Below are 144,179 nucleotides of genomic sequence, written 5' to 3' on the forward strand. Positions count from 1 at the left end.
AAGGCATGACATGACAGATAAATCTGCAAACTCAGAGGAAACACTGAATTCATAATTCATAACTTGGTATCTAGGGATTAAATCTCTAGGTTCCCAATGATATGACTATGAATGTAAGGTTTTACTGTATAGCTTCTCAACGCAAGAGGTTTGAGAGCTATTGACAAACACTTTCATACCAATTGACATTTTGAAGGCAATACCATGCTCTATGCTGAAGGAAATATGAAAAGCTTTTAATCTCTTTTTAATACTTACAATTTTTATTTGCCTTTTGAAACAGAAACAAACATTCAGGCATTTACAGCACAGTGTGAGTAATTTCAATTGGCTGCCATTCTCTGTGCAAATTTTGCTGACCATAGACAAATTTCAGCTGTTGTTCTGACACGCATGACACATGCTTGCAATGTCTAGTCTCACTTACATCAATTGTTTGACTGTTGTAATTCATATTGTTATTTACAATACCAAGTCAAATTTAATTACTTTCTGAATTCATTGGGCTGGTTTTACATTTCACCATTGGTAAGCAAGCTTTCAACAAATCTCCAGACAACTTTCAGAGAGACATGTACAATGATCTTATAAATTTCATAGAAAAAGGCAGAACTTGCTTGTCATGGTAAGTTTCTTGTTGCAGAAACCGGAAACAAGTTAGAAAACCATGGCAATGACAAGGAAAACCCCATACCAACTACCCCCGGTACATCACCTATAGTGGTGTTACACACACAAGCAAATATGACAATGCTGTCTTGTTGTAATTAAAACCTTCATTGTGCGTATCTGACAGCAAAAATACTGATAAATTACACTTAAATGACATGTCTAGACAGGTGATGAAAGTAAATCTTTTTTGTCTCTGTCTTATTACAAGGAGAAAAGTACTACAAAGAATTGTAATTTGAGTCAATAGAAAAACTAAAATGTGGTTTGCTTAGTTCAGTTGTAAAGTATCCAAGCTTAAATATCAACGTCATTCCTTTGATGCTCAGTCCCTCCACACACCGGTTGGGAAATGCCTGGGTCCCTATTGTTAATGCGCCTAATGGTTTGATAAGATGTCTGTGTTTGTAATTGTAGGGCTTCATTTCGGTTTGAATACAATCCACCCCTCAAAACAAAAATAAACACCACATTTCATGTGATACCTGTCGTAAAAGTTTATTATCAGGCACAATTTAGACTTGGATCACGCATAGAACAGATTCCATATTTCTTAAAACAAGAAGAATGACAATTAATGGCGATCAAGCACAAAAAATGTATTTTCAAAGGGTATAAAATGGTTGATGCAGGCTTCACATATTAGAGTAAATATCAGTGGTTCTGGGTAACAAATGTTGGAAAGAAAAACAACGAAAATGGGTATGAAACACGGATGCCAACCATAATGGGCATACAATTCCTAATCCGGTACTTCAACTGTTAAAATAATAGACGTTTCCCAACCTGTGTGTGGAGGGACTGTGTTTGATGAAAGTCAAAGTTTCACTCTCAGGAGACTCACGATTAAAAGTTCTAAGAAATTTAATTCATCTGAACCTGCCTCACCAAACCAAAAATAAATATCTTTTAAAATGTTTGTGAAACATTTACATTGCAAATGATACAATCAGGCAGGAGTTCATCACTAAAATAGCTAACATAAAAAACATTCTTTTCAACAGATTACTCTTGGATCTCAACATCTACTGTGCACTGGTAAATTGATAAAACTTCTGTTGACATCTTATAGAAGTCAACTTAAGAATAAATTGCAGTCTACATTGGAACCTTTCTGTGACACTGGACATCTTTCTTAAGTTCATCTACTCAGTCTTAGATCCTTACACTGAGAGTTTGTCAAACCACTGTGAAATGATACATTCCCTTCACAAGGAGGTCACTGATTCTTTTGCCATAAAAACTGTAAAAATTTCTGATGCAATAACAAAATCAATTTTTAGACCATCATCCTTTCCGCTGTTTTAGGTATTCTCTTTTTAAAAACAACAATTTTTGATACAACTGACAGGTTTCATTGTGAGGCATACAGTGGAAAGTTGATGGACTTCAATATGGACATAGCATAATGGCTGCAGCTGTATGGTAGAGGTACCACTCATAAATGACATGCATACTTTCAAGATCACAGTGTCTCAGCTTTCCAAGACAGATTTTCTAGCATCTAAAAGTTGCGCAAGCACTGGTAATATATATCCCCTCAATATATAAAGATCAATCACTGACTGTGTATGCAGAAAGAGTCATTATTTTTGTGACAATATACTTGAAAGTGCTGTGTAATAAAGATTGATTCATTGAATAACATTTGAGGGCCATTTAACCAAAATGACAAACTTTATTGAGGTGCAGGATATTGCTCATCAAGGAAGAAATCGGGGAAGGGGGTTACAAGCATTGTGACCTATGATATACTGTGATGTAATTGATCTCTTGAAAATATCATTCAAAATTTGAGTGTTCAGTGTTCAGTAAATAAAAACATACTTTAAGTATAAGTAAAAAAAAACTTTGCATTTGTCTAGCTGATTTTCAACATTTATCTATCATGTATGCATTCTTAAAATAATTCAAGGAGTAGCAGAAGTTATTGTTAAAAATGGGGGAGCGGCTAAGCCTTACATGCTAATTATTTTGAAACCGAATTCATAAATTTTATACGGTAACAATTTTGTAAGGTTAGAGAGAGCACAGCCTGACACAAAACACAAGAAATGTTCAGCACTCTGATAAAAAACCTACAAAGTATAAATTAAAGCACCCTGAGAAACCACAGTACATGTAAAATATAGGGCCAAAGTCCCTGAAGCTACTATAGACATGGATACAAAATTAAGTATTTCCTGACTGTATGAAATTATCTCACTAAGGTCATCCTAGGAACCTGTAAACCAACATTAAAGACGTCTGACCAGTGGTTTTGAAAAAACAAGTCATCGTTGATGACACAGTCCCCACTTGTTAATGGGTACTTTGATTACGTCCTCAGAGAGGATAGAGTCCTCTTCATTAATAGCGCTGATCGTAAATGACGTCACTGTTCTATCTCATTAATATGCATAAGTAAACATTTCTCTGCATTTTCCGCATAAACAACGAAAATAAAACCTGCGAGTGTTAGAATGGATATTTAGCGTCACACTTATTCGTATAAATTGATGACTGAGACTACAAGCTGCAACAGCAGCCGCGCATGCAACAACAAAATTTGTCCGAATTTCAGCATATTTGTCCGAAAGTCGCGCGCGTGCAGCTATATTTAGTAACAAATCCGAAATCGCGATCAACGCTATTAGGTCTGTGATAAAATACTTTGATACAGATGGCACTCAATGGCCAAGAATGAGTTCTATGGTGATGAAAACATAAAACCAAAGTAGGCCACCATCCTAAAGTTCATAAAATGAGTCTACTAGGAATTAATCAACAGGATGTTGCAAAACATTTTTGCATACAATCCTAACACTTAACAGATTATCACTTGTACCATATTTCATAAAGTTTGATGCAGTATTTACAACACTATGAGATCAACATCTGTATCAAGTTTCATCACATTTGACGTTGTATTAATTTGTGGCTATATCACCCTAATTAGGAAAGTTCATTACTTATGCAATTACAAATTAATTAAAATGACACTGATAAATGTCTTTTTCAATGTTAAAACAATGTGAGCTTAACATCTGTACAAAGTTTCATGAATTTGATGCAGTATTTCTTGACATATCAGCCTATTTACCAAACTTCAATAATTGACATGTTACTGCTACATGACGTGAAACAAATTGAGGAGCATATGTATGAAATAGGTCAATGTCCTTGTACCAAGTTTGAATGATACTGGTGGCAATATGTCTGAGTTATGGCTCTGTACATAAGAAAATTGTAACAAATTCACCGCCATGCAGCGATATTTGATCTTACTGTTTAAAAAATCAACAAGTATATGTACGACATAAGTCAATGTACATGTACCAACTTTGAATAAGATCAGTTGAGACTTGCCAGAGTTATGGCTCTCGACATGAAACAACCATAACGAAATTGCTACCATGTGGCCATATTGGACCATCTCGTGAAACCAATCGACATACATATGTATAAATAAGTCAATGTCCTTGTACCAACTTTGAATAAATTTGCTTGATACATGTCTGAGTTATGGTTCCGGACATGAAAAAATCGGAAAAAATGGCCACACGGCGGCCATATTGGATTGTATCACAAAACAAATCAATGTGCATATGTATGACATAGGTCAATGTCCCTGTACTAAGTTTAAATAAAATCGGTGAATAAAATCAGTTGAGACGTGCCCAAGTTTTGGCTAAGGACACGAAAAAATTGTAACCAATATGGCTGCCATGCAGCCATATTGGATCATATCATGAAACAAATTGACGTACATATGTATGACATAAGTCAATGTCCTTGTACCAACTTTGAATAAAATCGGTTGAGATATGCCTGACTTATGGCTCTGTACATGAAAAAATCGTTACAAAATGGCTGCCTGGCGGCCATATTGGATTGTATCACAAAACAAATTGACGTGCATATCTATGACATTGTTCAATGTCCTTGTACCAACTTTGAATAAAATCGGTTGAGATATGCCTGACTTATGGCTCTGTACATGAAAAAATCGTTACAAAATGGCCGCCTGGCGGCCATATTGGATCGTATCACAAAACAAATTGACGTGCATATCTATGACATTGGTCAATGTCCTTGTACCAACTTTGAATAAAATCGGTTGAAATATGTCTGAGTTATGGCTCTGTACATGAAAAAATCGTTAGAAAATGGCCGCCTGGCGGCCATATTGGATTGTATCACAAAACAAATTGACGTACATATCTATGACATTGGTCAATGTCCTTGTACTAACTTTGAATAAAATCAGTTGAAACGTGTCTGAGTTATGGCTCTGTACATGAAAAAATCGTTACAAAATGGCCGCCTGGCGGCCATATTGGATCGTATCACAAAACAAATTGACGTGCATATCTATGACATTGGTCAATGTCCTTGTACCAACTTTGAATAAAATCGGTTGAAACATGTCTGAGTTACGGCTCTGTACATGAAAAAATCGTTAGAAAATGGCCGCCTGGCGGCCATATTGGATCGTATCACAAAACAAATTGACGTGCACATCTATGACATTGGTCAATGTCCTTGTACCAACTTTGAATAAAATCGGTTGAAACGTGTCTGAGTTATGGCTCTGTACATGAAAAAATCGTAATAAAATGGCTGCCTGGCGGCCATATTGGATCGTATCACAAAACAAATTGAGGTGCATCTGTATGACATATGAAGTAATTCTTGTACCAAGTTTGAATGAAATCGCTCCTTGCATCTCTGAGATATCTGCGTGAACGGACGGACGCACGCACGGACGCACACACGCACGGACACGACCAAACCTATAAGTCCCCCCGGACGGTGTCCGTGGGGACTAACAAGCGACCCAACAGTTGACAGAGCTCTGCTGTGTTATGTAGAGAATAACTTTGTGTGACATATGGATTGATGAAGAAGGTGGATATCTTTAATAGTTCATTTCAGGATGGCCTGACCAAAATGGCAAAATTAGCTGCAAAATACAAAATTGAAAATTTCATCACAATTTCAATATATTACATTTAGTCCAGGGTCACTTGTCGTGATTTTGGCTTCCGTTTGCATTTCGTGAAGACTCTTGTCAACATATATCATTTTGTTCCTTAATACCTGGACAGTCCAAAAAACATTGTTGGCATTTTTTCTTTCCACTTTGTCAAGGTCAAATTCAAGGTCATTCGTTACTCGGCAAATTCCATTGATTAAGCATTGTAGTGCATACAAATTGGCTATAATCATTGACCAAACTACTTCATAGTACCTTCAGTGGTGTAAGTGAACTTAACAGCTCATAATAGATTTAAAATACCTTGTTTGAGGCATTATTGTTTCTGTTTTTTACCGTTTTATGTGGATGTATATGCAATTACAAGGATTTGCTTGTGTTGCAGTTGTACATCGTTTCCCATGCACTGTGTTAAATAATGACACGGATCAGTTTCTGACATGCACTGCGCTTGACAACTACATCATAGACTTTATTTTATCAATTTCCGTGCATTTCAGCATAAGCCATCCACAGTATTATCAGCTCTGGTAGGTTGTAAAATCCAGACCTCTGCGCAGAATTTAACTAGTGTAGACTGGATTACTGTGCAGCTAGCAGTGTACTCTTTGCTTGTAGTAAGAGTAAGTCATCCCTTTTCCTCGCATTTCTCTCCAAGTCATGTAAAACGATTTGGATGTTTCCTTAGTAATAATAGCAGGGATTAGAGACTTGTTGCTAAACATAGGCTACATGTAGAAGCCGTTTATCAAAACTAAGCCTCTGCAATGATAAATATAGGCTATTACCTGTATCTTTAAAAAATCAACTCCTGGGACCAGTACACAAAATGTTGTACTAACCAAGACACCCATTGTTAGAACATTGATATAGACTACGGAAAATGATATATTAACAATAGGTTTATCCTTTATTGAGACACAGCTTTAGTCCATAGGTTATTTAGGGTTAAAGACTAGAAAAGAAGTCTAAGGCAGTGTTAGTAGTTTCTCAGAAACCGTTATCCAAAGGATATTTACTCGATATTTTAATGTCACGGAATAGTCAACATTTAGTGGTTGCGTTTCACATATAAATATTTCACATAACTGACATTGCATGCACATAACTTCGTCAAAACTTTCAGTATGGAAAAACATACCATTCCTCCGAAAAAGAGGACGTTCTGAAACAGACTTGAAGTCTTTTTCAGAACGTTCTCTTTATGCCTGATACGTGAGAAGCAAGTGGTGAGCTTGTGTCAAATCCCACTGCATATGACACAGTGCGGAGTTTGTTCACCAGAGAGGTGAATTTGGTGATGGTGTCTTTCCAGAAATAAGTTCAAGACTCAGGGATGATGATTCTTTTTCCCTTCGAGCTTGTGGTGCTAGCTGGCATAGGGAATGCTATGCAAATACTTGCCACAGAGGTCTACTCCAGAGAGCAAAATTGCGCTATGAAAAAGCATTAGAGCACGGTGATAGCTCTGTATTATTAGGTAAAGCAACTTTAAACCTCATCTACCATGGAAAGTGCTGGTTCATCTGAACCTAAAGTTGCTTTCACTAGACAATAAGCTAGTACATACGACAAAAGCATGTGTTTTTTCTGTCAACAATATAGGTTTTCTTTGAGTCCTCTCAATTCAATGCTTGGGAAAACTACAAAGGGCAGTAAACAAAGGAAAATCAGACTTGTTGAAAGTCAGACTCAGTGGTGCAATAGATCCAAAGGATGCTAGAGCCATTGATATTAAATATCACAAAAGATGTTGAGAATTTAAACACAATGCAGACTTACACCCATTGTGTGAGAGTGCATCTGCAAAGGTAAAATAAAAGGTGGTTGTCATGTTAGTTGTAAGATAGGACCTTAAAAGTGTCAATTCAAAAGTTTGAATACAGTATTTTGAATGAGCTGTGAATGTATTCCATACTTTTTATACATAACCAGATCTCCAGAACTGTTATAAGACAAATGTAAAATTTGTGAAATTTTAGTGCATGTTGCTTTCTACTGAATTATCAAAGAGGAAACAGAAAAGTATCAGGAACTTGTCATGCTTTACATATGAACTGTAGATTTCATAATGATTAGTACACTTTGCAAAACTGACTTTCAATTTACAGACATCAAGATATTTCTGACATATATCTCTGATATAATAAAATACTACGCCCTAAGGGCGCGCCGAAAAATATTAAACATCCAGATATCTCTGATATATATATGTAATATATGAAAGTCATGTGGATTAAGGGCGTGCTGAAAAATATGACTGATATTTTTAAAGTAACGCGCCTGAAGGGTACGCTGAAAATCTTTTAACCTAAAGATATCTCTGATATCTCTGGTATATATGTCTGATATATTTAAGTTTCGCGCTTGTGGGGGAGCTCTCTATATGTCTTATTATTACTAAAGTTACGCGCCCGAAGCGCACTCCAAAAATGCAACTCAATGATGAACTTTGTGGTTGGCACGATGCATTTTAGGCAAGTATGAGCCCGTGTCGACCGCCCTATTTGGCATTTCAAAAACACGGTGACCCCTTTATCACTAAGTCAAAAACAGGGTGACCCCCTGAATCCATCGCTCCCCCCCCGAGGCCAAAGAATCTGACCGGTCCCTTAGACATGTGATTTCCTGAAACTGTTGTATAAGTTTTATGAATCTGAAATAGTATACAAGATAATCCATGTGATGTTTAAGATATGGAAAAATTAGAAAGAAATTCATACCGACCTTTAATTGACCTTTGGTAAAGTAGTTCTATATATTCTTAATGCAATAGCCGTTTTTTTTTTCAACAAACCTAAATGTTAATGATTGTAAGGAATAATCCATAACAAAATGTACGTTTCCAAAAATTATTTGTTGCAAACTGGGCATAAAAATCTTTTTATAGCTAAGAATAACTGATTTTTGTTGATTTTAAGAAAAATGACCTTGAAATGACCTTCATAGTTGTCAGAAAAAATGCCAACATGTTTTTTGAAAATCTTGGCCATTAAGTAAATCGATGAGCTAGGTTGGCAAAAATCTTCACTCAAATCACACGGAATGACAATTGACCCCGGACTAATTAAGATAAAGCCCAGGAACCTGTATACCAAATATCAAAGCTATCAGATGAGTAACTTTTGAAAAACAAATATTTCGACCAAAAATAGCAAAATTGACCCAAAAATACAACATAGGGCCCGGGGGCACCGACGTCCTTTGTACCTCCTTACTGTTTATTATTTGCCATAAATGTGAAATTTGGCAAAAAGTCAAATTGTTTGGACATTAATGAAAGTTATTTGAACTGGTTGGTTACTGCTCCAGCATAAGTTCAATTGTGGATTCTAAGTATCAACAACCTTGATATGTGTGAAAGTGAATTAAGAATAAGAGATGGGACTCCATAGGATCAACAATCTTAAAACAGGAAACGGTGAACTTATATGATACAGAAGGGGAGAAAATTTAGCCACAAACTATTGTAATATAATGGACATGGCTAATCTAAACCAAATTACTTAAACTGGATTGTTTGCATTGATTACACATGTATTTATTGTCCATCAAATAGAAAATAAATTTGGGCCATTGACTAAAAAACATTTGCTTGTTACACTCACCACACTTGTACGTAGTATTTGGAGTGTACACCTATCTACAATACAATGATAAAAATTTGGACTCTGTAGGTCAACAGTGCATCTTTAATGTATGAGACTAAATAAGCTTACCCCTCAAGTATGTATAGGCCAAAAACAATATTAATTTTGAATTATGTGGTGCAGGGAAGGACATACAATACGGTGAAAAGCAAACTAAATATAAAATAGCGTCAATGACACTGTAGCTCCCATCCTGGACTATTTAGTGTTTGTTCTGTGGTCAGATATTTGAACATGTGTGAAAGGGATAAAGTGCATGAAGTGGAAATACTTAAATGGAATGTACTGGAGACAGTGAAATATGTTTAATGTAATTATTCAGAATATAAAATGGAAAAAATACAGAATTAGATATATCGAATACTGTGATACAACCATTATCTCAACAAGTCATTTACAATGACATAGTCCCCACTTGTAATAGGAGTATTAGTCTTGATGGGGCAGGAAAATGTGGTCATTAAGAAGTATCACTGGGGTGTATATGTTGAGATCTATGGGCACATAGGTCTATGTTGTTGTTCCCAATTTGAAACACATGAGGCATGTCTAAGTTATGGTTCTAAATCGGGAAAAAAGATCAGACCTCTAGCAGTATTGGCCAGCCAAGAAATACATATGCGCATTATAAATGAGGTACAAGATGTGACATCTTAAGGTCTAATATGCTATCAAAATTGGAGGGTATAGAACTTGTGGTTACTGAAATATGAATATATATGTATAATCAAGGTCAAAGGTCATCGAGGTCACATGACATTTTGAAAAAAAAAATTATATTGCTAATTAATCCCTATATGCCAAAAATCAGACCTCTAGCTCTATTCGCTTGCCCAGAATTAGATGTGTGCATAATTAATGAGGTAAGGCGTGTGTTGTCATAAGGTCTCCCATCCTACTAAATACAAAGGACATAGCACTTGTGGTTACTTATTTATTGACATAAACATATATTTTAGGTAAAAGGTCATCGAGGTCACATGACATTTGGTCAAAAAATTTCTCTCCTATAGTTATCCCTATATACCAAAAATCAGACATCCAGCTCTATTGGCTCGCTCAGAATGAGATATGCGCATAATTATTGAGGTACAGTATGTGGCGTCATAAGGTGTCCAATCATACCAAACATGAAGGGTGTAGCACTTGTGGTTACTAAGTTATGGACAAATATGTATATTCGAGGTCAAAGGTCACCGAGGTCACGTGACATTTTGTCAAAAAAAATTGTTTTGCTAAGTTATCCCTATATACCAAAAATCAGACCTCTAGCTCTATTGGCTCGCTCAAAATTAGATATGTGCATAATTAATGAGGTACAATATGTGGCGTCATAAGGTGTCCCATCATACCATACATGAAGGGTGTAGCACTTGTGGTTACTGAGTTATGGACAAATATGTATATTCGAGGTCAAAGGTCACCAAGGTCACGTGACATTTGTCAAAAAAATTGTTTTGCTAAGTTCTCCTATATACCAAAAATCAGACCTCTAGCTCTATTGGCTCGCTCAAATTAGATATGTGCATAATTAATGAGGTACAATATATGGCGTCATAAGGTGTCCCATCATACCATACATGAAGGCTGTAGCACTTGTGGTTACTGAGTTATGGACAAATATGTATATTTGAGGTCAAAGGTCACCGAGGTCACGTGACATTTTGTCAAAAACATTGTATTGCTATGTTATCCCAAAAATCCGACCTCTAGCTCTATTGGATCGCTCAAAATTAGATATGTGCATAATTAATGAGGTACAATATGTGGCGTCATAAGGTGTCCCATCATACCATACATGAAGGCTGTAGCACTTGTGGTTACTGAGTTATGGACAAATATGTATATTTGAGGTCAAAGGTCACCGAGGTCACATGACATTTGGTCAAAATAATTGTATTGCTAAGTTATCCCTACATACCAAAAATCAGACCTCTAGCTCTATTGGCTCGCTCAAAATTAGATATGCGCATAATTAATGAGGTACAATATGTGGCGTCATAAGGTGTCCCATCATACCATACATGAAGGCTGTAGCACTTGTGGTTACTGATTTATGGACAAATATGTATATTGAGGTCAAAGGTCACTGAGGTCACGTGACATTTGTCAAAAAAATTGTTTTGCTAAGTTATCCCTATATACCAAAATCAGACCTCTAGCTCTATTGGCTCGCTCAAAATTAGATATGTGCATAATTAATGAGGTACAATATGTGGCGTCATAAGCTGTCCCATCATACCATATATGAAGGGTGGTAGCACTTGTGGTTACTGAGTTATGGACAAATATGTATATTTGAGATCAAAGGTCATCAAGGTCACATGACATTTTGTCAAAATATTCGAGATATCTGCGTGAACGGATGGACTCACGGATGGACGAACAGACGGACATGACCCAATCTATAAGCTCACTGGACTTCATCTAGTGGGACTAAAAATTGTGTCACTGCATCCTTTTTGCAATATGAATAAGATGAGAAACTAAATTTTTATTTTTCGTGGCCTTATACATGGCAGTCTATGGAGATCTGCCTTATACATGGGAGTCTATGGACGTGTAAACTAAAAATATGCAAATTTCACCACGATTGCCCAAATTTGGGAAAGGTCACTCCTATGCACTTCCATACCAAGTTTCAAATCAATCGGACTTGTGGTTTCAGAGCAGGAGATTTTTTGACCAAAAATGGGAGAAAATTACAAAAAATTCATGAAAAATAGCAAGTCCAAGATACTGACCCAAGATGTGCACAATCATTTCATGTCAGCCCAAAGTACTTACATGCTAATTTTTCATGTAATCTGCTCAGTGGTTATTGAGTTTTTTCAATTTTGACTGTTTTACATTTTTTCACTTAATTTGCATATTTTTGGCAATGACAACTTCATTTGAACAAAATCTCATCTACAGCCCATCATCCATGTACACACCAAATATCAAGATGAAATGTACAGCGGTTTTGGAGTTTTTGATGTTGACGGACAGACATACAGACATACAGACATACAGACACACAGACATACAGACATACATACATACAGACATTTCCCTAGCCTATAAGAATAGCTTCCATTGCCATATATACATATGGCTATGGGAGCTAAAAACTGAATATACAATTATATGGAAATGTTCTTTCACAGTCATGAGTATCTGGTGTGTGCCGAGAGACAAATATTAAAATTGGACAGTATCATCCTGACCACAGTTTGTCTGACTGGTTGTTTCCTTCTGATTTTCTGACACGGTGATAGGTACAAAATATTATGTTATTCATGATAGTTATAGTATATACAACATAGCTTGCATTTTGTTCAAGTAGAACTGAGTTTTACATGTAAGATAACTTTCTCATAAACTGTAAATTCTGATTTCTGGCAGCTCAAACCGTCGCAATACTACATTTTTTGATATGATATGGAGTGACTTGCACACATATGCAATATGCAGTGACAGTCGATATATTCATAGTAAGAGTCTACTACATTCAAGCATAGTGATGTTGACAACTACATGCATGCCAATGCACGATTTCAAAGTAGCCAGGAGAAAATTCTAATGGTCTTTTAGTGGAAATATAGGTATTAAACGACAGTGAAACAAACAACATTAGTTATCGTGATCTCGGATCATGTATGATCTGATGATCATGCCAAATTACCATGTCGCCTGTCGGATTATGCCGTGATTCTGAAGTGCGCGTAAATCGGTCAACATATAAAAGCACACACTGTCTTTGGCGATCGAAGTCAACAATGATGTCAAAATCAAAGCACAACTGTCGAAATTACCCAAAATAGGCAACAGAAAACTAAAAGTTATCGCTGTGTCGAAAGGACAGTACATCAACATAAAACGACGCTAGTTTGTTATGACATGGAGGTAGAAGGATAGAGCGTTCCCTCGCTCTCACCCAGCTACTACGGTGAGATTGCCGGTGGGATTGCCTCACTAAGGCAATGGATTCACCGGTACTGGGGAGTACCGAGTACGGAGGCCATCATTCTTCAGTCTATCGAAGGAGCGTTTCGTGCCAAAAAATACATGACAGCAACAAAAGTACCATCACTGTGAACTTCATATTTACAAAAGATCATCAAATAAACCCTAAAAACTATAAAACGTCAAAATTCGCACAAGACCGAGGAACAAGATCACGTCGGTGTGATTTTTCAAAGTGCTTGCAAAACAACTCTAACTTGTTATATGCGCATGCGCATATTAAGGGGAGACCCATTTGATTTCGGGGGGGTGCAGGAAGTGGGTATGGGAACTTTTTTTTTGGTCAGAGAGACAGCATTTTTTTATTTCAACTGTCAGACCTGCATCAATTTTTTTTATCAAATGGAGTAGCAGTGCAATTTTTCAAATTTAAGCCAGTGTTTCACATATCACAGGATGGTTTTATATATTCATTTTACATTCCAACAAATGAAAACAAAATGGAAAGTCTAGTATATATACAACTTTAAATTATAGAACACTTTTTTGGCAAATCAACAATGATCAGTACTATACCTGCTTTTCTTTAAAACAGTCAATTCCTTTTAAGTTCTCAGGGGAGATGTTATCTTTTGTGGTCAGAGAAACAAGGCTCACACATTGTATTTCATTATATTTGTTGTTCTTCAATTTTTCATTGTCAACTTGTAATCTTTCTAACATATTCATATTGAGAAAATAATGTATTGGTTTTGACACTAGTTTATTGACTCCTGTCTTGTGTTTTAAATTTTCACAATTTACAGAAGTCAAATAGTCCATATAGATATTGCCTGTACCATTGAGATATTGCAACAGAAATCCTGAAATATGATTTCTGGGTCAGAAAAGGGAAGGAAAACATATAGTGCACTGAGGTGAAAAGTGGTGAATGCTTATATCATAAGTGCTGGAAAAAAAAACACATAAGAATTGCTTGTGGTAAAAACATTTGCGCTGCCTGTGGCAGCATGCTAGCAAACAATACATAAGAATGAAGTTTCCCAAATTTTGCTCTTTTCAACTGCATTGTGACAGTTCCTTTCTTATTTCTGTCTGTTATGAGTATTTTTTTTCTCAAGCCATTACAGGCTCAATTTTTTTCTTTTAGTTCACCTGGTGACATTTTTTTTCCTCAAAATCCTCCATTCCCCCCCCCCAGAAATCAAGTGGTTCTCCCCTAAGTGAGTCCCTGACCTATACGGGCCAGTGGATTACTTCCTCAGTAGAACTGATATGCCTGCCGGTACCGGTGTTTATCGCCTACGGAGGCCATCATTCTTCAGTCGATCAAAGGCGCCTTTCGTACCAAAAAATACACGACAGCCGCAAAAGTGCATCACTGTCAACTTCATAACTATAGAACATATTGAAATACACAGTGAAACGTTCACAACGTAAAAAATGTGCCCAGACCGAGAAACAAGATGGCGTCCGATTCGATCAGACTCAGATTTTGTCCTAAAGTTGTGCGCATGCGCAGACGGTAGCTTTAACGAAAGCGAGTCAAAATCAAGTAAATATAAAATAACATGGGGCCCGGGGGCACCGACGTCCTTTGGATGACAACGTGTAGAAAATAAGTACAAAGGAGTTGTACAGGGCTGGAAATAATGATGGTCTGCCTATGATGGACAGGTGCATTGAGTTTTAGTAGTCAAAGTGGACAGGTGGAATTGTAAGGCCTCAAGAAGCAAGTTTTTGTTCATAGAAAAAATTTTAAGTGAAGCACTTTAAGAAATTTTGATAACCATGCATGATGTGAATATTGATAGATATAAAAGGTGGTAGAAACACTGTAAGAGACACTGGGGTTACATTAGGTTTGTGATGTGGCAAACAAGAGGGAGTATACTGAAATTAGTTTTCCCGTGTGAATATCAATATTAAATTTCAAAGGAAACGCTGATTTGAGAGGAAATGATTTCTTGCTGGAAAATGGAGAAAATTGTCCCAAAAATTCAAATATGAAAATTTTACCAGAATGTGGAGAGATTCAAAATGCTGTTGGTACATGTACGTATCAATACATTGAGAATAATTAAGAGACCAGATATGAACTGAATTGCCTTGTGTGCACATTTTGTAAAGTACTTCTTGGGGTATTGGCTTTTATGACATTACATTGTTTTTATTCCCGAAATTAATCCAATCTATCTAAATTTGACATTATCCCCACTGTATTACGCAATGAAAAAAAAGAAAAGAAACCATTTGAAAAATTATGATCCAACAATATCTGTCGATGCAAGTGCAAATGGCTGAGCAGGCTCTTGACTGGCAGAGGTCGCGTTTGCATATAAATTCTGCATATTCAACATAAAATTGCCATGTAGAACGAGTTGACCTACTTCACAGTATCTCAATGCGCCCAAAAACGATACAATCATCTGTGCCGCGCCGTGTAGCAGCAAAATGAGTTCGTGACCTTTGAAGTACGCGTTTCAAAAAATAAATACCCATGGGAACCTGCTCACCACGCCACGCAACTCATGTACAGCTGACTATGGTGCACTTGTCAGGCGATGGTCGATGATTCTGGTTATTGCCTATATTGTAAAGTTCAATGCCTAATTTACGGAAACACGAACTCTGTCTAGTGTATTCGAAGCTCTGCGTACAGGTTGTGCACACGGCCTCTACCACGTGCTGTCCTGTGGACGTGTGGTACAAGCCGTTGGCCTACCACCGTACCGCCGGGAAACGCAGACCTCCCTTATAAAACTCACATACTTATTTAAGTTATCCATAAGTCTGTAAATAAGTCTGTATATAAGTTGTTTTTGTGGCAGATACCTACTTGTTTCGTTACAGACTTGTTCCTTTTGTCTATGGCCAAAGTTAGGTCTGTACATACTACTAAGTATGTGTATAGGCCGAAAAATGTAAATTAGCTAGGTAGGCATCGGCCATACAGACTTAAAAATTAGCATAACCACTTAACAATACATACTTAAAGCGCGTAAATATAAGCAGGTAAAATTGGTATGTAAAATTTACATATATTAATTAGCATATATAAGCAGGTAAAATTGGTATGTAAATTTACATATATTAGCATATATACATACTTCTTGACAATAAGTATGTATGTTCTTAAAAATTAGCATACATGATGCCTATATATTCAAGTCTCGATGCATGAAAAAATTGCAAAACCAGGAATTGACAACAGTGATGCAGCCACATCCAACATTTTATGTATGATCATAATTATCATGCTTCTAAACTTGATATACCAGGTCAACAACTGAAAAATGGACAGTGATACCCAAGACAGGGGCAGCTTCCAGCAGAGTTCATGGGACAGTACATAGTAGCCTTCCCAATACTTCCATCCATTACAAATTTACTCGGTTCAGAATCATTTTGTAATGAACTGTAGTGGATAGACTTGCCATGTAAGAAACTAAAACTTAGTCTTACCTCAACATAGGGAACAAGACAGCACAAGAAGCAACAAGACAACACAAGAAGCAGTTCTCTGATGTCAAGTTTGCAAGCTCTTTATTTCATAGTGGAAAGGGAGATTCATGTGAAAAACCCAACAGAACACGTCTTAAAGTCTGCATTTGATAGTTCACATTATCAAAAGTTGTTTTTGATGCCATCCTTATACTTTCCGATCTTGTTCTGAAACTTCACGTTGGTCTGTTCAGCTTCTTGGCCTTTGCCCATAGATACACTGAGAATAAAAATGATAAATAACAGACAAGGATGTCATTACATCATGTGGAGAGTGAAATTGCTTGTACTTCGTCGACTATCCTTAATATAAAAATTCATGGAAAGAGCATTCACGTGCTTAAATTAAATTATAATAATCACGTGCTTAATTAAATTATAATAATTGATATAAAATAATTTACCTTCTGATAAAAACACTCATGACATATCTATAAATTATGTTCGTTGTGATTACCAAATCTTTGCTTTTCAGCCTCATTTTCCCCATTGATTAGTGACACGCCATTCCAAACTACAACTACTGACCGGTGGTGATTGGGGTTCAGCACATCTCAAACAGAAGAAATGTAAATCAAAAAGTATCCCTTTATAATATTAAAACCAGGTCAAAGTTTAAATAATAAAAATATATGAGTATCTGTTGTATATCATCAATCCGGTCAAAATTTTGAATCAATGAGTAAAAATAACAGATAATAGCCTGGCTCTATTCGTTACTACAACTCTCCTTGTAATTAACGCACAGAGATAGACAGTGACAGTGTGGAGTAACACTTCACTGTCTATTGAGGTACACCAACCTCCATCATGGTTTAATTTTTGCCAACACCGTCCGTTCGTTTCGTATACTTGAACAGGGTTCGCCAAGAATGACATCAATATAGCGTGACTAAAGAAGTGAAAACTGCGAAAATTACAGAGACAACTCGTGGAAATTACTTACCGAATTTTTAAACAATCTCTTCGGTCTCTCCTGCCTCCATGCTTCGATCGAACCACAGGGGCTCACAAATGGCTATATAAGTCAATATTACAGCGTTTTTCTTTCTTTTTCAATGTTACAAATAAACTAGCTGAGCCTGAAGAGCACAACACTTGTGTAGCTGTCTTTTGTGTAGCTTGTATTGGCATGTATAGTGCGCCCTCAATAGGGAGTGTGATCATATGTAAATGCGACCTTTAGTTCCGTGACCTCTAGCCATGCCTACTTCCTGTCCTCGCTATGCTTACTGTACTTATTTCCCAAGGGGAGCAGCTCTTCGCTCTTCGCCAGCCAAGACCGTCTGCGCCGCTAAGTACCTGGTTACTTAAAATGCATCATAAATATTCATATATTTATGTGGGCGAGTCTGCATTAATGAGCGTCAAAATGCACCAGGGTTACCGGCGACCTCAAGCATGGAGCAACATGATACGGCTCTGGCGACTATTGTTGTTGGCAAAAACTCAGAGCAAAGAAAGTCCGGTAGAGTATTTACGGAAAGAGTATCAAAGGCGATTAGATGGTAAGTGGCATTTGATGCTTGTACCATGCCATGTTCAGCACTGTTTTACCCATTTAAACATGCAGGAAGTGTCACAATTGAGCGACCGAGCCCGGCTAATTATTTCAGTGTAATTCAAACGGGGGTTCCCATTTCATCAAATGAAAACAAAATTCAATTACTCACTGGGGTCATATTTGAATGGGGATGTGGCGGAACCGAGTACCTGCATTAGCAGTGCATGTCTGTTTCACCAGGAGCATCTGATAACAATTAACAACATTATATGTAAAGGTACCACATCCCTAAAATAGATTTTCAATATCCGGTTAACAATAAATATACTTTAGTTACAGAAGAAAAGAGTATTGTAAAAAAGTGTCCAGTGGATAAAATATCTTTGACTTTAGATGTATGTTTTTAAATGACAGCAGAAAGCAGTGTGAATTTATTATTTGTAACAGTATTGAGGACCCAGTGAGAGAAGTGAAAATATTTCCACTTCAATATTTTTTTATTATTGTCCATATAGGATCTATGAAAACTATGAGTGTGGCAGTGAGCAGTCTCCAACAAAAGAGTTGTATAAATGTTATGTACAACACACTGAAGATCCTGAGAATGTGGTACCTAATTTACCTTGGAAGTTTGCTTCGAAGAATTCTCCCTGGAGTTAGAAATGAAGTATGTCAACAAGGTGGCAAACGCATGTATCCTTTTAAGTTTAAAGTGCACTTAGAAAAATTGTGTACATGAAGTAATTTTGCCTGAATTTGTGACAGACACACTGTACTAATCACCAACAGAGTTTCATCCCTGTAACAATGATGGGAGCTATAGTCATATTGGCAATATGGAAGTTCACAGCTAAAATTTGAGCAGCAATTAAAAAAAGAGAGAGACAAATGTACTATTTTTGTTACGTGTACATGTATTAGCAATGTATTACAAATGTACACATGCATGTTGAGGATACCTAGGCTATAGTCAATAAGTTTCAACTTGTATTAAATTTTCTTGTATATATTCTTCATGTATAAATTTTATAAGTGTTCAACCTTGACTTCTGTAACAATTAGACATTTTTACAAGAACATCACCAGGAGGACAGAAAGGAAGAGTGATGACATAACATGGCAGCATTTACTGCAGTTCAAACCAAAACATGGCTGGGCAAACCACTCACAAGGACCAAAGCAGAATTCATTCTCTTAGACAAAGACCAATGCAATGGTCAAAGGGTGATGAGGCAAATCACTGTAGATGAAGACTGGAGTTGGTCATTGAAATTCTCAATCAACAGATTCGTATTGAGAATTTAAAGCTTCCTTTGTCATGGCCAAGCTGTTTGAATGAAATTGAATTCATGTTTTTGGTAATGGCAAATGTGGATCTCTGCTCGGGCTTCAAAACACTTTCAGCAAAAGAAACAAAAAGCACAGCAGGAGATGTCACAGGAAGACCAGAGCAGTGGCTGACAGTCCAAGGCCATGAGATGAAACACCGGTCAGTTGGTTGCAGCATGATCTTATCCATGGGTGTCAACAATAAAATGTGCAAAGAATGTGCAACTCTTAAACACAACTCTGGTAGGTCTCTCAGTAAACCTACTAAAGAGGTGTCACTGAACTCATTAAAACACAAGAGAGAATCATACATGAACAGAGAGGAACTTGCCAAACTTGATCAGGAAAGGAAAAGCAAAACGAATGCAAAACGAAGAGAGGATACTCTTCGTATGAAGCTACAGTCAGAATTTCAGAAGTTTAGTGTAGAGGATGACCAAGACTTTCGCACAATCTTTGATGCCGTCAGTTCTGATATCACAGATAAGTGGAAAGATCAAGAAGACATGATGATTCTATGGGACAGCCAGAGAAAGGCGCTGCAGTCTAAGGGACCTTCAGGCCGTCGTTGGCATCCAAAGTAAGTTATGATTAAAATGAAAGGTTTAAAACGAACGATATTAGATTACATTGTAGGTGAGAAAATAAAACTAATATGTGTAACAGTATCATAGCCTCATGTGCACAATGTTCAAAATGTTTTCAAATAATATGCAGCAAATTGTTACTAATAAGGAAGCGCTGGAATTCACAGGAGTTATATCCCTATTCATCAAAAACTTTTGATGGGGAAAATGGGCGGCCATGATCAGTGAATAGCAGCAAGTCAATTTGGCCTGTGGCTAGCTATTAAGAATGAGTCCATCATCAGATTGTTCCAGTCCTAGTCAAAATAAGCAGTGCAAGTTTTAATGATTTTTCTCCCTCTACATTTTCAGGGTGATACGAGTATGCTTGTCTACGTGGACACGTAGTCCAAAGGCATACGAGACGCTAAGGAAATCAGGCATGCTTATACTTCCATCTGGAAGGCTCTTGAAAATGTATAAGAACAGTGTATCGCAGAAAGCTGGCTTTAATGATGATGTTCTAGAGTGGATGGTGGCAGAAGCCAAGAAGACATTAGGCCCTGAAGGATATGATGGTGGAATCATTTTTGACGAAATGCAAATTCAAGTGAGTGTAAAAAGTAGTCCCCACATCACCCTCACCATAAACTGTAAATGGTATGTGTGTATGTGTCTCTCCCCCTCCCCCAAATTAAGTGATGGAATGTCACATACAGACCATTTACAACAAATTTTACTGATGGAATTCGACCCTTAAGATACAAGTACTGGTATACCAGCACCAGTCACTTCTATTGCCATGTGAAGAAGGTCAATATCAATTCTTCATCTGAAGGGTAAATTATTTGATTTGAGTGAGGATGGGTTTTGGAGGGGTATCCCCTTCCCACTGCGTAACATTGTGTGTTGTGTGGGTCAAAATATTGGCTTCTTCTAAGACAAATGTTAAGTTAAATTTTTTAAAAATTCGAAACTGCCTATTGTAAAAATATTTCCACCCAAAACCGTGTTTGGTGATGTGAAACAAAACTTAGGTATCCCTACAGTCTACAATAGATATCTTTCTGTTTGTTTGCTCAGGAAGATTTGCAGCTCCAGCATGAAGGTGATGAAACCAAACTTATTGGCCTTGTTGATCTTGGTGATGAGAGTGATCATATGAAAACAGTTATAGCAGGTACAGTACACTATTACCTTGTTCTTATAAGTATATTACCAAGTAAACTCCAGTACAGTAATAGAAAAGTGCATATTTTCCAGAGATGTTCAATCCAAGTCTCTTTTAACATGGTAAATTATACCAAGGGACTTTGACAGACAGACAGACAGAGTGATTGGTTTTGATAGGTTTCACTGTCAGGAGTATTGCAGGAGACTGTGAAATATTGTTTTTCATCCTCTAACTTATAACTCATTCTGTTTCTCTTAGGAATTGACAAAGCCCAAATTGCAAGCCATGTGCTGCAAATGGTGTTTCTCGTAATTCAGGATTTCGATTTCCATTTGCACATTTCCCAACTCATGAGGTGGATGCACCATCACTCTACATTGTATTCTGGCAAGCTGTCAAGTGGCTCAAAAGAGGTGGTTTCCATGCTTTATATGCTTGCTGTGATGGTGGACAAGCTAACAGAAGCTTCATCCGCATGCACTTCAAAGAGAAAGATCCCATCAAAGAACAATTCACAACAAGAAATCTAGTTACCAGAGAACCATTTGTTTTCTTTATGGATCCCTGGGTAAGTTCCTTTGGTGGAATATTAATTCTAATCAGTGTTGATTTATGAATTTATAAGAATGCACTTGCAAGTGCTAGAGATTCTGTGTTTAATGTATTTATCATTATTTTAAGTGGTCACATGATGTCGTTTGTTTAACCCTTTCACCCCCAGTTTCCTGTATACAGGTCCAACTTTACCACAGAAAACGATGGATTTGGGAAAAACCATAGCGGTGAAAGGGTTAACATGTCAATTTCCTTTCTTATCCTCTTTTATCTTCACAACTTTTTGAAAATTTACTATCCCATTATATCCTTGATGGCTAATTTTTGTGATCATATTTAAAAAGTAGCTATGTACATACAGATAAAATAATAATTGACATACACATATTGATAGTTACAATCAGTCACTCTTTACTATAACTGACACTTGAGTGTATATAAGTTACATTTACAGTAAAGTGAAATGATAGAAAAGACCACTATTACTAGCTGAAAAATATTGTATATTTCATCTGTATATAAGTCAACATGCTATTGTTTGATATTATATCAGCAGTTACATAATTCCATTGTTCATAGAGTTGGCTTGAATACTAAATCCTTTTTATTTTGTCTGTACTTTAGCATAACTTCAAGAAACTGCGCAATGGTATAGAGAAGAGTTCGGTCAGTGATAGAAGCACTCGCTATCTGAAACTTGGTGACGGTCACATCTTATGGTCCACATGGAAGGCAGCATACCATTTTGACCAGAACACACACTCACTGCCCATTCACCAACGCCTGAAACCAGAACATCTGGATTTAACACCAGCACTGAGAATGAGAAATCATCTAGCAACTGACTTACTTGATAAGACTATGCTATACCTAATGACGGTAAGGAATTTTCTTACAAAGAGTGATTCTTAGTGGATTATGTGGCATCATAACAGGGCAGAGGAGGAAAGGTGACATATTGAGAAGGTTTTAATCTATGCATGATAGAACTTAGACAATTGAACTTGTCTTGTATTATTTCTATTGTCTTAAAAAATACACTTGGTATGGTCATGATATGATTCCTCTGTTTTGCTCAATAAACCAGCACCACCTATCTCAGTAGTAGTTAAAAGCAATACTGTTAACTACTGATGCTCTAAACAGCTTAGTACTCTAGGACTTAGTTGGAGAGTTGTGATACAGGATTACATCTTAAACAGGGCTCGAAATTAGCGGTAGTCCCGCGTCCACAGACTACCAACTTTTCTCTGGGGCTACCAAAATCCATGAAATGGTAGTCCACACGGACTACCAAAGCCTGAGACCTGAAATTCAGTCAGTACTTGGCATGCCATGCCCGGTCTGTCACTTTGGGGTGAGCTATTAAAATGCAGTCAAACCCAGCTGGACACAGAAAGAAGGTCGTGTTTTTGTCATGACGACTATCAAAATGGCATTCAACTCTGAGAGTAAAACGGGTATTAAAGATGTTCAATATTATATATTATATCACACCAGTATATTGATGGTGCAAATACAGCGATCTGATTGGTCGAGACGCGAAAAGAACCGTGGTATATTGGCGATATACCACGGCTGGCATACGCACTAGCTCTCGGCTTGAGGTAAAGTCCTTTTATGACGTTCCATGCCAGAATTTCAATATACTGTCAAGATATAATAGCAATAAATCACACCCAGCGACGGTATACCACTCGATTTTGACCATTTCACTTCATATATGCACTCGCTAACGCTAGTGCATAAATGTCGTGAACTGGTCAAAATCTCGTGGTATACCATCGCTGGGTGTGCTTTATTGCTTAAATATTGCACAAACTTAATTGGGACTATGTGCCCTAGGGTATGTGACCATTTGCCCGACATAAGGAGGGCAAATGGTCTCCTACCCCGAGCTTACATAGTCCCTATTTTGGGCTATGATATTTTTATTACATGCCTCTCTTGCATAATTTCCATTCAAAAATTTTTTGGTCACATACATATGACAATTATATGCTTTAAATTGTTTCTAATTTATCATTTTAATCATCGAACGGCACATTGATATATTATATCACTGTTATGCGGTTTGTCGAATTTTTTCGCATAATTTTGTGAAAACAGTATTTCCTATGTAAAACATGTAATTTTATTCTTTTTTAAATCCCGAAGTTGTCATGCTGAAAATAGTTCCGGTTCACTTTAAGTCAAATAATAAGTATGCGGCCCGCAACGTCACCGTCGAGTTAACATCGAATCCTATGGAGCGCGCAACTTTCGATATTAAATGAAGCATGTAATAATCACATCATATGACTAGAAAATTCACTTCATGGGCAGAATTAAGAAAAATAGCCAAATATGCATGGGCTACTAGTCATTGCCACTGGGCTACCAACTTCAGAAAATGGTAGCCCAAGTGGACTACCAGGGAGAAAAGTTAATTTCGAGCCCTGCTTAAACCACACTTTTGATGATTTCTCATAGCAGGCGTGACCTTTCTCACCCCTACAAGGCGTGAGTTTTGTCTAATCTGACTGGATGACTGAGTCTGTTAAGGGCTCACTTAATTGGTAGGCATTTGCTATGTGGGTGATTGTCATATTTGGCCTAGTTGTTCCCATTTGCACATGTTTGTCACATATAGAAATTTAAGGTAAGTTGTCTGAAAACAAAGTCTATCAACAATTTGTAATAGTGATTTATCAAATTTTACATGAAATATTGACAACAATTTTCTTCCCATTCAGGCATATCAACATCATATATCAATCAGTGGTGCTTCAGCCGGCCACCTGGAAAACGTCAAAGCAGCAGCAGAATTTCTGACTCATACCAGCACAATGGTTGAAACTTTCAGTGACCCGAGACGATTTGTATCAGTGACAGATGAGAGACTCATGGCCAATGACAGATGTCTTGAGTGGTTATTGCAATGGGAAAGGAATGTCAAAGAAAGTAACCCCCAGCTCAACAGTGCAGCAGTGAACAGAATGCTCCTCTCAGACAAAACCAGGTTTGACTTGTGTTCAATGCTTGTGGGATTCAAACAAATCGTAAAGATATCCCTCGACAGACATGTCCGGGCCTCTGTCAGTGCTCTGAGAACAAACAGCAACTTGGTGGAAAACATCTTCTGTCAGCAACGTGGGATGAATGGCCAGAATGACAACCCAAGATATACACAATACGGACCAGCCATAAATGCAATATGCCTAGGACAGATTACTGTTACTTCGAAAAATAACACTGGCTATATTGATCAATTACCGTTTTTCAAACCAGGAAGACTCTGTCCAAAATAAAAAGACTTCAGTTGCTGATAGGGCAAGCAATGAAATAAACACAAAATAGAAGGTAGCGCCAGAAGATGTGGAGCTACATAAAATGATACTACCCATCAACGATAAAACCATAATTGAGGATTTTGAAAAGTCCTAATTATTAACCATGAGAATGGGTTTTACATTCGTACCATCAATGGTTCAATTAATATTTGGTTTTAACTGGAATTATCTTTGGGTACTGGAAGCCCCATTGTACAGAACTATTTATTTATCTGATCAACTGTGTACTCATATGTTCCCTTCAGTGTTTGTTAACCAGCTTACTGTCGTCCCTCAGTAAGCATGACATTGTTTTGCTTTGAATGCACGTCATGAAAAAATGCTACAAAATTCTGTACACAGGGACTTTAATTTTTAAGCAATTCAGAGTAAGATTTTGTAAATTGAATGAATTTCATTGACTGGTGAAAAACCTCAGTTGCTTTAGCTGTGAATTTTAAAGCACAGAAAAAGTCGGGCCAAAGTAAGTAAATTCTCTGTTTTTGTCTTGACAGTAGCTGGCAGAATATCACATATTGCACAACATGGATGTAAAATGAAGTTTCTACTTCGTTCATGAATAGGCACTCACATTACATGGAAATACTGAAGTAAATTTAAAACGTGCAAGTGTCTTATTTGCTTGAACTGCTTATCTGCATTGGATGCAAAAGAAAGAATTTAATTTCTCTAGCCAAAATATATGGACTCTGTAAATATCTCACCCCATCAAATATATTGAAATCAAAAGCAAAATGGCTGAAATTATCAATCAACAAGGGTAGGCATAATAGCAAGAATATAACACTTTCAAGTTAATTCAAAGTATAAAATTGTTGAGAAAAAGCCCTGCGGGAACAAAGTACACTTCATTTACAACCCTGGTTGTTTAGTTAAAGCGTGGTCGCTTTTCAAGTGGCCCCAGACCATCCAGATACTGCTGTAGTGCCGCAGTGTTTAATATGCACTGACTTTCTTTTATTCTATTCACAAGCTTGCTATTCATGGTGCTCTTAGTGTGACTTCGGACATAGGTCAAATTGTACAGAAGAAAGAACAGCTTCAACTCTTGTTTTGTGTATATTCTTTCTTCAAAGAATTTTGGATTTGCTGTTACTCTAGACTGCAGCAATGTATGTGAAAACATTTTGTTATCACTACTGTCTGAGATGAACTGTTCAACACCTATTTTGTTCGATTTGGTCAGTGAAGATTGTTCTCTTTGCATTACTCTCTTTCGGTGGGCAGTTGTCTTCTGTACTTTCAAATCTCGGCGATGGTCGCGCAGGAACTGACCAGTCCCCATATTGAAGTAACGCTTGACCACATCAGAGAACAGGGCATAAGCACAAGACTCAGCTTCTGATGTCAGTGTTGCATCATGGGATGTATGTACATCTTTAGCTAGCATCTCCTCAGGGATCTCCAATGCCTTAATAAACTCTGCTTGCATACTCTTGTCATTAAGGACACTTGTGACTGTGTTGTTTATGAGGTTTTCTTTATGCCTATCTAAGTTACTTTGTGTTAAGCATACATTCCTCATGTCCTCTACACGTAGAAAGAACATAAAGGCCTTGTCTGTGATATGAGTGAGCCCATTTCTCCTGTTTTGTTTGTGCTGCGTGAATGAGAGTGTCTCTGGGTAAGCTGTATTGGTGGCGATTGCTGCTGCTGGAACCGTCATGCTATCAAGCAGCACTTTCTTTGTGTATGCTCTTCTAAGATTTCTTCTCACCTCAGCATCAGTCGAGCCTATGTTTCCTTTCAGATACCTTCTGTTTTTCTCTCGTTCCTTTGCTACCGTCCATCCACCCACAAATCTCACTTTACCTTTACCTTAATTTGTCATGTTTTCTGAACTGTTCCTGTGGTCTGTTGAGTTGGTCCTTCCTGCTGACATCTTAAGCCTGACTGCTGTGGCAAGTTTCTCTACAAGTTGATTTCTCAAGCTTATGCAGATGTCTGCTAAGCATTCATAATGGGTATCGGTTAAGGTCAGTGTTCCACACAGTTGCTTAAACTCACATTCAAGGTTTTCATTGGTTGTCACATACTCATGAAAATCACTGAGATATGAGACAAATGTTTTCTTGTTGGCTTTTTCCACTGATTCTGACTCGCTGTTTCCTTTTATGAGATGGTAAATTCTCGACCACTGGAGGGAGAGAAACGCTCTACTGTGATGCTTATCTGCATTCTGCAAGCTTTGCAAGAGACAATTTAGGTTGTGTGGGGATGATCCAGGTATACTGGCAAAAGACGAATGGTCTTCAAGAGTGTTGAAGAATTCCTCCACTGAAAAATCCTGCGGTAAGCCCCCCAAAAAAAAAAGCTGTTCAACGGGCGGGATGACTTCAAAGTTGGGTAGGTAGGGCGGATTTTTTTTTTTTTTTTTTTTGGTTTTTTTTTTTTTGGTTTTTCTTGAACAGAACATATAATATAAACACTTTTTGTGTGTTTCATGCTTTTTCTTAGTCACATAACATATACTGGCTATGTTGTTTAGTACGTTCATGATTTTTTCAATTTTTGTTGACATGGGTTGGTTGTCTCAGAACAGCTTCTTTGCCTTCACTTCTACAGTTCAATCTACAGGTGCCGCCAACTTGTAAATTTCATGAATTTCTCAACATCATCACAAAACCTGTTTTGAAGGCTGATATACTGATTTTTCTTATTTTTGACCCTGACCTAAAACTCGGAGGGGAAAGTGAAGGCTGTTCGTAAGTGCCCTCCCACTGGTATACACTGAAAATGTCCCACTGAATTTTGATGCCCACTGCCCTCCTGTATCTACAGTCTGCCCGCTCCCCACTCCCCACAACAATTCAAGCTCCCTGCTGCCCTCTCCCTACTACTGAAATTCCCCATTGCCAACTAGATGCCCACTATGCAACCCAGATCAACACAAAACCATGCAAGCAGTTAGCAGTATACCTTGGAACATTGTTAAGCACGCCGCTTTCCCCTCCCTCTACGTATTTTCCGGTGCCCACTGTCAAAAATTTTCTCCCCGCCCGCTGAAAGTAATGAAATTTCTTCCCCGCCTACAGTAAATATCGATATTTTCTCCCCGCCCGCTGATTAGTTTTGAAATCTGCCCGCCCGCTGAAAAACTTTGCACGAACACCTTTTTGCACGAACAGCTTCGTTGGTTGCACCTGAATCTAACGGAGCTAATTTCTGTGTTGGTGTCACCAGCCATATGAGCACGGTGCATTCCAACCAAAACTCGCGACTCAGAAACTGACGGGTCAGCCCCGGGGATGTCCGGGGTGACGTCGTCGAGCGAGGGAGCGAAATTAGACCATTCCTCCTGTGTCCAAGTCAAACAAATGTCACAAGGTTGACTCCTTGTGCATTCTCGACAACGGAAACACAAATCATGTCTGTCCTGCAGTGAGAACTGCTGCTTACAATCACACATTCGATAGGAGAAAGCCATGACGGAAATCGGAACGAGTGATGACTCAAAGAACAATAAAGAATTTTCAAGGAACACTGAAATACGAACACTAGAAAACATAAACTGTACAACCACTCGGACGTGAAATAAACGCCAGTGAAACAATACAGTACAGAGTGTCTATGCTATACGGAACACGTGGCGTAATAGTTTATTTTCCACGGCGTATTAACCCTGCCCTTCACCTTGACCAAATGTTTGTGATGCGCTTCCACCTTTACTCTTCAAATCATAGCCTGTATCAATCTCACTCAAGTCAGTGTCATCGAAAATGTGAAGATCATTCATCTTACAGACAGATGTTCACTGAATAACATCTCCGCGTTTCTTCAGATTCATAAAGATTTCGGGAAAAAAAAAGAAAAATGTGGAGTGGTCCAAATATGGGTCGGTCGGGCCCGTTGAACAGATAATTTTTTTTTTCTCGCCTAAACTTGAAAGTTCACTGTCATCCTTGAGTAACTCTGCAGCTGCTTGTAGGTCTGTAGTTTCTCCATGATCATCATTACAGTGACTGGTGTGATTCGGAAGTTCATTGAAAACTTGTGTCACAAGGACATTGTCTTCGTCACATTCACTATCACTGTCACCAAGAGAATTGGACGCACTGGGAAGGAGTTCATCCACTTGTTGAACTGGCTGTTGCTCACCTGCGCAATCTACTGCAATGGAAGACAAATTCGAGCTTATTATTTTGTAACTTAAAAGTAATAAAAACAATTTTATTGCACAGCAATACAAAATGAATGAACATGGCTCAAAATCATTTTTCACGTCCCATCTGACTATTTTGGACATTTCATGTTCATTGGTATCAATCTCATTGATTTTTGAACAAAGACTGCCTTGTATTCAATATGTGCCCTGTACCTGCGACATACCAACACAGAAACAGTTTGTAAATGCCTGTCATTATCCATAGTGCATCAATATATCTTGTTTTACATATCAGTATATATATTTCAATATAAATGTTCATATAGGCATGTAAGAGGTAGTAGCCGCCAAGATCACTGTGACCTGCTTACTTTCTCAAAATTTTCAGCACTGTATCGGGTAGTGCCTAATTTAAAGGGACATGAGCTGTAACTTTTGGCCATTTTTTTCAGTTTTCTGGTTCTATGTATCTCAACTACAGTTTTATATTCAATTTCCTCTAGCATGATGAAATACCCAATATTTACTTGTCAACACAACCTATATGTTCGCAATGGCCATTGTTATTGTTGACAAATGAATTATATTCCGGACTGTACACACATAGGCTCTGTTCAAAAGTTGAAAACTTGGTATTACATCATGCTTCACACCAGAAACTGTAGTTGACACACAGTACCAAAATATCAGAAAAATACTCAAAAGTTACAGCTCATGGAGCTTTAAGTACTATTCCATGAAAATGAATTGTTTTGAAACCTTCCATGTACTTCACAAGTTCATTGTGTAGGGCTGACACACAATCATTGCTGAAATGTAGTAAATTGACACAATTTCCAGACATAATGTTCGCTCGAGGGAATGCTGATGATGGCACTTAAGGAATAAAACAAAACACTCATACTCATGCCTGGTATAACAGTCAGCAAAAGATGTATATGTTCATATAAAGTACACACCTTGTTCCTGGTTTATCTTTCTACAGCATTGTAGAGAAGAATCAGCTGGTTCATTGCTTTCAGTGGCATCCGTCATGAATCTAATCACCTCAGCATTTGGTTTAATGAGGTATTCTGGTTTAAACCCAACCACTCTAAGGCCTTCTGTTGACTTCAGTCTGGAAAGAGCAGTGTACAGTTGACCTGTGAATAAATACAACAGATATTAGATTAACCAGAGATTTTGTACCAACTATCCCGATAACTTTAGGTCAGGTTTAATCACAGAAGTTTGAGAATTCCCATTTGAGTAATGGCTACTGTATGGCCATGTATTAAAGGGACAGTTACTGTAACTTTTGAGGATTTTTTTATTTTGTACATTGTATGTCAACTACAGTTTCTTGTTGTACTCTTTAAAGCATGTTGAAACACAGTATTCAGGTTGTCAACTCAGTGTGTATATATTATTGTTGACAACTTAATTTAGTCAAGATTAAAATTCACTTGTCAACAATAAATACAGTCAATACATGTACAGGCTGTGATGACAAGCTGAATTGTGGGTGTTTCAGTATACTTTAGGGAATATAACAAGAAACTGCCATTGACATGCAAAACAACATGAAAAATCCTCAAAAGATACAGCTAGTGTCCCTTTAATGCAAGATAAATCAGAATAATGGCTACTTTGCAATCAAAATTTTTTTTTGCATATATGTTATATTGCAAACCAAGGCTTGTCTTGCTGAAGCATTACAATATAACCAGCAAATACAATGAAGTCATCCCCCCACCCGATGACTAGTGATAGCTCTGTCATTAGTGTAAAACTACAAAACTGCAAATTTTAAGTAAAGTAATTTTACCTGGGCTAAAAATCCCACGACAGTGAACTTCAGCTGCCTTGAGTGTCATCCCTTGAGACTTATGCACTGTAAAGGCCAACTTAATTTCAGGGGCACTTGTCTCCGCGATGCCAGTACCTTATTCGTATTATCAGGGCTTGGCACTGTCCATAATCGAGGTGATATAACTTCTTCAGTGCCGACTTGAGGAAAATGAACAACTGGGTACCCACTGTCACTAAATCCAGTGACAGTCCCTGTCATCCCATTTTTCAGGCTATCAGTTAAGTTATATAGCAGCATGACGGGTGCATTGACTTTGAGGTACAAGTGTTCTTGCACAACAAGACTTTCATTCAACAACTTCTTACTACCCGAATCTTCAGCTTTGTAGTGTTTCATATGTGTATGTCCATCAAGGTGGTGGAGTTTATCCATGTTATAATAATCGACATCCAGGTTCTGAGCATAAATTCGTGGGATATACTGGAGTCCATGATCAGCTGGGTTAAGGGGTGTGGTAAGTTGAGATAACTGTTCAACTGTCCCGCCAGACAAGTCCCCCCAGGCAACACAATGTAGTGTATCTACAAATGCTTGATCTCTTTGACGAAAGACTTCATCCAAGACTACTGTATGAGGAAACACGGTATTCCATAGTGGTGATGTGAAGCAAAAGTCCCCATTGTCATAGTGACTGGGTACTGGAGGTAACTGGAGGAAATCACCACACCCAATCACTTGAAGACCTCCAAAAGGACTGGCATTGTTTCTCATCTTCTGGCCAACAAAATTGAGCAGCTCAAATGTCCTTCTGCTTAGCATAGACATCTCGTCGATAATTAAAGTGTCAGTTTCTCGCCATCTTGCCACCACACTTGACTGCTCAGAAATATGCTCTAGAATAGCCTCTGGGTTTCCCCTTGCGTCTCTTATACCTGCAAAACTGTGTATTGTTTTACTGTTCTCATAAAGAGATGACGAAATTCCTGTTGTTGATGTGACAGCCGTTTTCTGAGTTAACAGGGAACTTAACTTCTTAACCAATGTTGTTTTGCCTGTTCCGGCAGCACCCGTAAAGAAAACATTGTGGCCACCAATAGCCAGAGATGCCACTTTGTCCTGCGCTGAGATTTCCATTGCGGACACCAAAGCTTCAGTGAGGAAAAAATAGAATAATTTTAGTTTGAACAAAGACACTTTGAGTAATGTTCATCATGACTGAATACATATACAGTATGCACTAGCATTACAAGACAATGTAACTAATAATGTGTTACAACAAAATCTTAATTATTACAGCATACTCATACACACGAGGTGTTGTCAGTACAGGAGCTGTTTTTAATGAATTGCAGCTAAAATTATGGCAGTGGTCAACAACAATCAATACTACCAGTATGCAGCTCCACTATTAGACAGGTGACAGACATCAGTGTTTGAAATAGCACCTGTTCGGCAGTCAGAGACTGGTTGTTTCCCCACAGGACTGGTGAAACTCAAAAGTAACCAGCCTGGTGGATGGATTGAAATGAGCGGATCAGGGTCACTAGTTTTGGTTTGGTTCAGTCACAGATTTAACAGGCCAATTGATAGAACACAATATAGAATACAATAAAGATGTACAGTATATATTGTAAAATTGACAGTTAGTTTACATTTGATTGGATGGAAAGATGACTTCCCCATTCGAATTTCTTTTCCTCTAAGTGTTTATTACTGTATATAGTTGTATTTTATTATGTTGAATTGCAGGGTACATGTACTACATTTAATATCAGGACAGGCAAGTTTTTACCAGGACAGGCAGCTTTATAAATTTACCAGTCCTTGTGACTAGTTACTTATTTCTATGAATTTCAAACACTGAAGACATTATAAATTAAACACATTTATGTTCATTTCTAATTAAATGATATTTGCGAGATGCCCTATCACATGATCACATGATCACACATCATATTTGTGATTAAATCCTTGAAAAGCAAGCCCACCGGTGTAAAACTAAAATCACACATTTGACGTGTATTTTTATAACAGTATAGATTTCAATACATTATCAGACTAAATAGGAATATATTAGGTATAAACTAGGCTATGAATATACCCGTGAACACACAATATTAGAACATTTGCCATTAATCTCTATTGAAAAGCATTGGAAATAAAATTCACCTATTATAGGTATATTGTTGATGTCTAGTGCACTGAGGTAAAATGTTTTTTATTTACCCCCATACTCAGCGCAAATAACTAATTAAACACTAATACTTTTGCCTGTGATATTTGGAAGAATATTTGTGACAGAAATGTAAGAAGTGGATGCAAGCTTCTGCAAGGTATTGTTGCATACATATGAACTTTGACCTTTACAGACAGCCGGCACAATACTATTTTTTTTTTTCTGTCGGGTAATTTTTTAGGATTTCAAAAAAATTGGACAATGTTGAGAGTGGTGTTTCAAAGTTTTACCTGGTATGGGAGAGAGAGGGGGAGTACTTAGAAAAGCGACATCATGAAAAGTGGATGGCCCGGTCAGATCTTCACCCAACCATACCAGCACCAACCCATTTGTGAACTCAACACTCTATGTATAAAACTATAAAAGTTACTAGTACTTTTATTTAGTATGCAGCTTAATCTGAACAACATATATATGCATTATTGGATAAGAGGTTGAATGGGCCACAGTGTGTGGAAGGACTGTAACTGGGTAACCGTTCAGTTCATTATGTACCATGGAGGTAGTAGCAGACTACCTCCATGCATATACTATGCATGCATACACAACGGGCAACACGACTCAATCAAATCCCGTGCACTTTTCCTAGTGTTTGACCGTTGCTGCCGTTTTAAACAGAGTTTGAGAAGTACTGGTGTTAGGTGATAACGCAATCTCGACTGGCTTTTTAGCCTCCCGGCGATAAAATGGGAACAAAATAGGCATACAAACTTACCTGTTGCTGTACCACTGAGGTGATCTGCCGGCTGTGTCACGTACGGGCCATGTGCAATACATCGTGTTTGTAAATATGTTTATTTCCTGTTTATTTCTTGCATAAAGCACGCCCCACCACTCTTGAACGAGCCGTCACTCACCAGATTACGTCCTCATTATAAAGTATAATCAAGTTGCCCGCACATGTACTTCACGGCACACATGGGTCGCTTCGGACATGGTGCTGACAGCGTCCAATTTTCTTCACATTCTACATTCACGAAGGTTCATTTTTAGACTTGAGTGACATTGTCAGATCGGTGTGCCAAAACAATGGCCGTGTCCGTCAAAAAAAATTACCAAGATTTCATGTTTTCGGAGATTCACCATAACAATCATACTGCGGATATGGCCGATCTGCCTCCCTTGGGAAATTAGTACAGTAAACACACCGACGTCAGTAAACACAGCGACGTCTGTACGCATGGCCGGCCATATGGAGAGGGAAGTAGGCATGGCTAGAGGTCACGGAACTAAAGGTCGCATTTACATATGATCACACTCCCTATTGAGGGCGCACTATACATGCCAATACAAGCTACACAAAAGACAGCTACACAAGTGTTGTGCTCGCTTCAGCTAGTTTATTTTTAACATTGAAAAAGAAAGAAAAACGCTGTAATATTGACTTATATAGCCATTTGTGAGCCCCTGTGATCGAACTATGCAATATGGGTTGTGTTCGTGTTCTACGGGACGATATCGCGGTCGATCTCAGAATCGGTCATCCAAGGGCCATCAACGCATCGTAAACGCTGTTTGTTGGTTTTAAATTCATAGCTAACCTGTACATACCCTGAATGATTATGTCCTACGGTAATTTTACGCGAAACTGTGTCAAAATCAGAGCGGAAAGAGGTGACGATTTTCTCTCTCACTCAAAACGTCCTAACGTCCCACCAGTGCATATCAGATTTAATTTGCCGCTTAGGATTTGACCCGTGACCTTTTGGCAACTGACCAATCATAAAGAAATGTTCACATGATCTACAATAATCTGACCAATCATAAAGAAGTCTTCACATGATCTATGACATCATCAGGCGTGATTCTAAAGTCCTGGGTTCAAAGTCTGATGACCCATGTGACCCACGCACTCAGCCAGCTAGCAACGTGATCGAATACAGCCGGCCGTATGCTAGCTCGCATTTGAAAAGCTAAAACGACAGAAAATCCATTACATGTAAACCTTTACCAGATCATCACAACGCTCTGCAAAAACGTCTCCGACATACAAGTCTCGTGAATACAAACTTGGCTCGATGATGACTTTCATCGCGCACGTCCGGTGTGAGTCGATGTTGAAACTATGCTTATTACGCTGGGATAGCTTCCTGGCATCATCAGTTCGTGTTCACTCTTAATTTAGAGATGTATTTTGGAGCATTGCGCATGCGCAGTTCTACATTTGCATACGCGACCCGTTCAACACGAAAATGGATTTTTCTCAGGGTACGCACACCGCACCGGGTGCTTTCGGCTCTTGTGTAAAGGCGATGGAGAGACATATTCGGGTCAAGCTTGGAAGCAGAAACAGTTTGGACTTTCAGTTAACGTCATGGCTACCAGCGAGGGTGGAAAGTTAGGATTTCCGGTAGATTTTATGCAATACTTTCAGCGATCCTCTCAGGGTTTCCGCCATGTTGTTTCTGTCAGAATATCCATGATTTCATTCAGCTATATTCAAATCCATCGTACAGTGTCTTTTTCGGCCGATTTTTTCATCCCACGTGAACAACACTGTCGATGAACAATTGGTGGACACAAAGGCCAGCATTTTATGGCCGTTGCGCCTTGGGGGACATTGGGGGACACTCGGCATTTCCTTACATGCATCGCGGCCTACTTCTATTTTTGGAAATTCCGACGTTTTAGCTTTGTATACGTACCAAGAATATAACGATCTCATGCATGGCGACTTATAGAACAGCCCGCGAAGGAATTCTTTTAGTGAAAAAAATACAGCCTTCAATTGTCCATAGTTTCATCCAAGTGTTCAGCTGCGTCAAGTGGTAGCCCTGCGTACAATAGTGTGTGTTCCCGGCGCTATACGTCCTCCCATCCGTGTAACGCCAGGAACATACAGCGTTGTACGCAGGGCCGGCTACGTCTAGTGGCAGTATACGAATTGAATCAAGTCATTGGTACGTACCGCACTTTAGATGGGTTCAAACTTAAACTGAGTTCGATGTTAAGTGATAAGAGGGGAAATACACCATTATAAATTTTTAGGATTTTGATCTCGTTTGAAAATAAATATTGCATGTATCAGATATTGTAGAGTACAATAACAAATTGTCTTCTGGAGAGTCAAAACATTTTGATGTTAGGGTTGCCAAGCAAAGTTTTTGTTTTTTAGATGATATATGTATGGGGTCACATGGATAAGTAACCTGGCCCTGTGATTAGTCAATTTGGTGATGCATCTTCAAGGTCTGCAGTTTGGGTATTTCTACAAGAGATACCTTGAACTTAGTATTGTTATTCCAGTAATTTTGTATTGCTTTTCATGACTGAGGATCTGAATTAAAAAAGACACTAAAAAGACACTACTAAATCATATTGCAGTATCTTTATTATATTTCACAACACCATGAACATGTATAACAATATAAGTATTATAATTTTCAAATAAATACTCTTGCAGTAAATAAATGTTTCTCTGTCTTGTTTTTGTAGTACATGTACTTTATAGAGCTGCATGGACAGTCCTATGAGTGATATTCTGCTGACATGTGTCTTTTATATTAACCTTATAAGAACAAATGCTTTCATTGCACTGTGCAAAAAATATGACGATAAAAAAATAAGAACAAAACCGAAAGAAAACCCTCAAACTAGGTTTTTGGAGGAAATGGTTTTCCCTAAACAAGAGCAAAAATCAAACAACCTGAAAATCAGCCTATAAGCTTGACTAGACAAACGTTATAATGCACATGAAGCAAATTTTATTTAGGCAATTTTATCATCCTGGTGTCGTACATCTGACTAAAATTCCCCTTCAATTGGTTTCCTTCCATTAGTCCAGATCCTCCCAACCGCTTCATGGCGAGACTCCTTTGGCGTCGTTGGCGTGTAGCAAAAGACTGAGGGGAAGGGAAATTAAATACAGTTTTAGAAACCTATGTCAGTTATGGAAGCCTAGCCCCCGAGGGTCATTGCGGAAGCTTTAGGTTTTGACGATCACCTGAGACGTACCTCTGCAGACTAGAGTGCAGTCGTCCATCGGAGCATCAACGTACGTTCACCGTGGCGATGGCGGAAGAAGTTTCTACCTCCATGCAGCATCATATTTATTATAAGCCATACACAGCCCCATGGCAATATATTCGAAATGATCAACATTAACAGGCAGGGAGGGACAAACAGTCGACGGTACAATGGCGAAGTTTAACACCAAAAGAAATACAACTGCCGTGCATGCAAACATAAAATACAAGTCCGGGCAGCGGGCTCTGCGTCGCAGGGTACCGGCGTTTTGTGGCCCCAACGCTGGTAAAACACACAGCCCTGCCACGCAGGCCTTGCATCGTGCTCCCAGGAAAGTTAAAAATTAAGCGCTGGTTCCACAAATTTATCATGGGATCACTGTAAAGAGGTTTATTAACCGTTTATTCCTGATCAATTGTAACTGTGGACCTGATTCGGCAAGTTTACCGTATACAGCAGAAGCTTCCGAAGGAGTACACACGGTGTAGACAGTCAGGCAGAAACTTAGCGCGATCCGCGCCATCGGAGCTAGCTCTGACCTCTGACATTTAGGTACGATCAACTTCCTGCTCTACGCACGCGCAGCAAAGGGTCAACGGGTCAAAACGTTACTGCGAGTGCGCATAATACATCTCTAAGAGTGAACACGAACTGATCATACGTAGTCGTAAGCTGTATAGTACTCTGTGATCGGGACTCGTAGTTCATGTTTGAAAGGGCCCGGTAAGAAAACACAAAAGAACCAGATATACGTTATTTTTGAGTTGCAGTTCTTTGAAAGACTAGGCTTTTAAAGGGAGATATGCACGTGAAATAAGTTCAACCATATTTTACGTCGAGCTCAACGTTCATTTTTCGCAAAGCGTTTTTTGGCAGATCGTCCATGTAGCCGACACGGACACGAACTGTCTGATCGTTTTTTGTCTTTTTTCTGTAGAAACAGTTACGCTTTCAATGAGAACTGATCATTCGCAAAACGTACATAAAAAGTCAGTGATTGATTTTCTGTACCGATCAAAGTCAAATGGTAGTTTTTTTTTACACAATTTGTTGAACTTCAAAATCAAAATCAACTATCACACATTTCCGAATATGCAGCGTATTATTGTGCAGACTTAAAATACGCGACACCGGCCCAAAACAACATAAGTCTGTAGGAAATTAAACGTAATTGTTTATTTTGACCAAGTAGATAACAAAATAAGTTGTTATGCTCTCCGGACGTAAAACAATTAGGTATGTACGATCACAAAATAAGTATGTATGAAGTTCCAACCACTTATTTTCCCAAAAATAGGTCGTTTTGGGTCGGTACAGACCTAATCACTACACAGTAACTACTTGGTAAGTCGTTCAGTTTTCTACGGGCTATTGTACGCAGGAGCTAGCCTACTGCTGCTGATTTAACATCAATGCCAACATGGAAATCTCATGAAAAATTTGTCATTGTTGGTTCTGTAGCTAATACAATCTTGAAAAGCAACTTAAAAGACACAGACTGTCAATACGTCGCCATAATATTATGCTCATCTCAGCGGAACCATGCCGGAATATAAATTCGCTGACACATACACAAGATTGAAAAGTGTCACTCTACATCTCATTCTCAGAGAAAAATGCATTGATCAAATATTATGACGCTTACCTTCGATAATCTAGCTTTTGGTTCGCTATGTCCAGAGTAACCCACACGATTCTTAAAGTCAAACGTCGACACGACGACATCAACAGTCAAAACTCAAGATTAGCGATCAGCGCGGCCGAGTGACTGAATTCAGAAATCACTTTGTGTAAAATGTTTTAGTATAGCGCCCTCAAACATACTTATTTAGCGTCCCATAGACTTATACAGGCCACAAATTTTCTTTTACTCATAACTTGATAAATTCGCAAAGCACAACCACCAAAAACTAATCAGTTCTTGCAAATTTGAAGAACAAATTGTGTGCGAAATGTGATCGGAATCTGCCAAGCCGTTTTTGAGATATCGTGCTAACAGACAGACAGACACACACACAGAAACGCCTAAACCATAACCTCGCTGCGCGCATGCGCACGCGAGGTAAAAATGATTTTTCTGACAAAAGATTGCTCTACAGACGTGTTAAAAGAAGACAATTCGAAGATAAAGAGTATGAAGTTGGAAAGTACTGCATCCAAAAAGTGGGGAGAAAAGGATTTTTTGACTGAAAATGGGAGTAAATGCTCCAAAAGTGCAAATATGAAAATGTCACCATAATGTTTAATAAAATGTGGCAGAGGTCAACCGTAGGATAATGCATACCAAATTTCAAGGCCATGGGGATGGCACTTGCAGAGAGAAATGTGTTGTGACAAATGAAAAGGGAGGGAAATTGGATCACAAATACAACTATCAAAATTTGACCAGAACTGGAAGAAAATGTAATTGCCATCATAAAGAACCTGTGTACAAAGTTTGAAACCAAAGTGGTGTGTGGTTACAGAGTTGTAAGCAATGTGCTGGATTATCCCTGCCTTTACACACATTTGCATGGTTGTGACACTGACAGGTTCTTGCGAATAAATGCACATCTTCATTGCTGGGTGCAGCTGTACACCAAATACTAAGATGGCAGGTGCTGGAGTTTAGGAAGTGTTGATGTGGAGGGACCATACAAGTGGACACAGCAGATGTATGATATCGGAAAATCATGGGACAGGAGGCAGAAATGTAAGAATAAGAAAATATGTCTTTATTTCAGACAAATGGTTTAAGGTGAAATAACATGAAATAACAGAAGTCAAAATTACTGTGACAGAAATAACATGAAATAACAGAAGTCAAAATTACTGTGACAATGTTAAAGATGCTATGCATTGTCTGTATCATAATGGAAGAGCAGTTGCAAAAAAGGTAAAGATATCGCAGTCTGTTGTTGACATGCAAACACGAGTAATATATTGGCAAAGGAAATGCTGAAGTGATAACCGGGAATTGAAAAATCATACAACATAGTGGTGACACTATGCAGCAGGGAAAGCTTGATATAACAGTAACAGTGAAACACAGGGTTGTTTGTAGTAAAAAATGACATCAGTATATAGATTTGTCTACAGTCTGTGCCTTAAGTTTTACTCAACATTGAAAGTGTGATTGTTGAGAAGACCATGGAAGTGGTGTAATTTTCGTTAAGTGCACTGATGTTATGTTGTAGATAAAAGTGGTCACGGAAATGTTTGGTAAATTTGGTCGATGGAGCACTGAAAGGTGAAAATATGTTGTGTTGGTAAAAACTCTGTGTGTTGTGAACAACATCTCTATCAAGTAAAAAAAAACATGACACAGTGATAGAGTTTGTTAGAAACACTGGAATGTGAAATATAAGAGAACGAAATGGGAGTAATCAACACAAAACTCAGTAGCCAAAAAAGGCTGTGTGCACACAAGGTGCTGAAGAGCCTACAAGTCAGTCTGGGTAGTAGGCTGTCTAGTAGGTAGTAAATATAGGAACATGGTTAAATATGTTGTTGAAAAATATGAAACTGTTGAGGTAATAACGAGTGGTAAAGAACATCATGAGAAAGAGAACTATAAATCTTTAGTAGGAAAGCAGTTCAATGTTTAGGAGGAGCATCTGGTTCAACATCCATGGTGGGAGGAAGAATGGTCATACCAACAACTCTGTTGTCACGAACAGACATCTGGACGTGAGAGGCATCAAGAAGGTATTCTTCAAGAGTGTCCGTGTCCATAGGAGGCGTTTGTTGTTCTTCGAAAAAGTCGAGGATGATTTGATTTGGTATGGTGAGTTTCATAGTTTGGTTGTCCGAAGTCTTCACCTTCACGTTGCAGGTGTACTTTGTTACCATTGCCGTAGTTTTCTGACGCATAAAACAGAATGTGCACTTGACAAAGCGTACGGTGCTGGGAGGTGTTACGATGGGTGTGTGGCAGGCACTGCAACCAGTTGTCATCTTCGCTGAGACTTGAACGATTTCCTCGATGTTGAGTTGTGTAGGCGGCAATATGTCTTCTATGGGTGTTTCCTTGTGATCGATAGCACCGGCGGTTGTGATGGCAGTTTGAGGCGTTGTGGTGAGGGTGGTGAACTCGTAGCGTCTGACACTCAGAGCTGTGAAAGTATACGTACTGTCAATGTCGACGGTATCAATCAGGCCTGCCCACAGTGTTAGTTCAACAGAGCCTGAGCTGTCTGCGACGAGCACCGACTGCTTGTCAATTATTTTGCCTCTGACATTTTGCTGCTTTTTGACGCTGAGGATGCGCAACACCTTTGCAGTGATGGTGATCTGTAAGGCAAGAACATGAAGTTTCGTCGATGTTAGTGATAAACAGGGCCGAAAATCGCAAAAGAAACCGAAAACAATGAAAAGAGAGAAAGTAGAAATGGAAATCCGACATGTTTTCAATACAACGCTGCGAGTTTGACACGATGGAAGGCGTGAGTATGCAGATATGTAATGGCGATGGAACAGTGAACTGAACGTCTGCCGTCACACAAAAATGAAGTATCGCTTTTTCGTAAACACGCATTAATTTGGATGCCATAAAGTGTCTGAGTCGTCAGGTATTTGTATGTAAGTCGACCAGGAACCGAGCAGGGTTTATAGAACGCAGATGTCCGTGTCAAATGTGAAAAATTTGCGTTTGTGTTGGAGCGAGACAGAGTACAACGGTCCGGATGCCATGCTCGTTCAACGCACTCTATAAGGGGAGTTTTGTGACGTCACAGGTTTCTATTGACTGCGCTGCAGTGCGACGCGATGGTGAAGCAAATCAATACACGAGGAATTGAAAGTATGTCAGCATCATTTGTACGTGTATGCACGGTCCCTCATGGTCATTATTAGAGTCAAAGTCGAATTTATAGAGTTAGAAACAGCGATAAATATAAGAAAAAGATGCGTTCGTGTGCTTTATTGCGAATCGTAAAGAAATAGTGGGAAATGGAAACTTTGTTGTAGAAGAACTGTGCGAACGTATTTTAAACTAGCTCACATAGTTTGTGTTTGGAAAATCACCTTCGGTAAGGAACACGTAGTACTGGTGAAAATAGCGTTGTGATGAAAATAAATGTACAGAGCGGTCGTTGACACGAAGTATGGATGCAATGGTATGAGATATTGGGTTAAAAATGTGACAGATATTGATAATGTAAGCATTGAAGTGAAAGTTACTTGTCAGTGCTCGGTAATCCTTGTTGGTGGACGGGACGGGGACGGGCCGGGCCGGCGGGCGAGTGCGTGGAGTATCATTATATAATTGACAAAAGAGTGGATACTTACCGGGCTGAAACCTTGTGCCATGTCAGCTACTTCTGCAATATTTGTAGTTTTAGGTGTTGGTTTTTTCATTGAAAACGATAACTGTTGCACACCTTGGAAACCGGACCGCTTGGATACTTGAATGTCCGAGACGGACGGATTTGCCCTGCTGGGGATGAAGTCGACGTTTTGGAGCTTGATGGGACTTTTGGATTTAAGAAGCGATGTGAAAACTTCGTGTTTCTCAGGCGAGAAGCACACAATGTTTTGATATTGTTCTCTTTGGGTCTGGATGATTCCGTTAAAATATTTGGCATTCTTAGCCAAGGTCTTGAGTGGGGAAACGTTAACTATGAACCCTTCCACTTTATTTGAAGATCGTGGAGCAGTGTTATGTGGATCCATTGTGACTAGCAGGCGTACAAGGTGGAAGCTTGTGACACAGCAGGTGGACTTGCTACAGTTGTCAGGAAGCGGCGCACAGGGAAAAGTGGAGTCGGAGAGCGGGACACAAGTTTTTGGATGCAGGGAACGGTGAGTGGGACGAGTGCAAAAATGGCTAAAACGAGGTTCCGTAATAAGAATGCTCTATTTTCATTCGATGAGAAATTAGTAATAGGGGCGTGATGTACATGATGGATAGGTAGACAAGTGTTTAAAAATAATGTGGGAACCGATGGGAAACGTGAAATACGTGTTTTCTCGTGGGGTCCCTTGAGGGATCGTTGATAGCGTAATAAGCGAAATACATCTTGTTGGGAAAGTAAACAGGTACTTAGCGAGTACAATGTCGATGGTTAATTTGAGTGTCATTGTTAATTACAAGGCGATGGATGGCTAAGATAACATGAGCACAAAGGAGGTGACATTGCAGACCAGGTTGCGCTAATCATGGCGTGTGAAGTGCCGGAGTGAAGTGTCTTGAGGGAACAGTTATCGGCAATGTGTGAAGGGAGAATGGAGAAATGATTGTGTTACAGGGGTTGGTGCACGATACGGGATAAGGAATTGCAACCAATGTTGTACAAAATGAAAAATCAGAGGGAAAAGCAAAAAATTATTGTTAATAAAGTGTAATTTGTGGCGTCGTTTTCAGTTTGGTAAAGCATACATAAAAATACATATTTGTCATACATATTAGTAGCAAACTATTAAGCAAGTGGAAGCGACTTTGGAACGTGGTTGAATTGACTCTGTATATGGTGACATAGGATGAACGTCAAAAGAGTGTATGGATTGATTTCATGGCTTGTTCAATGCGCGGAGAAGATGTACGTTCTGTATAATAGTTGCATGAAATAAATCATGGCGGTAACCAAGCTTAGTGCACTTTGTTATGAAAGTAAAGGCGTTGTTGTGTGAGCTATCATTGTCTCTTCAGTCATCAGAGTCAATAATTACAACAAAATAAACACACAACTTACGACGAAATATTGAAGTTTTCGCCTGCGCCAAAACAACTGCACGTTACCAGCTGACATTAACTTGGAGTCGAATGGAGACGTACGCAAACGTCACACACTGTCACAAGGCCAATACGCATGCGCATACTCGCTTGGCCTCGGTATCCAGCTCAACACCGCACTGCACACTGCTACAGGGCAGTGCGGATCCCTTATGAAAATTTTAGCCTTCCCGACAAGATTTTCGGGAGCTCTCCAGAAAAGGTCCCGCAGTGGTCCAGGAGCTCTCCAGGACCATCTTTCCGGGAGAGCGTGGCATTGCTATTCAAATTAGGTTTGCTGGATCCCTCCTGGAAAGATTAATGTCTCTCTGCAGGACAGGTTAGCTGTCGCTCTGCTGGACAGTTATAGCTGCCGCTCTGCCGGGCTGGTTAGGTGTCGCTCTGCCGGGCGGGTTAGCTGTCGCTCTACCGGGCAGGTTAGCTGCCGCTCTGCTGGGCAGATTAGCTGCTGCTCTGCCGGGCAGGCTAGCTACTGCTCTGCCAGGCAGGCTAGCTGCTGCTCTGCCATACAAAAATCAACCTACCTTCTGCAATCTGACTAACATTTACTCCAACAACCTGAAACTTATCACTGCTGCTGAAAATCAGCCATTACATAGCCATCATCTCACAACCTACACCACTCTGCTGCCCCCCCCCCCAAAAAAAAAGAATGCAAGGGCTAAAAATTTGGTAGGAATAAAATTTAATCCACCATATTTTTAAAGCCAATCAACATGACCGATATAAATACTTAATGTTCAAAAAATGTTCAAGTGTCCGTAAAGTCCTTAACTTCATATTGTCACAACGACGGATTATTCTGAAAGACTTGTACTTGTCTGTTACAGCTTTGGTTATTGCTTGACTTGTCATCTTGAAGTTGTCCTATGTGTAAGCTGGAAAAAATATAAAAAAGTTCAAGTCAGATATAAAGTTTATCAAACTTATGACAAAATTATGTATGCAAGTTAGAATCCTCGTTGGGGTTGAAAATTTTGACTCGTTCAACAGCCATCAAACATTGAAGACTGTGAAATTTGCATGTATTCATAAAATAAAGAAAATGTTCCCTCAACTTGTGAATGACAAAATGTGATTTATAGCAGTAGTCTAGTATCAATCTGTTCAACTTGCAATTTGCTTCAAACTAGGAAAGCAGTAGAATCATTGGCATAAACAAAATTAATTTGCAGATGATTTATCCCCTGAAGTTATTCCGTTAAGATTGTAGACTTCACCATGTAAACTCGCTTGGTTTGAGTACACTTCATTGCGTATCTACATGAACTTTCTATAGCCAAATTGAAACATAGCAAGAAAACGGTAGGTCTTTGTATTGAGCTTATATCAAAGTTGCTTATCAAAAGGTTGCAGCATTAAATGCAATAGAATATTGTATACATATTTTGTGATGTAAGAGTTCATGTAGAAGTTCAATGAAATATTGTAATGAAATATTGTAAATTAATTACTGATTCCCCTTACAATATGCCAGCAAAATATCTACAGGTTACATATAAACAAATGTCAAAATACGTTAATAAAAATTTTAAAATAAACTTCAATTTTAAGGACACACGTTCAGAATAATCTTATAAGCAGACAGATGTATATTGATGTCATAGAGAAGTACGTTTTGGAATACATGTAGCAGGTACCAGACTCGGTCAAGAGTTTGAGAACTTAATTCGTATCCAACAATTCCTACATGTATTGTTCTTTCTTTGTTTTATATCTGTCCTTTTATATCGTACATTGAGGGAAATTTGTATACATGAGCAAAAGTTTTACCTTTGCCAATGCAAGAGAGAAGTATATTATTGTAGATAATAGTATCGGCATGTACTCCATTTTTTGTGTACACTGTACCACGGTCCCTCTATCGTTGTACATTCTACGTCCAACCTCACGAGTTATACCAATTTATTAGAATTCATACAATTGAACAGTATTACTCGAGAATTGCGCCGAACAAAAACAGTAAAAACTACGTCTTCACGTCGCAGAGAAGGCAAATCGAAAATGTACTTACCGAAGTTTAAACGATCGCCTAGATCCACGGGGATGTTATGGTGATCATTGTTCAAATCGACGAGCCGATCGATCTCCACAAGCTGATCATGACGACGATGACTTTTTTACGCGTCGTAAACATTGCCTATAGGTTTTACATACATAGTTAGCGTGTATGAAGTCGTCACGACGATGTCAAACAGCAAATTTACGCGAAATTTTGTCAAACTTATAGGGAAAAATCAGCGACAATTTACTCAGTAATTCAAAGGTCGTAACTGTCCAAAAATTGCCGCTGAGATTTGACCTTTGATTGTTTTACCAATCTGACCAATCATAACGAAGTCTTCACATGATCTATGACATGTATGATGTCATCATGCGTGATACTATTACTTCCGGTACAAAGTCCTCGCGATCGCTGCAGTGTAACTAGCATGAAGTACAGCGGACTTCAAAAGCGTTTAAAAAGTACACTGACGGAAAGTTCATTGAAAAAACCTAGAGCGTTCGATCGACTATCCAAGCAACAGTACATTGAGAGCTCCTGTGGCCATGACTAAGGCGCGACACGATGTCAGAATATAGCAGGAATATAGTGGCGAAACCCTACGTATAGCATTCCCATATGCCGCCGTGCTACAAGTTACAACTGTGTATCGTACAAAGGTACTACTACCGTAAATCTATAGTGTGCCTTTTCGGTTTTACGAGACCCAAGTTTCAATGAAAATTGTATTCTTTGCGACAGAGTGAGATACGAACACCAACGCATCGGTTCAACTGTGTAAACTTGTGTTCGCGTGTGTTTCTCTGGAGAGTTGAGGTTACACGTATTACGTGCACGGACACGCATCCATGGGTTGAGAACACAATAACAATAATGAAAATGGATTTACAAGATTTATTCCCTTAATTGTCTTAAAAACTTCAAAAGTCGGCGATTTAGTAACTGCACTGGTCAAAGTAAAAATGATGTTTTTTGGAAATAATTGTCGATGAGATAATTTGTAAGGTAAAATATTGTCACAGACATGATGTAAATCCTATATTTAAAAGCAAGCAATGAAATGTCATTGTTATTGTTATCTTTTATTATTTCCTCGTGGACTACGGCCGATTTTCGAGAGATTTTCGTTGCTTCCATGAATTTAATTTTGAATTTTCTTACGGATTAATTTATCATTGGCTCAAAAAGTAACCTGATGGGCAAAGAAAACATTTTCATAGGAATCTTTGTGGCTGCCTATAGTGTACTCATGAAACAGCATTGTTAATCATCAGAATACCCTTTTTAGCAGTTTGTAGCTCGATCGCCTCAATCACATCATAGCAGCTTTACTGTCTATTAATTATCACACTGTGAATGAACTCGTTCATACATCGCTTGGGCTTATGTATACCAACTGCAAACTTCATTTATTTTTATTTTATTTTTTTATATTTGTGATAGACAATACCGCAGCAAATATTAAGCTTACTGATCGCCTCTGTGCAACTATGAACACATGTAAGTCGATCTGTCCTCTGCTACCTCCATGGTCTGATAGTCAAAATACATTAAGTGCAGAGATGCTGCTCCACTCCTATCATTTTCTGTCGCTCTACGGGACAGATTTGTTGTTAGATATATCTGATCAGCCACAATTATTAGGCCACTAATGTTCCTGCAGAGATGCTGCACCATTCAAGTAATTTGCTGCCGCTCTGCCGGACAGATTTGTAACAAAGTGATCTGCCCAGCTAGCGGGGCAGATTCTGCGGGCCAGAAATCTGCCCTGGAACTCTGCAGCTTTAGTCCCAGAACAGTCCTGTCGCTCTCCCGCAGCTTTCCTGTCGCTCTCTCCTGCCAGGACCTCATTTTGTAAGGGATTGCCTTGCTCGGTTGCACTGATAAGTCAGCCGTCAAGAAAATGGAATCGCCGGTACCCGGTGAATACGGAGCCCATCATTCTTCAGTCGATCGAAGGAGTCTTTCGTACAAAAAATGCGCAAAAACCACCAAAGTACCATCAGTGTCAGGTTCATATACATAAGACACATTGAAAGACACACGGAAAGGTTCAGAACGTAATAAACAGGACAAGACCGAGAAACAAGATGGCGTCGATTTTTATTCTTCAACAGGTCACATCCTTGCAGCCCCGCTCTGGGCCAGCTTATCGCAGCCCTACTTACGGGCTAGTGGCATTGCTTTCCTCGGTAGAACTGACACTCTGCCCCGCCGGCATGACATGGATTTGCCGGTACCCGGTGAGTTGGGTCTACGGAGCCGATCGTTGTTCTGTTTATTGAAGGAGCCTTTCGTACCAAAAATGCGCGACGGTGACCAAAGTACCATCCCTGTCAACTTCATATCAACCAGACACATTTTAATACACGTCAAAAAGTTTAAAACGTAATAAATCTGACGAGACCGAGAAACAAGATGGCGTTGGTTCTTCTTCAACTCAATATCTGTTCTTGTATTCAGCGCATGCGCACATGGTAGCTTTATCGAACTTGATTGAAAATCAACTAAAATTCAAGTACAAATTCATTAAAATATTATTTAAAAATAAATTAAGGCATACCTCACCACAATTTCAACATTTCTGACCCCACTTTAAATATACGAACACCCATGCCAAACAAAGACATGATCAAATCAGTGGTTTCGAGGAAAAATTGAAAATACTGATTTTCACAAAAATGCTAAAAAAGTGACTTTAAAATGATTCAATCGAAAAAAGAAAAAAGACCATTTGAGATAAGTGCCCGAGTGACCATCAGACCAAATTTCAGAAAAAGTTACTGAAGCGTTTCTGAGATACCTGCGTCCACAGCATACGGCCCACTGTATGCGAAAACAGACGCCGCGTCATCACATTAGTACTTTGGGCCAAAGGCCCAAAGGACTAATAAAAATGGATAAAAATATTGTTTAAAAATAATACAAGGCATGTATCACCAAATTTTGAACATTTCTGACGGCATTTCAACTATACGAACACCCATGCCAAACATCACAATAATCAAATCAGTGGTTTTGAGGAAAAATTGAAAATAGTGGTTTTCAGAAAAAAGCTAAAAAAGTGACTTTAAAATGATTCAATCAAAAAAGAAAAAAGACCGTTTGAGATACATGCCCAAGTGACCACCAGACCAAATTTCAGAAAAAGTTACTGAAGCGTTTCTGAGATACCTGCGTCCACAGCATACGGCCCACTATGTTGGGCATATTAAGCCGCGTCATCACATTAGTACCTTGTGCCCACAGGGCACAAAATACTAAAAATTGAAGATTTCATCAAATTTCAATATATCACACTAAGACAACCCCTAGGAACCTGTATACCAAATATCAAAGGCATCAGACAAGCAGTTTTTGAGAAACACATTTTTTGACCAAAAATGGCAAAAATTGCACCAAAAATACAAAATTGCAGATTTCATCATATATTCAATATATCATATTAAATTCATCTGTAGGAACCTGTATACCAAATATCAAAGCTGTCGAGCGGTTTTGATGAAATAAAGTTTTGACCAAAAATTACCAAAAAATTCCTTAAAAATACAAATTTGCATATTTTATCACAATTTGAAGAAATCTAAATGGGGTTACCCCTAGGGACCTGTATACCAAATAAGAAAGCTGTCTGACCAGCTGTTGTGAAGAAGATTTTTTACCAAAAACACCTTTTTTGGCATAATTTGCATATTTTCGACAATATCAAAAAATTAAAAATAAATGTTTCTCATAATCATATTTTTCATCTACACAACAAATATAAAATCAGTAAGTATTGCGGTTCTCAAGATATTTGAGTGGACGGACGCCTCACAAACGGACATACACACATACATACATACATACATACATGGTACATACATACATACAGACATACATACAGACTGATAACGCTGGACGCCGGACGGATACCCATCCCAATAGCTTCTATAGACTATAGTCTATAGTAGCTAAAAATGAATTATGTGAAATACACTTATTATAAATCATCTACCGGTAGGCCCAGATAAAAAGAGTACTCAGAAATAAGACAGAAAACTTCATTTACAGATAAAAGACAATACCTTTGAACAACAAACAGGGAACAAAAATAATGTACCGGTATTTGTTCACTTTGAACATTTTTATTTCTGTATACCCTTATAAGTAATAAAATGAAAGTGGAAATTTCTGACTTTCTAAAAGCTTTACCAAGTTACTTTTGCAAAGTTTTGTTAAGTGTATGATCACCATCTTTGCAATCTATTAGAGCTGGGTATGATTGTACCTTATCTACAGAATCTAAAGACTGTGTTCAGAAAATCCTGTTGCACAGATTGAAGGATATTATTTCGGCTCATGAAATGTCTTGTACTCAACTCAACTCAAGGTCAGTCAAGGTGTCTGCTATAGGGAAAAATTGTGAGACTAGAGCGAGAAAATGACACTTTCTCACAATCGGTGAGAATAGACTGTTCTTATTCTCACCGCTGTCGGTGAGAAAATTTTAATCTCCATTGGAGATTGGTGAGAAATGCACTCCTTGGTGAGAATCAAGTGTGAGAACACAGTCTCGCCGGTGAAAATGGAAATTCTCACCAAGTACAGTGAGAATTGGAAATCACTGGCGAGAATCATCAAGACTCCCCATTCATTCTGATTCATTCTGATTCTCGCCAATGAATGGGGAGTCTTGATGATTCTCGCCAATGAATGGTGAGTCTTGATGATTCTCGCCAGAGAATTTCAATTCACTAATTTATGTCTGTGTATTATTATTAACTACCCGCTGGGATTATGCAGTTTTGAACACGATAAAGATTACACTTCGATTATAAAGATTACACTGTGATTAAATGTTTGCCCAAAACTAAATCGCAGCCCCATGTGAAAAAGCAAAAACTGTGGATACTGTGCATATCTGCACTGAAATCTTTCATATAAACTGCACGTCCAATCTAATGCACGGGGTGAATATTTTCAACTGTGGCATTGTATGTTCTGTTTCCTTTGTAATATTACCAATGTTTGAAAATGGTGGGAAATCAAAATAACTGTTAAAAGTTGGTTTTATTTGTCAAATGTTTCACAAAGAAATGGTTTCCAAGGCAGTCAAAGCCCATATCCCTTCAGAGGGTAGAATTCAGAGAAAACCAGACTAGAACAGGAAGATATTTCAAGGTCAACAAATTTCAAGAGTTATAGCCAGTGGGGCTTTAATGTCAGTCCAACTGATATTGGATTTTCTCTAGAGGAATTCAGCAGCATCTGGTTCTCACACATGACAAATGTTTAATGAATTTTTTATCTTCCTCTTCACAGTGGCCCTAGGTATACTAAATTGTTCATCCCTCTCTTTACCAAATCTAACCGTTCAAACATCATGTCCTTTCAGTTTCAAATCTTTGGCCTGTTGCTGACCACATGGCTGTTCTCTAGCACTTTTTGCTCCATACATGCAATCAACCTCTCTTGCAATAAATTCAATTGCCTGTTTTGGCGTTAATGATTTACATTTTCCCTTTACTTTTTGTGAGACAAACCTTTTTGTTTTTGAGAAAGGTAAAGTACTTTTTGATACACTGCCATGCAGTAACACTACAATATTGTGTTCTATATACTTACATGAGTACTGAAGGATTGGTAGATTATTTAGAATTTCTCCTTTATATTTGGTTTACAAAAATATAACTTTGTTAAACAAAAAGTCTGGGTAGTCTCTTTGCTGAAAATATTTTCTTTGGAAAATACAAAAATCTAGCCTCCTGAACAGTAGTCTTTTGTTTGCCACACTCCTTTGCCTCATCATTGCCTTTGATATGTAAAGTCTGTGTTGGCTGACCCTTGTTCAAAAGCACTGCATTATCATCTGCTGTCAAAGCATGAAGACCAACTGCATTCACATCTATCAGAAACAAGTCATTGACAATGACATAGTCCCCACTTGTAATAGGGAGTATTAGTCTTGATGGGGCAGGGAAATGTGGTCATTACGAAGTCAGGGTTCATACACTTCAAGTAAATCAAAATTCCAGGACTTTCCAGGAGTTTTTTTGCCATTTTCCAGGAGTATTTGTGGTTGAAAAATGCCATTTTCCAGGAGTGTTTGCATGATAAAGCGTGCAATTTTAATAAGCATCATACACTAATTTTTTCTAAAGTTTTCATTGTCCACAAAACTTCAGCCTATAAGACATCATTTTGCTGACAAATACAGTCAATGACGAGTTGACAGGTTTTGACGGTGACGACATCTTGAATAACATTGCTGATGACTGAGACAGTTGTGAGTTGCGAGTATGGTGTCGGGAAAGATAAACTCGGGGAAGGCTTAGAATTAGTCGATGACTTTACATTTGATGAAGATCGGGCAAAGAAATCATTAATATTTTATTGTTTTTTCCTACCAGAGCTCGATGTTTTGCATGTCTTTTCATAGCCCAGCGTACGATGCTGTGTGTTCCCGGTGTTATAAAGCCTCCCACTACAGCCCTGCTAAGGTCCATAGACATGCAGTCTCAATTTGGACCGCACACAAAAAAAAACTTTTCTAACTACTTTCGGCCGAAATCAACTCGATTCCAATCTATGCCTACCCGAATCACTCAACCGCTCACAGACTGCAAAAAAGAATTGTTCGCATGACGTCCAAAACCATTAGTTTGCTGGCAATGCACGGTCAAGGGCCCAAAGGCCGGCGATATCTCGCATGAATGTACCGAATGGCGAGCCATGGGAACACGGAGCATCATACGCAGGGCTAGGCTTTTCGATACATCGAAAGTCTTTTCACAAAGTTTGCATCTTGCCGCGAATTTATCTTGTGCCCGCTCCAGCCATCCTATGTACTCGGGCTGTTTCAACCAATGATCGCTGAATAAACACTTTCCAGGAGGCATTGCTGAGACTGATGACCCGAACAAGCTTTAAATTTCAACACGGTCCCTCCACAAGCTACTCATGCATACTTCGATGTCACTGTACGTGCGTGCAAAACCGTGGATCATGGAATACACAACATGGTCTCGCCACACTAGTACAAGGATACCCCTTTATGACATTATAAGAAACACTAATACACTTTCCAAATTTTGTCTCAGGAGGGCCACCTGTCGCAAAACATCTTTTCACATTTTACGATTTTGACGTTCGACAATTATACTGTTTGACGTTCGCCTTTAAGATCTGGCCATTCTTGACCGTGTGCGATCGTAACTAGTGATTTTCCAGGAGTTTCCAGGAGTAAATTTTGATTTTCCAGGAGTTTCCAGGACTTTCCAGGAGTGGTTTTAAATTCCAGGACTATCCAGGAGCGTACGAACCCTGGAAGTATCACTGGAGTGTATATGTTGAGATCTATGGGCACATAGGTCTGTGTCGTTGTTCCCGATTTGAAACACATGAGGCATGTCTAAGTTATGGTTCTAAATCGGGAAAAAAGATCAGACCTCTAGTTGTATTGGCCAGCCAAGAAATACATATGCACATAATAATGAGGTACAAGATGTGACATCTTAAGGTCTAATATCCTATCAGAATTGGAGGGTATAGAACTTGTGGTTACTGAGTTATGCATATATATGTATAATCAAGGTCAAACATCATAAGGTCACTTGACATTTTGAAACAAAATTGTATTGCTAATTAATGCCTATATGCCAAAAATCAGACCTCTAGCTCTATTCGCTTGCCCAGAATTAGATGTGTGCATAATTAATGAGGTAAAGCGTGTGTTGTCATAAGGTCTCCCACACTACAAAATATAAAGGACATAGCTCTTGTGGTTACGTATTTATCGACATAAACGTATATTTCAGGTCAAAGGTCATCGAGGTCACATGACATTTGGTCAAAAAATTTCTATCCTATAGTTATCCCTATATACCAAAAAACAGACATCCAGCTCTATGGGCTTGCTCAGAATTAGATGTACGCATAATTAATGAGGTACAGTATGAAGCATCATAAGGTCTCCCATCATACCATATATGAAGGGTGTACCACTTGTGGTTACTGAGTTATGGACAAATATGTATATTTGAGGTCAAAGGTCACCGAGGTCATGTGACATTTTGTCAAAAAAATTGTATTGCTAAGTTATCCCTATATACCAAAAATCAGACCTCTAGCTCTATTGACTCGCTCAAAATTAGATATGCACATAATTAATGAGGTACAATATGTGGCGTCATAAGCTGTCCCATCATACCAAGGGTGTAGCACTTGTAGTTACTGAGTAATGGACAAATATGTATATTTGAGGTCAAAGGTCACTGAGGTCATGTGATATTTTGTTAAAAAAAAATTGTATTGCTAAGTTTAATCCCTATATACCAAAAATCAGACCTCGAGCTCTATTGGCCCGCTCAAAATTAGATATGTGCATAATTAATAAGGTACAATATGTGGCGTCATAAGCTGTCCCATCATACCATATATGAAGGGTGTAGCACTTGTGGTTACTGAGTTATGGACAAATATATATATTTGAGGTCAAAGGTCACCAAGGTCACGTGACATTTTGTCAAAATATCTGAGATATCTGCGTGAACGGATGGACTCACAGATGGACTCACGGACGGACATGACCCAATCTATAAGCCCCCTGGACTTCATCCGTGGGGACTAAAAACTGTGTCACTGCATCCTTTTTGCAATATGAATACGATGAGAAACTAAATTTTTATTTTTCTTGGCCTTATACATGGGAGTCTATGGACTGCCTTATACATGGGAGTCTATGGACTGCCTTATACATGGGAGTCTATAGAGACTGCCTTATACATGGGAGTCTATGGAGGTGAAAACTAAAAAGTCCTCTAACACGGCCAAATTTGATCGCATTGTGAAACAAATCGACGTGCATCTGTATGGGGTAGGGAACTATCCTTGTGCAAAGTTTGAAAGAAATTGACCTGGGCATGTCTGAGATATCTGCGTGAACGGACGCACGCACGCACGCACGCACGCACGGACATGACCAAACCTATAAGTCCCCCCGGACGGTGTCCGTGGGGACTAAAAATAGCATTCTTTGGCATTTCATGGGCATTTCATGTATTACTTAACCCTTGCAATTCCTCCATAGCTGTCAACGCTTGGCACTTAGCTTCTTCTTGGATGACTAGAAACAGGAGAAAATATGCAATAAATATTGTAACTCACAATACTGGTAAAATATATATTTTGACTGTGTGGAGCAACATTTGATTTCCATGCATTAGGTGCAGACTCATAAATTGTCCTATACAGTATTTTTACTGAAGATATGAGTATTCATTTCACATAAGGTTGTACACATGTACAATATAGAGTTTGTAAATTATTCAATTATTTCAATTTTGAAATATTTTATTACATAAATGTTTATGTGTTTGTGAATATTAACTGTAATATTCACACAAAATCCAGTGCCCATGGCTGAACAAAGGAAGATGAATTCAATTTTGACATTCTTTACAAAGTCATGAATTGATCTACTGAATATGGGGACACTCTGTGAAGAGTCCAACATGTAAATTTCATGTCAGAACAGGTGAAAATTTATTCCCTTGTATATACTTTGTGTAGCTTGCCGTAAAGTAAAAATCCTAACTTGTGCCACTCCTAAAAATTTATAAAGGTTCTTCCGACTGGCCCCATTCCATGAGGAATATCTAACTAACATGATTAAAACACTACTTGCCGCAAAACATGACACTAGATTTGCAAAATTTTGCAATGGCTGAGCCGGTATATGGTAGTGGCAGCCTACAGTTAAGCCGAGAGTACATTCACATACAACAGTGACAGTAGTGTATTGGCAGATTTCTTTTTAGAGTTGCTGGGTGAGTGGCCATCTAATGTGCATTCACTGTAAATTTCAAATTTTCTTTTTGGCATTGCAAGTCAGAAAGTGTCACTTTTTTCTTGGAAGCGACATCCATTAAATTCTATTCAGCTCTTGCATACTGAACATGAGTGTGAAATTTCATTTCAATCCAGTCAGCAGTTTTGAGCTACTTAATGATGACACAGGGAGACTACAGACAGACAGACAATGGTACCATAATGGTATCTAAGCCCCTGAGATAGTAAAACATACCTGACAGTTCCTTAGCCAAATTTCACCTTTGGACTGGTCACCGTCACTCACCACGGTTACCCTACCAACTCCTTTTTGGACTGGTCACTGTCACTCACCACGGTCACCCTACCAACTCCTTTTGGACTGGTCACTGTCACTCACCACAGTCTTGTACCTGCAGTTGCCTCTTGTGACAGGTCATTGTCATAGTCACTAAAATGTACATCTCTTTCAAGGGTTCACTGTAAATGTGCACAGAGGGAGAAAAACATGCCACAGTAGTTGTAACAAACTTAATTTTCATTATTTTGTGTTTTTGTTCCATTTCAAAGTACACTGTCTTAATCTATTCCTTTGATAATGTTGAAATACCCAGTATTTGGTGTCATTACACAGCCAGTAAGTCTGTGACATTGTTGACAAATGAATTTCTGTCCGGACAGAATTTTTTCCCAGGTAGATTAGTAATGAATTTCATACGAATATAGACTGTTTCCACAAGCAGATTACAAAAAGCTATAGAACAAAAATCATGAAACAAATTGTCAAAAGTTATAGTTAATATCACTTTGAGTACCTTTTCAATTATCAGGTATTTGAATACAATATCATACAACCATTAAAGGGACATAAGCTGTAACTAAATGTGGCAAATTTTTCAGTATTCTGCTTCTGTATATCAACTACTGTGTCTGACCGTTATCGCTTTGTCATGCTGAAATTTCAAGTTACACTATGGGATTTTTCACTGCTCTTTTGTGTCACTGTTAGCCGCACTAATTAATTATTCATGAGGTGCCAGTGAAGCATTGTGGCGCCGTATTTGAACTTCAACCAACACTAACATAAATTTCTGCAGCACTACATTTCGGGTAAGTTGTTTTGAGAATAATATCAGGATTCATATTTTTAAATACCTAAGGTTTACCTGTTGGAAATATTTTGTGTAAATTCATGTATATTTCAAACAAGATGCAGTCATAAACATTGACTGTTCACCAGGGTCACTCGAGGTCACCACACAATTATCATGAGAGAGCCGCAAGGAGAGGATAATTTCAGGTGAAATACTGAAATATCTTGAAATCGGAAACGATAACTTTTTTGTTAGGAATATAATACATGTTGTGTATGAATTTCATGATCAAACATTGAACAATAAAAATTTTGAACCGGCGAGTGTTAAGGATTGAATACGAAACGTACAGTTTCACTGGGGCAACTGTAACTACCATGATAGTAAACAATGGAATTTATCGGTCGCATCCATCATTCCTAAAGGTGATTTATGTCATGCTTCATCTTTTCAATTTGCGAATTTAATTTTGCCACCTTTGGAAGATTGCATCTTGAGACAAGTCCCTACAATCGTATTGTTTTGTATTTTGGAAAGGTCTTCTCAATTTACAGATTTTTTGAATAAATTTCCCTGTGTCAAAGTGCACACAGTGTCAAAATGTAACTACAGTTACAATGGGATTTATCGGTCGCATCCGTTGATCCTCGAGGTCGATTTATTTCAAGTTTCATCTTTTTTATTTGTGAATTTAATTTTGCCATGTTTGAAGATTGTATCTTGAGACAAGTCCACACAATTGTATTGTTTTATATTTTGGAAAGGTCTTCTCAATTTCCAGATTTTTTGTATCAATTTTCCCATTGTCACAGTGCATACACATACTCAATGCGTACGGGCGTATACATTGCGTATGTTGAACTGGCGGCGGCGCATTGAAATTTGCGATTAGTTGCCGTCGACCACGGTCTTTTGTGGAGGGACCGTGCATCGACATGTTAGCGTTTAAGGTCAAAAATAAAACAATGCCTTAAAATGTAGAACTGTATCTGTGTTTATCATGTTCACCACCGTAATACTCTTGGCAATTACTCAGGGGATAGTCATCTAAGCAACTAGAGTTTCCACGATCACAAAAGCACATCATTGCCATAACATTGCAACCACATTTTAAAATGTGTTGCATGTTAATCTGAGTTTTTTGAATTTGTGGTTGAAACCAACTGTTAGAGGTACGATGTGGAAAGCTGTTACTGCACATATATACCAGGATCAGGGCAATGCCATTTCCATCTATGCGTAAGAGAGCTAGGTTTGTATAAGGCAGTGGGCTAGTGAACCAGAAAGAGAGACAAAAGGAAATTGAGCCGTCATGCAGCAATAGGCAAGGAAGGTTTGACATACAGTGGGCAAGGAAAAGAAAAATTACACGTGATGTAATGCAGCAATCTAGGGAGAAAGATTTGACCATCCAAAGCAGGCGGCAGAAGTTGCAACTGAAAATGACCTGAGGGCAGTGCTCAACATCAGATGACGTCTCTACTGTATGTCTGCCCTGAGGGCAGCTCAGATATTGCTGCCCTCAGGGCAGAATGGTAGATAGGATAGGCAATGTCTGCCCTGAGAGCATCTTTGATATACATGTATTGCTGCCCTCAGGGCAGATAATTGGTAGATATACACTATGCAATGTTGTAAGGATAGGAAATGTATGTCTGCCCTGGGCAGCTCAGATAAACTGCTGCCCTCAGGGCAGATTGGTAGATATACACTATGCAATGTTGTAAGGATAGGATATATATGTCTGCCCTGAGGGCAGCTCAGATCACAGGTCCAGTAGGCATAATTTGTGATGATTTTTTCCTATTATTATCATAAAAATAATTATGAATATTAATAAATTATTAATATGAATGTTACAGAATATTAAAACTTTTTTACACACAATGTCGTCTACTTTGTGTAAATGCCATCTGGAAACTCCATTGTTTTGATAATTATGATTATGAATAAATTATGATTATGATTAATAAAGTCATATTTTACACATTGTAATGTGCTTATGTGAACAACCCTCTGGAAACCCTCATACAGTTTCACAATCTATGCCAAAATATACAAGTGACACCATTGCCCAGGTTCAGTCTACGGCGAGAGTTACCATTGCCCAGGTTCAGTCTACGGCGAGAGTTACTACACAGTGTATATAATATATACTGTAACTCTATATAATGAATTTACATGAATTTACACAAAACAAAGAAAATGTGCAGAAGCTACATACATTTGGTACTGGCTCTATGTGCTGATAGCGAGAGTAACCAAAGAAAATTCCGTTTGTCAGTGTTTGTACCGGTATATGTAGGTATGTTGTTGAGAGACCCGGGATGACATCTCTAATCAATGAAATTTCCCGCGATTCGTAGTAAAGCGGGAAATTATTGACACCAGGTGCCGGTATTGTTTCGTTGAGCTATTTATGTTTGTGTCAAGATAGTAAGCTTCATTCTAGCGGTTCTCTCACTGTCCATCAACAGTCAGATTTATTTTCAATTGAAGTAAAAAGTATTTTGTTATTTGAAAATTTTTAAGATGATGCCCAACATCAAATTGTAAGCATATGTAGCATTGTATTTGGGCACAGGTTTCCAGAGTTTTCCTCTGTAATAGGTTTTATCTCTGGTTTTTCCTGGACGGCTATATGCTTCAGATATTGCTGAGATTTTTGTATTTGTCTTGTTTGTATTCGTACTTTTGAGACTCGAGTTTGTGTATTTTTGGCGTTAATAAACGCGGACGCTCGCACTCAAGTTGGGGAGCACCGCATTACCCTTACTCATTGTGTGAGTGTTTTGTGCACAGGGGTCATGATTAGACGTAGATTTAATGTCACTTAAGGCTGATCTTCTAGAGGTAAAAAGCAAGCGTGGACACATTTATGCTGCCTACACTTTGCTCTCTAATATCCGTTATTTAAAAATTGTGCAAAGTCGCGCCTTCATGTGAATCGAGAGACACTTGAGATTTTGAACGACGTGATCAGTCGTGTGTCACTGTCATGGCATTAATTTCAATAACGATAATTGCCCGATGGCTTGTCTCAAGTTTAAAAAACTTTACAAGAAAGTGTTTTTCAGTCCTGACAGTGTATAACCTAATCATGGCGATGACTGATGTTTTAATATTTCTGCCTGTCGCACATATAGCGTTCGATTTCACTTTGACAAGCACTTTGAATGTGCGATCCCTGCCCGATCAGTCAGTCGCCGATTTTTAAAATCAGCCAGACATTATATTCTTAAAGAAACTCAACGATGTAAAGATTACAAAATGCCTCATTCATATTTTTATGGTGTTTGACAAATTTTTTCCGTCAGGGACGTCATGTACTTTAATAGCCGTTCGCTCATGTCGTGAAGCTTCGATTGATGCTGTAGCTCCATGCATGCTCATACACAGGGCTGCGCCGTTTACACTTCAGTGGAGATCGTATCGCGCTTTTAGAAGTGACTTTGATCACAAGTCTTCATTCGATCAAGGTGAATTTAGTACTGATTTTCGCAAGTCTCAACCCTCAAATACGCTCGCACTTCGATTGTGAGAGCCCTCACTTCAAGCCCTCACATTCGCTCGCACTTTGATTGTGCTAGCCCTCACTTTGGCCCCGCACTTGTCGATTTCCGGCACCCTTACATACCTGTGGAATTCCACAGTGTGGTATATTGGCCACATAATTCCTCTACACATGGAGGAAATAATGGGAGAATTCAATCAGGGTGTAGCATTAAATACCATAGAAGGTCGTGAAGCTAAGCATCAACACTTGGCATTTTATGCTGAATATTCAACTGCACAGAATAGATGGCACCTTGTGTTCCGTCATGAGTATACATGATTGTATATTGTTATACTGGCTGAGATTACATCATTGATAAGTATAGGAGGAGGAAGGTAGACCAGTATTTAACCAAAGAGAAAGAGAAGTATGTCCCAGGAGAATGCTTAGATAGAGAAAAATTCTACAATGTCTCAGACACCAAGTGTGACTTTTGTTCCCATTGCATAATGAATGATGTCGCTCAGTCTTGCAAAGATGGGAAAATTATAAAAATACCGTCAAAGACACTATGTGCTCACATTCGGTTTGAATTGGTCCATTCGAGAAATATTAAACCAAGAAAAACAAGAATGACAAAAGCAAATAAGTTCTCCAACTTAGGTATTTGAGGTCATCTTTAGGAACATGCATATCAACTTCTATAGCAATGGAGAAGCAGATCCTAAATACATAAGCAAATGTCAACAACAAAAAACAGAGAAGGCTTGATAAAAAGAAAAGGTGGGAGTGGGCAAAAAATGTACAGGGGATCTGGTAAAAAAGTAATGCTGCATCATCAAGCTTCTAGACTCTACCCCCTCCTGAATATCAAATGTTCCACCCTTAATGTTACATAAGACCAAATGACAGGAAGTACATTTACAACCTTGGAGATTTTTTAATTAATAATAATAATAATAATAATAATACTTTATTGCATAACAACACACTTCGGGAAGTGCAGTAGAGCAAATCAAAATCAAACATTACACACATGTTCAGGTAAGACTGCTGCTGGGGATGAATCTGTAGTGTAAGAAATATACCTTAAAAGAGGCTTCTTGTCCTCAAAATTCATGATGTACAGGAATTTCTCTCTGTCACTTAAATATTCAAAGTTCACAAAATGTGATTTCATTCTAGTGAAAAGAGTATTTCTATTATGAACATATTTGTCACACTTAATAATATAATGAAACTCATCTTGTACAGAAGACTTACAAAAAGTACAAAATCTCTCATTTAACGGGATTCTTGGGACTGACCTTCTGCCAATCTCAATTTGTAAAATTATGATCAGAAATACGAAACTTGGTAATCAATTTCCTGCAGTTAATATTTGTAATATCCATCAGGTATTCCTCAAAAGTAAATAAAGTTTTAAATTTTCTGTATGTTCTTAGTTTATTTTTGTCCACGCTCTGAGTCCTTACATCATTATGTAAATCATTAATCCATGAGACACGATATCTTTCTTTCAGTTCTCTGTGAACTGTTTTAACAGTGAAATTAATGTTACAGATATTTGACCAGATAGATCTTCCACTATAATCATCCAGAATATACTGAATATACTCAAACCACTGGGAGTGGTGCTTAGCAGTTGTATATGCAGCACATAGTAGAATATCATCTGATAAAACCAATCTATGCCAATATTTTATCATATGTAGTATAACAGTGAACTGAATGGGGTATCTACCCAATTCACCAACAATACCAGCTCGTGGAGCTTGTTTAGAAACACCAAGTAAATACCTGTAAAAGGAAATACTTACATCATTCATAAAATTCTTCTTATCATTGATTTCGTTTCCCCAAATTTCACATCCATAAGTCATAATGGGTACGATCAAACGATCAAAAAGGTCTAATGCAACTTTGACAGGGAAACCATTATTGTGAGACATTCCCTTGTATAGGCTAAACAAAGCTTTTGTTGCTTTTAACTTGAGGTTGCGAAAATTGCCCTTAAATTTACCATTGGGAGTTATTACAAAGCCAAGGTAACATATTCATTCACCAACTCAAGTGGTATACCATTATAAAGTAAGGTAATATTTTTGAGAACCCTGTTAGTTTTATTAAAAATAATCACCTTAGTTTTCTTAGTACTAATTGTAAGCTTCCATTTTGAACAAAAATGATACAATTTATCAAGACAACTTTGTAATCCTGCTTGCGATTCAGACATTAATAGCAAGTCATCTGCATACAAGAGACAACTAATAGAGAGTGTACCAAGTTTGATAGGGCAGTCATTAACAGAGTCAAAAATCCCAGGAAGATCATTCAAATAAATATTAAATAAAGTAGGACTTAAATTGCAGCCCTGCTTAACCCCAATATTGGACATGAAGTTGTCAGTAAAATTGTTATTAGTTTTCACACAATAACTGACATTCTCATACATAGACTTAATAAGCATGTAAAAATTCCCATTGATACCATAGTTTTTAAGTTTCCAAAGCAAACCAGTCCTCCATACTCTATCGAAGGCCTTATGGAAATCAATAAAGCAGCAGAACATACGTTTGTGACAGGGCATACAATCTGTAACCTTATCTGAAGAATACAAATATTTGTCAACAGCTGATTTTAAGACAAAAACATTATCTGCAGTCCTTCTCTTAGCTCTAAAACCAGACTGGAAAGGTGTATTAATTCCCTTCTTATTCAAAAGGTAACAAGTCTACAATTAAGGGCAGAAGTAAAAAGTTTAGCAATACAACTATTGATTGAAATACCTCTATAATTAGAAGGATCATTCTTGTCTCCTGATTTGTAAATTGGTACTATAAAGGCAGTTTTCCATGAATTTGGAAAGCTGCCTGATCGAAGAATAGCATTGAACAAAAACAAAGTGAGTTGAGAAGGGAATGGCCCCCAAATTTCAACATCTCATTTAAAATACCATCCGTTCCTGGGGATTTCCCAGACTTTAATTTGCCAAGTACTTTTTGTAATTCTGAATTGGAGAAATAGCAATTTAAGATGGGACATATATTTTCATTGTTGCTCATTTCTAACCCAGTTAAATCAGTAACAACCATTTTCGACCACGTGTCTATTTCAGCAGAATCAAAATTGCCTAACTTCTTAAAATGTTCATACCAAATATTAGGGGAGATGGAAGATGCTCCTTTGTTTTCTGTGTGCACCTCTGTTACTTCTTTCCAAAGTTTCCAGAAATCAGTACTTTTGTTAGTATGTGCGTTTTCTAACTGTGCAATCTGATTCTTTTTGAAAGTAGATTTTTTGTGTTTGATCAACTTTTTATATTCTTTCTTCAATTTGAAACATCTGCCACGGATGAAAGGGTCACTAGGAAAGCGACCCAATAACTTACATGCCTCACGTAAGTCCTTCCTAGCTAAATAACAAGATTTATCAAACCACCTTTGCTTTTTTGCCCTTGATTTCTTGGTTTTCACCCTTGGTGTAATTTTTCTTAATGAACTGTCCGAGACTTTTTAATAATGGACTCAAAGGTAGCAACTGCATCATCACAAGATGCTGTGTCACAAACAGAATTAAATTGGTTAAGCTCTTTCTGAATAGAAGGGCAGTGAAGGCGATCTATAAATCTTTGCTTAGCATCATCATCCCATATGTATCTACCTGGGCAAGGTTTACATACATCTTGATTGTTAACATCAAGACAAATCAGAATTCAACTCAATGCAGAAACCTATTGGGCAATGATCAGAAAGATGTGTAAAATCATACACTCTAAAATACTGAACAGAACTAAAGAAATGTTTAGCAACAATACAATAATCTACAATGCTGTGACCATTACTCTTATAGCAAGTGGGTTTTCCATTGAGATCGCCAATCGTCCTACCATTTAAAATTAATAAACTATTTTTAATACACATTTCAATAAGTTGTCTACCGAAGTTGTTTTTACAAGAATTCCCATCATCCATAGTAAACCTCTCATTAATGTTATCTGGTGTATAATCATCAGGCACAGGACTATACATTATATCATCATATTTTATAAAATCCTGCAGATTGCCTGATCTGGCATTAAAGTCTCCCAATAGGATGATATCTCCAAAACAAGAATAATACAACATTTCAGATTGGAGAGTCTCAAAATAGTCATTAGTTAAGTGCATAACAGATCCTTGTGGAGGTATGTAAACACAACAAATAAAAATGTCTTTTTCAATGCAAAAACATTCTTATCAAGCTTAATCCAAAGAAGATCAGAAATTTTAGAACCCAGTTTGTGAATGCCCACTTTGAGATTAGATTTGAAGAAAACTATACATCCCCAGCAGCTCTCTTACCACGTTGTGACGAGTTTTACGATCGGATCGAAAATAATTATAACCATTTAAACTTACATTACGTGAACTAGAAAGCCAAGTTTCTTGAATACAAGCAATATCAAAATTGCTAATAATTCGTTCAAAATCACAGTCTAAACACTTGTTAGATAAACCTTGTATGTTCCAACTTCCAATATGTAAAAACGAACGAAGCCATGAGTGTTATCATTCTAATGTAAATAGCACTTAAGGTAGTAACAGATAGTGAAATGCCTTCCACTGTGGGCGGTGTTACAACATGTGGAAATATCCCGAATCCAAATTTCTCATCAGTTCTTGTATGTCTTACACAAAAAAGTTGCAAAAATTGGTCCAAAATGAAAAAAAATCACCTTAGCTTTGTTTTCTGGATTAAATTTTCCTACAAAATGATACCAAACATGACAAAATTATGTTCACAGCCTTCAAAATTGTCTAACAACATATCCTGGGTTGATGTAGGTCATTAAGGTCACAAACTGAGAAAATTACCTAAAATATACAAATTTTTGGGTTTACCAACACTTTGAGCAGAAAATTTATCTATATAATACATCTTTCGGGACTTTATACCAAATTACAAAGCTATCAAACAAGGGACTTTATACCAAATTACAAAGCTATCAAACAAGTAATTTTGAGATAAAGTTTTCTTGACCAAAAATGACAATATTGTCTTAAAAATACAAATTTTTATACTTCAGGACAATTTCAACATGTCTAACTATTGTCATCTCTGTATGTCTGTGTACCAAATATGAAAGCTGTCTGTCCAGGGGTTTTAAAAAGGAAATACTGTTTAAGATTTTTTGACCAAAAATGACAAAATTGCTCAAAAATAGTAATTTTCCCAATTTTGTCATAATTTCAACAAATTAGAAGAGTAACACCCTTGCAAAGAGACAACCCAAATTTGAGAGCGATTGGGCTGGTGGTTTCAGAGAAGAAGAATTTTTACTGAAAATGAGAAAAATCACAAAAAATTCAGCAAAAATACAAAATTAAGGATATCTTCACAATATTCATAAAACTGTATAAGGTTCACCTAAGGTACTTGCACACAAATTTTCAAAGCAATCAAAAAAGCGGTTCTTGAGTTATTAATTCTTAACCATTTTCACATTTTGTAAGCTCATTTGCATAATTTTGGCAATGCAGACTTCATTTGAACAAAATCCCATCTATAGCCCAGGATGCATCAACACACCAAATACCAAGCTGAAACGTGCAGTGGTTTGCGTGTTTTTGATGTTGACGGACATACTGTACATACATACATACATACATACATACATACATACACACATACATACAGACGCCATCGACTTCAGCCTATACGATAAACTCACATTGGTATAACCAAATGTGAGCTAAAAAGGCTGAAAAAGCTTTACCATTAAAACCATACATATTTGAAAGACAGTACTCTTGTTATCTTTAAACACAGTCATGCATTTAATGCTTTGATGAAATTTTAGTATATTGTACTCATTTCCTTCAAACTGCACAATAATCTGTGTATATGTGTGATGGTTTTACATCACCGATCTGTTTTCTATATGATATTATGCATGGATAAATCTACTTCTGAATCAATGAATTGAGCATATTTAATTTGTCTATGACAGAAAATAGATTATTTGTTGTTATTTTCGCCAATAATGCAATCAGTTTATGTAAAAAATATTTCATAATTAAAGCGTGTACTGTAGCTGTTGGAAAGCCCCTAATGAAATTGGTAATTCTTGAAATTACATCTTTAGAGAGAAGTAAAAGATATTAATTGTAATATATTTGATTCTATTAGTAACTGAGGTGACAGATGCTAGAAAATGAACTTACAGTATTGATAATTTTGATTAAACATTTGTACTTTATTCAATTATTGTGACATATAGTCATGATCAAGTGATATGACATGTGCATGTATCTTATAAACATTGAAATACAAAATAGGAGTTAATCTCTACACAGTCATGAAGTTTAACTGCCCCATGAACAATACTCATATCTGCAATTTTAAATACCGGTAATTGAAATCGAATGGACAACTTCATAGTTTTTCTCCCAAGGAGATGGAAGATATACATGGGTGTACATGTATTCATCTGTCGTAGGTTGACTTTTATCATTATGAGCATTTTCTTGCTCAGAATCTTCACTTTGAGAATCAAACCTGTTTTCAGATACATCATTAAGTAGGCATTCCACTTGTTAATCATATCATCAATATTGTCATAAGCATCATTTTGCAAGAAACTTACATTGGAATCATCAGAGAAAGATGTATCAGGTGGCACGTACAGCCTCATTGTCAACATTGTCCAAGACCTCATTTCTTTGAAGTGTCTCTGAAATTTCAGACCTGACTACAGGAGTCATAGCTGGATAAGAATCACCATCACCACATTGTCAGTATTTGTCCCAGTTTGACTTCTGATGAATTGTCAGCGTCAAATACCTAATGACTGTCTACTGCAGCACATACATATGTGTGTCTTGTTGATAATGGTAGAACAGGTGATTTTGCTTTAAGACATGTGTTATATTGAGAAGGGTGAACTTTTTCCTCTGGAGCATCTTTCTTGATTTGTCATGAGAATCCTGATCTGATATTGACTCTAGAGTACCTGGAGAAAAACAGTAAATTGTCTGTTGTAAATTGCATTGTTTACGAGTCCAAATCTATTTACAACATCTTTTTATTTTGCATGACATCAATTCAACAGTAAAACCTAACAAAATTGGTTATGCTCCTTTGATTCTAATGTGGCATATTTGATATTTGAAAAAAAAATTTTCACCGCTGAATGTGTTGTTGTTGTCTTCTTTTATTTATTAGTGTTCTATTTTGTATCTTGTGCAACATCCCTGTCTGCAAGTGATGGGCTGTTTCATTTGGGGGTTGGAGGAAGTTACTGGGTGTATTTATTTTTTTATCTGTTATACATTTATCTAGCAAAACATATGGTACCGCATTACTTATTGAGTGCATACAAGTATTCTGAGCTGTACAGAAGTCAAGGCAAAATTTCCCTTTTTTACACAAAGTGCATAGGTTCACTTTTAAAGGGAAATGTTGCTCATTTTGAAATTTTTGGAGCATTCTATTTTCTTTTGAAGTGTAACTTATATGGTTCTGCTCACTGGAATCTCAACTCACACCCCATCTATGGAAATACAGCATGATACACTTAAGTTATTTATATTTAGATATGTAACCAAAAATTGCACTATAAAGTCCAAAGCAAGTGTGTTCTGAGTTTTTCTGATAGCTTCAAAATTTCTAAGTCCACAGCACCATGTGATTGGAAATGTTTGGGTATTTTTGGGGTACACCCAAATTATACCTAGTCATGGAGGTAGAGAAATTGGGTGCAATTGCCTACAAACCTAAAAGACGCTAGTTTACACAGTGATGTGTTTGTGGTTTTGTTGGGTATGTAATAATCTTTGGGGTATTGTTCGGCTGCTGTATGGGTAGACCTTAGCTGTACCCCAGTGCTTCCAAAATTGATAAGGGTACTAATTTTATCAAGGTGTTCCAGTAGTCTAACAAGCAGAATTTATTGAGTTCAAATTTGGTGCATGTAGATATTGTGGCTTTGACAATTCATGATGTATGTATAGGGCAAAATATACAGTAGATGTCTCTAAATGTAGCTGTATTTCACTCTCTAGCAGACATCAACACTTCACACATTTCAACTTCCATAATTAGAGGAGGGGGTATGATATCTAAATAAACAAATTTATTCCACTGAGTTTACGCGACGATCTAGGCAGTCCCTAAATTCACTCAGGGGTTGGTGAGGAAAGGGGGTGATAAATCTCCAAATGTATTTACAGGCTTCAAAAATTTACCTTACACACTTACAGCAACCGGATATAAATTTCCAGCGTTAGCATGGTGCTAAATCTATGGTACAATATTAAGCTGTACCAAAACCTGTGCAAAAGGTGTAAGAGTTTCAGTCTTTTGGTCAGCTTAAAAATGCTACATTAGCCTACATTTTGGGGGGAAAAATGGAGGATGAAAACACTATCAACACACAAGTCTCCTCCAATCCCCCTCCCCATCATCAGATAAAGTGGGCATCCCTCAAATCAAAATAATAAAATAATAATAATAATAATAAAAATTTATTTATAAAGCGTCAGTATCCACAAAAATTGTGATCAAGGACGCTGAAAAATAAAAAAATACATTACAAAAAATAGTTAAAAAGCAATGTTACACCACAAAAAGTTGTTAAAAATAGTTAAAAAGCAGTTTAAAAGTAAAGTTTTCACATTTGACTTAAAAACAGATAGGTTTGGTGACTGGCGGATGCTGAACCGGAGATTATTCCAGAGAATAGGAGCTGCAACACTAAAAGCACGATCACCATAGCTCTTAGTACGTGATCGAACAGGACAAGTTTAAACTGATCAGCTGACCTCAAGTTGCGATTTGGAACATGTAATGTGGTCATATCAGAAAGATAAATTGGTCCAAGCCTATGAATGGATTTAAAAATAAGAACTAAAATCTTAAAAACAATGCGTTCTGAAACAGGATAACCAAAGCAACTGATACAAACACATGTAACAAAAATTGCAAAGTTTTTGAATAAGTTTTTCATAGTTAAATTTTTATATATATGTGAATTTAACATAACATTTTTAAACATCAGTTTCCATTTGATACACATTTTAAATATTGTGATCTGTTGATCTTACCATTCCAGGTCTTTCAAAGGACAGATTTTGCATTTTTTTGTATATTCCATTATCAGATTGCACTTAGTACGTGTAATCCAAAAAGATATCAACAAAAGTACCAAGAATGTATAATCATTATTCTTCTAACACTAAATTCAATATTGATATATTTTTATAAAACAGTTACATGTACTCGTTAAAAATTTGTGATGTTTCACTTTGTGATGACGTATCTGTATAATCTGTCGAAGCATTTTTAAACTGACAGAATTTACCAACACACTTTCATGTATACTTCATTTCCTAAAATGTTGGTTATTCTTCCAACATATATAGATATGTTTTCTACTAACATTAATATTTTGCATTCAGTATCCAGTATAATAGATCAAAGTACAAACGTTTTTATTTTGTATCTAACTAATATTTACAATGAAAACATATATTTAACAGCTCATTTCATGTTGAAACTACAATTATTGTATGTTCATAATAGAAGAGATATTTGTTTTATTGTACAGTAATATATTGTTTTTTAATGAAACATTTATTGCCTGAGAAGGTTTTTCTTTTACAGTCAAGTGTGATTGAATGTGTCCACTGGAATGAAGACGTGTTGGAAGTATATCCTCTCAACTTTTTCATGGCTGTTCAGACCTTCTGGCATCTGTATACATGACTCCAAGGTGAATTTTAGAATCTGCTGCTCACAAAGTAAACGTATCAAAAGAGTTACTGGGTACTGGGTACATTTATATGTCACTTTAGAAAACTATCATTTGTATACAATACAGGGGAAGAAGCAGCACAATGATGTCATGTACCACATGCTGACTGTCAGAATTGCTGTGGAAAAGACAATGTCAGGATTTACAATAATCTGAATACCGTGAAATATTACAGGTAGTGTGTATGCTGTTGTTGAGCCAGCAGTTACCATGCCTTTCATATGAACCCCGCCCCCTAATCTTCATGCACACTCCATACAAACAAACACAATTTAACTTCTACTTCTCTGTGCAAATATATATTATTGCCCAAACTTGGTGCAAAGTTCATAACACTCTTAAAAACCATGGTCACCTGTCATTGACCACGGTGGTGGCTGTGGTTGATCATGATTGACCATGAGTTTTGGCCATTGTGACCATGTTAGACCATAGTAATTTGTGCCATTGAACAAACATGGTCGTCTATGGTGACCGCGGTCATATAGCCATGACTGACCATGGTTTTTTGGCAATGGTTGACGATGGTAGACCACATTAATTTGTGCCATTTAACAAACATGGTCGTCAATGGTTGACCATGAATTAACATGGTACACCATGGTCATATGACCATGAACTAACATGTTAGTTCCTGGTTGACCATGTTCACTTTCGCCTGGGTGATGTGAGAGGTGGTTTTGGAACGAGTTACAATTCTGGCGGCAATATTTTGAATCCGTTGAATACGGCTGATTTGGTACTTAGGGACCCCAGTAAAAGTGAATTACATGAATCTATCGTGATGTAATAAATGCATGAACCAATTGCTCTGTAGCGAGTTGAGATAAATATTTACGGACAAGTGCAATACGACGCAAATGAAAAGTGGCTGAAAGGCAGATCTGTCCGATATGCGGTTTCATTGTCAGACAAGAGTCAAGGAGGACTCCCAGGCTCTTAGCCTGACAATGGACGGGAATCAGAGCATCGCCAACACGAATTTCTGTAATCCCTCTGGCAGACAGATTACCCGAAGTAGCAGAAAAATAACAAATTCAGTTTTATCATCATTTAAACACAAGAAATTTGCAGATATCCAAGACCTGACATCAGAAATACAAAGTTCAAGCAGCATTATCTTTGGTAAAAGACAGATACAATGAAGGTCGTCTGCGTAAAAACTATACAGACATCCATGGCTAGAAACTAATTCGCCTAATGGAGAAGTGTACATGTTAAAAAATATAGGTCCAAGAACCGATCCCTGTGGTACCCCAGTGTCAAGCGGATAAAATGGTGACTGGGTGGAATTCACAAGTACACACTGGGTGCGATTGGAAAGATATGACTGAAACCACATGAGGACAGTATCCGAAAGACCAAACCGGTCTCTTAAACGATTAAGTAGAATAGTATGATTCACAGTGTCAAATGCTGCAGAAAGATCAAGCAATACAAGGAAAACATCCTTTTTCTCATCAAGAGCAAGCAAAATATCATTTGTTACTTTTAGGAGAGCAGTCTCTGTGCTATGTCCTGGCTTGTATGCAGATTGCAATGACTCATCCAGTGAATGGTTAACAATGTGGGAAGTAAGCTCTTGGCAACAATGCGTTCTAGGATCTTTGACAAAAATGGCAAGTTAGATACAGGACGGAAATTTTTGAGAACATCATGATCAAGAGATGGCTTTTTAATGAGAGGTTTAACGACGGCTTCCTTGAAATGAGCGGGTACAACACCATACCGTAGAGAACTATTGAATATTTCAGTGATGTGAGGTAACAATGCTTGTGTGCTCAAAATACTCTATTATAAGTGTATTTTTCAAGGGAATTATTTATTATTGAGTTTTGCTGGTTGAATATAGGGCTAGCATTTATGGTATTTGAAATTTCTGCTGATCTTCTAATGAATGTCTTTGGAATCAGAAAGTGCCACTTTAAAATGGTTGACTGAGCTTAGCGCAATGAATACAGTTGCTCGCCTCAACAAGCCATCAGGGAATTTTGTCAAGGCACCTAATATAACTTAAGGGTCACCATTAAAAATAACACCGTAATACCGGTATTGTAGCATTCACGTAAGAGGCAAATAAACAATGCAAGTTGTCGCCCCAAAAAATATGCCACATTGTAAGGCTGAATAATCATTGCCACGATAACCACTTTTCCACCTGTATGAAGTTATTCTTTGACCCCAGTCTTTGACCCGTGACGACATACCACAGTCACTTGATCGATACACTGACGGCCGTGGTTCAGCATGCATTAGAAATGCACACAGACACAAACGACTGTGTGGTATATACCCGGTACGTTAGAGACATTTGGTTCTCACACATCAAACGTTAGACATATGGGAAGCAGCAGCATTGGCTAAGCAAATGCCGTAACCAAGTGCGGATGGGCCAACCACTACCTATCTGACTTATAGATTGATATATGGCGGGTGCCACATGTGGGGCAGGATGCGCTTACTATTTTCGAAACACCTGACATCACTTTGGTCTTCTGGCCAGAGGTCCATATATCTTTCTTTCATGAATATGACTTTGTTTGTGTACCGTCTATTTACTGTCTGTTCTGTGCTGTTTTGTGTCTATGTTTACAACTATTGTCTTCCGAATTCCGACCTACTGTCATTGGATTATGGATTGGTATGATTGCGATTATTTTACCAAATATCAAAGCTATCTGACTGGTAGTTTTGAAGAAGATTTTTAAAGATATTTTTACCAAAAATGACAAAAATTGCCTTAAAAATACAAATATGCAAATTTCACCACGATTTGAACAAATCTGACTGAAGTCACCCTAAGTAAACTGCATATCAAATTTCAAAGCAATCGGACAAGCGGTTTCAGAGAAGATTTTTTTACCAAAAACACCAAAAAATGCCCCAAAAATACAAATATGCAAATTTCACCATGATTTGAACAAATTTAAGTGAGGTCACCCCAAGTGAGCTGCATGTAAAATTTCAAAGCAATTGGACTTGCGGTTTCAGAGGAGAAGGCAATTGTTGACGGACGACGACGGACGACGGAAAATCAACCTATTTGATAAGCTCCGCGTCGCTGACAGCGGAGCTAAAAAGGAACAATGATTGTCTTGGCTGATCACGCAATATTTGCATTCATTGTCCCACCAGACTGTAAAATGCAAAAGTTCTCAAGAATCTAATGGTAAATTTACACGAATGGCCTGTGATCACCAAATATTGCAAGACAATTATGACCATTCTTATCGAATCGCAAAATGCTTGTTCATCAAACTTGTCGAAAAACGAAAGTGCATGTGAAGACGAAGGTCTTCATAACATATGTATACCGTAGATAACATATGAGTTACGTGAGAAATCTAGAGAAGGCCATCACACAGCACTTCTTTTATATTGTACTTCATTGTAAACTTGAAATCAAAATGAGTTAATAATATACCGGTAGATAAAAATACTTAAGGCCAGGAAGAAAAAATAAATTGTTCATCGGAATCGCCGCTTTTACTTTGGCATATTTGGAATTTTTTTTTTTGATCGCGGCAAATTCTTACTTCCGCATTACAAATATTTTAGTACTGCGCGTGGTGGCGCCCTACACTTTGTCGGGTATTCGCAGGCATGGGATTTTGAATGAGACTTCCGATGTGTTTGGACTTAGTTGACCGCCAACACGTTGTTGTGACGTCTGAATTTGGCAAATCACGTGTCCAACATAAGACCAAGGATATTGCAGTACCTGTACTGCAGCAATGCAGGAATTAATATCTGATTGTAGCCTGTCCTAACGATTTATAATTAGAGATCACAATGACCGTAATTGCATTGCATTGTTTATGTCTTGTTTATATCTGTTGACTAGCAATGCACTAACTGTTTGACATATTTTTGCTACACACTGATTTGCATATTGGTTTTGACAGTTTAATTGGATGTTTGTCAAAGTTTCAAACACATACGCAAATATTGCGAGAAACTGCATAATTATGCAAGAATTAAGCGCCACTTTTTAGTAGTCGACAAGTTCAAATGTCTGCTATTTTTGTAAAGTCTAATCGTGTGAAGGTAAAAGTTGCAGTAAATTGGGAGCTGTCAAAATCCAAGTATTTTCCCACTACAATGCTATTGATCAACGACAACATTACGACTTGAAGGGTGTTGTTAAGAAACTGACAGTGTTTCAGGAAAAAAGTGTCAACGCAACTTGATTTGCTTGTTTTGGTTGCAAGACCAAATATTTGGTGTCTCTGATCAACAGAGTTTCTGTGAAACTGAAAGAGCAAGGTGCCATTGAATACACTTTTGGGACTACAGTGCAAGCCAAATATGGCCATACTGTAAGTGGTATGATGCTGTCCTTATTTTCTGCTCTGAAGGTGAATACCCCATCCCACCATCTGTAGTTTTGAACTTCCTCATCAAATTAGCAACCAAAAAAAAAACTTCATGATGAGATTTTTTGTAGAACATCATGAAACCAGAGAGAGAGAGAGAGATCTGTGAGAGAGAGAGTGAGCAAAAATTACAGCAAATAATTTAGCAGCTGCTATTACCCGGCATCTAAGTAGAACGGTGGTAGTCTCTCTCAACAAGGGCACAAAGCCTATACAAGTATCCCACATAGGCAAATGTTATGTAATCGGTCATCAGTCATGTGCCTATTGAATTATTATGCAGGCATAATACCGGTATGCTCGACCACCTGCACCTGTTGCTGACTGACATGTATACATGTAACAACGCACAGATACGGTAAAAGGTATAATCATAAATTGAATTTCGTGAGAAAAACCACATTATTTTTTTCATTTTATTTGCAGCAATTCTTATTATTGCCTGACACTACATTTGCAATATGACCCTGCAACTCTGTGGTTCACACCCATGTCCATCCACAGACATCATGATCGTTTGTTTTATGATATGGACAAATATATTTTACATAGTACCGGTATGTATACTTTGCAAACCTACCTACCTACCTACCTGTCTAACCACCCATCTACGTTTTAAGATAAATTTTGGTTCAAGATTAGTACTTTTTAACTACCGGTATGTATCAATCCTTACACAGTGTCATCAAATATTTTTTGCAGAAAAGAGAAGAATATTGAGGTTCAAAAGCTGAAAACGATGACGGAGAAGATTTTACAGTGAAAAAAAAGTATTTGTTTTTTGTTTTGTTACCCACATGTTGCACTCTGACAGTCTTTGCAAATTTTACAATTCTAAGGGTGCCGTGCACATGGATGGACAATTGGCATTTGCAGTGCTACCAAGTTTACAGCTACATACATATGCTAACCCAAAGTAATGATTATCAATTACCACTATGGAGGGATAGATATGCAGGGCTCGAAATTAGCGGTAGTACCGCGTCCAACTTTCCCTGGGGCTACCAAAACCCATGAAATGGTAGCCCACACAGACTACCAAAGCCTGGGACACGAAATTACTTAAAGTGGGTGACATGCAGTGTTCCCCCTAAGGCTTATTTGCACGCTAATTGCGCAGTGTCACCGACTGCTCTCGCAGTGAAATTTCATGTTTTGCGTAACTTTAGTCTCAGTCATTTCAATCGGTATTAGTTTTGGGAATGATATTAAACTCAGGGCGAAATATGCGATCTCAGCGATTTTACTTCCGCGTTTCAAGTTTAGCGACCGTTGGGGGCGCAGTTGCCACCAACGTTCATTGTACATTGTGACGTACCTCAATAAATTTGCATATACATGAACAGACCCAGCTGTGAGGCAATCAGACGTATCTCAAGTTGCGCACCGTCTCAAAACCTTAGAGGGAACACTGGTGACATGATGTTGATCTCTGTGAAATGACCGATGCTCATACAGTCAACGCAGCTGGACACAGAACAGACAGACTATGACTTTGTTATGCAAATTGAAAGGTGACAGTGCAGTCAAATTTGTTGCGACAAACTTTCAATAAAATATCATTATCTGAACTGATATACTTGGATGACAGGCTCGGGAAATGATGGCCAATGAAAATTCATTTTCATAGCTATTTTTAGCCATGTTATGTTTACACGTGCTGAGTGAAGTGTCATGGCGAACATAAAAATTTGCATACCGTATAAGCTCTGCGTATGTGTGAATAGGTCATCAAACTTTGAGGCGTCACTGTGATCTGCGGGTATTGATGTCAAATGACTAGAAATTCACTTCCTGAATAAAATCATGAAAAGTAAATCTTCATTGTCTAGATATAAATAAAAAATATCTTTAAAAAAAAATCCTTCATTCATGCATGGGCTACCAGACCTTGTCACTGGGCTACTAACTTCAGAAAATGGTAAACCCATTTGGACTACACGTAAAAAAGTTAATTTCGAGCCATGATATGACACTGTATGTGTAGTGTGATGTTTTGCCAACATGAGGTTATAACTAAGTTACAGAATCCCATTGATACAAAGATGGTGATAACACTTCCAGTCTTGCGGTTGATGAACTGTAGATATACAGAATGATATAGATAAATATACGGTATGTTAAGATGCAGTTGAATATATGACTAAGTTTTTAAAATAGCTAAGTTTTGTCAAAATAAAGAGTGTGTCGAGCATTATTCAATTATTACTGGTATACCCTCTGTTGAAAATTGTATAGAAATATAATTTCCCCATTTTGTACCGGTACTTGCAAGACGTTGATGGAACTTTGTGTGTTAGCATTCTAGATCTGATTTATTTAGTGCATAAACTTATTAATCTTCTATTGTTCAATCACAGATGTAATCATGTTGGTATTCTATTGGCCCACAGGTGTAGACAAGATAATACTCGACAACATTCCACTCGTCATCATCAGACCATGCCTCCATCTTCCACTAATAGTTCAGACACTACTGCTGTTGTCAGCAACGAAACAATGGATCCCTTGGAAGGCGACTGTAATCGGAATACCGGTAGACCTGTTTCTGGTGTTGGTGATCGACTTATTACACTTTGGTCATTATGGAGACTGCCAGTCAAAACGTATCTATCAATACCTCTGATGGCCCAAACACATCAGTTGCAAAAATCAGTCAATTCTGATCAAACAGTTTTTCCTGCTAATGCATATGCATATGCAGGCTCTCTCATGGATCTGTTATGCCGTCATGGTCAGCATAGATCTGCTCCTTCTACAGACCATGGTCATCCTTCTGTTGGTCCAGTCAGTGCTGGCCAGCATAAACCTGCTCAATGTACTCGCAATATTGGTCATCCCGCTCTAGGTCAAACAGTCAATGACAGTCAGCCTAGATCTGTTCCAGGGACCAGTGGTGGTTGTGGGGATCCATTGGTCATGACTGGCAATACCACAATTTCAGATAGAAATTGTGTTGATCTGATCCACCAAACAGATCTGAGTTGGCATGTATTGGTAACTTATCTACATTAACATTTTGTCAAACCCTGTATTAAGAAAAACAGATTCCACAACATCTATGTGCAGCTATTTGATCTATTAGTATTGCTCTAGACAAGTAGGTGGCTGATTATTATCCATGGCAATATCACATTCACAATGTTATCGTCAAACATTGGCTCAAATTTTATTTTCCACGTTGTGTCCATGTTTTTTTACCATAGAAAATATTCAGTTTACATATATTGGAAGGTATCAGTGTGACCAAATATCAGAGAAACTATTAAAAATTCATTTATGTATAAGTACCGGTATATATGACAGTCTGCAGACAGTCCAGTATAAGTGAAAGATTACTTTTCAAATGAGCATCACAAGCATATCTTGTTGTGTATATCACTGGGAGAGCAAACATAAATTGGTGTCTTTTCATTAGGTCATATGTTGACCTGGGAATTTTAAGTAATTCAAGTGATGATGAAGATGAAGATGACTCAGATCTTCAAGCTGCTATAGGAAATAGCTTGATGGATGACTTAACTACCAAGGTGTAAGTGACACTTCATTTTAAACACAATTTGCATACAGACATAGAACTATTATATTGCAGTTAGTCAGACTGTCATCATGTTTACCTTGCCTTTTCAATAATTTGCTGAGGAATACATGCAGTACAACTACATGTACTTGGCCATAGGTACCACAATGTCAAATAAGCTATGGAATGATCGAAAAGGGCCCTCTTGGCTAAAAAATCACTTCCTGAGTTTTTATCATAAATTATACTATGACACTTAAATTTTCATTTGATCAAGTTTTTTGGGTCAAATCAGGCCCAATTTGAATATTTATGCATAATTTGCATATGTAATGGTCCGTTTGGCTTCAGTCATGTTGATTACAAATACTTATATACTTTCAGGTTTTCTTGCAATTGTATGACAATGTATTGTATTTCTGTCATATTGCAGGACTTGTATTGTATTTCTGCCATATTGCAGGACTTTCATTTTCAAAACTAGACTTAATAAATTAAACAAACAATAATCGAAAAGGGTGGAAATGCCACAGTTTACAGCAACTGCAATATTTTAAAGACAAAATGAGGAACTGAGAAAAATATAACCATGTCTTCTAAAAAGGACAATAGCTTTTTCTTTTGACAGTTTTCCAGTATCTTTGTTCTTTATATCAAATATTTTTTTCTCATTCCAATTTTAAAAGTATATTAAAACATTAAAATTTGTCAAGCTATATTAACTAAACACATCACTGTAAACCCAGACTGAAATTCCTGCTGGCGACAGGACTACACATTTTGTGTGCTTAAACTATAGCGTGTCTATGTGTGATTCTTGAAATCTTAACAAGTCATCACATCAAAGAGAGTATGACAAACGCTGTGAGCTTTAATACTGAAAATTTCATTGACCATTTCATCATTCGCAATGTACTAGTATGTCTCTGTAACATTACTGTTGACCACAGTTTCTTTGAGTCCAGGTATTCAATGTCATGGATTACACTGGCATTTCCGCTGCCAGCAGTACTTATACTGATACTGAATTCGTCTGCACTGTTCAACACAGCCGTCAACACTCATCGATAGAAAAATATTTACAGCGCTTGTCTTTTTAGTGTGGAGTTTCAGGGTTTGGCACACACGGGTTTCTTGACTGTAACGTACAAGTTGTTGTACTCCGACACATAACATCAAAGGATGCGTCGATTGCCGCACGTTCTCTTATCATGCAGAATGTTACGGAGCTATAACACTGTAGCAGAACTTTTACCTAAGAGTGACAGTAATCTTTCCCGATACAGGCGTATGATTGGTTCAAACCTTCGCAGTCTCGGTCAAACACACCGGAAGACTATTCCATTTAACATCAAGGGATGTGATTTGCACTAAAGGGCGTGATTTTACCAGGAATATTAAAATAAATGCAAAAATTGAAACTATTTGTTATGAAATTGACTAAACATTTATTTGTATTGTACCCTGAAGGGTAACACTCACTCAGTGTAGCCAGGTTTGACTTCCATAACGGAAACCACCTGTGTATTCAGTGTTCATCAAAACTTGCACATGAAAACTTGTTTCCGCCAACTTTGCTCTCTGAGAGCAGCGGCGCAGATAGGCAGGCACAGATTGAACTCATTGCAATAAACAAGCATGAGTCTAGTACCAAGTCCAAGTCCAATACAGGGGAAAACGCAGACAATTTTACACAACCCTTTGGACTCGTACCACGAGTCCTAATTAACAGACGTTTGCATGGATGTGGCTAAGAAGTTTGTGCACTGGCATCTCTGCTACACGAATAAAGTGCGCCGCGTACCGGAGTTCAAATCCAAACCGTGCGGGTAAATTTGACATATGTGTGTTGGTTATTTTTCATGGGGGGGGGGGGGGGGGGTCATCAAATTTTTTCGTCTGACAAAGGGGGGGGGGGGGGGGTCATCTTTTTCACGAAAAATGCAGGGGGTCTATATTTTTTGGACACCGGCGACAAGATTTTGCCGGCCCCCAAGGCCGTAAAAACTGAACGGTCCCTAACGGAGGGCTTCTCAGATTTGATGGCTTCTATGAACTCAACTTCAACGTCCAAGTAACACTCTTTGTCGACCACGGTGATAGTTTCTAGGGAATTTACTGAACCGGTCTTGCAAAAATGTACCAAAATCTTCTTTTAATGCGGTCGTTGCTGCCAATCGCAATTTCTTCGCTGTTTGTACATATGATCCACGAGGTACAAAACCAGTCGCCTGATCACCACCTATCTCCTCTATTCGTGAACTACTTATTGCCGGAGATCACTGCTGGTTGCCTTCCACGGGTGTAGGTTCTTCCCGTGTATTTTGCATTATTTCGATAGATAACTCCAAGGCGATAGCTATACGAAGATACGACGATCAAACGTGGGTCTTTTCTGTTCAGACCGACAGTTGTGACCGTTAAAACAACTCGCTTAAATTTTCATGCAACAACACTGCACTGTGCGGCATTCTCAGACGAAGACAGAAATGAAAACGTGTCGTCTGTCTTGGATAAAATGTTGCATTTCCGTCTGGTATTTCTTTGTGTCGAACTGTAAACCTTGGCTGTGCCAAACAAAAAATCCGTGTGTGCCAAACCCTGAAACTCCACACTAAAAGACAAGCGCTGTATGTGCAATGTCCACAAAATAGTCCAGGCCAGGCGTTTTGTCAAGAACTAATAACAGAGTCGCATTTTTGGGTGATAATACCTGCCTCTGTTAGACTCATTTGAGAAACATTATGCTCAATGCTGACAATGACAACGTCGACTGTACCACGCTTACACATGTAAACAACGTTCAAAATGGCCGCTTAAGTATAGCGTTGATTACCCTGTTCTAAGAGGTAATTTGATTATCCACAAATCATATGAGTGGGCAAAATACGGAGTAAATTCCATCAGACTCCGCAATGCAAGAGTTGAAATTAGCTGTTTTCATTCGGGAACTTTTTCTATTGTTATGCAAATTTGCCGAGAGGGCCTTTTCTCATTCCACAGCCCAAATACAGTTTTAAAAATCTTCAAAATAAAAAGCTATCAGCCCTTGAAGTGCAGTATTAACAAACCATGCAAGTAATGATGTTATCAACTCACATTTTCAGTGAATTTATTACATAATGTCTACTCATTATACTGTACCCTTTTCCACATCCTTTTATTGTACAGAGAAAGTTTACAAGGAAATGAGATGGCTTCAGTAATATTGGAAAAGCTTGCTTTGAAAATAAATTATGGTGGAAGTGAAAGTGATGGTTGCTGTAAATTCAACATAAACAGATAAAATGTTTGGGATGGTGCAGTCCGGAGATTTCAACGTAAATCTTACAATCCATTCAACCGAATATATGTAAGATTTACAGATGATGCTGGCAGACATGAGGGTGCTCTTGATACTGGAGGGCTAACACAAGAGTTCCTCAGATTGCTGGTTAGCCACCTTCAACATTTATACATCTTGAGGGGTCTGTTCTCTAAAGATTTATCCATGCACTCATCTGGTGAGTAATTGCAGCTGTGAAAATGATAAAGTTAGGGCCCCTATAATCTAGCAAGTAATGTACCGTTTTACTGAGAAGCAAATTCATCAAACGCGCAAATGCATCTGTCAAGTAATGTGAAACAATATCATTTACACGATGTGTCTGTATGCTTCATTCTCACTTGTACTTTTTCACCAAATCTTGACCAAGTCCAGGCAAGGGACTATTTAGAGGTGTGTTGAAAACAAAATTTCAGTGGGATTTGAAGTTCCCAAAGTGGGAAGAAATTAAATTTTGAAAACTCTACAGTCTCTGACTTGAGATTTGACATACGATTGTATACTTTTAGCAACTGACTGTACACAGTTTATTAAACCTTTGAAACCGGCTTGGACAAAAATGTCTGCATGATGTCATAGGGTACTAGGGGGCCAGGGTGCAAAGGGTTAAACTCTGATAGCATTGCGTTCTACTCCAAGGATAAAGTGTAGCAGTAACCTTTTAAAGATTCTGAAAGACCCCTCAGCAACCGTTGCCATAGAATCCTCTTGTATTTCCTTAAATGGTTCTATTGCCAAAGACATTGTCTATGTTAATTTGTTATTGAAGATAACGGTACTTTGCTTATGTTATTTTGTAGCTATTAGAGATAACCTGTACTATGATTGCAGTTTCATTGGTACATGGAGGACCAGGGCTGTTTTTTTACAAAAACACTGTATGACAGCATTGTGCTCAGGCTGGAAAAAGTAGTGCCAGACATTTCAGATGGCTGATTATGATATCAAAGGACAGCTTTTATCGGTAAGTAGTGTGTTATTTATAAGTTGTTCTGACAAGGTCAAAGGTGTTTGTTTGTCACAAGGTTGTCCCCTGTATACTGCACTTTTTGTGATAGCAATCAAGCTACTGGCTATAGCAGCTCGCTCAAATTGTAATTTAGAAGGTATAAGACTACCAAATGGGCAAAAAAAACATTTCTGGATTTGCAGATGATACCACTTTAATTTTAAAAGATCAAAACTCTGTTAAAATTGCTTTTTCTATGCTTAGCCATTTTAAAGACTTTTCAGGGTTGGAAGTAAACTTAGAGAAGACAGAATTATTGCTCTTGGGTACTTTGAAACATCAGTGGAAAGCCATTGATGAAATAACACCCACAAATGATCCAATAAGGTATTTACGTATCTTTCTAGGCCACAATGTCTCAAAGAATTTAAATCTCAACTTCAGTTGTAAAATATAAAAAAATGTGGGACAAGCTGAATACCGTAGCTGGTTCATTTAAGTAGAAGCGTACGTTAGTTTCTTTTCCCCAATATAACTTAATTTCAACAAGTATACCATACAAGTCACTGAAAAACAAACTCTTTGTCAAATACCCTGACCTAACCCCATCATATAACGTTGATCTAAGCCATCTGAACATCAGCTGTCAATCATAGAAATTATCAACCAGCAGGTATCACTGCAAACTATTGAGTACAAAGCTTTCCAAATGTACAACAGGAAATTTCTCTCTGGCTTTCAAAAAGTGAAATAAATGGTAATAACTGCATATATTAATTGTGAGCGGTTAAGACATAAAAAGCAACATAGCATGCTGTGAATCACTCTAGAGAATATCTGAGGAAAATTCTCAAATAAACTTGGCAAGAGGTCTCTTGAATATACTGTATTATGATGGAGTTGATCAATGCATTTGATGTATTGTGCATGTGGCCATAATATCATAGCTGTAAAAAGACCAACTCACCAATGGGGAAACGAAGAAATAAGTCACTCGTGTCACACAATTGTGGAAGCTAATTTGAATCATTTGAGGATGGTTAGACTGTTGATCATACCACTAACCTCAGATGCATAATGCATGAATGGGCAACTGCTAAAAACTTGTTCTTTCGCAGTCCTGCCAGTACAATTTATAGGATGGCAACCCTTTGGAAATTACCAAATATCACGTAGACCTATTTCCTATCAGTGCTTAAAACTTTCAAAAATTGTGCTGATATTGGAAGTGCAAACAGAGAACTGTGAATGTGGGTTTTCTGTAGAGAACATAGTAAGATAAAGAAACACTTGCAACAGACAGGAACTAGACAGATTGACTGTCTCATCAATGATCTTTGATGAGGGACAACAAGTTGATTGAGCACTCAGAGTGTGAAAAATCATGAGAACAGTAACAACACTCATATCAAAAGTGATGTCAGATGAAAAGTGACAATGAAGGATAAAGAAATACAGTACATGGGTGGTTTTAGATTTTACAGTACACTCAATGATCAATGGCAATCCACTTTTTAGACTTGTAAATATAACAAAACTTTGCTTTCCAGTATTACATATTTGCATGTACCGGTATGTCTCATTACAAAACAATATAAGACAGTGAGCTTGATAGACATTGTGGAATATTCAACTACTGTGACATAATATTGCTCTACATCCATCTAACGTACGTCACAACTTGTGATATGCGATTTTAGAATAGTATAACATCCAGCTTTAAGTGCTAATTTGATTTACTTACCGTGCCTGCAAACGTTTTGGTTGGAGAATATTTTTATGTAAGTTTGTTTGTGTTTTTGTGTTTATTTATTTATTATTTATTTTTCGGTTTAATACAATGTCCCCTAAAAACTATGAAGATCTAAAACACTTGAAGTCCCATAACTCATTGATCTGTTTTGTGAAAGCTGGCTGTACTGAAACTGGAACATGTCATATGTTCTGGCTACTTAAACTTTAAATATAAGTATGTCACATGTGTTAATGGTGGCAAAATGACAGAAGACTAGCTGGCTTAACACCGTCCCTAGAATTTTCACTGCCATCAGTTCTCAATGGATCCTTTCATGGTTATTGACGCTCTCTTGGACAGGGGCAAATGGCGGTCACGGTCGTTGAATGTTGGCGCTGGTGGTGCGCTTTTTGTTACTGTTGAAAATGAAAACACGGAAGTACGTACATGTATCGTCTGTCTGCCGGTGTCACTTTTTGTCACATTTCTACGATTTTCTCGATAAACATCATCTTACCAGGTAAGCATAGTTTATTTTTTGAATTTAAACTTTAATAGAATCACATGTTTTGATAGGCACTTTGGTAGTTTGATTGACTTTGTGCCTATCGTGCTGCATGCTGTATGGTAATTATTACAGCTGTACTGGTGAAAATCCTGTTTCTCCAAGAAGTACTCAGTTGCGCTGATCACATTAACGTGAGTCAGCATTGTTTAGAAAATCGTATAAATACCAGTGATGTTAGAACAATCGCTTAAGTGTCACAAGATTGATTGCTACATTGTTATAGTTCTCTTTTGTTGAACAGTTCGCCAGCTGACAAAAGATCGCTCTAGGATTTTCAAGACTAACATTCACACTAGTGCTTTGCTCATATAGTCATTTCAAAGTTCATTCTCTACAAATTTGAATGTGATTTTGTGAGAGGTACAGTGATTATAACATTTAATTTCAAGTTCAACAATCTTCTGAAAATTGCATCTTACTAACCGGCAAAATCCTTGTTGAAATTTGAAGTGATAAAAGTTAGTTTAAAAATTGAGCATTGACAAAAGGCTTATGAAATTATACTGACTAACATCTTGAAGACAAAACCAAATACTAAAATTTTTTTGGTAATGTCTTGAACTTATTATTACTCTTGGAGAATGTCTGATCCACTCTCTGTTTCTTAGCAGTTTGCTAGTTTTTTCAGGGCTTCCTACGAGTTTGGTATTCACTCAGAGTTTAGTCAGCATTGGCCAGATAGTTTATGCACCTTTCTTCAACTTTTACACATATAAGTCTGCTGTTGTCAGATAGTTTCTGCAGCTTTCTTTCTTTGACTTTTCTATCAAATGAGTCTCACAAATTTAAATGAGCGTCAACCTTTTTTTATTACATGCTTCGTATATCGAACGTCGTGCGCTCCACAGGATTCAATGGTAACTCGTCGATGACGTCGCGGGCCGCATAGTCATCATTGGACTGAAAGTGAACCGGAACTATTTTCAACTTAAAAACTTTTTGATGTAAAAATGTTGAAATTTCATGTTTTGCAAAGGAAATCTGGTTTTTGGAAAATTTTGCAGAAAAAAATTGATAAACCGCATAACAGTAGTTTAAATATATCATTGCGCCATTTGATGATGAAAATCGTTTCATTTTTAACGGATTTTTGTCCAAGGTGGAAATAAAGTATTTGATTATTATTTGCCAATAAACCTAAACATTTTGAGTGAAAATTGTGTAAGAGAGGCATGTAATAAGAACATTATAGCCCAAACAAGGGACTATGTACCCTCGGGGCAGGAGACCATTTGCCCGACGTAAGGAGGGCAAATGGTCACCTAACCTCGGGCACTTAGTCCCATGTTTGGGCTATAATATATAGTATTCAGGGATTGTAGTATTGTAGCAATTTGCTTTGACCATGCCAGGCGGTAACCATTGCTGTATTCATGGGTGCAACAATGATCGTCGTTATCCTGAGACACAGATCAAGAGACATCATGTTATAGTGTTACGTTTTCATACTTTCCCATCTAATGAGGACTTGAAAGAAGAGTGGGTGAAAAGAGTGAGAAGAGGAAGACCTGACTTTGTACTTTGATCAGGTGCACGTATTTGTTCGAATCACTTTTCAGAAGGCGAGCCATCTCCATTGTACCCAATCCCAACAGTTTTCCTTTCTGAGTCACTGTCACAGTACCAATCTTCACCAAGGAAGAGAATAGTTATAGTAAAGAAACATAATAATAGCTACAACAATAATCAGAACACTAGCATACATGTAGATGTCGAATCTGACATAGAAGGCCAAGTTCCTTCAAGATATGTACAGCAACAGAGCAGTTGACAATAAGGGATTCTGATGTTCACTTTTATACCAGTTTTAAGAACTGTATGGCTTTTGAGGGAATTTTAATTAATTATTACCAAAGGCAGCACATATGCAATATTGGAAAGGGGAAAATAAGCCCAAACGATACACAACTCCAGATTCACCCTACATAAATAGACCTGGTCCTTCACGAAAATTTACTTTACCCCAAGAGTTACTTCTGGTGATGATGCGACTCCGTTTAGCCCTTTTGGTTCCTGATCAAGCTTTCCGTTTTCAAATTTCTGATGGGTTGGCTAGTTCTGTTTTTGTCACTTGGATCAAGCTAATTGGTAGGGAACTTGGGTGGCTAATAATATGGCCATCAAAAGAAGCAATCAGGGACAACTTATCCGCATGTTTGAAGAGGTTTTATCCCAAAGTAAGAAGTATTATTGATTGTATGGAAATATTGATTGAAAAACCATGATGTCTTGAGCTTCAGGCCAAATTTTGGTCTGAATACAAACACCACTGTACCATTTAGTTTTTAGTTATACTCCAAATGTTTTGATTTCATTTGTTTCAGAATCATATGGGGGTCGGGCTTCAGATAAATGTATACTTTAAGAACGGTTACTTTTACGCACTCCTTGAGCCTTATGAGCAGTTGCTAGCTGACAGGGGATTTAAAATCAAAGATGACCTTATGATTAGACAAGTTCAACTGGCCATTCCTCTAAGCACAACTGGAAATCTGCAGATGACAAGTGCAGCTGTGGCAGAAACATCAAGAATTGCAAATGTTAGAATTTATGTTGAACAAGCGATGGAAGAATGAAGCATTTTCGTATTTTAACAAATGAGTTGCCAATTAGTTTATTGCTTTTTACAAATGATATTGTTAAAACTTGTTGTGCTCTATGCAACTTGCTAGAGCCACTGTGTGAATGATATGTATTTTATTAGTCAACCTTATTTTGCCTCTGATGAGAGAAAGAACCAAACAAAAACCAAAACAAAACAAAAACATGTTCATGACTTGCAGTTTTTAAATCAAAGGGTTATGTGTAGGCCATTGTATTTCAATGTGTTACGTCATGAAAGTGATTCAAGCATTTATATGGTTTTTCAGAAAGCACATTATGATGTTACAATCACAAATCTTGAAGTATGTATCTCTGATGTCAGAAACTAGATATTGTCCAACTTCTTTTGTCTAAATGATGACAAAACAGAGTTTGTAATTTTTTCTTCATGTAAAATGATCCCACTGATAGTGAGGTATTAGGGAAATTTGTGGTGGTGATGTATTGATGCCAGCCATGTGTATTGCAAAATCCCTGGGTATTTTTCTTGAGTTGGCCTGATCTGTCAATTCACTATGTTTCATAATCGTTGCATTGCCCTCATATTTGTCTGGGACTACTACTCAACAGTTCGTTCATACTCTCATAACCTCCCATATTGACACGAGTAATTCTTTGCTGTACGGTATACCTCAATATTCAATTAGTCGTATCCAACACATATAAAACATTGTTGCCAGTATTGTCACCCTTTGAATGTCACTTTTACAGGGATTGCATCAGTTGCCAATCCATCAAAGGATCACATTTAAGATGTCTCTATGGTTCTTTTCACAAATAACTCACAGAAATTTTAAGTCTTTATACCCAAAGGTATAATCTACTTTTTGCCAAGCATTTCAAGTTGTGTTCAACTTAGCCTAGAATCCTATTCATCCGCTTGCCTCCGTACCTCCGACGCACGTGTGTCGGAGGTACGGAGGTAAGCGGACGAATAGGATTCTAGGCTATGTTCAACTAGAGTATGAACAAGAGATGTGGTGACTGAGTGTTGGTGCTCCCAAATTGTGGAACACTGCTTTGCTGAAGGTTTATGATAAGTGTTTACATGCTAGCCTGTTTCTCTGACAAATTACATTCCATTATGTGTAGTTAGTATAAAAGGTAAACAGACTGTTTCAAGCAGTCTCATTTAATACTTATTTTATTGTTCATAAAAAACTTCACAACATGTGCATACAGGATGAAAATGGATAGAGAATTTGTGAACTTTAGCCAAAGAATGAAGGCATTTTTACAGACCATGTGCATTTCAAAGTTGCATGGCCATTACATATATAAAGGCTCTTCAGCAAACAAAATACCGGAATGATAGGATTGTATGCTATGGTGAACAAACAACTATGGTTCTTATGAAATTTAAAAAATTGTAAAAAATAGTCAAAGGTTACAGATAGTTTCCCTTTAATAGGTACCGGTATGTGACAAGTATCATTCTCTAACAGGGCTGTGATCATTTCCTTCTACTGAACTCATAATATGGATACCTCATCCAATTCCCAAATAAAGTGAGCTAAGTGGATGTATAAGGATAGTAAGATAAATGACAGTGATAGTGAGACTCAGAATGTATCTAGAAGTGACAGTGGAGAAGACAAATGGAGACTCTTGAATCTGCCGAATTGATACATAACTGTGCACCTAATACCAATAAGGGCCATTTGGTTGAACAATCTACTACACCTAGCAAGGCTGCTTTGGATGGATTATGGGTAACATTAATATCAAACACCACAGTACAACAAATGAAAACGTATGTAACTCAATCTAAATTCATGACAAGGAGAGTTTTCTGAAAAGTTCAGTAAACTCATTTCAACAAAGTCAAGATAATCTCATAAGAAGTGTTCAGATTATGTATAGCGGAGGTGTCTTATCAAAGCGAAAACATATGTCCATCAAAGTGAGGTCCAGTCAATATCTAGGTAGAGCAGCATTGCAGTTCATGTTCGATTGTACGATACCTCGCAATTTGCCGTATTCAAAACTGCGTGATTATATTATGAGTTTGGATATTGGTAAATTGGAGGAAATTACTGTAGAGAGTAAAGTTATTGGTATGTGTAGAGATCCTGAGGATCTCCTTGTAAAGATGGCTACTCTGTATTTTACAATGCAAGACAGAAAACCTGGCTTCCTTAATTGGTTTTCTGAGGGTGAAGGTACCTTTCATGTTGCAATGGGGTCAGATGGGGCACCATTTGGAAAGCACAATTAAGATACATCATGGTTGTTAAGTTTCCTAAATGTTGGTCACAGGATTGCTAGTCCTGACGACAATTTCTTGCTCCTTGGAGCAAATTGCAAAGAAAATGATGAGGTCATGATAGAATATGCAAAACAGCTAACCAAAAGTTTACTGAAATTGAAAACAAAGTCTATCACATTATCAACATGAATGTCACTTTTAAGATCTCTCTGCTTCCATTCGATCAAAAGGATCTTGCCATGCAGTGTGTGTGGGAAGCTCTCAAATGCTGCAAGATTCTTCAGCTCTTTTGACAATGTGAGTAAAGATATAGTTGTGATGAAAGGGGGTAGTGTGGGAAAAGGCTGTACATGGGTACCATGGAAATATACTGACAGGGTGAAAATGGTGAAAAAAGTTGAAAATTTCAAAGTATCCCTGAATAAAGCTACTGGTAAGAGTGTTCAGAATAAGAGAGGCAAAATAACAGAATTCATCGCCAAGAATCAATCACGGTAGGAATTTCTCTCTTCTTTAGGTCATTACATATTGACAAAGCTAAAGTTACTAGAACCATTGCATATGAAAAATAATGCCTGGCAGTACTACTTTAAAATGCCTTCTGACTGATGCACTCTCCCTGACACCAAAAAAGATATGGAAAATGGAGTCAAACTGAAAAATCTGCCTGAAACTTGCTCACTTTATAAGTTTCTATGTGCTCTGAAGTATCTGGTTAAAGCAGGTAAATTGTATATTAATAAAGTAGTCACATCTCTAAATACTGACAAAATTGTCAATACTGCAACATACCGTTTTACTGGTGAAGAGTCTCGTAAATTGTCACAAAATTATATGTGTCTTGTCAAAGTGCTTGATGAAAAGCGGCCAACAAACCAAAGGAGGTTTCGTATTCTATTGTAGGCATATATAGGCACAGTACTGAGGGATATAACCAGTTTGATCTCAAGATTCAATCTAACAGATGTCATGCTTGCAGAATTGAAGTTGAAATGCAAGTTATATTTCAATGTTCATTCACTGTTCCTGAATGTCAATAACACAGTGTGGCATACTGGGTACTCACAGTGTTCCTGTACACACTAAGGAGGTCTATGAAAAATTTGGAATGGGCTGAGTCTCAATACTATGGAAGGTAGAGAGGCCAAACATCAGAGGGTACAGGAATACAGCGAAAATTCTATACCACAAAAGTGGTCACTTGTGTTCCGCCATAAATTTGTCATGTTGTACTGGTTGCGACAGAATAAGTTCCCGAATCAGACACATATCGAGTGAAACCCACTGTGAAACAAGGGAAAATGAAAAATAATAATATATGTACATGCATATCCCTGAAAAATATTTCTCAGATCCCAACCACTGCTTTTGTGGAAATGTCAAGTCTAGGTCAGATTCACGTTGTGCATATTGCTCTCACAATTTAATGTCTGAAATTAAGAAATCAGCTGTCAAAGGTTGTATTACCACCTTCAAAGAAGCTATTTGAAACACACAAATAGAGTCTACATTGTATACAGTAATACAGCTCACTTTCAGAGCTGTCTATGAAGTGTCTTATTGGCATAATGTACAAGTACAAGTACATGTACAGATATAGTGTGTTAACTGTTGTGGTGTGAATTTCAAATATTTTGCAATTTTAAGATATATTGTTATGTGAATGTAATAGGTACCTGACTTTGGGAAACCATTTCAGATAATTTTAAAAATTTATAATGCACAAGCTGTACAAGCTGTTTTTATTGTAAATACTGTAAGTTACAATATTATTATCTGCATGTATAATGAATTAGGAACTGTGTCTTGAAAATAAGGCATATATACATACTGAATTAAAAAAATTCATCTTAAATTGAATGTAAAAGTTTAAATGGACCTTTTACAATAATACAATCAAATTTTACAGTGTGAGTTTAAGTGACTGCCATGTGATTCATAATTCATCTATAATTCAAATATTTCTTCACTTTAAGATATTTATTATCCTGTCGTTGACACAGTGACATACACCTGGAATTCAAAAACAACTTGAAGTTATTTCAAAATTGCTTTATGGCTTTTATTACAGATTACTGAAAAGAAACTAATTTAATCTGATTGGGGAGGGCAATGTGCTTACACAAGATGGAAATATTTGTATTCTTTAACAGCAGACACTGCTTTCAAAGACTTATTCTCAGAGTAATTAATATGATTGCTTTTATGAATACCTTGCAAATGTATTAAAGATTGTTAATGTTTACCTATTAAAAACTTCGTGTGGTAATTTATGATAAATGCTGAATATCTATGTATGGAAGTTAGGATCATATATTGCAAAGTTGTTCATTTTGATTTTTTTCTGTGGAATCTGTCCCTGATACACAAAGGAGAATGCTACAAATATGTTCTATGAACCATTGCAATCGTTTTTAATCGAGTTTTTACAACATCTTTGAAAATCCAAATACGAATAACAGGTAAGTATTTTTCTTTTCATGTACAGACAATACGGGTACTGAACAATCTACCAAGTCAACCAATGGTATGCAAATATTCAACGAATGTTTAGATATGTTGACTCAGAGGTACTCTGTTTTCATTCCAGCAACCATAGTGGAACCATACAGTCACAGATTCTCTATTTTTATCGTACCTTATTATGCACGGCTTGGTTTCGGAGCATACCTTATTATGCACGGCTTGGTCTCGGAGCATACTACTGCAACACGGTGACTTTTAACCACTTTTTGAAGCAATGAGTGATTATCGGATCTTGATCCTTGACCTTTTCCCACAACGTAATTCAATTTGTTAATCCACGTGAACTTTAGAGTTACAATGGCTGCAGTTTCTGCCTCTTTGATTCCCATCGAATTCCGCGGTAGCATAATGCTTGATCAAATTAAACTTCCCTCGGAAGATTCCTGCAAAACGTCGCCTTCCATGGGATGCGATAAGACGCCGATGGTTTCAGTTTCCGGGTGAAAGTTTCTCGCCAGTGGCACATTTCCGGTTCAAATAAAAGGTAGAGTGAGACCTGTCTGTATTGCATCTTATTGTGTGTCAGTATGTCGTGAATCTTGATGCCAGTAATTATAATCCACAGCTGCATGAAGGATCAAATATAGTGGTAACAATCTAACCTGCATATTCGCTCTGTTTCTGCTCCGCAACAACTCCAGTTTTGCTTCCCTGAGCTTGTTGTGCAACACTTTACCAGCTGTGAGCATGGGGGCCGCCATGTTGTTTATGATACTGGAGAGTGGGCTTTGCCCGCGTTTTCGATCAATATATTATTGACAAGAAATTGAACAATGTTCGCTTGCGGCGCTCGATATGCTTTGCGGAATACGAAACAATCAGGCATGCATTCAGCCCGCAGTGAAATTTAGCAAAAAGTTTACAAATTATGGTAAAAGCAAAGCAATATATCGCTCCCTCCTGCTAACTATTCTTTTGATGGTAAATATGTCACTTGTCATTTCTCCTGACTTCCCTCATTCTAAATCACTATCAGTGAAAATGGATGAAACAAATGAAAATGTCAGTGGCCCTTTCCAACTATGAATAGGTACTGTTTTAATTTTTCCCCCTTTAACACATTTCCCCTTTATTCACCATCCATATTTGACCAAAGGACTCCGGTGACCCCCAAGCCCCCATGTTTTGTGCACATCTTTAGATCAAATAGAGACTTCGACATGACATTGTGTTAGGCTCTAATTTAAAAATCAATTAGTAATACATGACTTTGACATTAAGTGTGGCTTTTTTTTGTCATAGGCCCAATTCTACTGTTTTTGAAGCAATATTTAAAAACTATCTGCTTGTTGTATATGAGAGTTATTTAATAGCGCCCTCGTTGATTAGCTTTGAATGGGGACTCTGGTCAATTCTCACCATTGAACAGCGAGTCTGGCTGATTCTCACCAGTGAACAGCGAGTCTGGTTATTCTCACCAGTGAAAGGCGAGTTTGGTCAATTATCAATTTTTTTCAGTCTCAACGGTGAGAATACTTTATTCTCACCAAGGTGTGCATTTCTCGCAGCTCATCGGTGAGAATGAAAAAATTCTCACCGACAGCGGTGAGAATAACAAGAGATTCTCGCCAATTGCGAGAAAGCGTCACTTTCTCGCTCCAGTCTCGCAATTTTTTCCTATAGTGTGAGTTGGATGGCCTTCTGAATTAACAGTTTAAACAGCTTGAGGGGTTGTGATTAATTTTGCATTGTATGTTGTCAAATCAAGGAATGATAATGTCTTCAAGAGATGCATTACTGTAACTTCCGTCAGATTATACAGGATTATATATTATCGATACATACGGTATCTTTCCAAGTGAACTGGACTAAGCCAATAAAAGAATGTACGTGAAAGCAGCATGCAAATGGTACCTTTTTTGACTTCTACTTTCTCTAAATTTTCAAGAACACACAAATACAATGTTGCAACCATAGGAGAACTTCAATACCGAAAAGATCAGGGCAGAGAAGGACTAAAAATTTACATTGTAAATAAAAGTTTTGTTATAGAAGCAGCCCTAAATATTATCAAATAATAAAATATGTTATCTGACCATTGTGACAAAAATGGTTTTGTTGTTGTTGTTGTTGTTGTTGTTGTTGTTTATCACTTTAGGTTTATGAATTGGTAGAAGGGGCCTCTTGAAAGAGGTTTTCCATTTGTATACACTATGGCCTTAATATAGTTACAACTTGATGGGATGGTGGGGTATCTAGAATATTTGTAGTAATGTGGACAAGTGACCTAGCGGCCGATATAGCTCCGCTGTGTTTATGTTGAGAATAACTATTTTTGACACATGTTGATGAAGAAGGTGGAAATCTTTGATAGCTCAATGCAGTGGCCAGAAAAAAGTGGCTAAAATGAGCTGCAAAAATACACAATTGAAGATTTCATCATACTTTGAATATATCACATCGGATCATCCCTAAGAACATATGTCAACCAAAGCTATATGATGAGTAGTTTTGTGAGAATAAAATTTTCTGACCAAAATGGCAACAATTGCCCCCAAAAATAAAAATTGCAGATTTCATCATAATTTCAAAAGATTAAATTTAGTTCATCTATAGAAACCTGTATACCAAATTTCAAAACTATCAGACCAGCACTTTTTGAGAAAGACATTTTTGACCAAAAATGGAAAAATTACCCCAAAAATTCAAAATTGCAGATTTCATCATTATTTCAATAAATATCATTAAGGTGATGTCTGGGAACCTGTTTACTAATTTGTAAAGCTATCAGATGAGTAGTTTTGGAAATACACAGTTTTTGACCAAAAATGGAAAAAAATTGCCCCGAATATACAAAATATGTAGATTTCAGCATAATTTCAATAAATATCATTTAGTTCATCTGTAGGAACCTGTCTACCAAATTTCAAAGCTATCAAATGAGTAGTTTTGGAAATACATTTTTTGACCAAAAATGGCAAAAATTGCCTCAAATATACAAAATTACAGATTTCATCAGAAATTCAATATATATTACTTTGTTCATCTATAGAAACCGTATACCAAATTTCAAAACTATCAAACCAGTACTTTCGAATAAATCTGAAATAGATCATCCCTAGGGACATATGTACCAAATATCAAAGTTATCTGACGGGTAGTTTTGAAGAAGATTTTTTTACCAAAAATGACAAAATTGCCTTAAAAATACAAATATGCAAATTTCACCACGATTTGAACAAATCTGACTGAAGTCACCCTAAGTAAATTGCATATCAAATTTCAAAGCAATAGGACAAGCGGTTTCAGAGAAGAAGATTTTTTTACCAAAACCACCAAAAAATGCCCCAAAAATACAAATATGCAAATTTCACCACAATATGAACAAACTTAAGTGGGGTCACCCCAAGTGAACTGCATATAAAATTTCAAAGCAATTGCACTTGCGGTTTCAGAGGAGAAGGCAATTGTTCAATGTTGACGGACGACAACGGACGGACGACGACGGAAAATCAACCTATTTGATAAGCTTTGCGTCGCTGACAGCAGAGCTAAAAAGCAGGCTTAAGATTGGCTGTCGTTCTTGTGGTCAGTGAGAGAAGAGTGAAGTTCATTCCTTTGAAGTTACACGTTCATTATTAAAGGTTGGCCAGCATTGTCCCGTGTTGCTGTGTCCAAAAGCAGGCTGCAAAGAATCTAAAATTTAGACTCTGAGTAAAAGTGTGTTCAGCATTCAAATTAAACATGTGATGCACACTTTATTTTTTCTTGTTTACATGATGCTAAACATCAAGGCTGCAGTCAACCATTAAGAAATTCAAAGTACCAGTATATGTTAAAGTTAATTTAGTCTCGAGGGATCATACAGTACAGAAGAGAGAGAAGACGTATCATTGTCATGTATTCATTCATTGGTAGAATACTGTTATGTAGGATTGAAATTTCACAATATGACAGGGGCCTAAATTGTACTGTACATCTACTGTTGTCCAAAGGCAGTTTTAGAATCCCACTAGGACTTTACACGGAGACAAAGTAAATGTTAAAATTATCTTTGCAATGACTTGAACTGGTCGAAAAATAAATGAGATCAGTTAAGTATGCCATTATTCATTGACATGTTTACATGTACCAGCACACTTTGGTCCAGTCCCATGATGATTGTTTTCATTAAAGAGGCGTGTATTTTCTTTAATTCACTGTAGGCCAACAGCAGTTGTGAGTCAGAGGTATTTAATGAAAGACAACAGTTCATACGTTTACCTGGGAGCATTCAGGAAACAGAGATGGCGAGTCTTTCTGAAAAAAATACTGATTTAACCACTATTGCTAACTACACCTGTTGGTTACCTACCTCCTGTGTTTCACACATGAGAACTACCGGTAATGGTATATGGTGATCTGATTGTGTATGTGTGTATGTACCGGTATATCCAAGGAAGAAAATTTGCCTAGAGCACTAAGTCACTCAGAAGAATGGAGCTAAATAAGACTCTAGAATAGGTGCAAAAATATAGCAGGTAAAGATTGTGAAAAATATTTCCATAAAGAAATAGAGTTTGCATACATACATACATACCGGTATGTTCTTTGGGTTCACAGTGTACTGCTTTACAACTTGTCCAATGTACTGGTATGACACAGTAACTTGCCATAACTGATTTATCATATCCCAATGCCTAAAATTATACAAATGATAGGAAAACCTTCATTCAGGACGTGTATTCTCCTACAAGCATCAATATGAAAATATTTATGCAAACTGGCTTTATTCAAAAACTATAGGAAGTTTCCACAAATGTTAAGACCATGCTGATGTAAATTCCCCCCCCTAAATAGTTGCACAGAATAATTTTTTATGGTACAATATGTTTTTGTATTTGTCATTTATCCAAAATTTCCCTCTTCTTGAAACTCCTAATTTCTATGCATACAGAAAAGTGGCCATTTTGTTGTTTACAATCTAAGAGTTCCTTAAACTGGAAGTTCAAGGCTAATTTTTTTCATAGAGCTGGTTGAGTCTTTAGTTCGATAATTAAAATGCCAAATTGGCAAAAATGAGAAAATTGACCAAACATTTACATGTAACAGTTATGTGTAAATTATAGCATTTACAATGTATCAGTGTGTATCATCATCTTTTGACTTACACGAAACTGTTCCTATCAGGGGCATAAACACCAATTTGTTAAAGTCATCACAAAACTGTTGCACTGTAGATATTTTGATCTACATGAGTACATTGGTCCCATCATTTAAACAAATTCCAAGTAGCTGAGCAAGGTGGAGCAGATCGACTTATACAGATTACAATCCAAACATCCCATAACACTTTGTCCATTGGGATGAACAATGTTTAAAATACGGTTGGGAAAAAAGTGTCCATTAAATCAACTTATTTTGTCAAAAAAGGAGCAATGATTTAATTTAACAAGCAATTTTGTGTTATCTCTAACAGAAAATGAAAATATTCAACCTGATTCTGTCTACTGTCATTCAATAATTCATCTTAGTTAGTATCTGCTCAAGTAATTTACGGAGATGTGATTGGGGAGCAAAACTGAACCACTATAAGCTTATGGCCCCAAGTGATAAAGTCAATTACAGTTGACTGCGACAACTGAAAGAGCAGTCCTCGTGATTATACTGACAGGTTACCCGAAAGACAGACTTTGCCGTCAACTGCTTGCTGAAAATGAATGGACAGTTAACAGCGACAAATATTTGAGATGGCCAGTATCCTCAACTGGGAAAGAAATTTGGGGTAAAATGACCACTGAACCATCGAGAAAAAAATAGTCAGTCGAACAACAGTCTATGGACGTATGCGAGAGTGCGTACGGCTTGGAGGTAACTGGTCGTTTCGGCCTCTCAATTTCCGGCCCCAAGTCACTTCGGCACTGCACTCCAAGACGTTTCGGCATCCGTGTTTCGACTTTTTTTTTTCAAACTATTTAATTGACTGATCCGTCATATTCTTTAAGCGTGACCTTTGCGTTCTTACCAGTACTTTTATGTGTATTTGTGTTGCATGTGTACGTGCATAGACCCTCGAGAAAAACATTTTTAACACTGACGTTCGCTGTCAGGCGAAACCTTGCGATAAATCGGGACTCAACAACGCCGGTTGGTGGAGTCAGAAACGGTAAAGGTAGACAAGCATATATACTGTACACAAATCTATTCAAACGCCGTCCTCGCAAATTTGGCCGTTCAGATCTCTCAAACAACACATTTAAGTAATAAACATATATACCAAAGCATACATTACCAAACCACGGAGCACTCGTCGTACAGAAAATATTCCGACGGTTAAAAAATTGCAAAAACGAGTGAAAATTTGGAAATACACGGACGATTGCGGAATGTAAACAACTCTGCGATGTGAACTCCTGTTAAGTCTGGAACTGCATACGTATTTCGGGATTTGAATTCGAAACTTTGTCTCTTTACAGCAACATACTGACTCCCTGTAAACTTCTATTTGCATCGAATCTCGCTACTATTATGTAAAAAAATACTTTAATTCTAAAACCATTTTGACGAATTCTTCTAAATATATTTGTAACACTTTTCTTTAGAACTAAAATGGACTTGCGGGTAATCCGAAATAACTTTTAATCCGAAAACATTACCGTATGGATCAACCGGACGTTGTGCACGTGCAGTCGATCGGGTCGAGCTTCATTCCGTCCCCGACCCATTAACACCTCTTAATTATTCCAAGTAGGATCGTACTCTGCTAATCCAAAGTCCCTTTGATCTTTACCGCAGTTGGCTGTCCCGTTTTTCTCGAGTGTCTATAGTACGCCTGGACACAGGCACTCGACCCGTTATCTGCCAAGAGATGAATAAAACATAACTTGATACAACCCTCCCGAGTCTCCTGTCATTTAGTCATAGCACACGCTACACCGACTTGACCCTGCCCTCGCTACGTCCCATGTTCCATGTATAAATAATAGAAGGTATGAAACTTAACCCACCGAGTCGCACACATCTGAGACCGACAGATTTTTTTTCGGCGAGGAAATTTTAACTGAAAATGATCGAATTCCATGAAAAAATTAACATGAAGTTATAGAGTAATAAATTTATTGCTAGAAACTTACCGGCAATTTCAAAACTACTCAACGGAAGAGTTAAAAATCTAGCTACTTTGCTACGACAGGCAGCTCCGAAATTGTCCAAAACACAAATTTAACAATTTACCTTTGACCTCTGAGCTCCCCATACCGGGCGGTAGTCTGGTTCCCTGACCCATTTCCCCGGTAGAGGGCGTGGGGAAATATAGGGTCAGGTACCGGCTAATGTAAACATGGACGCTATTATATTGGGTTAAAATAAAACAAGCTGTGATTGGATGAAAGTAACAGTTGTAACTTTTTCTCATCTTTCTTGGGTTTCGCAATTTCAGGCTCACTTGACACCTGAACTTCTTGTTTGTACCACAAAGCCGTGGAGGTAGAAAGAAAGACTTTCTACCCCCACGATTTAGCCACTGTGATTTAGCACACCTCTTAATACTTTTAGAACGTCGACATGATGCCTGGCATTTTTCACGAAATTCGGACACCATTCTATCCATCGAAATCAATCGTCGTTCACAGTTCCAACAACGTTTGCTTTCAATTAGCTGTGATATCGCAGCAGTACTTGTGGCGTGTATAGAACGTGCTCGGGTCATTGGGGTCACGCCACAGTCGGCGATGACCACAATGACCCTAGCGCGTTCGATACACGCAACAAGTAATGCTGAGATATCACAGCCAGCCTTCTTGATTAATCCTGTCAGTTTATGTGTCCCGTCTCGTGTTCCGATGTTTTTGGTTCGGATACCAGTGTTCGAACATAATTCTGATCCAGTCGAATCTTGACCGGCGTTTTCATGGTAGCAGCCATATTGTTGTAGCATGTTCTGTCAGGTGACTAATCTCCGCCATCTTGAACAAAATTCTGTTCAAGATGGCTACCCGGTACCTGACCCTATATTTCCCCACGCCCTCTACCGGGGAAATGGGTCAGGGAACCAGACTAACCGGGCGGCGCCTCTGGTTAAGGCATAGGGGATAGCCTATATGTCCGTCCCCAGGGGTGGGTAGGTGTTTTGTTGTATTGCTAATAAAGGTTTATTCTACCAAACTTCGGTGTTTTGGTCTTGCACTGCCCTTGACAATCTTGTGTTAACGTTTTATCAGCATGCTGCATCTATCTGACCAGTTTGATTGTCTAATTCGCCAAAGAAAGCAAGGTGGTAATCTAGTCTGTTATCTGATGAGTTTGAGTGCCTAATTTGCCAAAGTAAGCGAGGGTAAATTACTAATCTGTGGACGCTGTCACCAGATTATCACCGGCTTAACTTTGACAAAGTCAACAACGAGCGCACCAGCAAGGTATCAGTCATCACTTGCACTGTAACATCTCATGAGATGGAGCATCTCTCGGTCAAGAGTCTCTTCTGCCAGGTGATTCCTCATCTTACTGGACATGCTGGGATATAGGTGCTCCTGTGTCAATCTATGATTTACCCTATACATTTCAGGATTCATAGCCATATCCCAATGGTAGGCATCCCGCCAGTGCTGCCATTCTATTTTGTAGCCACTCCATTCAAGGTGTCGTGTAGAGCCTTCCCCTTTGCCACTTTTCAGTACATTGTTACATTGTTACGGAGTCGCTTAATGACGTGCTTTGGGTCCATGCAGAAAACTATGGATTCCTCGGGATAAAAACGATTAGCTACGTGCATTTTGGCGTCGAGAGGGTTCCATCGAAATGCTGTTTGAGAAAAGACCGATTTGGCGAGGAACCATCAAACATAACAAAGTCAGTGTGAAAACCCCAACTCTTCAGCTTGTCCACCGCTTGCCAAATAAAACAATGATATGGTATGCTTGTGTATGGCGTGTCGGAAAATGGGCGAAGGGAAATGTAAATCCTGTAAATCCTAGAAACTCGAATTGTAAGACTTGACTGGCCATGCAGTTCCACTTTCTTTTCTCCAAGTTTGATTATATCAATACTAGAGCATTCATCTCCTAAATCTACTCCACCAACCAATCTCTTATAACCCCCTTGGTTTCGAGTCGCAGATCTTCTTGAATTGCTATCTCGTCGAAGACAATTCCACCTCTGTATCCTGCCTGAGGTACATCCTTTTGAACAGCTGTCTGTTTCATCCACTGAAACACTTCTCTGTGAAACCCAGGTTTCTGGTGTATGATGTTTTTGTAGGACTGTAGAAAGTCTTGCTGACGGTAAAATCATATGACCACTACATCGCGGATCCTCGTATGCGTGTGGTGACCGAAGCCATAGGTGCAATGCAAACATAACAGTTTCCTTGTCCCATCTTCTAGCGGTTGGTTTCAGGCTAGCATTCTGCACCATAGACAGGATTATATGTACCATATTGTCGGGTAAATCGGGTATGGCCTTTATAATTTCCGTAAATCTCTGACTAACACTTTCAGTTTGTTCTTTCGTGTCAGTGACACCAACTTCTCTCTAAAGAAAAAAAAACGAAAAAATATCATCAACTTATGTGTTGTTTGTGGACATGTTATATTAATTTTAATGAAAGAGGTATCAATGTTAGGGAAAAAAATGAATTTGGGGGACTTTTGTAGTGTCAAATACCGAACACAAACTCTGTCAATATATTGGGGTCCGTACCAAGGCTTCGGCTGTTAAATATATGGTTTACAACGTTCAGAAGTTAACGAAAGGTTTCTAAAAAAAGTCACAGTTTATTGGTCTTTAAATAACAAATAAATATATTTTATAAAATTAAGATACAGTCCATTGTGCCTAAATCCTAGACCCAAAGACGATCTTAATCAGTCGAATTTAGTATCACTCGTTGGCGAACCGAAGATACCATCAATTTTATCGGTAAGAAGGTCATTCTACTCGTTTAGCGTCGATAATCCCTTTCTCGACAAAGGCGAACTTCCTCTACGATACTACAGCAGACATAAGTTACTGTTGAACAATAAGACTTATAGACCTGTTACAGCTCTAAAATTTACTAATTAAAGACTAATTAATTAAAGACTAATTAATTTATAATTCGGCTACACAGCTTCCCGCCTATGACAATGAGATCACCAAGTACTAAGATGCTCTACAAAGTTTTTTTATTTTTTAAAGAACATTCTTATGTACTATTATAATGCTTTTCTTCGCGTTCGGGAATTTAGCGATGAGGTTACCAGAATCTGACGATAACAGTGATCCACAGAGACATATGTCCGTTTTCTGTATATTTATTGCGACGACTCAAATATTACAAGTCAGTTGTGCCCAGTAATTACATGTACAACGGGATCGTACTCCATAACATGAGTTACTCCCATATCACGGGATCGTACTCCATAACATGAGTTACTCCCATATCCCTTGCAGTTCTCCGTGTTCTACTCAACTTTAAAAATCTTACAGTTTATGTCCTTTTTCCTAAAGGCGTGGTTAAACATGTAAATTCTAATACAGTCGAAATAATATAGTCTCATTTGGCAAGTTCAATTCTACATACATGAATTGACATAAAGCATTACATAACAACTAACTATCGTCCTATCAAGTTGTATCATCTAATTACTTTGACACCACTTCATTCTGATATTGATACAAGATTAATCTTTCACTCATGTGTACAACAAATATTTGGAAATGCCTGATCTCAGTTGATGAGACTTCACACCTTAGCTCGATTGTCTCTAGATGAAAGGTCAATCAAAAGGTCAATGCTCTCAGGTAAAATTTCTCCTCTGTTACAATAGACTATTAATTATTATGAGGTAATTCACTGTATTTTAATGCTGAATTCATATTCACTTTTATCTTTTACACTGATTGTAGAATTATTTAGCTAACTGCTTTTGACCAACGTTGAACTGAAGCAAGGACGTTTTTAGAAGCAAGGACGTTTGCACACTGACTCTATAACCACATGTTTAATTCTACTGACAGATATTGCCAAGGAGTGCTTAAGACAAATGTATTTATTATTTTTTCTTCCTAAGAACAGGCGCAGAAGAACAAACACATGCCCTTAATAAATATAATTGGCCTTGTACAGTGTTTTGATGCAAATTCGCATACTTTTATTTCTAGTGATTTCCCTTGTAAATTGTAATAAATGGACAAAATCAATACCACTAACATTTATCCGGTAAAATCGTAGTCGGTATGATAAGGAACATGCGCCTTTAAAGTCACCTATGAAAAATTTGCATATTCCATTCTTGCGGGCGCACACAGTTAAAAAGAACTATGCCACCCAGTAAAAATCGCTGATTGCCAAATACCCGGTATCCGTAGTAACCTTAGAACAGCTTTGAATAGGTTACTGTATATCTTTAAAGGCGTATATTCCTTATCAGATTTATCTAAAATAACAAAGATTTATCTAAAATAACAAAGATTTATTAACAGGAAATTTATTTAGTTGATAAAAATTTCAATGAAGAACAAAAGATTGGCAAACTGTTAACGAGCACTTCACACCCCTTAATGCGAGAACCAGGGATTGAAATTTGCGCCTTTAAACCGTCTTGTATCAAATATCTACCGTCCTGCCTAAATATCTGATAACAATTAACATGATTAAGAAGCTGATATGACGAAGTGCGTGTACACGCATGCGTGGTGCGTACATACGCACCAAATAATTTAAATAACAATGGGCCTACATATGGCGGCAATATTCGAACGCTGTCGTCTGCACAGTACGCGTACGCGCGCGTACGGGGATCGGGGCCCAGGATAGCGGGTTTATCAAGAAACGATCTGATCTTTGTGATGTTATTGCAACCTATGTTTGAACTGTTATCCGTCAAGAGTCGAATAAAACATTATATATCTAGAGTCGAATAAAATATGACTTTATGCAACTTTATGTAGTCTTTTGCCCGGCTGGCTATTCGCGGGCAACGTCGGCCGGCGTCTTCTGTCGTTCAATACACTACTGTATTGAGAGTAAACTCTTCACCAGAAATCGTATTCAATGTTGAGATACCCGCACGGATCGTTACACTTTTGTACTGAAGACGACACGACGTACAGTTAAATTCAGATGACTTTATCTTCAACTCTAATCGGAAAGTCTGGTTCTGGTTACAATCGATGTCCCTCTTCTGATATTTCTTACACTCGTTCTCATCTATCATCGAACGCGCAACTTCATGTGAATGTTGATACATCTCATGAATTCATCAGTGTGTTTCCTTTGAAACTTCATGAGTTGATAAGGAACTTCCTAGGAAGATTTCAGACGCCGCCGCGCCGCGCTGGCAACAAGTTTACAAGTTTATGTAAACATAAGATACACTGTACGCAAACGACTGACGTGAACGTCATATTCCTAGCTACGTGCTTTACATTAGCGATTCGTATGAATTGTTCAAAAACAATGGGCGAAGTTCTAGCCCGGTAAAATGTGTGCGCGAATTTCATTTCATTAATACGACAACTAAAATGCGAATAACAGATCGCGGATACAAAAATAGTTTGGGCGGCAAAGTTGAGAGTTGCTGCAACATTGTACAACTGCCGTGCACAGTACAGTACACACTTCCAAAATGCAACGTGGTTTTCCGACACCATTTCTGACGGGAAGACGCATCTGAGAACTTCACTTGAAAGGCGTTTCTTATGGTGAAATTGCATCGACGACCGGAGTGTCTAAATCAACAGCGCACAGTATCTGCTGCAAATACGAGAGAACAGGCTCCCTTAGTGATAGACCAGCGCCAGAACGTACTAAAGTTGTCGACAACATTCTCCAACATATCGAGTTCTATAAAAGCGGCAACCAAGTATTACTTGCACGAAATCAGAAGGTAACTTCTTGATGATAACGGGTGTACGGCCGAAAACGTACCATCGCTGGCGACAATCACCGAGCGATAACCGAATACCTGAACATGAGTCCAAAGAAAATATCAAGTCTTGCTGCCGAATCGATGACTCCAGCTATCGGACAATATACACTGGATTTCATAGAAACTGTTTCTGATTACAATATAAATCAAATTCATTGGTTTGACGAGTTTTCGGTGATCAGAAACTACAGGCAATCGTCGTTTTGGACACGCAGAAATCAGAACACCGGCAGTTCAAATACAACGCCATGCCATGCATCGAACGCTACGTACGCGATCAACATCCTTGTCAGTGCTACGGGTGTCGATCATTCCGATGTGATCGTTGGACCATCAAACGGGTTGGAGTTATTGAACTTTTTCGATGAGGCTGTTCGAGTTACGGATAATTTTGGAAATCCTTGTTTGGCCGTAGGTGACTGTGTAATTATGGATAATTGCGGTTTCCACCACGCCCGATATGTTGAGCAAAATCTCCAACGACTATTGCAGGCGAGAGGGGTTCGACTGATTTACCAGCCACCATATAATGTTTTCAACGTTTGCGAGCCGTGTTTCAACTATATAAAGAGCGAGCTGAGATCTCATCAAGATTTCGCCTACAGGTTCACTGAACTAGCGACTGCTAATGCCATAGCAAACATTACTCCCGGTGCTTGTCGTTTCTTTGCGAGAGAATGTGGTTACATTTGAAAATGGGACCGTCATCATTCATAGTACTAGTATCGTCACTACACGCACGTACATTTGTGCCGGGGTGAGGAAATGAACTAGCGCGATGTTGACTCTCAAAACGAACCTGCGCGATGTTGATTCTCAAGGAAATTTCGAGTACATTTTTTCTCTCTTGAAATGTGAATCTTTCGTATTTCACAAAAGTGTAAGAACGTTTCTCTGCCCGAAACTGATGGCGATGTCCCATCCTGAACGTAAAATCTTCGCCTTTAAAGTTCCACCTCGGCATTTTGAACTTTCACTTACTAGCTTTCATTCTCATGAATTCACCCTCTCTTCATGTACACGGATGTTATCTTTTGTGCACCATAGTATTGGAAGTGAACGTTAAAACACAAATTCTGATGACATTTTCATTTACAAAACTCATCGGCACCATGGACAAACCAACGAAAGTTTGGAAAAAACTCGAACACCGCGGAAAGCATGGAGCGTTCCAGGGACAACTGTGCATGCTCTCAGCGAAAATAAATGTGGCGCACGCGTGTTGTATGCCCCAGCATGTTTTATTTGTTGGCGCCGACTTGTCTGGAAGTCTGTAGCAATATTATTAATTACATCGTTGAGGCGGCGAAATCTTCCTAGGAAGTTCCTTATCAACTCATGAAGTTTCAAAGGAAACACACTGATGAATTCATGAGATGTATCAACATTCACATGAAGTTGCGCGTTCGATGATAGATGAGAACGAGTGCAACTTTCTACCAAATTACAAATACTGTCTTGCTTATTTTCCTGACAGGACGGTAAGCTTAGATATTTGACACAGGAGTTGGTACAGCTACTTACAACGGACCCAACATTTGCGAAACCGAAACACAGGATTCAATCAGCAGATATCGTAATGATAGACGAAATTTCAATGGTAAGGATGTTCACATTTGTTAGTCTAAGGGACCGAGCACAATTAACGGCGGGGGGGGGGGGCGGAAGAGAAAATGGGGGGGGGCCACGAAAAAAAATTAGTGTTCTTGGGGTGGGCCATGAAAATTCCAAGGAAGGTAAGGGGTGGCCACCAAAATTTTTTACACCATGACAGACAGAGAATATTTTTCAGCATTTTTGTTCCTTGTTGAAGTTGGAGTTCCTTGTTAAACTTCTTGTAGCGTGATGAAATACCAAGTCTTGAACCTCACAATGCAGTTGTTCTGTGTAAAATCAGCAATATTATGATTAAAATAGCACAACACAATACTGACAAGTATATTCCCTTACAAAACTGAACTGCCTATTAGCCAGTCCACATAACTGTGTGGAACAGGTGGCATGGCTATTTGAGGGAAAATAGGCAGTCCATAGCAGCCCAACCTGCCACATGCCAGTATGACATGTTAAAATTTGAACATTCATCACAAGCTATGCATGTGAAATCAGGCTCAGCCATGTGAAGTAACCATTCATTAGCAGTCCTATTGAATTCATGACAGAAGGGAAGATTGTCAATGGATTGAATGGTAGCTTACACATGTGGCAGTAAAAATTTAGACATGCATTAATAAACTCCAAGGACTGACTTGTTTGTCAATTCTCATGTTTTCATATCCCTATTGTCTATTTAATTTAAATAAATTAGGCAGCACTCATGTGTAGAGTTGTTTTTACTTGAGTTAAGTTTTTCAGGTGAAATTACTCATGTTTGCACAATAGAAATGTCACATGGGTCACATGCACTGGTTACCAGTTAAATTGTTCTCAGACTTAAATATTTAGTGGATACAGAAGCAACGGTTTGCCATTTTAAAGTGACAGTGTAAAGCTGTAAGTTTTTGATTTTGTTAATATTTTTGTTATGTATTACTTTATTGGTTCACAAATTTAAGTTGAATTAGCTCGTTGATATTATCAATACAACCAACATACACTTTGTGTGCATGTATATTATAAAAGTCCACGTGTTATTGTGTTCAATTAAAGTTTAGTCCAGACCAAAATGTGTTTACCAACAATAACAATGCTGACTTTACATAATACAGGTTGTGAACACTGGACATTTGAACGTGTTTTAGAAAATAGAATAACATTTGCAATACTGGCTAACATGATTTTGAAAAGAGAGAAAAACCTGTAGTCGATGTACGAAGAACAAATTTTCTGCCAAAATTATGAAGTTACAGACTATCCCTTAAATATAGTTAGAATTAATTTAATTCATCTCCATTCAAAAAAAGAGACCAGGATTTCAGCATAAACCAATGAATATGACAAGAGGGGAGTAATGCAGATGGCTGCGAACGTCTGTGAGTAGTAAATTAAATTAGATAAATCAGCACAGATCAAATTTTAAACATCGTTTATTTTTATTTTCAAAATGTGAAATAATTAACACATGTTCACCGCTAAATATTCAATATGATCGGAACCTGCATTCTATTGAAAGGTACTCACATGGTTGGATCTGTCAATAAATTTTGTCAGATCATCACACAACGACGAACACACTTGCGACGGTTCTGCATCTGCCATTGTAAAACTTTCGCGATCACAACTTACATAAAACTTAATGGTAACGCAGTACAGGTACTGTTCATCCCCAAACCGTTCAAAAATCGAGCCGGATCGACTAACGGTTCTGACGATGTATGATGTCGTGACTTTGGAAAGAGTTGCGTTTCCGGAGAGTGGACGGCACGCAACAGGGTATGAACGTAAGGGTCCCGTAAATGAGTATGCTGGAATTTAACAAGGCTGATCAGTATTGCAACGGGGTTCACTTAGTGTGCTGGCTTAGTGTGCTGGACTTCCGTATTTTAACTGATCTCTTCATATAAAGTCATTTTTTGCTTATTAGAAAAATCTAAAAGAACAGTTTACGCGTACTTGAAATGTCAAAATTTTGCGACGGTCACGACCCTTGACCTTTCGAATTTGACCAATGCTTTGTGTTCCCACGCGATCGTTATCGGACACATTATGCGTTGCATCTCTCAAATGAGATAACGCATAGTTTTTTCAAGTATTAACGGCTGTTCAAATCTCCAGCTGAATCTTACGAATTATGGCTGATTTCTCAGTCATTTCTTCCCCCAGTGACGACACATTTTTAGTCAAAACAGCAAGTGAGTTAGGTCTATGTATGTTTCGGTGGACATTTCCCCGCGACATTGTTGGATGCAGTGACCGAGATAGCAAGTCGCCGTGGACGATAATTTTCCATTGATCCGGTAAGTATTTGAAATGCATATTTATAAAGGGCAATTACGAATTAGTATGCCTTATAGAGAGGCTTTTCTCTGCACATCGATGTTTCCCTGGGAAGCTTGGCTTTGTATATGGCCCGACATTTTTAACCTGAGCTTGAGGGCCAGTGGCAACAACTAGTCAAGTCAATACAACTTACACAAGCCCAATACATTTCTAGATATGTTACGCTTTTAATGTGTTAATTTTGCACTCGCAAAGATGCATGTAAAAAAATCCTCTATGTGTATGTAACAAATCACACACATGTTCTGAAACTGTATTGTAAATTTGTTGTCTTATAAATGTTGCTAAGTTCATTCTCTTCTTTCTGTTTCATTTCAGTGTGCATATCAGCAAGGCCCAAGAAAAATTCGGCAAGAATAATCATGACCTACCTAAAGAAGTCTTCAATATCAAATTTCAAAACAAAATAGGACATGAAAGACGAGACTTGGCCAGAGCTAAATGAACTCTTTTAAAAACTAATCTTTGACTAAATCACTTTTCACTGTGTCTATGAAATTTGTTGAAGCCAAAAATTTATTAAATTGGTCATCAGACTTACAGATATAGGCCTATTTTGTGCTTTTTATTTTGAACGTTTGGAAAGGTGAGTCTGCTTGTGTTTGCTGTGATCAGGTGAGTCTGAGTTGCTTTTAACTCTGTTTGGCCTGTCTTAGTTTTAGGCCAAATATGGTTAAATTACATCTCTAACCAATTGTATCATATAATACATGTACACTAAAGAGCCTGTGTAAAAAGTACTTGATTTCACTGGAATTGATTTCACTTATTTGATATTTGCTTACACCTTGCAAACATGCAAATGTAACAATGTTTACCAAATTCGTAACAGCAACATCAATAAAAGTAAAATCTGGTGTCAAATCAGTACTTTTCATGGTGCTCTTTTTCTGCCAGGATGACCCTGTCATTCATATGTGCATTCAAAATAACCGTTCGTTCACATACATGTGAACAGTTCAAAATAACCATTCGTTATTCAAAATAACCATTCGTTCACATTTATGTGAATGGCTAGCTGAAATGAATGTGTACTGCCTAACTGCCTATTCCCTATGCACATACAGTTAGCCATGCCAACTAGCCATGTGAATGCTAATTTCACATGGTACTGACAGGCATTCCTGTTCTATAAGCTAGCTGTAGGTGTTACAAGTAGTAAAGCTTGAACATATGTTATTTTGTTTATTATTTATATATTTATTTGTTTATTATTTATTTCAAGAATGCAAGAATGTTGTTTTCACTAAAGCATATATTAAAAGTTATAAGGATTATATATATGTGTACAACTTTGTACCCATGTAATCTTTCTTTTTTTTGGGGGGGGGGGGGGGGGCCACAAAAATTTTGTTGCCGGTGATGGGGGGGCCACTAAATTTTTTGCTGGTGTTAGGGGGGGGCCTGTAAAAAATTTTTGCACCACATATTTTCTCTTCCAGCCCCCCCCCCCCCCCGCCGTTAATTGTGCTCGTTCCCTAATAACATATATCAAATCTCCCTTGACACAAACTAATACTCTCCCATCAGAGGTTACGAATGAACCACCGGTGGACACCCGTTCCTGACGTTCATTAACGTTATGACACTATTACGAGTAAGTGTGTAGGCCTACATCAATTTTCTTTTAAATCTTGTAATCATGCAACATAAAAATTATAATTCTGCATTAATCCCCCGACAGATTAGCAAAACGATATTTGAACAGGTTGAAGAGCTATGCCGCAAGATTAGAGACAGTCCTATAACATTTGGAGGGATTCAAGTTATCGCCAGTGGCGATTTCTTTCAGTTGCCGCCCGTGGCCAATCCTCGATACGGAGATGATGGAGATTTCTGCTTCCATTCAAAAATATTCGAGAAATTCCACCATGTAAATCTTACTAAAGTATACCGCCAGAGCGATACACGACTGATTCATATTGTCCGGGAAACGGCGATTGGTGACGTCAGTGATGAAACTGACAAAATATTGCGACAGTTATCAAGACCATTAGGACCAGATATATCGCCACTATATCTCTTCGCTACAAACCTAGAGGTTGACATGTTCAATGCGGAAAGGTTAATGGATTATCCGGGAGACTTAAAGATGTATAAATCAGAAGATGACGGTATGAAATGTTACATTGCTATAGCAGTACTCACGTTTACATACTGCAGCAACATACAAAAACTATTAATTAACATATATTTCATCGATTACTGGAAGTCAGCCCTTAAATCCACCCTTTGAATTAAGCCTAGTCTATTTATTTCTATAATTTAAGGCAATTATTAAAGTCTAATTATTTCAATTTGAACTACTAGATTTGGATATTCACATAACTACTTGCTCTTTGACGTTTCCCTTTCATTTCTTTCTCAGGTCTGACGTCATACTTTAAACATTCTATTGTGCCTAAAACATTAATGTGCCTCAAAGTCGGGTGCCCAGTGATGCTACTAAAAAATCTTGCTCCTGGTATCGTAAATGGTTTACGTGGCACAGTTAAGACAATGGAAGAAGACCATGTTCTGGTTGCTTTCGCCAATGGAGGTTTATTTAAGGTAGGCACTATAATTTGTAAAAATGTCCTGCAGCTGTCTGTGCTGGGTGATACCATTACCGTGCTCGAGCTTGACTGGCACATATAACTAGTGAAAATTTTAGTTTTTTAAAATTTTGATGGTCATAATGTGACATTAAATATACTTCGCTTATATATAACATATGTGACCCGATTATAGGAGTAAAATTTGAAAAAATGAAAGATTAATCATGTAACGCCCTTGTGTACGACAAGTGGTTTTGGTTGTGGTGAACAACCGTGGAGCAGCATATGTAATGGGTGTACGGTACAGCTATGATACTACCTGCATGCCAACATTCAACATGCCGCAAATACATGCACATGGTCGCACGGTCATGAAAATTTCTGCAAATGTTGATAATAGTTAAATGAATATTTTCTGAAATTTTTTGCTTGGCTTAAGACCTCTAAGGTCATTATCGAGCTGTTTTACGAAAAAGGTGAAGCTTACTTCTGCATTTGTCTGGTCAACCTCGCCACCCACTTTGTAGCGATTTCAATAAAATCTACTCAACTTTTGTGAGTTTACCCTCGAAAAACAGATCATTAGTATTTATGCTACAAATGAAAGCAAAACTTATCTTTCTAGTCGTTCCCAAGTACTTTTTGCTGCATATCAATTTTGAACCGGCGACTTTGTAAATGGTCAGAGGCTTCTTATGTACTCTCTGACTACCGGGCCGGATTTCGGAAAAAACCACCTCACTGTAGACAATGTTTTCGTACGTTATGAAATTATACAGACGTATTTAAGCTTTAGACATGGGAAACTTTACTGCCTTTTTGTGGACTATTCTAAAACTTTTGATAGAGTAAATCACTCCTTCCTAATGTATAAATTGAAGTCTCTTGGGTGAATGGAAATATGTACCGCATCTTACACTCAATGTACAGCAATGTTAAAGCTTATGTTAAAGCTAGAAATGTCACTTCTGATTATTTTAAATGTTTAGCTGGTGTGAGACGAGGGTGTATATTAAGCCCTATACTCTCGTTTTTTATCGAAGAACTTAATTCTAGGTTTATAAAAAAAAATCTTAAATCTTAGGACATTTGCAAAAAAAACGGCCATTATTGCCGAAGAGTATCCGAATCACTGCGTGTTCACTGAAAGGGCAATTCCTGCCCCATTCATCAAAATAATTTAGGGGGCAGACTTGACATTTTAGGGCAGAAAAACAACAGCATTAATTCACAGGTCACTACACTATGTACTGGGGTCACCATCATATGGGCATATTTGCTTGAGCAGGCACTGTGTTTTGTGCACGATTTTCGCACTGTTAGTAACAGTTGAGAGGAAAACCCTGATTCATAATGGTAGTGTCATACAAAATATTAGGTTCCTTCGGAGGGTACAGTCATATTTTCATCAGCTTGGCATTTTCTTTGACATATTGGCTGCATGCTCATGGGCCCAGATAAACACTGCAAAGTTGGCACACAACGAATTCGCCCAAGCTCGGTTGCCAAGCTAGCCGTGCGTACGATGCTGTGTGTTCCGCTACAGCTAATCGCCCCGCTCACGTCAGCGGGGCGATTAGCTGTAGCGGAACACACAGCATCGTACCCAGGGCTATTGCCAAGCTTGACATAATTGGGCAAAGCTTTTGGAAAAGGTACTGCACAATCGCGTGTGTACCGTTGTGCAGCGCTGCCCCAGATGTTTTATACACAGTGCCATTGATTGAGAAAACTAAAATAATATAACCCCCCCCCCCCACTCTCTCTCTCTCTCTCTCTCTCTCTCTCTCTCTGGACCCAAGCAAACTTTGCATTTCATAATGTGTGTATGAGGCCATAGTACGTCCATGATGAGGTGAAGTGCAAAGTTTTTTTGTCCATTGTCCGGAAGGGTTTATAGAAGGTACGAGCAATACTAGTTGCACAATTATTCATACACAGACTATGACAAATACCTTTCAATGTTGACTGTTCCGATTGAGTTGTCAAATATACAATGGCCTCTTCAAGGACTCGTTGCATTCACTCGGCCTTCGAAGTTCGATAATGTCACCGACTTTCACAGTCCCTGTCCGCCAAGGGTACATACATGACATATGCCCTTCGGCCACAGTACAGTATCGTCGACTAAACTTTGCTATAAAAAAGCAGACGGACCTTATTGCTTAGACTTCCGAGAGCAGTCAGTTCTGTGGTAGCCTTTGCTTCCCTTCTCTAACGGTATGGAGGTGACAAAACCATGAACGTTTAGCTTTGTGTCGCTCAGATGTCCAACATCACAGTGTTGTATTTTCTGGTTTACAACAGCGGAGGCTCACTGACGTACATTCGGCTGGCAATTGTCGCTCGACGTTTAACGGACGTTCTCACCATGGATGTAAACATCCATGTTCTCACCGAAGTTCGGTTCAGTGGACATACGTCTAGTCCTGGAGTCCCACAGGTACCCCTGGGTAACAGCAAGTTAACTCTGCAGCAGCGGCACCGTACCGAGTAGAAAGCTATGTAAAAATACGGTAAAGCACGGACAGTTGACTGTAAACAACAGGACCAGGATTCATCATATCAAGCGCGCTTTAGACAAGCTGTGCAGTCGATTTTATACCCCAAGCTAGGTCATGTGACAAATACCAACTTACCCATAGAAATCCCTTGACAACTTCCACCGTTGAGGGCTCCAGCATCGATGTTACTGCCCAAATACAACACTAGGTCAAATGGGGCCGCGGGGTCATGCTAGGTCAAATCTTAACGGCATTTCCTTTTTAGCTCCATGCATAGACTGAACACACGCAGCAACTTCGTCAAATTTGACAGCCATTTTAGTTCAAGAGTCATGAATAGGTCACTGGTCTAACAAACTGGGGGACGCTTTAGCTAGGTACTGGGCCAGAGTAAGGCCAGAAGAGTGTTCAATGAAATACGTTGCGTCTGGGATTAGTCTGGTATGATACTTATGTATACCATGGAGGTAGTACCTCTCTACTACCTCCATGCTTATACCAAATTACGGAGAGGACCTGAACAGGTATTCGACGTGTCGACAATTCAGCTGTTGAACGATGACGAGTTTGCTGGTACGTTCCATTTACTTCAACGGGTGTACGTTGCGTCCTTGCGTCAACTTACAAGTTACTTAGGCTGCGTTCACAAAAAACGGTTGGGGGGGGGGGGCTGGAGGAATTCAAGGGGGGTGGATTCGAAAATTTTGGGGGTAGTGGAGGGGGGGGACTTGAAAATTTTGCTCTACCTGTAGAAGGGACTTGAAAATTTTTGGGTCCCTTTTGAGTTTTACATTTTCCAATTACAAGTTTTTGTAGGTAATTCAATGAAAAATGAATACCATTTTTTATGTCATTAAAATGTTGTAATGTTGGTAAGGGACCGTTCAGTTTTTACGGCCGGGGGGGGGGCGGCAAAATCTTGTCGCCGGTGTTCAAAAAAATATAGACCCCCCCTGCACTTTTCGCGAAAAAATGACGACCCCCCCCTTTGTCGGACGAAAAATTTGATGACCCCCCCCCCCCCCCCCCCCGCTGAAAAATAACCAAAACCCAAATGTCAAATTTACCCGCACGGTTTGGATTTGAACTCCGGTACGCGGCGCACTTTATTCGTGTAGCAGAGATGCCAGTGCACAAACTTCTCAGCCACATCCATGCAAACGTCTGTTAATTAGGACGACTGTAAGGCAATTTTGAACTTCATTTCCATAGACAACTTATGTCCATGGACATTGTATAAAGTAAACTTTATTGGAGTGGTTCGCCAAAGGCAGCCCTCCGGTTAAGAGGGTCATGGGCCATTACGTAAAGTCAACTTTATTCTAGTGGGCCACCAAAGGTGGCCCGCTGGTAAAGAGGGTCGATCATGGCCATTGCATGAAGTAAACCTAATTGGAGTGGTCCGCCAAAGGCGTCTGCCCGTTTAGAGGGTCATGGGTAATATATAAAGTATATTTATTTATTTTAGTGGGCCGCCGAAGGCGGCCCGCCGGTAAAGAGGTTCGATCATAGCCATGGCATAAAAGTGAACTTTATTGTAGGTATTATGTTTTTGAAAATGTGGTGACCCCCCCTTTCCTACCAGTGAAAAAGTGATGACCCCCCCTTCTCGGATTCCAAAATTATGATGACCCCCCTGGATTTTGCCGGCCCCCCCGGCCGTAAAAACTGAACGGTCCCTAATAATTAAATAAAATCTAGAACCATCTTGTCACACTTCATGACTTTTATGTCGAAAAAATCTAAACGTGTGATTTGTCGTAAAAAACAAACTTGAGCCTCGTAACAGGGCAGAAGCTGCAACTGTTAATGATTTCTGCAATATTTCTATGCAATATAACAACTACAGTTTCTTGCTATCTCCCTACAGCATGCTCAAACACACAATATTTAGTTTGTCGACAAAGCCTGTATATATAAATATAAATATGTATTTGGTGATAATTTAATTGGAGTCCAGACTGACAGTCAGTTGTCAGTGATACAAATGCATGGTACACATACACAGGCTGTGATAGCAAGCTGAATACTGGACAATTCAACATGCTGTAGGGTGTAGAACAAGAGCGCAGTTGTAAAACTGAACAAAAATATTGCCAAAATTATCAAAGTTAATACAGCTACTGCCTATGGGTAGTGTCACTATCAGATACTACCCTGCTACTGCAGTGTCACTGTCACTGCATACCTGAACAGTGACAGAGACAGCTCTGACTCTGATGTACATGGTAGTTGGAGAAGAGTTTTGGTCAAATGACACTCATGACAGTGAAACTCACTTGTACACAAGATCAGGCCAGAGAGCAACACATGGAAGAAAACATAGAAATGTTTGAATTCTGGCATATGAGAATAATCAAATATTAAAGCAAAAAGATGGGGTCACCATGCTTGATTTTCTAAATTTTCACACTCTTATTATAAAATGATACAGAAGTAAAACTTTGAATAGTAAAGACTAAAAGAAAAAATATGTGACCAAATGGAATTATTTATTTTTTAACCAAATTTGCAATTATCACACCCAAAATTTCAGAGATTAAAACATTTGTTTGATGGAATATTTTAACCTTCCGGTATTGTCAATTTTGAGTAGCATCTAATTCATATAGGTCTTGTAGTTTTGAAACAATTTTTTGGTAGGTCACTGTGCAATACGGCAATTAGCCAGAATTCACAATTTTCCTACTCTCTCATGATTGCATTTTGTGTGCTCTTCAACAGGAGCAATTGACCTGGCCACAGTTGGATTAACTCAAGTTGGCTTTTAGACCAATAAATCTAAAAATTCACTGATGCATTTAAAGAACTTGCCTTGGGAATATGACTATACAAAGTGCTAATACAGGTAGTGTTGAACACCTGTGAGCAGAACGGCGCAATACATGTTTATTTTTTCTGCGCTCACATCCTTTACAAATATGCGGGCCTGTGATAGTTGGGGGGGGGGGACTTAAAAAATTTTGACCATATATAGAGGGGGGCATTTGAAAATATTTTAGGGTACTTAGGGGGGGATCTGAAAAAAAATAAGATTTCAATCGAGATTCCTCCAGCCCCCCCCCCCCTTAATCGTTATTTGTGAACGCAGCCTTACTGTATGATCTCTCGATCCCTGAGGGAAACAGTGATCATAGTATGATTGATTTCAGCATTGCAGTACAAATCCAACCTGTCACCGGTCTGGTCCCCGATGTGAAAAATTCTAATTTCCATAGAAAGCGGAACTTAATGAGGTGAAATGGGCTGATTAGCTACAGGGAAAGTCTACCACTGCCACCAGCGATATGTGGCATTCACTGATATTTGTGTCCAAATGAAACCACGTAATAACCACAATAGACCACACTGGATGAATAGAAGTTTACTACGTGCCGTGAGGAAGAAACAAAAACTGTGGCGTAAGCATTCCCTGTCAAGAGATCAACAGAGCTTAATTCAAAATACAAAGATCATCAGAGGAAAGTGATAAGAGAAGTTAAGAAGGCAAAGATAGCTTATGAGACGAACCTTGCTCAGCATGTAAAGGAAAACACTAAAGCTTTTTGCCTATGCTCGCTCAAAACAAAGGTCAAGGGAAACCAGAGGTCCTCTTATTGACAAAGATAATACAGTCCCCTCTACAGCGGATTCAATGGCTGATGTTCTGAACACTTTCTTCGTCTCTGTTTTCACCAATGAAGACATATCACAAATGCCTGATCCAACAACAGTGTTTAAAGATGAAGAGCACAATCAACTAGAATCAATAAGTGTTACTGAAGACGACGTCGCTGAGAACTGTCACAGCTTCGTCCAAGAAAAGCGCCTGGTCCAGACAAACTTTCTCCAAGAATATTAACTGAAATTGCTGATCAAATTACTAAACCACTTACTTTGCTCTTCAACCAATCACTCTAAACTGGTGATGTCCCAATAGACTGGAGAAAAGCCAATGTGACACCTGTCTTCAAAAAGGGGAAACCGTCTGATCCAGGAAACTATAGGCCCATCAGTCTTGGCTCAAATTGTTGGAAGATCCAAGAGAAAATTGTAAGGGATAAGCATGTACAGCACCTTGAAGAAAAGGAACTGATCAGTAACTCACAGCACGGGTTTCACCAAGGGAATGGAATTTCTAGATGACATTACCAAGAGTGCCTATGATGGAGTGTTTCCCCTGGGTTCCAAAATCTTGTAGCCAATTTGGCTAGATGCCCTAAAAACTTTTTGCCAATCCAGATATTCAATTAGCCAAGCCGATACCACTGATCGCAAATGACGTCATTTCTCTCATTAATATGCAAAACTAAATATTTGTATGCATTTTCCACAAGAATGACGGAAATAAACCCTTAGTGCTACTATAGATACACCAATTTATGGTTCAGAATACAAGGTGCCAACATCATCCACGCATACAACCTTTCAAGCGATACTTGTCCAACGTTTCTAGGCGTATGCACCTAGCTGTATTAGTAACAAACTTGAAAATCACTATCAGTGCTATACTGTACATATCGCGCCACAGACAACGGCATGAAATCTAGTTCAGCATACTAGTTTTTCGAACGAATCAGATATCCATTCTCGTAGCAATTCAAAAGTAAAATACTCTCAGACTTGAGAAATATGTGCATTTTAGACTTTCGATACATTTGCTTTACGCTTGAATTAAGCAAGCCATGCTCAGACAGTCCATAGCGTATCGATGGAGTTTGCGTCAGGGGTCATCCCCAAAGACGTCAGTGCGTATTCACAGCCAGCTTGAATCATGCTACGGATCATGGAATCATGGGATCATAAATCCAAATGTTCACGTCTATTATGTAAACAGAACCATAAAATATCAAATATATACCCTTTTGATATGGAGAAACATGTTTTTGTTTCACTGACGATCAAGTTAAATGCTCAAATATAGCGACAAGACTTTGCGTATTTGCACGATATGAATGCAGAAGTACGCTAACTCGGCCCTCGGCGGACGAGCGAGCGCCTTCTCCGAAAGTCTGTTGACAATATCACATCACAATACACTGAAAATTCTCGCGAAATTATCTTTAAAGAAGCCGATTCACACAAGTTTCCAACGTCAGTAAAGATATTTTCTTTGGCAGCACAGTCCCTCGTGGGCTATTCAGCTCTGGGACTATAGCCCACGAGGGACTGTGTTGGCAGCAATACACCACTAACATTTCGCTGTTCAGGGGTGACTTATTCGCTCCACGTTCTTAAAAAAAAAGCCATGCGTATGCTTTTGACCATGCCGCTACCTTCCTTTCCCAATTCAGTCGACTTTCCTCCACTGATCATAATCTTTCTTCCATTGCGTAGCTTTACTCGCCCTTAGAACGTGCGTTAGGGTTGGTTTCTTCACCATATTGGTGGAGCAGCCAAAGTCAAAAAAAAAAGTTTGCTGTTTGTGCTATAGTTTCACTGTCCGTACGATCCTTCAGTGTCGACGACGACATGGCTGTCACTGCACGGAGTAATCTGTATGCATATTGTGCATATAGTCCAAACCCAAAACTTCGCAATAATTTTGTCAACTAGCAGGGCTCGAAATTAACTTTTTCCCCGGTAGTCCACTTGGGCTACCATTTTCTGAAGTTGGTAGTCCCGTGACAATGGCTGGTAGCCAATGCATATTTTAGTTTAGGGATATCTTTTTTCGTTAATCAGGCAAGAAAAGGCTATTTTTCAAGATTCTACCCATGTGAATACTACACACCTTTAATATAGATCGTATTTGTATGAAATCTAATAGATTGCTTGGCATGATAAAGCGCACATATGTGGCTACAAATGTGACTCCAAAATACTTAAAACTCTTTACTGTTCACTAATGCGTAGCCATTTGGAATATGGCAGTGTTGTTTGGGCAGCCAGTCTAAGCGTTACTTAATCAAAATTGAAACAAATCCAAAGAGCTCCAACAAGATACATTCTTCATTATCCCACCGATGTCAATTATAAACAGAGATTGGTTGTTTTAAAGCTTTTACCCCTGTCATTACACAGGGAAGTTCTTGACCTCATCTTTTTTTATAAATGCACTACTGGGTTGTACTGCATCAATGTTCATAAGTATGTCAAAACTTGTTCATCTCACATCAACACACGTTCTGGTGCCGATCCAAATGCACAATATATAAATCATTGCAAGATTGTTACTTTCCAATATCTCCTCTTCAACAGAATTGTCACTCTCTGGAACAATTTACCAGTCATAATTAGAACAGCTACTTCACTTTCTGCATTTTGCCAGGCAGTAAAGAAATGGTATTGGGATAAATTTTTAAACTGATTTGATCCAGACAACACTATTATGGATTTCTAGATGTTTGTGCAGTAATTGTAGACCATAGTACACATTTTTCTTTTTGAATTTTGTTTTTATTTCTTTACTGACTACCGTTTGATCATCTTGTGTAAATTTTTCTTCCTTTTGTTCATATTTCATTCCATTTGGGGGACTGGCTTTGTATAGGTGATTTGCACCTGTTTCAGTCACCCTATCCATTGTAGACATATTATTGTGTTTATACATCTTGGATGAATAAATAAATAAATAGCCAAGGAAACAGGTTTGGTGACCTATTTGACAACCCGATTTACTCCCAGAATTGTATGCAAAAATTTTGATAGTCGTCATGACAACAACAAGACCTCAGCACTGAGACATACTGTAGCTGGGATAAAAATCGACCATATTTAAATAATAACACATGATTGCGAGGGCAATATCACAATTTGTTGCCTGCCCAAGGGATGGTGCTCATGACCGGAATATTGATGATGCCCGAGCCGAAGGCGAGGGCATCATCAATATTCCGGTCATGAGCACCATCCCTTGGGCAGGCAACATATTGTGATATTGCCCTCGCTATCATGTGTTATTTATTTTATTACATCGCAGATTCACACCAAATAACGACACTCACACAACAAAAATGAATTCAAATCACGATCAAACATCCGACAAACTAAAAGTGAGTGAACTTTTAAACATTTACAACTCACTTAGGAACACTTTTAGGAGCATTTCTCTTTTAGGCCTAATTTGAACAGCAGAAAACAGTTTGAACATTCAACATTGGGGAATTCATTAATTTCAATCAAAATATAATTTATATAGAAATTCAAATTATTTAATTTGAATCTTTGGTTTCCGAAAATATTTTAAATGTCCAAATGGACAACTATGAAAAGGAGAACTCGTTCCAGCATTTACTGTTGCTGTCCAAGGAAAATGTGAAAATTTCCGCCAGTGATCATGGCACCCGCGAAAAGAGACGCTGCAGCAGATTTGGAACATCAATGTTTATGTTTGGTTGGGACTGTTGACCAGGCACAGATTGAGAAGTGACGGATGATAACGGCATGCGGTTGTGTTGAAGATGGCTAGCAGTAGCAGATGCAGTCGGGACGGATGAACTCTGAGTGCAGTTTTCGCTGATGGAAACTTGGCCGGTCGTGTCAATTGCAGATGACAACGTTTCCGCCATTTGCTTCTTTTGCTGGATCGATGTATCTCTGACATACGAACTGATGCTGCCTTCGTTTCGATGACGGCTAACGCTCATGATGTGCCTATTGTTGAAGCCTGCTTCACTCAGAAGTGTGATTGATGTCGCCCGGATACTATGGTTGGTATAGCGTTGACTCAATTCTGCTGCTGTAGATATGCTTGCCATCATCGTCGACAAGGTGTTCTTGCCTATGGGTTTATTGTCGAACCATACAGCATCCTCGGTGTTGTAGTTATCACGAGGTCTTTGAAATAAGGCATCACAACGACGATTCATCTTTGAACGGTACAGTTCGAAGACAAGAACGGGACACTGAGGTGAATTATTGGCATATATCACTCCGCCTGATACACCATCGTCGTCGCACTGGTGATTTTTTGTTACTTCGCTACCAACTGGATCACATACTTATTGCCGCAATCGTCCGTCTTTATCTCGAAGTTTTCTGCACGGAGATCACGTTGTCCCTCCCTACCACGACGACAAAAATACAACATTATGTTGAAGCATACCTTGTGCAGCAGTACTCTTGCCTCCGAGTTTGAGCTACTGAAGTAGGTGGCTATCTTAGCGAGATCACCGGGCAGTATAGCTGGTTTATGAACAACGTTTCCCTTGCCCTGGCTCTTGAGTTGCTTACATACAGCACTAAACATCTTTCGGCTGTTGGAAAAATCTTCGCCATCAACTATATCAAAGTTTCGGCGCATTGGCGGCTGATTAAAAAATCTCTGAATGCCGTATCTCAGAGATTGAAGGAACTTTTTGGTATAGAGTTCGCCCTTCTGAGTCCGTACTTCCGCATAAAACGTACACAGAGCTGTGTCGAGGGTTGCCGCTGTGAACGTCTCGATCTCCCTGGGACTGTAACCATACTTCGAACTGAGGTAGTTTTGGAAAACGATACTGCAGCATTCGTCGCAATTCTAGTGTGCTTACTGTCCATCTGAAGCAAAATGTCATCCAGCTGAGCAGCGTGTCGCTTTGAAGCCATAGTTGCCGGTACTATCAGCTGGGAGCGAACGACAATTTGTTATGCGCAGAAAGCATGCGCAGTACGCAAATGCAGTAACGGGCTATATCAGCGCACACGACGTACCCAGCGGGCTATATCAACGCACGCGACAGGGCTATATCACCAAAACCATGTTTTATCACTTTTTCTCCTATGTCACGTGAGTAAGAATCAGCCAATCACAGCATCTGGATGATACGTGAGGTGTAATAATGCAATATTTCTGTGCAATATATCAACTACAGTTTCTTGCTATTTCCCTACAGCATCCTCAAACACACAATATTCAGTTTGTCAACAAAGCCTGTATATACAAATATGTATTAGGTGATAATTTAATTAGAGTCCAGACTGACAGTCAGTTGTCAGTGATACAAATGCATGGTACACATACACAGGCTGTGTTAGCAAGCTGAATACTGGACAGTTCAACATGCTGTAGGGAGTAGAACAAGAACACAGTTGTATAAACTGAACAAAAGTATTGTCAAAATTGTCAAGTTAATACAGCTACTCCCTGCGGGTAGTGTCACTATCAGGTACCGTCCTGCTACTGCAGTGTAACTGTCACTGCATACCTGAGCAGTGACAGAGATAGCTCTGACTCTGATGTATATGGTAGTTGAAGAAGAGTTCGGGTCAAATGACGCTCACGACTGTGAAACATACTTCTACACAAGAAAAGTCCACAGAGCAACACATGGAAGACTAGGAGACTTTAAAAGTTATCGGGGATTTTTAAATTCCGGCATATGAGAATAATCAAATATTAAAGAAAAAAGATAGGGTCACCATGCTTGATTTTCTAGATTTTCACATTCTCATCATAAAATCATACAAAAGCAAAACTTTGAACAGTAAAGAATAAATGAAAAAATAGTGACTTAATGGAATTTGATATTTTTAAACCAAATTTGGCATTATTACAACCAAAATTTCAGAGATGAAAACATTTATTTGATATTGAATGTTTTAAACTTCCAGTGTAATCAATTTTGAGTAGCATCTAATTCATATATGTCTTATACTTTTGAACCAATGTTTAATGTTTAATGTTTAATATATTTCCATAGCGCTTTTTCTACAATAAAATATTCAAAAGCGCTTTACATCAAGTAAAACAATAAAAAGTATTGCATTCAATAAAAATACAAAACAAGATTTAAACAAAAATCTCATAAAATGTCCAATAATATTAAAAATTAATCAGTGCAGTTGATAAAACTGTTTAAAAAGAAAAGTTTTTAACTTTGATTTAAAGGTTGAATTTCTGTTATGCACTTTAATTCAAGTGGGAGTGAGTTCCATAACCTTGGACCACAGACTGCAAATGCACGATCATTATACTTGTTGAAAGATCTTGGTACTACAAGATTCATACCGAAATTTATCCGCAGATTATACCTATTAACGCTGACTTTTTCTACCAAGTCACAAATATACTGTGGTGCCATACCATTTAGAGCCTTAAAGACCTGCAAGATAATTTTGAAATTAACCCTGGCCTTTACTGGAAGCCAGTGTAGTTGGATCAGTGAGTCAGTCACACCATCATACTTTCTCAGATGCATTACCACTCTTGCTGCATCATTTTGGACACGCTGTAATTTATTAAAATGCTGATTTGGCATGCCATATAAGATTGAATTGACGTAGTCGAAATCCGGCTAATAAGAGCGGGAACAAGAATTTCAGTAGTGTCTTGATTCAAATAATGACGAAAACGTCGGAGGTTGTATAAGTTGTGACTGGATTTTTACAAATCTGGTTGGTATGGTGCTCCATCGACAAGGTCGAATCAAGATATCCTCCTAAATTACGAACCTTGTTAACAAATTTTGATTCTGTCATTACCAATTTGAACATGGTCACAAGTTAATTGGCGAGCTGTTGTTTGGTACCAAAATCACAACTTCTGTTTTGTTGTCATTAAGTTTCAACCTATGTTCCAACATCCAATTTTGAATATCACAAACACAGTTTTGTACACATTCAAGTGCTGTGGTCTCATCATCAGCCAAATTTTAGTTTGTCACTGTGCTCAGTGTTTTTACAATATGACAATTAGCCAGAATTCACGATTTGCCCACTCTCTCATGATCATCATTTTGTGTGCTCTTCGGCAGGAGCAATTGAGTTGGATTAACTCAAGTTAGCTTAGACTGATTAATGCAAAAAGATCACTGATGCGCTTAAAAATGAATCAATTTAAGAACTTGCCTTAGGAATATGACTTTACAAACATCTAATAACAGGTAAGCTTAGTGTCGAACGTCTGCAAGTGGAACGGTCGATACGTGTTTATTTTTCTGCGCGCACATTCTTTACTGGGCTTGTGATAGTTGGGGGACTTGAAAAATATTGTTCATATAGAGGGGGGATTTGAAATTTTGTTAGGGTATTGAGGGGGGCATCTGAAGAAAATAAGATTTCAATCGCGATTCCTTCAGCCCCCCTCCCCAATTGTCATTTGTGAACGCAGCCTTAGCGTGTCCAAAAGTGACGGACACGACATGGTTTGTCAAGTACTGACTGAATTTCAGGTCCAAAGCTTTGGTAGTCCGTGTGGGCTACCATTTCATGGATTTTGGTAGCCCCAGAGAAAAGTTGGTAGTCTGTGGACGCGGGACTACCGTTAATTTCGAGCCCTGACTAGTCATGATGTACATGCATGATATACATTTGGTTTGTGAGCTGTTTCGTTACAATTTTATTCATACTGTATGTGTTACAAATAGGATCTCCTGACTCATAAGGTCAGGGATGCACAGAGATAAAGCATTATGTCTCAATTGAACCATGATTGAATGCAGGACAGCGCACGGGCAGACAAAGTGATGACGTCATAGTGCAATTTTTGATTCGCAAGTTTGGCTAATTTCTGCCAAAATCTCGCCAAACGCTACTTTTTCCTCGCATTTGCGATTGGAGAGCGGGAAGCGGAAAGACTGTGGTGTAGTTCCTGTAGATGTTAGGGACTGGTCAGTTTCTTCGGCCTGGGGGGGCCGGTGGATTATTTTTTGCCGACGTCAAAAAGTGGCTGACCCCCCCTATTCCAAATTTGAAAACAGGGTGACCCCCCTATTCCAAATTTCAAAAACAGGGTGACCCCCCCCCCCCGGCGCCGACATAGGTAAAACAAAAGGTGGACATAAATTTATATATATATATATATATATATATATATATATATATATATATATATATATATATATATATATATTATATATACATATATATATATATATATATATATACGTATATATATATATTATATTTTACATTTTACATATATTCATATTTTAGATAGTCATTCTATGTATATAGATAGAAATTTGCCTTTCTCTCCTATGTAACTTACAACATGTAAGATGGAGGGGTTTACTATACGATTTTTGTTGTTGGAAGAGAGTTCTTTGACTGGAGTCCCCGTGTTCCTCCATCCATGTTAAGATTTACACGCTCAACTTTCATCGATAATTCACCATACGAAATTGCCAATTTTGGGTTATTTGTAATTTTTCTATAAGTTTATTATTTTTTTGATATTCCACTATGTACGGCGCCAATTCTGTATGCACATATATGATGGTCAGCAGCCAAATCATTCACAAAATGAACATTCACACGGTCTCAAAACTTCAGTAAATCCACTCAGCAAGCTCCTTACTGCATCTAAAGTGATTAGCCTTGGTATGTGGCATGTTTGGATGATAATCTAGAACCAAGTACAATCTTGTAGATGTGTCTTGCAGAATGATAAATACAATTTTTATCAAGTTTCAAAATTTTCCATAAAACTTAAGTCATTACTTTGATATTTGGTACACATGTAGGTACAATGGAACAATGCATTTGATATTATTCAAATTAACGTAAAATTTGCATTTTTTTGCAATTTTTTCCATTTTTTGTCAAAAGTGATCACTTCAGGAATCAATGCATCTGAAATTGCTATTCTATTGATTGAAAACAAAATGCATGGATCATCCCCAGGCATGGATCAGGTCATTCCTTGGCACGGATCAGGTCATTCCCAGGCACGGATCAGGTCATTCCCAGGCACGGATCAGGTCATTCCCAGGCCAGGTCATCCCCAGGCATGGATCAGGTCATCCCCAGGCATGGATCAGGTCATCCCCAGGCACGGATCAGGTCATTCCCAGGCACGGATCAGGTCATTCCCAGGCCAGGTCATCCCCAGGCACGGATCAGGTCATCCCCAGGCACGGATCAGGTCATTCCCAGGCCAGGTTATCCCCAGGCACTTGTTAATTAATGTGAAGATTCTCTGACAAGTGATTTCTGAAAAGTCAGTCGTTGATGGAAGATGAAAGAATCAGGCTACTGATGTGATGAACCAGGGATTATGAAACTTCCTTGTGTAACTTATCATCATGTCTAGGTATGTCAGTATAACATCAAAAATGTACCGAGGCATTCTTTGAGTGATCAAAGGAGATCTTCCTGAAAAGAATTCTTCAATGTTTCACACCAATCTAGACTCTAAAAGAAGTTTAGTTTCTAGCACAAATTTTGTCTGAAGGAAAAATTCAGATGATATTACTGCCATGAATTCATCCAAACACACAAAATCGACCATAAATCAAAAGTGTTCACTTTAAGTGTCAGGTATTTATTGATGATGGCCAGTGTCAATTATTTCAGGCATTCAAAACAACAGATTCCATGAACAATGATTGTAAACCCTACAGCATTCCTATAAATCAATTTAGTTTGAACTTTGAATTATATCAACAGGAGTAATGAACAGTGTCTTGAAACCTGTATGCTGGTTAATCTTGTTTACTTTGTATTTTGCAAGTTTCAAAATAGAATGTGTGTACACCATACAGATATTTCTTCTGTTGACATATTTTCACAATGACTGAAATAAATAATGACAACAAACAACATTCTTTCAAAATGAAGTACTGCTTTATTTTAGATTTCAACATGAAATTTTTTTAGGGTCATATGCCTTTGATGAAAAGTATCACAGAACTTGGTTATTCTTTCAGAAAAAAGATGAGATTTTCCTGATAATGCAAATTTGTACATAGTCTTTGTTCACCATATACAGCTTTACCTTTTCATGCAAAAATATTAGACTGTGAGAGGCTGATCTTCCTTCACTAATTTAGACAAAGACTAGAAATGCTTACTTTACAATCCATACTTTTAGTTCTCATGTTATGAATTGCAAAAACCATTCTCAGTGTCTGCAATAGTTTTCACTGTAAATCAGAGAAGTAAAGGTACAAAGTGTTACACTGTCTCCAATAGAGAATACTGAATAAGATATAAACCATCATCAAATCAGCATATGCTGGGTATTAATTAAAGATGGGTTTGTCTGACAACATTATATTTGTTGTGAGAAGGCAAAGCTGGTAGAAAAACTTTAAAATTAAAGAGGTGTAAACTTGTACCTGACAACTTTCCAAAACTTTGAGCAAGTGTTTACAATATTGGGGATCAAACCATGATACATTTTAAACAATGCATAACTTGTTTGGTAGTCTTGTGATGAATTCTTAGCTGAAATGACACTGTTAATATAGGTGTGAAATAACTGACCACTATAATAAAATTTTGATGTTTCTTTCGATGTGTTCTGATTGATACAGATATGATTTGAAGTGTGTATTACAGTGCGTTTCACCTAGGTACCGCAACTCAGCGTATGAGACGGACACAATCCACGTACAAAACACACGATTAGCTTGGGTATCACAGACACATTTCAAAGCCACCGACTCGTCGATTAATTACAGTAAACCAGCATGGGGCAGCCGCTGTCTAGACTGAGAGATAAACAGTTGACTTGATTTGGTCTACAATGTAACTGTTTCTTTTACAATTTCAGCTAAAAGTTCAAGAGGTGAAGGTATTCTCAACAGAAACTAACTAAAAAGCCACACATTGTAGATCAAGTGTATCTCTCAGTCTAGACAGAGCGGCTGCCGTATGTTGGTTTACTGTAATTAATCAATGAGTCGGTGACTTTCAAATGTGTCGTGATACCCAAGCTTATCGTTTGTTTTGCACATGGATTGTGTCCGTCTCATACGCTGAGTTGCGGTACCTATGTGAAACGCACTGTAATAATTTAATGAAGTTGACAATTAAGTGGAATTGCTTCCAGAACAGTCCTTGGTCATTTTTTTTCCATTTTTCTTGCTTGAATCATAGGTCGTCTACTTGTAGGCTCTATGGTTGAAATGTAATTTTGTCTGTTTGAATATATTCTTTCCGAGACCTTTATTCAGTATTTATGGTCTATACATGTTACAAACCCTGCTGTATGTTTTGTTTGTCAGAAATAAAAGCTGTTATAATCCATACTAAAGCTGTATAGACATTGTTTGTTTCTGTACATTAGCCAACTACTGTAAGTCAAGTAGAAATGTGACAGCTACTAACCAATCAGATGGAGGGTAAAAACCAGTGTTGGCTTTCTAAATTTACATATATCTTCTGATGAGTAAAGGGGGAGTTTTTTATCAGCTTTATCTCTGAACAAACATTACCTAGACACAACTTTTAAAACAAAATAAAGCAATGAAATCACGTGAACTGTAAATGTTAACACAGACTAATTAAAAAACCCAGGGGTTTAAGACTGCCACTTTGCTGAGTCCAGAGTTGTATGGACCTGAGTTTACAGGTTGAAATAAAGAAGTCCTCTACGGTGAAATTCACCTTGTGTTAGTGTCTGTATGTCCAGAAGCCATAGCCAACGCTGTCACTTCATTACACTATTAGTAGCAGCTCCTGTTGACAGCAGAATATGATATGTTACACTGAGTACCTAGTAATTGTGATGTAAAAAGGTTTATAAAATGTAGCCCTATTATATATAACATGATGTACATACACAAAATATTACTGCAAGTTGTCAGTGAAGCAATGAAATCTGGTGGAAAGTAATCCCTGCTGCCGGCCATATTTGACTCAGTCAGGAATAGGGGTATGGCATAGCTTTTTGTCAATTTCTCTCCTAATTCAACTTAATTTGTCAAACCAGGACTTTTATTGTTTAGACATACAATTTCTTGCTTTTATATCAAAAATTCATGCAAATCCATCCATAGCGTTTTTCTACAGAGAAGTTAATTATTCAAAGTTTCCGCAAAAAGTTGATGAAAATAGGCCTATAACCCCTGAATTTTGGGGAGAGATTGCTATTTGTACTCTTTTAAAGGAAGAACACTACCAAGCAATTGCAAAATTATTCTGATATGAGTGTTTGGGACACAAAATTTGTTTGCCAGGAATGTGTTTTTATGTCATATGGCTTGGTACAGAGGTATAAACACAAATTGCTGCCATAGGACAAATGAATGTATGTCTTGAGGCGGGTGTTGCAATAGACAATTTTCCGCGATATGCGAGATCTCGCGAGATCTAGTTGTCGCCTTGACAACCAGCAGACGACACACGACACAGCAATCTCCAGGCAGAGTCATCTTATCGCGTATTACCCACAATTCCCGATGTGTTCGATTCGTGTATGCGCGATAAGAAATGAAATTTTCCGCTATTCGTAGTAAAGCGGGAAATTATTGTCTCGTGAATGACGTATGTGTTAAGATTTTCCAAATTGGGGCATTGGTATGCAAGGGACACCAGGTGCCGGTATTGTTTCGATGAGCTTTTTATGTTTGTGTCAAGATAGTAAGCTTCATTCTAGCCGTTCTCTCACTCACTGTCACTGTCGACTGTCCATCAACAGTCAATCGTTCTGTGCTTGCGTCCAGTTCTATTTTCTTGAGCATTATGACACAGCAGCCACCGGGTTTGTCAGTCGAGATGCGAACATTGCAATCTATGGTACAGGGTCAAGTCCAAGACACTGTCGGCAAAAGCAGCGAAAAGCTTTTATCGGACCTGGAGAAGCTTATGACGTCACGCTTACAAGGGCTGAAGAAAGATATTGAAGCCAGTCAGAGGGACTTTTCGCAGTCCCAACTTTCCGCCATAAAAGAACTAAAGTATACTGAAACACCTGTCTTCAAAAGGAAGGGTTACGAAGTACAGTTTAAGTTAAACCAAAAGCTCTCAGTCCATTTGGCCGAGGCGCACACTCAGTTGAGTTCCGTACCAACTCCATCCCAAGAAGTCGCAGCAGCGAAAGAGCATATTGTAAAGGGTATGACTTTATTATCTCATAGACAAAAGTTAGTAAGAATGGCCGACAAGTCTGACTTGGGTTAGGCTTTGTCGAAGAGTATGAAACTCACGAGCTCGCCGAGGGTTCCGATGATGAGAAGCGGATTTTTAAAGCAGAAGCTAGAGCAGCAAAGAAGAGAAGAGAGCAGCAAGCTAAAAGACGCAATAAAGTTTTCAACAACGTCCGTTGGAGCCCTTACTCAACTGATATAAAGGTGTTGTTGCGTCTGCATCTGCAGCTGCGGCTACTGGTAGTGGAAACCAGAGGAAACCTGGAGCTTGTTTTGCGTGTGGGAAGTTGGGCCATTGGAGAAGTGAATGTCTCGCGTTGCAGAATGCTCGAAGTCAATCTAGTGCAACTGCAGTAGAAAAGATGATTCGGGATATTACCACAGTAGCTCGCGATCGTCCTTGAGTGACGACTTGATTTTGGGTCAGGAAGACGATACGTTAGACGTTGGGGTTGGTGGTAATGTTGGAGTTACTTCGTTCATGAACGAAAATTCGTATCTTACTGTTTCGAATACAGTTGTCGATAACGGAACCGCAGATACAGATTCGTTGATTGAAATGCAGTTCGAAACTGCGGTTGACGATGACGCCAGTCATGGCGTTGAGGTAAGACCGGCCGGCCGTTTGGCAAAGGCATTTGACAGTTGGAAATCAGCTGGTACGAATTCTTATGTTTTAGATGTGATAAAGAATGGGTACAGATTGCCATTTAAGGAGCAACCAGCTGGGATTATTTTGAAAAATAACAAATCCGCAAGGGATAACGCTGTTTTCGTCGCCAATGAGATTGATAAATTATTGTTACGGGGTTCTATTTCACAAGTGAGTGTTCCTCCGTTCGTCGTAAATCCGTTGACGGTTGCAGTTAACTCTGCTGGTAAACCAAAGTTAGTTCTTGACTGTAGGCATATCAATTTATGTTTGTTCAAGTTCCAATTTCGTTGTGAGGATGTGTCTTTAGTCAGGCAGGTATTTTCCCGCGGGGATTTTTGTGCTCTTTTGATTTGAAATCCGCTTACCATCATATTGAAATTTTCGAGCCTCATCGTACTTTTCTTGGTTTTGCTTGGACTTTTGAAGGAGTTTTGAAGTTTTTTGTTTTTAATGTTTTGCCTTTTGGCCTTTCTGCTGCTCCTTATTTTTTCACTGCGGTGATTCGGGCTTTACTTGCGTTTTGGCGGAATAAGGGTTTAAAAGTGTTTATGTTCATTGACGACGGTATTGGGGGCGCTTCTGATTTTACAGCTGCGTTGCAGGCGAGCGATTCTGTGAGATGTGATATTGATCGTTTCGGGTTTTTGTCGGCTAATGAAAAATGTTGTTGGCAACCTCAACTAGTTTTAGTTTGGCTTGGACACGTTTTGGATATGCGAAAAGGTTGTGTTTCTGTACCGATGATCGAGTGGATAATCTTATTGTTCGATTCAGTCATTGCTTCAGATGATAGGCACAGACAACGTGTTAATTAAAGCTAGAACCAAATCTGTAACTACGGCTATCATGGAGGTATAAGTCTCCTCCCTCCATGGTCTATAATAACTCAGTGCAGTGTATATTTATCTCTTCAGGGGCTAGAGGTATAGTTATCATCATCACATGCATTTGTTTTCCCAGCTGTGGATTTAGAAGAATAAAAATACCGCAATTATACGGTGTCGCTCACATTTGATCAGAATAGCGCTGTTCACGGTTACAGGTTTGTTACTAAATATAGCTGTACGCGCGCGACATCGGACATGCAGCTTGAAATGCGGACAAATTTTATCAATGTTGCATGCGTGGCTGTTTTTGCAGCTTGTACTCTGAGTCGTGAATATGTTTTTTAGTATTCATTGTTACACTAGCAGTCACCCACTGAGATGTATTTTCGTCGTTCTTGCATGCGTAATTTTCAAAAGCGTTATCTGAAAATGCGGACAAATATTTATTTTTGCATATTAATGAGAGAACAGTGACGTAAACTGTGAAAGGCCCTATTGGTACATACCAGTACCAAAGATCAACAATAAATGTTGTGTCTATCTGTTCAGCGCAGGAAAATTCTACGTTGATGTTATGACAATGATTTCTGCACAGTACAACCAGAAAAACAACAAGAAGTATTTAAAAAATACCGTCAAGGACAGTGTGCTCACATTTGGTTTGAAATGTGTCCATTTGAGAAATATTTAAACCAGGAAAAACAAGAATGTCAAAAGCAAATAAGGTCTCCAACTTAGGTACTGGAGTTCATCTTAGGAACATGCATATCAACTTCTATAGCAATGAGACAAGCAGATCCTAAATACATAAGCAAATGTCAACAACAAAAAATAGAGAAGGCTTGATAAAAAGAAAAGGTGGGAGCGGGTAAAAAAATGTACAAGGGATCTGGTAAAAAGTAATGCTACCTCATCAATCTTCTAGACCCTAGCCCCTCCTGAATATCAAATGTTCCATCCCTTGGTATTACATAACGCCAGATGACAGGAAATGTATTTAAAACCTTGGGGAGTTTTACTTAATTGGATGAGTGTTATCATTCTAATGTAAACAGCACTTAAGTTAGTTACAGATAGTGAAATACCTCCCACTGTGGGCGGTGATTACGACATCTGGAATTATCCTGGATCCAAATTTGTCATCAGTTCTTGTATGTCTTACATAGAAAAGTTGCAAAAAATTGGTCCGCAATGAAAAAATTCACCTCAACTTTGTTTTCTGGATCAAAATTTCCTACAAATTGATACCAAATATGACAAAATTATGTTCACAGCCTTCAAAACTGTCTCACAACATATCCTGGGTTGGTGTAGGTCATTTAAGGTCACAAACTGAGAAAATGACCTAAAATATACAAATTTCGGGGTTTCCCAACACTTTGAGCAGAAATTTGTCTAATAACATCCCCCGGGACTTTATACCAAATTACAAAGCTATCAAACAAGTAATTTTGAGAACAAGTTTTCTTGACCAAAATGACAATATTGTCTTAAAAATACAAATTTGCATATTTCAGGAAAATTTCCACATATCTAACTATTGTCATCTCTGTACGTCTGTATACCACATATAAAAGCTGTCTGTCAAGGGGTTTAAAAAGAAAATACTTTTAAGATTTTTTGACCAAAAATGACAAAATCGCTCCAAAATAGTATTTCCCAATTTTGTCATAATTTCAACAAATAAGAAGAGTAACACCCTCGCAAAGATCCAACCCAAATTTGAGAGCCATTGGGCTGGCGGTTTCAGAGAAGAAGAATTTTTACTGAAAATGAGAAAAATCACCAAGAAATTCAGCAAAAATACAAAATTAATGATATCCTCACAATATTTGTAAAACTGTATAAGGTTCACCTAAGGTACTTACACACAAATTTTCAAAGCAATCAAAAGAGCAGTTCTTGAGTTATTAATTCTTGACCATTTTCACATTTTGTAAGCTCATTTGCATAATTTTGGCAATGCAGACTTCATTTGAACAAAATCCCATCTATAGCCCAGGATGCATCAACACACCAAATACCAAGCTGAAACTTGCAGTGGTTTGCATGTTTTGATGTCAACGGACATACTGTACATACATACATACATACATACATACATACACACATACATACAGACGCCATCGACTTCAGCTTATACGATAAACTCACATTGGTATAACCAAATGTGAGCTAACCAGAAAAACAAGAATGACAGAAGTTAGACATACTGCTACAGAGAAATATATGTTTTGATCAAAAAAGGGCAAAAATTGTCCTAAAAACACAAATATTGAAATTTCACCACATTTTTTGCAAATAGCTTCTTGTCAAAAGATGATCTGCAACATTTCGCGAAATCTATCAGCAATATAAATCACGGGCCATATGTATGTTGTAGTTACAGCACGCAATCTTATTTGCGCTAGTGATATGGATGTACATTGTATTCTCAGACAGTGTCGAACTAAAAAAAATTATAAATCTGAAATTTTTTTTTAGAAATTTACAATTGTAAAAAAAAATATTCACAATTTCATTGTGACCACCCCCTCCCAAGATCTAATGGCCCGTCCCTTAGTTTGAGCAGGTCTGATAATATGTAACAGTTCATAAACAATGACAGGAAATGGCTACAGGTCAGTGGAGTATCCTGTTTCAGCCATTGGAATGCCACCACTCCTGAACATTTGCAGAATTTCCCTTTTTCTTACCTCATTTGCACATTTTTGACACTGACGTGTTCATTTGAACAACCTCACATCTCAACCCCTGCATCTACCTGCGTGTGACAGACATACATCTGCACATACATACCCACAAACATACAGACATACAGACGCCACCGACTCATCATATAAGCTCTTTTTGGTATTTATATAAACACCAAATATGAGCTAATACAACCTGTTTCTGTACATTCTGAACCCAGTTGTTTTGAATGGTTTTCAGATAGGTCCCACATGACAGCACTAACAGCAGGCGTGCCAAACCTTGGTAGTTTATCACACCCCAACATGGTCCATCATCACCTTGTCAATTTTTGTATTTCCTTATATGTTTTAGTTTCATTTATTTCATGTTTATCCCTCAGGTCACAGTTAACAATGAAAATGAAGGCCGAGTCCCTTCAACCAGCTGCCAAGTAAAGCCAGTGTGGCTGCTGTCCCTGTACTGTCTTTGAGGCCAGTCAACACTACACATCAAAGTTGTGGTATGTATACTACTCAGCTTGGTTTTTTTATGTTTGATTAGCATAGAATATATTTATTTCTTGTTTTCAATTTATACATTTTCTTCTGATTATTAGCTGAATATTTTTTCTCATTTTATCATAAAAAACTCTGAAGTGGATTATTTTTATCTCATTCTGAAGAGTTTTCAATTTGATATGTCAAGCAGATATAAGCAAAAAAATAACAAATAGATACATACTAAATTTATAAATGTATAAATATATACATAATTAATTAATTAATTAATTAATTAATTAATATCAAAACAGTATTATAATACCGGTATATTTCACAGTAAGTGAAAGGTGGGGAAAATTTGAATTTCGAATAAATTATGAGCAATGTTTTGCATTTTGATGAAATTGTATTGTTAATTTATATATTGTTGGTTATTTCATTGGTATAATCAGTATTTTTCCATATCATATAATTTTATCATATTATAGGTACACCAAACCCTGTCGGTCACAAGCCACCAAGTCCTTTCATCTTTCACAAAGCATCACAAGCCACATCATCAAAATGTGATGCAGTCACCCAGACAGATATCACCATTGAGCATCTGAAGACCTATTATGACCAAGCATTGACTGACATAAAGATCATGCGGGATGTGAGGAGAAAACAACAAGTCATGTAATTTTACACAGGTACAAACTTCATTTCTCAGAGTCTTCAAATACTCTTTTGAATCGAAGAATAAGAGGAACAGGTGCTATAATTTTTATGTGTTTTTTAAAGTGTTTTCACTCTATGCATTTAATTAAGTTTCTTGCTCTACTCCTAAAACATGTTGAAATGCAGTGTTTACAGTGTACATGTGAATAAAAAAATTGTTGTTCACATTTGAATTTTGGTCTTGACTATTATTTGTCAACAATAATCTTCAATAACAGTATTGAGGGTGTGTTGATCAGACAGACGCTGGGTATTTTAACATGATTTAGGGAGTAGAGCAAGCAACTGAAGTAAATACACAGACTAAAAGCAAAACAAATATATTATAAAAGTTGGTACAAAATGAGGCAAAATATGACAGGTGTAATTTGGACATCCTGACATGCACTGTACCATGTGTTGGGTTTATGAGATGCGCTGCAGTTTTTAAAAAAATAATTGTTCAGGCTAACAGTCCTTACAAGGGAACATATTTGTCATTTAGTATTTTTCGTTTTATTCCAAAATATGGCTACTAAATGCTCATTTATCATAAATGGTGATTGTTTTAATGTGTATTTTCTCTGTAGGTTTGGTTTCACTACTGATGCTGATGTATTTGTTCAGATGGATTCAGGCTAAGGCAGAAAGGATAAAATTGTGGAAAGGAGAAAGTACACCTGTAAGTACAGTTGTATTTATATGTAGTATGAACAACACAGGCTGTATGTGGAATGTGATAGTTCAGTTTTATAACATTCTCATTGGCTTAATATACATGTATTAGTTTATAGGTCTGGCCACAGGGGGTCATATCAAGTGGTCTCCTGTTGATTGGGCCCATAGACCCATGTATTTGACAATATTTTTATTACATGCATCTATCCCCATCACCAGTAACCTTGGCAACTGGTCAGTCAAACATTCACCCAACCAGTAGCCTTGGCAACCAGATAGTATAAGATTCACCTGCCCTCAACATCCCTTGATATTGCCCAATCAAACTAATATGTTCATTTTGCACTCACATTAGGGCATGGGTGCTCTCCCCAGGATTTTCTAGAAGAATGGTGACTAATTTGCTCAACAATACATGCAATTGTTATGGTAATGACTTTCAACAACTTGAATTCTCAATAATAACAGTGTATCTTACATCCATGCATTGGCACTGTATAAATTAGATAAGTAGTGGTGGTTGTAATATGTTTTTGGAGAACATCATACCTAACAAAAGTGATCATAGTAGCACTGGAGGTCAAAGGCCAAATAACAATTCCTTTTCAATATTGGATTTACAATCTTTTATGCTATCTTTTACAGAATGTTCCTCGAAATAAAAGTGGTTGTGGAGGTGAATTGACTACTTTTGAAGCGTTCATAATGAGATTGCGGAGAGGTCTGGATATGGACCATCTTGCAGATGTTTTTGGGGTTTCTTCTGCAACTGCCACTTGATACTGTAACACGTGGATTAAGTTTCTGTTTAAAGAATTGTCTCTCCTTATAAAATGGCCTACATGTGATCAGATACGAGCTTCTCTTCCTAAATCATTTAAGAAATTCAAAAAAACAATTGTTGTTATTGATTTCACAGAATTTTTTGTTCAAAAGCCATCTATACCCTCATCACACAGGATTACTTGGTCATCACACAAACATAACAATACTTTCAAGATTTTAGTTTCAATATCTCCCAATGGTGCTTTTACTTTTGTTTTCTGATCTGTGGTCTGGCTCAGTATCTGATCGACGTTTAGTGCAAGACAGTGGTTTTTGCTCACGTGTGAACACGTGAGCATATGTCGCAGCGATGTCTGTCTGTCTGTCTGTCTGTCTGTCCGTGTGTCTGTCTGTCTGTCTGTCTGTCTGTCTGTTGGTCCATTTTCTCAAAAACGGCTGAACGTATTTCATTCAAATTTGGTAGACATCTTCAGAATTCAAATGGCTAGAACTGAAAAGGTTTGGTGGGCGTGGCTTGGATATTAATGAAGTTATGAAAGTTTTAATTTTTCTGTTACGCCGCATATGACAAGTGAAAACAATCGACTGTTTGAGGGCGCTGTGAAATGTGCTTGTCCAGGTTGGCTACAGCTGGATAGCACTGGTTTCAACCACGGTCCCTCCGTGTTTCAACCTCGTATTGAACATTAAAAATATGATATTTATTACTCATTCAACTCACTATTCAAGATAAAATATCGTTTAGCAAATTAGCTTTATCCTTGGTAATTGATTGTTTCCCTCGCTGTTCGATCGCCGGAAATGAGTACATACGTTCTCTACCTAGCCTCATGGCATGGAAGTGCTGATGAATGATAACTTTGGGTCAAAGGTATTGAAGTGTCCAATCAGGTTCGTGCACAGAGTCCAAGGCCATGACCTACTTCATGTACTTCTGCACTGTTTTGATTTTGCTTCGCCAAGAAACGTGTTCGTCACTGTCCATAGAAGTATGTTTGCTCTCCGTTGAGGTTGTTTGTGAAACAAATTCCGGGATAGGCCTTGGAATGCATACGATCGGCATCGCGGCAGTGCATGTAGCTAGCCCTACGAGTATGACGAGAGTGTCCGGCTTTGGCTACGCCGCCTCCCACCTCCGGTAGGCGGCGTAGCCAAAGCCGGACACTGTCGCCATACTCGTAGGGCTATGCATGTAGCGTACCATGCTTGTGTAACTGCCGAGCTCAACGTGCATTCACGGTTGATACTCGTGTACAATCATGATGTGTTCAATTCTGATGAAGATTCATAAGTCTTACTTTTGCAGTCTTTTTTCCGTACGATAATCCCGACAATACGTGTTACTGTTAGACGAGGTGGCCATTTTATGATAAGTTTCAATACTGCACAGCTACATAGCGTCACTATCGTGTGATCGAGGTACAGCGTTGTTGAACGGGATACAGAAACTCTGCAGAGGGAGAAACGATCGTTGACATGAACAGTCAATGTACTTCAGCACGTAGTCCGCAGATAGCGGATCGAGAAAATAAACGTGTCCCAGTAAATAACGGAATATTTATGTACATTAACTCGATATTAATCAAATTTCCAGCTCATCGCAAAAAAATGTATTGCAAAGATTAATTTGTCACTGACAAATACTGCACTGTATGGAAAAAAAAACTTCAAGTGGTATTACCCGAGACAAACACTTGTGTTGTCAATTTTGATTTCATTTCATAAACTTCATACTTCATCGAGTATCGTGTATTTCAGCCTTTGTGAAGCCATTTTATTGATATTTTCAATTTTTGTCTTGGCTTTGTTGTGGAACATGTTGAATCGTTCCGTGGACATGTAGGCAAAAGTGTGACGGGGTCGAAGTGACTTGGGTACCTGGGGCCGACCAAAACCAGTGTGAATTACTGGGGTCAAAGCGGACAGCGGCCGGGATGACGTGTTCCCCAAGCGAGCTACCTTCAGAAGTCTGTTTCATCGCAAAAAACGTCAACTTTTAAAACCCGTCATTTATTTACTATGATGTTATTCTCAGCATCACAAACATATACGCCTCTGCTATGTATCACAGCAAATAGTTATATTTGAGCGCCCCGTAAATGGGATCCTCGTTTTTTTGCAACCGGAAGTGTGTCTTGCTCAATGCATTTCCTACCTACAGCGAGGGAAACTGCCCGCGTTCCCATGCTCCCATGCACCCTTTTCAATGCCAGTGCAACGCCATCTGTGCAAAATTTGTGGTGGTATGCTCCCGTGTGATGGAAAACCTCTCTTATTCTAACAATGACGTAGTTGACTTTGGACTTCGATTTCGTAAATGTGATGTCCATGCAGTGAGTTTGGGTTGGCGCGCTTATAATGCAATCTTCGCCCGCCTGCGGTCCGATATCCCGCATTTATTAGCGATATTTATCTGTTTTGACTTGACCAAAGTTGGCAAAACTTGCTATTGCTAAAGATACTATGATACAAGATTATTGAAAGTCATTTGACATTTTTTTCAGCCAATTCCCAATATGCATATTAATGAACTTTCAAATTAGGGATATATACTGGCATTTACTTGATAAAATTTGGCGAAACATGCTGTGTACATTGATCATTATACCAGGTTATAACAGTATTGAAAGTCATTTTGCATTTTCATGTCAGCTAATTCATAATTTGCATAAATAGCTAACAAGCTTTCACGGTTTGGCATATAGAGCTTGAAGGACTTGACCAAAGGTAATTACACATGCTATATTGTGATACAATGACAGTACTCAAAGAAAATTAGTTATTTTTATTTCAGCTAATTACATATTTGAATACTTAATGACCTTTAGAATTGATCTGTGGTGAAATTCATTGTGTTGATCATAACACTTTAAATGTAGCAAAGCATGTAGCAAAGGTTCAAACTTGCACATAAATGCAATATATAATGAAACACGTGAGCATTTTCAGTTCATATCTGGTCTAAATAATATTAATGTGGGTGATGATGTAATGGCAGATAGGGGGTTTCTTATCCGTAATTTACTAGCTCTGAGAGGAGCTACTTTGAACATCCCTCCATTTACACATGGAAAACAACTCAGTAGTGCAGCGGTGACAAAGACCAGGCGGATAGCCAGTGCACGTATCCATGTGGAAAGGGCAATTGGGAGACTGAAGAATTTCAAAATTCTTCAAGGTATTTTCCCACTGAAATCCAAAAACATCATGAATCAAATAGTCAAACTACGTGCTATACTCTGTAATCTTGGTTAGATAAATTACAGGATGTATGGTTTGAGAGTCTCATAAAAGTCTCATGTAAATTTTTGAAAGATCTGTGAATTTATAATCACTATTTGCTTTTTGTTATTTTACCCATTCTGTTATCATTTCTATAGGGACATGTTTAAAGTCTGAAATAAAGAATAATAATAATAATAATAATAATAATTACACTTATCAAAGAAAATTAATATATATTTCATAATTACTTGTTATAAATTTCCTTATTTATAACTTATGAAAAAACAGTAGATTTCCATTTTATAGATATATTTATTAATATTTTTTATATTTAATGAATAAAGTTCAGACAATGTGTTTTTACATGTCATTGGAGTTTATTTCTTTCAGTATTAAGTACAATCACAGACAATACATGTGGACACTTTCCTAATGAAGTAATATGCTACCTTGACATACATACTACTAATTCAGGTATAAATTGGCAAGTCGATACTTCTACTAAAATTCTTTATTAATTTGACAGTTGTTTGTTGGAATGTGAAATTATCTGCACATCCAATCACTAAAAATGAGTTTCATAAGAAAATTTTATATCATACACAATGGAAATGTTCTTTGCATCAAATCTTTCATCAGATTTAATCAATGGAATTTATGTGTACAGTTCCCTGCACCAAAACTTTCAGTAGATACAATCAATGGAATTTACCATACAAGTGCAGCTCTCTGCACCAAAAAGTTTCAGTAGATTCAATCAGTGGAATTTACAAGTGCAGTTCTCTGCACCAAAACTTTCAGTAGATTTAATCAATGGAATTTATGTGTACAGTTCCCTGCACCAAAACTTTCAGTAGATACAATCAATGGAATTTACCATACAAGTGCAGCTCTCTGCACCAAAAAGTTTCAGTAGATTCAATCAGTGGAATTTACAAGTGCAGTTATCTGCACCAAAACTTTGGTAGATGCAACCAGTTGAATTCACAAATGCAGTTCTCTGCAGTAAAACTTTCAGTAGATTTAATCAATGGAATTTACAAGTGCAGTTCTCTGCACCAAAACTTTCAGTAGATGCAATCAATGCAATTTACAAGTGCAGTTCTCTGCACCATAACTTTTAGTAGATACAATCAGTGGAATTTACAAGTGCAGTTCTCTGCACCAAAACTTTCAGTAGATTTAATCAATGGAATTTACAAGTGCAGTTCTCTGCACCAAAACTTTTAGTAGATACAATCAGTGGAATATACAAGTGCAGTTCTCTGCACCAAAACTTTCAGTAGATTTAATCATTGGAATTTACAAGTGCAGTTCTCTGCACCAAAACTTTCAGTAGATTTAATCATTGGAATTTACATGTGCAGTTCTCTGCACCAAAACTTTCAGTAGATACAATCAATGGTACTTACATATGCATTTATATTTGCAATTATTTATCAATTATATCACATGTATATCCTTAAGCAATTGCAAAGAGTCTTGGCACTACATATTTTTGGAAGAAAAAAATCAATTTCTCAACCACATGGAAAAAGTACTGTTCATTATAAGTCACCATGATAATATGAATGCCTTGTTTTGAATAAATCACAAGATCACACTCCTGCAGTTGGTAGATTCCCAGCTGTCCCTGTATCTGGGCATAATACATGGATGTATCTTTTATAGACCATTTTCCATCAAGTCTTCCTGGCATCCTTTATCCTTTGCAGCATCCTTGGGTGATTTGTACCGCCGGGCAAATGGACACGTTATTTCCAAGAGCTTTGGCTGAACGAGACACAGCTTTACCTTAACGTAAACTTTACATAATTAACAAGATTAATATTGACACTTACCCTCCAGGACATTCACAGTAGGCAGCCATGATTTCCGAGTGTGCCTTATCCATCAGAAACCATAATGAGTATGTAGACTTACTGAGATAAGTTTTGTCTTTTTGAGTTGGTTTTACCTGGCTTTAAACGCGCCAAATGTACTGGCTTCTGATATTTGTGTGTACTGTAGGTCGAAAACATGACCATCATAACAAAGTCTGAAGTCCTCATACGACTTGTTTGCTGCGAAAACGAGCCCTGCCACTCCTTGGCGTGTTCTGCAATGACCAAGCTACCCGAGTGGCAGAGGCTACGGATTCGCAGCAAACGATTTGTAAGCTTCTTCCTGTCGTAGTCTGATCTGTGACATATCAGATAATTAAAGATGTCGCACAGTCCAAAGTCTGGTATATTACTAAAATCCGTCGAATACCCATGGACTGCAGCCAAGATCAGTCTCTTGGAAACATCTCTCTTGGGATCATGACCGATCATATCTTGGTCTTCCTCAAAACCAGCATCGCGGACAGCCTTGGTGAGAGTAACGAGGATATTTTTGTAGTAGTTCCAAGTTGAGATACCAAATTTCCGCAAAAAATCTTTCAACTGTGGAACGGTGAGGTTGTCAAAATCAATCATATTACTGTTTTATCAAAATTAAGTCGTGATAAACAAAAAAACACTTGGCAGACTTATATGAAAACAAAAATCCGACGACGCGACGTCGTCTGCACACAATGACCGCCATTTTGACTCTGAGTGAAAGTTTGTCCTGTGTGAACTTTGTCCTGTGTCGATGTCGAAAGTACCGAAATGCCACATCTCGCGAGATTTCATACGAGACCAAAAATCATCTATTGAAGTGTAAGGTTAAATTTTCTTTTTATTTTAGTATTTGAGTCAGATTCACCAGTACTTTCATTGGTGTTAAAATTGTGCACATTTGTCAATTTAAGGTTCACTATATTGGCATTCAAATACTTAAGATTTGGCAATTGTTTGTCTTAATTAAAAGAAAGAAAGATCAGCACATCCTTAAGTCCTGGATTCGTGTCTTCTAAGATATCCATTGCAGAAATTTGGGTGTTTTGAGAAATTGTATCCATTACTTGCGAAGATTATGATACAGACATACAGCTTGGAGAATTCGGCCTCTTTTTCAAATTCTGAAAGCAACAATGTTAACACAAACACAGAATAAATCTACAGTTCAGAATAGCAAAATGAAGCAAACATAGGACAAATGTCCCTGAAGCTACTGTAAACATGGATGGTACAGAGGACATACATAGCATAACATGTAGTGAATGCAGAGGTCCTTTGGCAATTATACGGTACATAGGGGATTCAATCTCCGATGATGACGATGATGATGATTAAATATTTAAAAATGAAGATAAATAAACATATATTTGGACTCAGTAAATTTGTTGTTATTGTTGTTGTTATTGTTGTTGTCGTTGTTGATACTATTTGCAGAAAAGAACAAAGTATGCGCTGCAAATTTCAACACAGCCTAACTATACATGTGCGTCGCAAATTCAATACAGCCTAACTATACATGTGCGTTGCAAATTCAACACAGCCTAACTATACATGTGCGTTGCTGCCTAACTATACATGTGCGTTGCTGCCTAACTATACATGTGCGTTGCAAATTCAATACAGCCTAACATTACCCAAGGGGTGTCACTTCATTGCCACACACTTTTTTTCGATCGCCAAAATGCACCTAGCATGCATCGAAATCGGTAAAAT

The 144,179-nt window shown here is 38.0% G+C and overlaps 2 protein-coding genes and 2 long non-coding RNA genes across 5 annotated transcripts; 1 reads left to right on the plus strand and 3 right to left on the minus strand.

Annotated features, from left to right (window-relative positions):
* Positions 1-16,774: 16,774 nt before the first annotated feature.
* Positions 16,775-17,956, minus strand: LOC139150289 (uncharacterized). The gene is made up of 2 exons (XR_011556216.1): positions 17,696-17,956; positions 16,775-16,969 (listed from the first exon to the last, which is right to left on the minus strand). It is a non-coding gene; the product is annotated as an uncharacterized lncRNA (long non-coding RNA).
* An 18-nt stretch (positions 17,957-17,974) lies between these two features.
* LOC139150290 (uncharacterized) lies at positions 17,975-22,756 on the plus strand. Its single transcript, XM_070722579.1, has 7 exons — positions 17,975-18,257; positions 18,769-18,946; positions 19,316-20,162; positions 20,521-20,758; positions 21,232-21,328; positions 21,581-21,890; positions 22,502-22,756. Exons 3-6 carry the CDS (start codon positions 19,603-19,605, stop codon positions 21,850-21,852), a joined length of 1,167 nt encoding a protein of 388 aa, XP_070578680.1. The 5' UTR covers positions 17,975-18,257; positions 18,769-18,946; positions 19,316-19,602; the 3' UTR covers positions 21,853-21,890; positions 22,502-22,756.
* Positions 22,757-27,559: 4,803 nt separating this feature from the next.
* Positions 27,560-34,543, minus strand: LOC139150291 (ATP-dependent DNA helicase PIF1-like). 2 transcript variants are annotated; one of them, XM_070722581.1, is made up of 4 exons: positions 34,058-34,543; positions 31,122-32,254; positions 30,274-30,456; positions 27,560-29,319 (listed from the first exon to the last, which is right to left on the minus strand). In XM_070722581.1, the coding sequence occupies exons 2-4, from the start codon at positions 31,168-31,170 to the stop codon at positions 28,961-28,963; spliced, it is 591 nt and encodes a 196-aa protein (XP_070578682.1). In that variant the 5' UTR covers positions 31,171-32,254; positions 34,058-34,543; the 3' UTR covers positions 27,560-28,960. The 2 variants fall into 2 exon arrangements, with proteins under 2 accessions (XP_070578682.1, XP_070578681.1); XM_070722580.1 differs by lacking the exon at positions 27,560-29,319 and having other exon boundaries at positions 34,058-34,534.
* A 10,145-nt stretch (positions 34,544-44,688) lies between these two features.
* On the minus strand, positions 44,689-46,319 carry LOC139150293 (uncharacterized). Its single transcript, XR_011556217.1, has 2 exons — positions 46,035-46,319; positions 44,689-44,898 (listed from the first exon to the last, which is right to left on the minus strand). It is a non-coding gene; the product is annotated as an uncharacterized lncRNA (long non-coding RNA).
* Positions 46,320-144,179: the final 97,860 nt, after the last annotated feature.

Source organism: Ptychodera flava, chromosome 14, assembly GCF_041260155.1.
Source record: "Ptychodera flava strain L36383 chromosome 14, AS_Pfla_20210202, whole genome shotgun sequence".
Lineage (NCBI taxonomy): Eukaryota > Metazoa > Hemichordata > Enteropneusta > Ptychoderidae > Ptychodera > Ptychodera flava.

Bases quoted from the DNA above. Each gene is read 5' to 3' on its own strand.
- LOC139150290 (XM_070722579.1), top strand. From the start codon at position 19,603: ATGTTTTTGGTAATGGCAAATGTGGATCTCTGCTCGGGCTTCAAAACA. The intron at 20,163-20,520 runs GTAAGTTATGAT...CTACATTTTCAG, and splicing joins GGCCGTCGTTGGCATCCAAA to GGTGATACGAGTATGCTTGT. The intron at 21,329-21,580 runs GTACAGTACACT...TGTTTCTCTTAG, and splicing joins TATGAAAACAGTTATAGCAG to GAATTGACAAAGCCCAAATT.
- LOC139150291 (XM_070722580.1), bottom strand. From the start codon at position 32,240: ATGGAAATCTCAGCGCAGGACAAAGTGGCATCTCTGGCTATTGGTGGC.